The 142,311-nt window shown below is 53.9% G+C and overlaps 1 protein-coding gene across 4 annotated transcripts; it reads left to right on the top strand.

Moving 5' to 3' along the window:
• Positions 1 to 20,806: 20,806 nt before the first annotated feature.
• Positions 20,807 to 118,262, top strand: PDE5A (phosphodiesterase 5A). Of its 4 annotated transcripts, none has more exons than XM_079152905.1 (21): positions 20,807 to 21,398; positions 34,235 to 34,823; positions 43,595 to 43,684; positions 50,732 to 50,803; positions 52,140 to 52,229; positions 53,458 to 53,595; positions 55,822 to 55,886; positions 63,883 to 63,991; positions 64,825 to 64,912; positions 70,773 to 70,948; positions 72,069 to 72,128; positions 78,930 to 79,076; positions 84,428 to 84,553; positions 86,000 to 86,094; positions 99,123 to 99,210; positions 101,936 to 102,036; positions 103,451 to 103,528; positions 107,767 to 107,830; positions 114,998 to 115,072; positions 115,673 to 115,756; positions 117,609 to 118,262. In XM_079152905.1, exons 1-21 carry the CDS (start codon positions 21,280 to 21,282, stop codon positions 117,744 to 117,746), a joined length of 2,592 nt encoding a protein of 863 aa, XP_079009031.1. In that variant the 5' UTR covers positions 20,807 to 21,279; the 3' UTR covers positions 117,747 to 118,262. The 4 variants fall into 4 exon arrangements, with proteins under 4 accessions (XP_079009031.1, XP_079009033.1, XP_079009032.1 ...); XM_079152907.1 differs by lacking the exon at positions 20,807 to 21,398 and adding an exon at positions 21,837 to 21,910; XM_079152906.1 differs by lacking the exon at positions 20,807 to 21,398 and adding an exon at positions 21,890 to 21,914.
• Positions 118,263 to 142,311: the final 24,049 nt, after the last annotated feature.

Genomic DNA, 142,311 nt, shown 5'->3' with positions numbered 1-142,311 from the left:
CTCTCGGTTTGCAGTTTTCAGGAGCAGTTTCACGGTTGGGAACCATAATGCTTTGAACTGCCAGAGAACGTACCCTGTACCCCGAAAGACCTCAGTGAGCAAAGCCGCGCTGTCAGGGCCTTTGGAAGGTGAGGGCACCAGCACCTGGTGACTGAGGGAGAGATCTACTGAACAATGAGGAAAACCTGAAGCCAGAATTGGGGACAGGCAGTTAGTGTAGAAATAGGGGATCAGGTCAGATCGAGGAAATGGAGGCCATGAAAGCCCTCTGCCTCTGGAAGTTGGAGACTGCCCTGGGAGAATGAACTGTCAAGAACCTGCAGAGCCCATTGATAACCAAATTCACCTGCCCTTGTCAGACTACAGGCAGGGAGATGCTGATCAATGCCCCCTGGGCCCTTACCCGGCTGAATCACTTTGGCCCTCCTCCTGCCCCATTCACTTTTCACTTTTTACACCTCACCTGCAAAACCAGGCCTAATCCCCTAGGCAGGAAGGAGAGAGATTAGGGGGAGAGAATGGGAGAATAAAACCCATAAAAAGGACAAGATTTGCTCATCCCATGGATTCCGCCTTTGGGTCCCCTTCTTCCACCAGGGAGAAGTCTGCTTTCACTTTTCTTTAATAAAGCTGCATTTCCACTCTACATTTGCTCGGCGTGCTTCTCCGGCATTACACTTCAACACCTGAGGAAGCAGGACTCCAGTTAAGACGGTATCAAACCCAGCAGGATTATGATCTGGAAGGAACTAAGTTGACATTTTCCCTGGTAGGACACAGGCTACACAAGCCCTCTGGGTAGGAACTCAGAGCACACAGCAGGTAAGATGCAGACTCCCTGGCCTTTATCTGGGGACCCACAGGGCATGCTCTGGGGATGACTGGGAGAAGGGGAGGAGGTTCACCCATTCCAACCTCCAGTGGCCTCTTGAGCAAGTGGCTTCCCTTGCCCAAATGTTTCAGAGGGAAACTAAGGAGACAGAACACTGGAGATGTCCTCTCCAGCTGTTCCATTTACAGCTTCCCTAGCTACCACATTCCGAAAAGTCAGATTCAACAGATATTTATCAAAAGTGGCCAAGTATGCATCTCTTTAAAATTATAATTATGTCCAGGTCTCTAGCAGAGGTTTGGCCAAATGCATGACACTTCACATACAGAAAAAAACAAACTCCCATCTATGCGATTTCCATGTATTCCTTTGAGATAATAGGCCAAGTGTCTTCATTCCTAGCAAAGGAATGTTGTAAACATCTTTATGATGTCCTTATCCCATTTGGAATCCGAGTTTCATCTGGGAAACTGAAAGAGAAAAACATGATAGGAAAAGATCTATGGATCCAAATGTGCTGTTGAAGTACACACACCACGGCCGTGCTCTCCACAGCAGATTGCTGGATCAAACATCTAGATTGCAAGCTGCTGCAACGACTTATTTTTGCCTTAAAAGGAAATGGATGGGAAGGGAAGACAGCTCACCTTTTACACATCTAGCTGTGTTGAGTATCACGTTAGACATTTATGATACATCTGTGTGATTCAGACCCTGGCAGTGGCCGTGTGACCTAGCTATTTTTATTCCATTTTTATAGAAAAGTCAGTTGAAGTTCAGAGATGGAATCCCTTGGATAGGCTGTTAGTGGGGTCTAGAGTTTGAACACGTGGGCTCTGACCTCCCGGACCCAAGTGTCTGTCACGTCTCTCCCCGCCCTGCCACAGCCACCTGGAGGTGGCCTTGGGTGACAGCTGGCTGCCTCCTCACCTCTACTCCCAGCTGCTGGCTCTGTTTCAGAGCAGCCATGCAGACCTCAGGCTGCACCCTCAGGGCGCTCACTCACTGGGCCTGAGCTGGCCTCCAGGCCCATGGGTGAGGTCACACTGGAGGCCGGGCACCGGCTTTGCATGATGGCGATGGTGCATCTGTCTTAGGTGGGGGACGTCGTTACAAGCACTGCACTGAAGCGCGGAAGGGGGAGAAAAGTGAGGAAAATCAGCGCCAGGCGGAACTCCAGGAGGAGCACAGGGTGGATCTCACCAGAGGACGGGTCGGGACGTGGCACGCCGGAAGGGTGCTCCGCGGGTGTGCTGGACGTGCGCCGGGAAGGGTCTCCAGCTGGTAGGTAGGCATAAGACCTGGACACCCAGTCCTGGCAGGCCCTGCTGTGTGCGAAGGCGACGCCTGCGGACAGCGCCAGCCTCCCCGCAGACGCAGCTTGCTGAGCTCTCAGAGCGAAGCACCCAGGCCAGAGGCCAGAAGCAGTCTGGGCCTGCGTGGTCCCTGCCCTCTCTGCCGCATGGACTCCCACTCCGGCGCTGGCGCACCTGGCCTTCCGAGAGCAGGGTGCACCTCTGCCGGGCTGGCGTCTCTGCCCGCGTGGCGTACGTGGGATTCGCCCCGGCAGCTGCTGGACGCAGCGTTCGCTGGTGTGCGTGAGCGTGCCGTCCACGCATGCACACGCGGGGCTCGCTGCTGGCTTTGAGCTCGGCCACGGCGTGGAGGGTGGGGTTGGTGAGCCTGCTTCTGCTGCCCAGCCCTGCCAGACGCCTGGGTGGAACTGCTCAGTCCTGGTGGGCATCGGCCTCTCTCTGGTTTGCACGGCCACAGCCACGGGGTCTCCCAATGCTGCTGCTTCCCCCGGCAGGGGTTGCGAGACCAGGGGCCACCCCAAGGCCTGCTTTGGGCCTGGAGTCGGTGAGTTCCAGGCCGAGGTGCAGGGGAGGGGCTGCCCCCCCAGGACGTCAAGGAGCAGAAGGAGCCCCCTGCTCAGTGGCAATTCAACATGCCCTTTCACCAGGCGCCTTCCAAGTCCTCTCGAACAGTTTCTATGACGTTTTCTCTCTTTCTTACTGATTTGTTGGCTCTTCCCCTTCCCTCTTTCTGGGGTGCCGTGTCCTGGGTCAGTCCTGGGCTGCCGGCAAGTCCCCTGGGGCTTGTCTCCTAACTTCTTTCATACGATGGATGCTTTCATCAGCAGAAGCTTGGTGTAGGTCAACTAGCCTGTATTTGCCCTTGTGATTAGTGTCTCTTCTCCCCCAGCCTTTCCCTTCTCAGAGTTCATGAAGACCGGGCCCTGGGTTGTCCCTGTGACTTGACTGCTGTGCCCGTCACACTTAGATCCCATTGCCACTTCAAATCAATTTATGTGAGGGTGGGATTTTATTTTCTTTGAAAATTGTCAGTTCTGGTCAATTATCCAGGAGAAAAACTGGAAAGAGGAAGAAATCACACTCAAGCCAGAAGCCGTGTGAAGGTGTGGCGTGTGCTGGCTCCTGGCTGGACCTCTATTCGGGTGCGCGGAGCGGCCACCCCAGGGTGGTGGCACCGCACCTGTATGCTCTGACTCATCAGAAAGGCCTTGAACACCCCACCAGCACTCCTGGGAGCACGCGGTCCAGGCTTCTGCCCGGGCGGGCAGTCCAGGGCCAGCAGCATCACACCACTGAGCAGCTTCCCCAGGCCAAGCCAGCAGGGCCAGCAGCTCAGCAGAAGCCCCGGGCGAACCTCCCACACACTGACCTGGGAAAGAACCGGACCAGACACTGACGCCTGCTGATCCCCTGACGCACGGCTTCAGCGTTAGCGGTGGGAGTGAGGACAGACCGTCAGAGAGGGAGGGACCAGGGCTCTTCTCCTTCCTTCCACTCCTTTTCTTATCTTGCTTTGTGGCTCTTTTCTCCACAGCCTCTAATAAGACATCATAATGACGACATCAGACTTTGACTTTTGATTCCTATCTTTGCTCGAAGAGGACCGCAAAGGAGGACGTGGCGGGCCACAGAGAGGAGAGAGGCAGAGCCCGCAGGAAGCACCACGGAGCCACCTGGGTGCCGCCTGTGCTGCCAGCCCCCCGCTCTCCTCGGCCTCCTGGGGTCCTGGGTCCTCCACCCCAGCCCCTCCCTTGAAGAGAAGAAGAGCTCAGTTGGGTGCAGAGCTCCTGAAAGGGACTCCCACCTGGTGTCGTGACCCAGGTGAGTCAGATGGCACAGGGCTGATTCAGAGCACAGTAGTGATCCTCAGGCCTGGAGGCCCAGCTGCTGGATGGACAGTTGTTCTGCTCATGTGTGAGGTTGGCAGCCTCCAGGGAAAGCTTGTGGGACAAAGACCGAGTGGCCCTCACTAGTGCACGGATTGAGGAGCGTGCAGTGTGTTCCCACACTGGCCTTTCCCCCAGTGGTCAGGTGGCATTTGTCCACAGTGTGCTTGTAGTGAGGTGAAAGCAAAAGTCGCCACCACAGGAAGGCCTCTAGGGGCTGGCCACCTGCTCAGTGGCCTCCCACTCCTGCTCCTGTGCCCTTGCTAGCACAGATCTGCTGCGGGCGAGAGCTGAGTTTCTGCCCTGGGCTTCCCTGTCTCCAGCTTGTAGGGACGCCCCAAGGAGGAAGGTACCCCTCACAGATCCTTCCTAGTGGACAGAAGGCATGCTGCAACCCCTGCCAATCACAGCAATCTCAGGCCAGGCCTTGAGGAGAGGAAGACCAGAGCAGCTGACAGCTGGAGCATAGGAATCGCCAGCTATTGACAAGAGTTCTTCAAAGGCTGATTTAAATATCAAAGGAGCGTGAGCCACATTGAAAGCAGAGGCTCCACTGAGCTTGTCAATCATGCCATCCTGTAACTGAACCCCAGGAAAATATGCCAAAATTAATACCTGATTCGTTACTTGTGTTAAGAATAGCATGACTTTGAGATGCTAACTCTGAATCAGGATGCATTCATTCTCACACCGCTTAGATTGGATACTTAGAAATGGATTTCTGAGCTTGTTACAACTTCCTATACCCATTCGAAGCTACTTGAAGTAGATTCATTAAGTTGGCTTTTCTCCCAGTGTCCAACTCACTCATGGATGAGCCTTTTTTGTTGTATTTCTGCCCATTTTTATACATGGGAATCTAAGTACTTAATGGCTGTACAACACGGCCAAGGTCACAGGCAGGCACTCGGCTGGAAAGATGCGCTCTTGGTGCCTAGAAAGGGTTGCTTCTAAAACCAGGGCCCCAGAAGCACTCTGGTCACAGGAATTCTTAAGAAGATAACGGTGACGGAGCAAGACAGCAACCAAAGGACCACACGCCGGAGGCCATGGGGAGCCTCGAGCCCCGACTTCAGCACGGGCCTGCAGGGCCTCTGAATCCACCACCCGGAGGCCAGGGAGGGAGTGGAGTGACTGGTCCCGACATGAAATGTTTTCTACAGCGGCTCAGGATCACTAGATGTAATCAAACGTGCAGGACTGGAGAGCACCGGACCAGGGCCTGGAGTCCCTGGTGCCTGCGATCCATCCGCACGAAGACAGGCAACGATCCACCCTCCCGGGAGACCCGGTGCACCCTGGCATCTAGAGAGCCCTGGAGGCCTGGCGTGACAGGCGCCTGCTGAGGGAGCAGCCCAGGCTCAGCGCAAAACCCTGATGGGCGTGTGCTGGGTGGCACTGCTCCTAACTCGGTCCAGAAGGCACTGTGCCTCCTACACCTGAGAGACTGGCTCCCTCCAGCCATAGCCGGAGGAGCTTAAGGTCCCTAGAGGGGCTTGGAGAGAAGACTCCATGTGGTCCATCAGCAGTGCTGCAGTGGCGCAAATCAAGTGTAATCTCATTAGAGATGCAGGCAACAGAGGCAGGAAGTGCGACTGGGAGGAAGAATGGCTGGAGGAGCAGCGGCCAGCGGACTCCCTCACCCACTGCCTGGTCCTCAGGGAAAGCCACCCGAGGGAGGCATGCAAGGCAGCGAGCCAGGCGTGACAGGTCCAGGTTGGGAAGGGCAAGCAGGACACCGCCTGGTCCTGGCTGGGACACACACGCTAATCGCCACGCCTGCTGCAGCGCAGGGCCAGTGTGTTCCCTCAGTGTGTTAAGAGGCAGAGAGATGGATGCTTCTTACTTCTGAATTCTAGGACGCAATTAACAATCGCACATAATCAGAAACATGCCGTAGATGGTGACTGACGGAAGCTGTGTGGGGACATGGGAACGACAGCCTGCAGCTAGCTCTGCATGCTCCAGGGCCAAGTCACACGTGGGGCATGCGGGTGGTGGGCTGTGCGGACGTGGATCGGCTTACGTGTGGCCACAGAGACCCGCGGCCTTTGAAGAAGAGGCCTCAGAGCCCTGTGGGGACAGTGTTACTACGAAATGAAACCTCAGGCACACAGCAATGGTCCCTGGGCCAGTAAACAGCAAGTGGACCAGTGAACAAACCTCCAGACAGCCAGTAAGCCAGACACCTCCGCAGGAAGCTGAGCGGCACTTGGAGGGTCTGAGCCCAGGCTCTCCGATGAACCTTCACTTGAGACAGAAACAACAGCAACCGCTTGTCAGAGCACACCTGGAGGAGAACACACAAGCTCAGAGCACACCTGGAGGAGAACACACAGGCTCAGAGCACACCTGGAGGAGAACACACAGGGGTCGCAGAAGACCCGCCTGCAAAAGGGGCTGGCAGCAGCTGGCCCTGCCTTGCTGACATGGGAGTCCAGCTGGGCAGAGCTCTTGCCATCCAGAGCCTGGTGTGCTGAGGGTGGTGTGTCACCTCATCCACAGGATGCGACCGAGGCAGGTGTGCGCCCAGGAGCAGCCAGCTCTGTGACGAAGGGTGCTCCACCTGCCCAGGCTACAGCAAACGCACCAACTACTAAACCCACTGTGGATGCTGAGCACCATGCTGGGCAGCAGAGAGGGACCTGCCGGTGCTTGAGTTTCCAAATAGTGCTGAGTCCGGTGGGTGGATTATAGACAAAAGCAAGGCTAAGAACTAGTTACCAGGAAAGACTGGTTAAGAACCTAAGAAAAAAAATGGTCTATGGAGTCCCAGGGAACTACAAGTTACACGTAATTCCTGTCCCCACGAGGCCACATGACACTCATGATAGGACAGATGGATGGAGCTAGAAAGCATTTCCCCCCAAACTAACGTGATGCAAATCTTAAGTCCTTTGCACTAGGGGGCTTCACAATTGAAAAGGTGGGGTGTAAAAGAGAACCTTGAAAGAAGGTAGCATTACAAGGTGGACAGCCCTCTGAAGGAAGAGGACAGCAGGGCTGGCCCCCTGTAAGTTCAGCTCGACAGAGAGTGATGTTTGTGTCTGCTTTTAGACAAGATGGAACTCTAGCGTTTTGAGGGAGGAAGCACCAATCCCAGGAGCTGCTGTCCTCTCCATGACTGTCAGGAGGACGCATCACAGAAGGGGGCCTGAACCCTGGGCACGGCTCGCGAAAAGCAGTGTGTGGTGTTCACCGAATGACCCAGGGAAGCTTCTCCTGACCATACCCAGAAACTGACATCACGTCGTCCACCCAGAGATGCACAAGATCCACGGGAGCCCTGCTCATTGTGGCCAAAGTGGTGACCCTCATATCCTTCAAGCGAAGGGTGGACAGCTAGGGGACCTCTCAGGGCAGGTGCCGTGGGGTCATGAAGAGGAATGAGCCACACAGCAATATGGGAACACCCTGGAACCCACTGTATGAAGGAGACCAGAGGGCCACCTGTCACAGCTCCACCATGGGGAAGTCCAGCATGGCAGGCCCATGTGGACAGCAGGCTTGGCCCAGAAGGCGTGGGGAGCGTGGCAGTGGACTCAGGCTTTCCTTCCAGGCAATGAAGCACTCTGGGACCAGGGACAATGCCTACTCCACGCTGCTGGTGGAGGAAGGGTGTTGCGGAAAGTGGACTCTGTTTCAATCTGAAGGAAAATCTGCATACACAAGAAGTGAGACAATATTAGCAAAACAGGTGCCAGGTTCTAGAAAAGCATTTTATAATCCAAACTCATACAGCTTGTAAAATGTTCTTGGAAAGGATGGTGCACGTCACATGTCCCTGCATGCACGCACAGTGGTATGGTACACATGTCACGACATGGGAGGCCACACGTAATGCAGTCAGAGTTTCGGGTCGCCTGGGAGAGGCCAGTTCCTGCTAAGCCTTGATGTGAGGTGCATGTTCACACACAGGGGGCCAGGAGTATCAGCGTGGGAACACAGGTGAAGACCAAGAGGTCTGAGAGAGCAGCCAGCTCTGCAGACCTGCCCGTTATCCTGGGGTCTGTGGCCTGAGAGGCTCTGCAGAAGACTGAGGGAGCCTGCAGAGGTCTCGTCCTTACTGTGAGAGAACACGGAAGCTCCATTCCACGCAGGTGCAGAAGCACCCAGGACAGCAGCCAAGGAAGGGAGACCTTCAGACTTCTAGTTAGGTAGATCACTCTGGCAGAAATGTGGGGCAGGAGAGGGAGGATCCTGGCTGGAGTGTGGACCCTCAGAGGGTACATGGCTAAGGCCTGGAAACGAGGGAGCTCTGTTAGGAGGAGCAGAGGAAAGAGGACCAGTTACAGAGAAGCCTGGGCATTGTGAGCAGGGGGAGGAGAGGAATTCAGCATGACTCAGCCTGAGTTAGGCAAGAAGATCAAGGTCTGTTTGTTGTTTGTGTTTCTAACAAAACAGCATTAAAGGTTATGCTGAACCCGAGTGTCTGCTCCAGGCACGGAAACTTAGAAGGCAGTGTTTCAAGTCTGCAACTCAGGGTAGAAGGTCTGGTCTGGGCTTAGGAACCTGGGGGGTCACGGAAGCATGCCTGAATGATGGGAAAGGATGAGCTTGCCCAGGAGACAGCCAGGGAGGCCCAGGGCAGAGACAGAGCTGTGGAAGCCCAGGCTGTGGGTAGCGTGGCATGGGGTTCCCATGTGTGCTCAGTAAGTTCTCCTCAAATGAAGGGACAAACTCATCCCATTTGGTCCCTAGGAGAGCAGAAGAGGGCAGGGTGGATATGGAATCGAGTAGGAGGGCTTCTTCCCCCATGTGTTTGCATCACAGTGAGAAATAAAAGCCAGCCCGGCACACCGCTGTCTGACACATGATCTGGGAGTTTGCAGCCCCGAGAGGAGTTTGCCAAGGAAGTCAGTAAGAATAGAGAGGGGAGCAGAGCACCAAGTGCAGGCCCAGAAGAGGAGGCCCCACACAATGAAGAGGTGGGGCTGCCCGTCACATCAGACGGGGGCAGGTGGGGGTGGCACCCGGTCAGCTGCACCCAGTGCTGCTGCTCGTCACCTAGTGGAGGACCGGCACCGAGGGCAGGATGTGCCCAAGCAGAGTCCTGTGTGGCCTTGCTGAGCACGCTCCTGTGGAGTGGAGAGAGGAGGCAGAACGGCAGGGAGTTCAGAGGGGGATCAGAGGACAGAGCCGCTGGGCCAGGCCCAGCAGCCTCAGGAGGAGTGAGGACGGAGAGCAGGCGTGGGCACGGCTGGGTGGGAGGCACGGCCAGGGAGGGCGTTCCCAGAGGGAGTAGGGCCTGCTCCAAGAGGAGGCTCGGCCACGCTTATCCCCTGAGCAGCAGGAAAGGCAGCGTGTGGGTGCAGATGCAGGAAGGGTGATAGACTGGTGGGAGTTAATTCTGCAGTTAAGGAGGTAAAAAAGAGTACTAAATAGCTTCCCAACTACCAGGAAACCGGAAGAGCTAATTTAATTCCTATCTACAAATTAATACGGCATAATAGATGCTGACGTAAGTGGGACATAGTATCATTATTGCAAAATGAAGCTGTGACTTTTATGCAGCAAGTCCAGTTTTTTAGTAAATGGAAGGAAGAAACCCTATGAAAGTTTGAATTCAGGAGGTAGTTGTTTTTTATGTATCCACTGCCATTAAAGTATCTTGTTAGAATCCTGTGAAGGAACTGCACCACACTGGAGATCTCTGCAGCCAGCTGACCAGCTGACATGAAGCAGGAAGCAGGCCCAGCGATGTTTACTTTAGGAATAATATCCAAATCAAACAGTCTCGCAGGGATACAGTTCCCTGCAAAGCAAATGGAAAATAAATGCTCTGATAGCTGTCTTCCCAGCAACCGTATATTTTCACAGACCATTTTTAAATCGTTACTGTTTGTTTTCCATAGGAGGTATTCGAGGCTCTGTCCTGCACACCCAGACGGAGGGATGAGCCCAGGAGTCTCTGCAGCCTCTCCTGTGGACTCGCCTGCCCTTCTGCAGCTGCCACCCCTAGCTCCTGCAGCTCTACAGCAAAGACAAGATAAGGAAGAGATCTACCCCAGAGTTACATTTTTACTAGACACTGGAAAGGGGTGGAACCGGAGGTGACAGAGACTTCAAACGACTTGTAGGAGATATTTCATTTCCACATTTAACTTGGAGCAAGTAACGGATTTGGCCTTCATCCTGGCTGTTCTTGTCTCCACTGACTTGTGTTTTCTTCACAATTAGTGATTAGGTTTCATTTAAATAAAAATGTAGGGTTCTGCTTCTGCCTTAAGAGGTGACAATGTGGCTTAAAGAACCTGGATTTTTGTGTCCCACAGGGAAAGTAATAATATTTAAATACAGCACATGGCACGTGGTGACTCTCAGGAAGCATTGGTTAATGAGGCTTCGGTATTAGTTATTTCACTACCTGAAGTTTAACATACAAAGGATGAATTCAAGAACAGGTTGGAAAATACCAACATGGGATCTGTGGGGGCCTATACGGTGATTATGCACCAACCAACACTGACCAACAGGTCAGACCCTACGACCTACTTGGTTTTTAAAAACAGATTTATTGTTTATTTTAGTATATGCAAAAATATTAAGGAGAAATCTCTCTGAGGCTTCAAAGCCAACCTCTAGCTTATACTAGCTTGGGTCTTGTTTTGCTGCTTTGCTCCAGATAGACGAATCCTATGTGCTAGCTGTGAGGGGAAACAGTACAATCAAGAAAGGACCTTTCTCTGCCCTCAGACAAAAAGTAATTGCTTTTTTTAAAAAACAAATACTAGGGGCTGGGGAGATAGCTCGGTAGGTAGAGTGCTTGCCTTGTAAGCACAAGGCCCTGGGTTCGATCCCCAGCACCCAAAAAAAAAAAAAAAAAAATACTAGCTTGATTAAAGGTCATCATAACTATTTAATCAATAAAATTTCTAAACTTTTAAAGCAAATTTAGTTCCTATTTTTATATTCCAGAGCATATTTAGTAAGTCATGAACTTGCTTTTGGTATTTGAGTGTAGGCAAAATGCTAATTGGTAGACTGTTAATGATTCCTCCATCCTAGGTCTTTAAACAAAATGGAGACGTTATTTCAGGTCACCGGCTCAGGACAGCCTCCATTTAAAACCCGTACTGCTAGTTGTGCAGCAGTTTGGAGCCCCGCAGCGGAAGCTCGCCTAGCCTAGATGCCCTTCTCCCGCTCCCTGCGCTGCTGCCATCGACTCTGGGCCAGTGTTCTCCGAGACAGGAAGCACCACTGCGACTAACTCCGTGACTCTCTTCAAGTGTGCATAGAAAGCAGTTCCTGGACTTGGCTTAATCCTTGGGTCTTAAAAGTGAAGCCCTCTTCTTTGCACTGAGATCATTTCATGTGGTGTTAAAACAAGCGAAGGCTGTGCAGGAATCCACACGTGGATCACACACGTCCACAGCTCGCATTCCTCTCCAGGTAAGTCATGGTGAGGGCTTGTGGTCATCACAGGAAGCTATTTACACAGAGTGCACAGTGTGTGATGTTCAGGCGTGGGCCTGGATGACCACAGGTGGACAGGCACGTGTGGACCGGCACAGTCTCCAGAGCGTGTGCGTTGGTCTGGCAGCCCCACGTGTGGACCCCCATCGTCTGGATTTTGTAGGGCAACCGTTTTTCCACTCACTCTGTTGACTTGACACAACTGTATTTGCAGCAGAGCCTCTGATTTTCACAAAGTGTGGACAAACCCCACGGTTACAGTCTGGATGCCAGGTGTCCCCCAAAGCTCATGTGTGGACAATGCGAGAGGGGTGAGAGGAGAAGTGAGTGTGTTGTAAGAGTCTTAACCCAACCCACAAACTCATCCCTGACGGAACTGAGTGGTAACTGGAGGCAGGTGGAGTGCGGCTGGAGGAGGTGGAATTGGGTCCTGGCTCTGGGGTGTGTATATTTGTATCTGGAGAGTGAAGTCTCTTCTCTGCTTCCTGATAATCGAGTGAGCTGCTTCCCTCCACCACACTCTTCTGCCATGATGTTCAGACTCACCTCAAGCCCTGAGGAATAGAGCCAGCTGTCTAAGGATGGAGACCTCTGAAACAGTGAGCCCTACATAAACTTTCCCTCCTCTGCAATCATTCTGGTTGGGTCATTTAGTCACGGCAGTGAAAAAGCTCACTGAAACCCAACTCAAGCCAACTTAAACAGTTAGAGTGACTGGCTAATTAACCAGAAGAGAAAGGCAGGCCTGGGTGACTTCATCCTGAGGCTGATGTTCCTTCCCCCGATCTCAACAGGGTACCAGCAAAGCAGCTGCAGAAGATCCTGGCAACTCCAAGACTCACGGTGACCAGTCCTTCCCTGGAGCTCCTTGAGGGTGGCCTTAGTCAACTTTGTACCACTGTGACCAAAAGTCCTGACAAGAGCAATCAGAGGAGGAAAAGTTTACTTTGGCTCATGGTTTCAGAGGTTTAGTCCACAGTCATCCCATCCAATTGCTCTACAGCATCATGGCAGAAGGGTGTGGAAGACAAAAGCAGCTCAGGACATGACAAGCAGGAAGCAGAGACAGCTCTGCTCACCAGGGACAAATTATACACCCTAAAGGCATGTTCCCAGTGACCCACCTCCTCCAGTCACACCCTACCTGCCAACAGTTATCACATCAGGGGATTAATCCACATGATAAGACTCTCACGACCTAATATTTCACCTCTGAAAGTTCTTGCCTTGTCTCACACATGAGCTTTTAGGAGACACCTAGACCATCACAGGAGACCATCTCACATTAACTGGGCCACCTGCGGTCTTCCGCATCAGATTCTGGGTCTACGGATGGGCTTAGCCCTAGACAGACCTGAGCCACCCCTCATTGGCATGAGGAAGGAGTAAGAGAGAAGAAGGGGGTGGGCAGCAGATCCACCATGGGAGGTGCCGGGTGGATCTGCTGCTGGACAGGACTGCAAGTGACCTCCGTTGATAGGGTCCACCTGTTTGTGAACGTCCTGAGGAAACCCACAGCGGTGTTGCTCTGTGAGTGCATCTGCATCTCGTCTGTTCCTTGGGACAGTGTGTCGAGTGTCTGTCCACCCCCTCTTTCACTTCCCCTGCCTGTGACCTGTGTTGATATGAAGAGCAGCTGCTCCATGCCCCAGCGGGGGGGGGGGGGGGGTTGCTCTCTCCCATGAGCCTCTGTATAACAAACCAAATCTCCTGCTACAGGAGACCTGGGCGGAAGCTGCTGTGGATACAGGAGAGGGAAAGCCCTGGGTTTCTGGGATCGGCACCACAGCATGGTGCTCTCATCCCTCAGCTGACTTTGTACTTAAATGGAGAATCAGGGTCTAATTTAAATGCATCAGACTGCATTTGAAGCATCGGCTATTGCTCAGCCTACTGTGTCACTACTTGCGTTGTCCACCCCAGCACTGTCCACAGAAAAACCATCTTCACAGGAGCCCAGCGCTGCTAAGCGTAGAGGGTCGTACAGTGCAGTGGGGTGAGACTCTTCCCCTTGAGGAGGTGCTGGTGCAGGCACAGACTGTGCCCACGGGAATGCTCCAGGCACGCCAGCACCCAGGCCTTTCACCCTGACCAGCAGGCGTCCACCCAGCACGCACCACGTCCCAGGCATGGTGCCCTATTGCTCAGTGTGATGTGTGAGCCCCACTCCTCATGTGAGGCCAGGACTTGACTTGCTCCAGGAAACAATTTGGTAAAGATGTCGGGGTACATTTCATGTGTGACCTAAGAATACAGGACCTGTCACGCTGGAGTCTCTGCTCCTGGTTTGAAGAAAGCTAGCAGCCATGATGGCCAGCTCCACCTTGCAAGGGACCACAGGTGGTTTCAGAACCCCCAGCAGGCTCCAGCCAGCAGTTTGCACAGTCCCAAGCCTCCAGTGACACACAGACTCCAGACAGCAGCCTGTGAGTCTGCACCTGGTGATAAAGACAGTCCCTTGGGTCTTTGATCACAGGGAACTGAATTCCACCCAGGACTGAGGGAGTCTGACTTGGATTCTTTTCCAGCCGAGCCTTGGTGGAGACCACAGTTCTGGACAGCACCCTGACTGGCCCTGGGCATAGAATCCAGCCCAGTGTTCCTGGACTCCCCCTCAGAGACCTGGCGGTAACGAATGCTTGTTGCTTTAAGCCATGGAGATTCGGTGAGATTGTTATCCGGCAATAGAGAGCGAATGCACATCCTCTCCACCTCTTTGTCTTCCTTGTTCTTGAAAAATTTGAAACTCCAGGCCTATTGTTTTGTATAAAGTCCCTCGATCTGGGGGTGCGGGGTTTGCTGTCTCCTCATGATTAGATTCAGACTGTGTTTTGGCAGTGATAGCAGAAATGATATTGTGAGCTTCTCAGTACATTTGGTTAAAGGCAGGTATTCTAGTTTGTCTCAACAGTGGTAATGAATCAATGACTTGGTTATAGTAGCCTCTAAAAACTCAACCCACCTTAAAGCAAGCATTTCCCCATGGTTAACTAGTAAGGGACCTGTGTTGAGATGCCTCAAGACTACCTGAATACCCCATCTACCATCAAGCCTCTTAGTCTTTAGCAGCCTTGAAGGATCTAAATATTTACTAGGTGGCCTTCTTCTATAAAAATGATTATTATATTATATTATAAATTATTATTTACTTATTTATTTACATTAGCAGAGTAACAGTTCCTGATTTCAGTCAATACTGTTTGATCTGTCACTATTACATGCTTTCATGTTCCATTTTTCATATTTGTCTCTTAGGAGTCTCATATATCCTCTATCCTCTTAATATGTTCATAACATTCCTTAAGGCCTTATTAGTTTCTGAAAAAATAAGATTTTCTAGGCATATCTGTACTTTGCCTGCCCCAGACCTCTCTAAAAGTTCCTGATTTCTTTTGGTGGAGAATGGTATTTAGAAACAAAATCTGGTACCAAGTGTACTCCTTACTGCTGGAATGCCATTGCTCTGGCACTTCCCAGTGTGAGAGGAAGAGTGAACCACATATGTAGAGATACACTTAACAAAATGCATGAGGCATGTACTCCTAAACTACAAGGGGTTTCTGGAAAAAGTTTAAAAGGTCTGAATAAAAGGAGAGATATACTATGTTCATGGATTGCAAGGCTCCTTGTTCTTAGTTCATCAATTAGTAAGCTTTTGTTTAGCTTCTCATAGGCTGAAATAAGGTTATTGCTTGGAATTGTAGTTTCATCTGAGGTTTGACAGGAACATATGGACTTCTGAGCTCACTGGGGTTGTTGGCAGATTCAGTTCCTAAGATGTAGGAATTTATTTTCTGGCCAGCTAGAGCTCCTGGTAGGCTACCTGTAGCACCTAGAAAATGCCTGTGTTTCCTTGTCATGGAACTTTCCTTATGGGACTCATAGTTTTAATTAAAATAAGAAAAATTAACCTCTAATTCCATTTCAACACGGCACTGTAATTTTTTCATCCATATGTGTGACTCCCTTCTTCCACACCACGATGCTTGGATCTCATTATATGCACAAACATAGCTACTCAGTTTTCTCATGCCTAGAGGGGGCAGAAAGTTTCAGAATGACTAGCACATTCCCCACAAAAAAGTAGATTCTAATACTTTATAATTTGTTGAGACAAAATTTAAATAGTAATTTCATTTGTGTAAAATTTGATGTTTTGAAAAAGACACATGGGAATAACCCACACCATTCTGAAGACATGGAATTTTGTCAGCCCATCCCCAGTGAAATGTCTTGCCAGAGCAGCCATGGTCTCATTATTTTCTTTGCAGGTCTGTTTCACCTGTCCTAGAACTGTATGCACATTGCATGTTGTTCTGTGTACACAACATGTTTATGGAAGTCACCATGTTCTCGAATGCCCTGTGACTCACTCCGTTTAGCAACTACGTTAAACCTTTCTTATCCATTTCCCTGTTACGACATTTGGGATTGGGAATGTTCCATTATTAAGGATAAAGATTTCAAACATTTTTATAGAACTTTTTGGATATAAGTCTTCATTTCTTTTGGAAAGTATCTAGGGTTGGAATTGATAGGGGAAGGGTAGGTCCAACTCAACCTAATAAGAATATGTAAACCTGTTCCCAAGTGTCTGTACTGTTTCAACTTCTTCCAGCAGCACAGGGGAGTCCGGCTGCTCCTGCCCAAGTCCAAGCATGTCCCCAGGTCTCCTCTGAGCGTTCTGAGGGTGGCCTGTCTCAGGGTGGCTCACATCACCTGCATTTCCCTGGAGGCTTGGCTTGAGCACATTAACCTGTGCCTAGGTGGCAGTTAGTCTCTCTGCAAAGCAGCTGCTTAAAACTTCTACCATTTTCCCCCACCAGGGTCTTTGTCCTTTTGTATGCGAATTACGGGAGCTCTTTACATGTTTGGATACCAGTCTTTGTCAGATGTGTTTGGCAATTTTTTTCTCTCATCTATAAGTTGCTTTTTCCATTTATTAGTCATGTCCTTCAAAGAACAAATCTTCATGAAATCTGGAAGTTGATGTTCCTGGTCCCTGAGGCCACTGAGCTTCCAAGGTGGGAAGACTTTCTGCCCTCCAGAGCTGGCCTGGGTGTTTAGGTCTTTGTTCCTGATCATGTCTGTGCCATGATTCGTCTGTGCGAGCAGCACTGGTGGGAAGGGCTGCTTGTTCTGAGTGAAATGCAGTCGATTCTGCACATTACCTACTGAGCTCTTTCCTCTGCCCTGTTGCACCACCTGACCTGCCTCACGTGGGTACTGCACACCTCCAAGGTGGTGGCTGCCTAGTGAGCCTCAGGAGGCCCCAGTTCTCTGGCATCCGTCTCTGTCACAAGTGTTTTTGCCACACTCTATCTGCTGCATTTTCATATAAAAATTTAGCATCTGATTTTCTTGTTTCATGAAAATACCTGCTGAGCTCATGGTTGGAATTGTACTGATCACTTTGAAAAGGATAGAAATTACAATAATATTGAGTCCTCCAATCAATGATCCTAACATATCTGTCCATTTATTTAGGTCTTCATACCTAAATTTCTCCCAGCAGTATATCTTACATATATTTTGTTACATTCGTCTCCAAATATTTAATTTCTTTTAGATACACACAAAAAATGGTCTTACTTTCTGTTCCTTGTTAGTTGTCTTATGTTGCTAGAGTCACCATGACAGGGTGTCATAGAGCGGTGACTTAAACCCCAGAGTCACTCCCCACAGTTTTGGAGACCAGCAATCCAAGACCAGGGTGCCGGGGACGCTGGTGTCCGGAGGCCTCCCTCCTTGGCTTGTGCACGCCTGTCCTCTGCTACCTCTCCCTGGTCCTCCCTCAGTCCCTCTGCTTGAGAGGTCTGGGTCTCACCGCCTGCAGATTTCCTCTTCCTGCAAGGGCCCCAGTCAGCCCAGTTTAGGGCTTTCCACATCACCTCATCTGGCCTTTGGCCCCTCCAAGCACCTTGCCTCCAAATACTGCCGCATTCTGTGGTCCTGGGGGTTGGGACTTCAACACAGGACTTTGGGGGGCATGAAGGTCTGAAACACTTGTATACAGAAAGCACAACGACTTTGTGTGTTGGCCATCTTTAGCCCTGGTGAATCACCCCCTAACTCCTGCAGTTGATTCACATGCTCCTTAAGGGAATCTTCCCAGACACATCTGCAGGGAAAGTTTCACTCTTCTCCTCGAGTGTTTGTGCTTCGTGTTCCTTTCCTTTCCTTTCTATTTATTTATTTGTTTGTTTATTCATTCCTACTTACTGCACTGGCGAGGACTGTAGGACAACACTGTGCAGAAATGGTAAGGGGGTGCTGGCCCCTTCCCATCTTAGGCGGGGTTCTTGCTCTCTATCAAGTTGGAAAGTGTGTTTCTTCTGCTTGCTGGTGATTTCTTTGTATCATGAATGACTCTTGAATTTTATCAGATGGGTTTTTATGCATCAACGGATATGGACATTGGTTTATTTTTGTTAACATGGTATGCTGCCTTAAACAACCTTTGAATGTTGAACCAACAATATATACCTGGGATGAGTTGCACCTAGTCATTGGAGATCATCCTTTAAAAACTGCATGTATTTCTGGGTTCAGTGTACTAAGGACTTATTAAGGATTTTACATCCAGATCATGAGGGAGGTGGTTCCCTTTGACCCATGTGCCATGCTCCAGTATCAGGGTTTTCTGATTTAATGAAGAGATTGGTACAATATTGGTATTTTATTACTTTTACCTAAAACATTTGATTAAATTCACCTGAAGATTTTCTTATAGGAAGCATTTTAAGTAGTTAAAATCAGTTATTGAATTCTATTTCAGTGAAATTACTAATTTCATCCTGTATCATTTTGGGTTAACTTCTTCCCCAAAAGACTTTGTCCATTTGGTCTTGACTATTGACTTTATTGGCTTAAGTTGCTTAGTGTACATTTCTACTTCGTGCAGCAGGAGCAGAGGCAGTGTGTAGTGTGGCAATAGGCAGGGACAGCATGGCGACCCTTGCCACTAGGTTCTCCTTTTGGGAAAAGGAATTTGATTGTTGCTTTTCCAGTTGCAGACCAAAACTTACCCCAGTGGAGGTAGGCAAAGCAAAGAGATGCCAAAGTGACCAGCCAGCCATGTGCTGTCCCTTGCAGCTGGAGTGTGCCTCGGCCTGTTGCTGAAGGCTCAGCCTCCAGCTGGCACCACTGAGGTGGTGGGCCTTCTAGAGAAAGGGCCTGGTGGAGGTGCTAGGCCATGTTGGGTATGCGAAGGGGGCTCTGGGAGTCACCCTCTGCCCCTCTGTCTTCTGCACCCAGCCATGCGGTGGATGGGCCTCCTCTGCATGTCCTCCCACCATGATGTGCTGTGGGCCACCAATGGAGCCCAGAAGGTCATGGGCCGAACCTCCAAAACTGAGCCAAAATGAGCTTTTCCTCTTTTTAAGCTGTCTCAGGTGTTTGGTTCAGTAATGGAAAGCTGACATCGCGTGGGAGTTGAGTTTTCTTCTGCTACAATGCGAATACATTGCATTAGAGGGCTTTTTGTTAAGTCATTGCACATTTATTTCTTATAAATAGCATCAACAGCATTTTCCAATTTATTTCCTGGTGACAATTGTTATTTATTCTTCACTCATTCCAAAACAAGATCTGAGATGTTTAGAGCAATGTACATCAACGAGCTAAGACAAAGTAACGGAGCCAACTGGGAAGAACAATCAACTAGGGCTCACCTCTAGGATGTGCAGCCATGCTACAGGAGGTATCGCTAGTTTTGCCTGTGCCTCCTGGAGCCCAGAATAGGCTGAAATGCCCGTCCCAAGCTCCTGTGGTGTGCTTTTCAGGCGACAGGCCTTCACGGTAACCCCCTGCCCCCACCCTCAGCACTTAGGCTGCTCAAGACTGGGTCTCACCGAGGCAGGATCCATGGACCGGGTCACCTGCTGCAGTGCTTCAGAGAACTTCCTGTTCTGATGATGTAGTGCTTTCGGGTTTCAGGAGGAAAGGGACACTTGAGGTTCACCATTGTCTCAGTCCAGTGAGCTCTGATAACAAAATACTGTGATCTGGGGCACAAAGAAATGGCAGACCGCTCTGGCGGCTGGGAAGCCAAGTCAAAGGCACAGCAGAGTTGATGTCTAGAGAGGGCCCCCTGGGCCTCTGCAGGGCTAAGGCTGTTCTGGCATGGTGGGAGGGGTGGGAGGGGCAACTGACCCCTAGAGCCCATTCATGAGCCCATTCATGAGGACAGAGCCTTCTGGGTCTGTGCCTTGAGCTTGACCTTTCTACATGAACTTTGGAGGGGATACAGAGTCAAACCATCACACCTGTTTGTTTAACCAAAGCAGCCAATAAAGCCATAAATTCAAGCCAAACATTCAGTCTTCAGTCTCCTAAGTTCAGTTTTAAATGAACTGATGTCCAGTCAGAAGGAAGGCATGGACCTCCACCAGGCTGAGGGGGAGGAAAGCTGCCTTTTCCTGAGCACTGTGGCCACTGTCACCATAGGGAGTTGGCCGTCTCCTTCATAGGTTGGTTGTTTACTTGCATACAACTTTCAAGTTTCAGAGAAATCCAAATTACAAAAGGATTATCATTAGATGCAGGAAAATAAGCCCCTGTATGGAAGGCATTTCTGCAAGTCCCCAAATTATCAATTTAATTATGTGTTTCTATGTAGTGAGTAATGTCTTACATTCTTGCCAAGTACACTTTGAAGGGAGTTTGCTAAAAGTATGTCAGCTAAGTCGCTCTGGTATATCACTGCTAATGGTGTCATTCACACGTTGTGCAACGTACTCTCCAGCTTTAATTCTGCCAGAAAAATTAGGTCATTGCAAAAGGCCATATTAAACTGCAAATCCACAACAGGAAGATCAGGATGAGCCAAAGCAAAGAAACCAGCTCCGTATTTCTTAAAAAAACAAAACCACACACACACACACACACACACACACATATAGATATATAAAGCACAATAGGTTTAGACAAAATAGAGTAAGAAGGCTGAATTCTTTCCACTGAGTATTTTTGGGGCAGCGTTGATTCCAGTTAAATAGAAGTGATGAATCAGTTTAAAATCGAGCTGTTGCTCTGAACTACCCGGCAGCACTGGGCTTTCCAGTTGACCTAACTCTGCAGAGGTGTCCTTGTTTCCCAACTTCGTCGTCATCCGGGCTTTGTTTGCCTTTTTTTCCAGAAAATCTTTTCCAGTTATGAGCAGGGTATTTGATGCAACACTAAATGTCTTTAATTTGTAATTATCCTTGTTACTGTGAGCATTAAGCAGGGCACCGTCTGTTGGAGCCACACAGCTGCGCCGCGGGTCTGTCCCGGTGGTGGGACACGCCCCCTCCTCCCCAACGCTCCAGGGGCTGCGCGGGCTGCGCTCCGGAGGATTTCGGTCCCGGTGCTCCTGTGAGCGCGGGTCTGTAGGGCAGCGGCGGGACGCCCGGTAGCCCGCGCGCGGAGCAGGGCAGCCGCAGCCTCGGCATCTCACTTTCGCGTGGGCTCGCCACCTCCGCCCACGGCTCCGAAGCGGTGCCCCACGGTGACCTTGCCCGCCCTGAGCAGGACCTCGCCGACACACCCGCGCGCCAAGCAGCCGGCGCACAGGCGCACCCCAGCGGCCGCCGCCTCCTGCAGCCGCTGCCTTCAGAGCCCGCAGTCGCCGCCGCCGCCCGGGACCGGCACGCGGCGCCCGGTCCCCGCCACACCCGGGGCGCGGCTGCTGTGCGGCCCCGCCCGCCACACCTGGGCCCGCGGGCCGGGGCGGGGCGGGAGGTGTCCCGCAGGGCTCCCCAGGGCCCGGCGCGGCTAGCCGGGGAGGGTCGCGCGCGCACGCGGCTCCTGCAAGGACCCCACAGGGCGGAAGGCAGTGCCGAGCGCCATGGACCGCGCGGGCCCGGGCTCCGGGCGGCCCCAGCGGCCGGACCCCGACTGGGTCGAAGCGTGGCTGGACGACCACTGGGACTTCACTTCTTCCTACTTTGTTAGAAAGGCCACCAGGTAAGAATGATCGCAGGGACTCGCCGGGCTGGAACGTGGCCTGGCTGGTCTCTCGCGGCTGAACTTCTCCCCGCTCACCACTCCGGGACCCCCGCCCAGGCCCCAGTCTCGGGAAGCAGGTCCTCGCTCCATGGTAGGTCGCAAACTCCACTTGAAGCCCGCACGGCCGAAAAACTAAAGCGTCGGATTCCACTCAACTTGCTTACAAAGTTCCAACACAAAAATGTGCTGCGACCCCGGTCCCCAAGCCCCTGGCGTTCCCCGAAGCAAGAGCATTTGTTCGCATAGCGCTCGAGGCCCTTCCTTCCGCCCCCCATCCCCGGGTCCCCCTAAATCCTCTTAGCAAAACCAAAACGGCTTCTGACCCCTTTCCCGCTCCGGAAGCAGCGCTGCCAGCTCGGGCCCTGCGGCCGCGCTCCTCCCCCGCGCCCCTTGTCCTGGCGGCGGGGCGGGGAAGCGGGTGGGGACGCGCTCCGGGCGCCCGCGGCAGCGACTGCAGGAGTCCTCCCGGAGTGAGTGCGTCGCCTTTGGCCCCTTCCTGTCCCCTACTACCCCGCGCGCTTCCTTTTTCCCTCTTGCTCGCCGGAGGCAGCGCGGGGGCTCGCGGCGCGCACACAAGCGGGAGGGCGGCGCCGCGGCAGCGGACCCGGGGCTCTGGGCCCCGCGGAGACCCGCGCTCCCGCCGCCTGGTCCCGGGCCAAGCGCCGGGGCCCTGTGGGGCGGGGCGGGAGCCTGCGCGCTGGGAGGCGACGGCACAGCGGGCAGTGGCGCGCGTGGGAAACGCTCGCCGAGGAGTTGGAAGAATTGAGCCTGGCTGCGAGGGGCCAGAAGGGTGGGGCAGAGCGCGCGACGGGCGGGTACCCCCGAGCCTGCGGAGGCGGCGCGGGACCCTGGCGTGGGCGGCTCCCGCGCGCGGATCGGGGGATCTGCGGCCCGCGCCCCTCCCCGCGAGCCTCGCCCAGTGCCGGCCCGCGGGCCGGCGGCGATGCTGGAGCGGCCGCCGGCGGGGCGCGTGCTCCCCGGCCCCCGCGGCCGCGGCGCTGTGGGGTGCTCCCTCTCCTGGGCGGCCAGCACAGGGCAGGGGTGCGAGCCCCGCAGCGGCCGCACCTGGACGCGCCGCCCCGCGAGCCTCCTGGAGAGCGGCCCTCCGGCGCCCGCGATGCTGCCCTTCGGAGACAGGACCAGGTATTGGCTGCGCCCCTCCCTCTCCCCCGGCGCGGGTGGGGCGCCTGGGGCGCACCGCAGGGAGATGCCGGGTTGAAACGGACTGCGTGACTTGTCTGTACTACTGCGGATGTATTGCTTGGGGTCTTAGAGCCTTCTTAAATCCTGTTTTTCCGAAGAATGTTCAGAGTTGGGGTCGATTTAATATCTTTAGGTTTTCTTTTTTCTTTTTGGACAGACAACCTCTGGGAGCAGATCCCACACCCTTCTAAGTGCCCAAGTCTCCTCCTTTTTTGATCCTCTTTCCTGATTTCTCCTTCTTCCTCCAGAATCCTGAATCTAGATCCGTCAGAGACTAACCATGAAAGGAAAGTGGTTTCTTTTTAAATGGCACTTCTCTGCGAACTGGGGGCGGGGGGCCGAGCCCACCAACATCTGGAACCATCAGTTGCTGTGAGCCAACAGTTCTCAGGGGTTACTTGCTACCCCGAGGCCATCTGTCCCTGACGGGTCAGTGCTGCCCACTCCCAGCTGCGGCAGTCTCGGAGCGGAGCTCGAAGACTTAGAGGGGCCCAGGAGCCGGGCTGAGTAGAGCGTGTGGGAGGCGTTTAGGTAGATGATCAGCAGTGCCGAGATGAAACCAGTTTGTCCTTGGCCGTACATCAGCATGGATGTCTCTGTCTTTGTTTTACCTCTTGGAGTTAAAGACGCGGACCTGGGCTTTGTGGTGTGTTATTCGTCATAGATGAGGGCCCCTCACAGCAGAGCCCACCAAACTTTGAAAATGTTGCAACGTTGTTACAATTCCCCCAGATGCTTTTTCTTCCAAGTGGTATAGGATTAAAATCCCAGTTCTCAAAATTAGGATACGCACTGTAAAATTTAGATCACTGACACTCCAACCGCCCCGTCCCCCAGCCCCCAGTTAGTTTTTCTAAATAACAGTCGATGTTGGCAGTGGCAGACATTGCATGATGTGTGTGTGTTGGGGGGGTGTTCTTAATAGTAGAGTTCATGTTGAATACATGTTGGAAAATGAAACGTGCGATATTTTAGAGCCCCACAGGCCCTTAGGAGTTATGAAGTGCTGAGAGTTATCAGCATAAAGCATGCAATCTAAGGATTTTGGTGTAGGCAGAAGACCTTCATGAAATAGTATTCTAGTTTGGCTTTATACTCAATGTCATTAACTGCAGACTTTTAAAATAAGAATAAGAAATTGAATATTAGCTGGTTATAAACATGCAAACTACTAAGCACGTTGAGGTTAAAATTTTTAAGTTAGAAGTGCAGATCACTTTGTTTATGCTTGGTAAAATAAGAACTGTATGTGTGTTTGGGAAATTGATGAAACTGAACAATTCTGCAGAAGCCTGTGGAATATTTTAAGATTTAAAATAAATTTATATTCTTTCGGATTGTCCATCTGCACCCAGGCTTGCTGCAGAACTATCTCTGCATTATTTAATTGTTGTCTTTGACATTTGCACATGCCTCTGTGCTATCTGCAGACCAAATGACCTGCCTCCAGTGGGTTCTGGCATTCCTGAGCTCTTTGCAAAACCTGTGAATTTTGGTTGTCCTTGAAAGTAGTCATGCTGTGTAATTACATTGTTTCCTGTAATTATCTTGAAATACAGACCTAAGCAGCTCATTAAAAACTATAGCTTCCAGCATGGAAATAGATGTTTTTAAGTAATCACAACCTGTAGATGTGACTTTGAGCGTGTCAGTTGAATAGGGCATAGCATAATTGTTTGGCATAAAAATTAATTTGATTCTAGTGACTTGCATCTGGCAGGCGCCAGGCTTGCTCTTGTACACAGCTTGCTGTCCTGGGGTCTGGCACTGTCCACCTGGGCCTTGCACTTTCAAGTGAAGCCGGCAGCTGCTCTGACTCTCAACAGCATGTGAGAGTGGCTTCACCTTCCCCGAGTTATGAACAGCCCTGTGACCGTGGGTGATGTTTTAGGTCAGTAGCACTGTGCAGTGACCTGGTTGACTTTTTATTGCTTTGTTTTGTACCAGGCAAAAGCTCAAGAGTATTTGACACATAATGGAAGTAGGAGATACTAAGTGAGGACAGCTTTTATGACAGCTTGGGTCGAAGTCCAGAAACAGAACCTCTCCACTCGCAGCATGCAGCTTTCTGTGGCTTCCATTCTACCTGGTGCTGCAGAGCTGTGCCGACTGGGTCAAGTTCAGAGGCCCTGCATTTGGGATTCTTCTTTCTTTTTTCGTTGTCATTCTTTTCTCATTTCTAAAAGTTGTAGCATTTTTATTTGGAAGGTATTTACATTAAATTCAGATGATGGATATACAATAAATATTGCCCTCCATTCTTAAAAATGATTGTTTCTATAATTAGATAGGAATATAAACATCTTCCACAGTGTTCAGACAAATGATTGGTTACACACATTCTGTTAGGCAAAGGCTCTTGTGAAAGGTTGAACTTATTTATAATATTCTATGATGACCATTCTGGTGCAAAATGGCCTTTTCTCCCTATGCTGCTTATAAGCAGGGTCCATAGGGCCAGCTCCAAGCTGCCTCGATGGCTTCCGACCTCGACTGAAGACCTGATTCTTCCTGCGTAGAGGAATCCACAGGCACCCTGGAAGTAGGCTTCCCATCGCCCTTTCCCTCTAGTGTTTTCAAAGTTCCAGATTCAGGCTCGTTTTGGAGCCTGACCCTGCATGAGCATGGTCCTTGAAACTCTGGAAGACTCAGTGGGATGCCACTGACAGGATGGGATCAGCCGTCTCCTCAGCGCAGCAGACTTAGACAGGCTTGCTGTAAAACGAAGAGCTGTCTGCGATCTGAAGATCTGTAGAAGTTGCCAACGTGTTCATGGGGTAATTTGCACAGCACTTCAGAATCAGGGAACTTTTTGCCATTAGATTATGCTAGGCAACAAAATTTCCTGTTTGAATAATTCCACCTAAATTTGACTCTGGTTTCTAACATCATTTCTTTTAAAATACCTGAAACTTTTTTCAAATTGCCTGATGCCTGTGCCTTCACCCTGGTCTGATGACAGCGTGTGTCTTAATAGGAAGCACTGGCTTCTCCAGAGTTGAGAACACCAATCAGCTTGGAGCTTTGTGTGAATGCCCGTTTGCGGAGTGGATGGCTTTTGTAGGTGGGAAGGCTAAACAGAACTCCTGGGCACTTCCTAGTTTATACTGCAAACCCTTCTGGACTTAGTCATCTAGTAAGCCTGCCCTGAGTAGCAACTGTTTGCTCTCGGAGGTGACTGAAGGACAGAGCCCCTCCCAGGCAGGGTAGTGCGATCAGCTCTGCAAGCTCAGCGTTGATCGGTGGCGGGGACGGAGAAGCAACTCCTCTGCATTCAGGGTGCAGACCAGCTCCTCGCAGGCCCTTCTGTGACGCTAGACTGCTGCTTGGCTGTGGTTCCCTTGATGGTGTCACCTTGGTGGACATCTCAGGTCCTCAGGGGCAAACCTGTGAGCTACATACCTGGGAATAAAGTTGAAGGAAGTCATTCCACATGAGTCACTCATTTGATATTTAGCTCTGCAATCTCATTTACCCTCTTGGTGTTCTCCTTGTGTTTTGAATCATATTACCATTTTTTAACAATGTAACTGCGTTGTCCATTTTCTCTGAATGTTAGGAATCAAATGTTTATGGCAGATAAACAAACTGAGTGTTGAGCTGATCAGAATCATTTTGTTAAATATTCCAGGAAGGTTTTAGAGGCCTTTTTAAAAGACTAAGATTTCTCTGGCTTTTCGTTTGTAGTGAATACACTTTTTGAAGCCTTGTTTGCAGTTGTTAATTTCTTAATTCTTTGAGAAAAGGAAGTCTTCCCTTAATTTTGAATCACAAAGCAATTTTTGCAAATTATCTTCTTGGAACAATTTTGTTATACCTTAATAATTGGGAGAGAAAAGATCCCCATTTGATCTCATATTCCAAGTGAGATTATACAAATTAATAGTAATCCCTCTCTGTTGAACACTTATGCTAAAGAAAGAAGAAAAGATCCTGGTCTTCTGAGCTGTTGAAGTAGAGCGTGCACATGTGTGCACTCATGCACACATGTATGAACATAGATGCAGAGAGACATGCACACACATGCACACACATGTGCACATGCATGCATACATGCACACACACATGAGGTCTTTGGCTTTAGAGTCAAAGGACAGCATACAATCCACTTTCTCAAAGTTAGCAACGCATGTTGATCAAAGACATTCTTATTATCTCCAGTATAGCAGTCGGAAGGCTCTTGGTTGTAAGTGACAGAACCATGCAAAATTGACTCATATCACTGAAGTCTCTTGGAATTGACTTGGTTGTGAATTCAGTAGATCACATAATCTTGTCAAGATTCTGTTTATCTGCCTGCCTCTGTCTATCCATCTGTTTGCCCTTCCTTCCACCCATCTTCTATCCCGCCTGTCTGTCTGTCCATTTGTGTACTCTTTCCTGTCTGTCTGTGGTCCACTGTCTCTCCATCCATCCATGATCCATCCATCTTTGGGGCCTGCTCTGTGTTGGCTGTATTCTGTTGCTTTCTTCAGTGCGGGAAGGTTTCTTCTTGGCAAGCTTAGGTGAGCATTAAGCCTCTGGTGTCAGAGGTACATTCTTATTCATGTCAATACTCCCTAAATTACTCCAGCCTTGCTTGGGTCATCTGCCCACCCTGGGCCAGTCCCTGTGACAAGGACTGCTGTGCCGGCCAGTCCCCTATGGTGTGCTCTGTCCATTAGGGGTGGGGTCGGGATTCCAGAAGAAAGCGATGAGGGCAGACCCAGAAGTTCCCGATATCTTCTGTACCCAGGGCTGACTTCCTTTTGTTTTACTGTTAGTTGCATGTGGAATTTTTAGAATAAATAAAAGTAGGCATAATTTAGTCATAGTTACAGCATTTGTGCAACTCTAATGCCAAAATAAATTTTAAGTTCATTACGAACCCAGTGGTAAGACCTCAGCTGAGAGCAGAGTGGCGGCCTGTGTTTGTTGCCTCCCTGGCAGGGTAAGGGTCCCCCATGTAGGGTCTGAGGGCCTTGCGGGTTGCCCTGTGAGGACCAGCCTCTCCCGCAGGTGTCTGGACAATCATGGAGCTGTTGCAGCGCGGCAGACCGGCTTTGGGGTTTGCTGGGTGGGCAGCATAGCTGCATGTTTTATCTTCCCAGGAGCAGTGTCAGCCCCTGTGCCAAGATGAGGGCCGTTTTCCTAACGGTCACCCCAGTCATTCACGGCATGCTTCTGTCACCTGTTGTTGTTTTGATTACAACCAGTTTGAAAGCACAAAGGTAAAGTGTCTTCACAGATGACACCAGGATCTTCAGAACTTCCGTGTCTTGGACTCTGGGGATGGGGCGGCGGGAGGCCCGTCTAGCCCCGCATCTCCTACCTCTAAACTCAGAGCAAATCGACTCCCTTACTTGCTGCGTTGGTTTTAGTTACTCTTTTCTTTCGGCTGCAGTAGGTCTCCTCTCGGCAGCGCCTTTCACACCACGTGACTGTGAACAGAGGCAACAGAGCCCTGTGTCCCTCCTGATTCCCAGGAGCATCGGCACCCTAAGCCCGTGTGAGCAGTTCTGCGTCTGGTTTACATTTGGTCCCAGCAAGCTGCTCAGATGTTTTCTCAGCTGGAGAAAACTCGAAATACTAAATAACTTCGGGCAGCAGCGCGCTCACTTCCTCCCTGTGCCAGACCCAGGAAACCACTTCCTGTAACCCCAGGGCAGAGACTCTGGAGGTTCAGGAGGTTTTGTTCAGTGCCCACCTACCGCCAATCTTCTGTTCGTCTAAACCATGCTTCTCGAAAGAGGAAGCTGGCACTTGACGGTGGTGCCTCTGCCCGACAGGCTGCCACCCTGCAGGACTGAGTGCCAGCAGTGCCCTCACGACCCGGAGGGAGCCCTGCCCGTGTTTCCAGGTGCCCCAGCACTAGCGCTGTTGCTGGGAGCCCCTCTCCCGAAGCCTTAGGCTTCGCTTCTGCTTCTGGTGATTAAAGACCAGACTGGACACAGCACAGCTGCACGTCCAGAACCGCCCTCCTAGGAGAACTACCAGCCCCGGGCTTGCTCTCTGGAGGCGGAGACGATGGTAGGTGGCCTTCTCCACCTGGGATCTTAGGACTTAAAGGAACCATGCGTATTCCCACACCTCCCTTACCTCTTGAGCGTGACTTGGTTTGTGGCGACATGCTGTGTCCTGCTTTGAGAATCTATGGCGCCTGCAGTACAGTCAGCGACTTTGGTATCACTCACTCATTCTGGTAAATGGGAACGTGAACAGCGGAATAGAGATTTTATGACCTGCAGAATCTTTCTCAGGGTTAGATGGATTCTTATCAGTGGTTTGAAGAGAGCCCCTGGGGGCTTGTGTGAGGAGCTGGACGGGTCTGGAATGGGGATGCAGTCCCGACAGTGTGTTCCCAGCTGTGCTACCAAATGAGCCTGTGCCCAGCCCAGGTTAGCCAACCTCAGCTTTAAGATGGGGAGAGAGGGGGAAGGCAGACCAAGGGATTCCTCAACGAGTTCTAGAACTGCCTCAAGTTCAGCTCTTGGTTCTCACTGGGAGAGCAGAGTAACACCTTCTCAAGTTGAAGAGTTTCAGTCTGGGAAGTGGTTTTCCAAACGTGAATATGGAGCCAAGTCAAATCATGCAAACAACATAATGAACACCGAGTAGAATAAGGATCCAGGAGCAGGAAGATCAGCCAACATTTTTTGTGTGAGTTATTTTTGTGTTTTTCTATAGATAATTTTAGCAGATTAGCATGTGACCGTTCCTTCTGGTTAGAAAATGTAGTGCACTCTGCAGTTTGGGTCCTATGACTGATGAGGGGCATCCACGAGGGAGGAACGTGGTAGCATTTCAGGGGTGCGCTTGAAGACCTGAGTTGGCCGTTGTGGGTTATTCAGGCCACAGCTTTTGCCCAGCCTTTGCTGGTGTGGCTGAGGCTCCCTGGAATCTCTGCCCAACGCCGCGGGGCCTTGCTCTGTGCACCCTCGAGGCCCGTGGCTTCTGCCTGTCTGGGAGTTTCCCCAGGAGACCAGTGAACTGAGTCTCCAGGCAGCCTGTGGTGCGTTCCTGTCCATTCGTCAAGATCGAAACGCTGCAGTGCAGAATCCGGCCATAAAATGTCACTGTGGCTCTCATTGTGGGCGGCTCTCCCTGGGCCCCTCTGTCCTGGGCGGCTCTCCTATAGGCGGCTCTCCCGTGGGCAGCTCTCCCGTGGGTGGCTCTCCTCCTGGACAGCTCTCCTCCAGGGGGCTCTTGGTGTTTCCTCACTTTGGTGTTAGATTTGTCTTTGATGGTTTGGGGGGAGAGGTCCCCAAACATAATTTATTTCTGTAAAATAATAAACTTATAAGAAAAATACGTTGCATTCTGGCATTTGTGTTTCTCAATCAAACCTTCAGCTCTGGGTGGGAAAAATGATGTCATGTGTGAGTACAGTGATCTGTGTGGAGAGTCCCTGTTTTCTCAGTTTTAATTTGAAAAAAATATGTCGAAACAACTCTTTTTACTGTATGAAGGGCTTCTGTCAAATTGGTCCTTTTAAATTAGTGTCTTAAAGCAAGCAGTGGCTAACATTACTGAGTAGATTCTCTTAATTGAGAAGGCAATTGATTTCACAGCTTGGTCACACTCAGTAATTGGGCATCTCACGCATGGACGCATGGACGCATGGTGCCGAGCACTCCAGGCAGACTCAACGCTGGTACTTGCTGGTCATCTTTGTCTTTAGCACTTTTAAGGACCCTGGGGTGATGCTGTGCCTGCATTTTACATAGTGTGAATAACATACCCAGCATCATTTCTTGGAGAGGTCTGGGGTTGCACTGTGCCTCTGTCCCCCGTGCTGGGCTGGAGCTCAGGGTGTCTTCACGCAGGAGAGGACAGGCCAGTGGACCCGGCAGTGGGACACTGGTGCAGGAGCTCGCCTCTCCCAGGGCCTCTCAGGTGCTCGCACGCTGCCGAAGGATGTGCCTGGAGATGTTGCCCAAGCAAGCGTAGCTTCCACGTGTAATTTTAGAGCGTAGAAAGTGGGAAATCTCAAATGACATCTTAAAATAGAGTGGCTGAACACTCAGGTACTGGGCCATTACAATTGTATTTTTAGTATTAGAACAAAAATACCCGAGTACAGTATATTTTCAAAGAATTTTTATCCTTTGATGCATTATTTTAGGCAAAGGTACAAGGCACATTAAACTAGTTCCATCTAATTAGTTGGTTCCATCTAATTATATTTTTAACTCACAAGGGTTATTAGGTTTATGTTAGAATTTTTCTTTGCTCTGTGATTTTTTTCTTTTCTTTTCCTGCTTTTCTGGAAGCCAAGATGTTTTATTAAACTTAGACAAAATATTTCCATTATTTTTCCCTCTCAGTTATTTTCCCTTCTGAGGTATCTAGAATATTGAAGGGGTACTTCAAGGCATTTCTGCCTCTTCCAAGTCTCGTTTTGTAAGAAGCACAAACAGGTCGATTTGGTTAAAGTGGAGTTACTGCAAACAGAACCCTATGGACACAGTACACATGTATGTTCATGTATGTTCATGGGAACACCCGTGTGTGCATGTGACCACGTGCATAGGCGTGTGTTCACATGAATCACAGCCCGTGTGTGTGTGTGTGTGTGTGCATGTGGCCATGTGCATAGGTGCGTGTTCACAGAAATGCCCGTGTGTGTGCATGTGTGTTCACAGGAATACTTGTGTGTGTACATGTGCACGTGGTCATGTGCACTTGTGTGTGTGTTCACAGGAACATCTGTGTGTTCATGTGGTGCTTGTGCAAGTGTGTTTACAGGAATGCCTGTGTGCACACTGTGCATGTTGTCGGTGTGTGTGGCCCTTGTGTGGCTGTGGTGCTGGCTTCCCAGGGCCATCGGGGGCTTTATTTGGTGCTTCCTCCAAGGCCTCTGGACCATCAGCACGGGGAGGTACTGAGTCATCCAGATTCGAGGATGTTCCTGAAACACAGACTGTATGCTGTGGCCTCCTTTCCTGTGATGGGGTCATAACATCTTGATTCGAACTGAGAACCTGGCCAGGGACACTTTGCTTCTTCACTCAGGGGTGCCCTACAGTCCCTTCACTGTTTCAAAGTTACTTCCGACCAGTTTCCAAGAAGTTTACAGAATGCAAGATGAAGAAGCTCAGTGTGCAGAACTTACACTGTGCCAATACCTGTAGAATGATTGCTGTTGGGCACCGTATAATTTGATTATTGATTGATTGATTCCATCATTTTAAGAATGCAGACCCTTTTCATGCACTTTGCAAGTGGCGTGCGGAGGATGCGACATGGAGTGTTTTATTTCCTTGGTGTGTGGACTCTCGACTTGCTCTTTGTTGAAACCCTTCAAGTTTCCACTCCCTGGATTCCCTCGATCCAGTGTTACCAGTCACAGTTGGCCAGATCATCCCTCAGTGTATGAAAGACCCCATGTCCACTGGCGGCTGCAGCTGCTGCAGCTTGGGGCAGCTAGTGTGGGCACCTGCTGGCTTTCCTGGGTTCTGCACCCAGGTTCTGACCTTGTCCTGAGGGCGCGGGGCTGCTGTGCTGTGGGGAGCCTCGGGAGAGACCATGGAAGAGACGGTGGTGAGCATTCTCAGTGGGCAGGTGTCCACACTCAGTCCTTACCAAATGAGAGGGTCGAGCTGCTGGAGTCTTCCGAGTGGAACCTGCGGACAAGCCCTCGGATCAGACCCAAGCTCGGAAGAGAGTCGAGATGCGAGGTCGACCGTGCTTGGGTTCCTTCCCTTCCTGGACTTGCACGCGTCTTTTGGGAGGTCATGCTCCTGTGGGAAGGGTCCTCGTGACCTGCGTGCTGTGGTGTAGCAAGCCCACACCAGGACCCGTTAGTCCACTCTGCCTGGGGCTCGGGAGATCTCTTGGGCGAGCCTCAGGAGTGAGCAGACAGCCTCTGCTCCTTACCCAGCCCTCTGCCCCCAGGGAATGGGCACGCGGGAAATGGCAGGACTTGGCAGTCATGATCCTGTGCTCTCTGCCGTCTCCACCTGGCTTTGATCGTGACTTCTAGGGAAGAGTTTGAAAGGCGTCCATGTGCTTGGAGGTTGAGTGGTCTGCTGGAGGCCACTCCTGGCTTGTTGACAGTGCAGGCTGTTTGGGGTCTCCGTGGCCAGCCTAGTAAGCCCTGCTCACTGGCCTGGTTTTCTTGATTGAGGAGGGCCAGTGCCTTGAACTTGAAGGGCTGGGACTGTCGGCATTTCCCCGGTTTATCCAGGATGACACTGAAGCTCCCCGGAGGAAGACTGCTGCACTGGTCACATGCTGAGGTTCGGCCAGGCCAGGAAAGCCCAGGGACTCCCAGCAGTTCACCGTTTTCCCTTTCGTAAGAAGAGGGCGGCTTGGTTCCCCAGCCCACAACCCCAAGCCCCAGCTATGGAATCTATTATACGATAGGGTTTTGAGAGCCAAATACAAGAACTGGATTTAAAGAGAAATGTTATGCTCTAGTTTTACCATGACTTAACTAAACCAAGAACTCTGCAGAGCTCTGGTTATCATGTGCAGGATCACAGTGTGGGTGGCCTCTGCTCTCGATGATAACTTGGTCGCCTGGGGCTGTTGGTGTGCTGCGGGGAACATGGAATGTACCTTTTCTTTGTTGTCTGTCAGCCAAGGATTCCAGCTAGAAGACTGGAGTGGCCAGAGGTCATGCAGGTCAGGGCCCCAGATGAGCTGAGAACCCCCATGTACCTGGAACCCAGTCCTCGCATCCTGCTCTGCTGTGCGCTGAGCCCACGGCCTGAGACGACTCTCGACGCTCGTTTTACATTCCTTTCAGCGCAGTGCCTTCAATATATAAAACACGACCCAGTTTCAGAGCACGGCGGTCACTTAAGGACACTGTCCTGGGGAGTCCCTGCTCTCTGATCCTTGGGGACCTGCTGCCATGTGTGTGAAGGGTGTCTGAGGACAGGCTCCTGTGGGAGCAGGCTGCGTGGCTGGCCATGCCCCTGCAGGCCCCCTGCCCAGCTGATCTTGGCTGTAGTTCAGGGGGTTTCTGAGGGCCATCTTCGTGGTTGGTGTTGGTGTCCCCAGAACGTGCACCTCGTGTTCTCAGCACCGGGCCCAGGACTCTGCTGTGGTCCTGCTCTGCCCTCCCACTGTAGAAGGGCTTGGCCCAGCCCTGTAGGTCAGCCTGGTCATTCGGAAAGCAGTCGGGTCAGGGTCGGCCTCTCCAGAGTTGGAAACGTGCTGATGTTTCCTTCAGTGTCTGTAGTGGCATGTTTTTCTGAGCTCCCTCAAGTCAAAAAAGAGAAGGAAAGTCACAGTGTGTCCTAGGCACAGCAGTGACCACCGGGCCAGAACCTCCCCGTTTCTTGAATCCCACCGGTTCCTTTTCCCTTGTGTGGACATGTCCGTGGGAACCCCGACCTTGCCTTCCCTAGGCAAATGCTCTGTCCACCCGTGGAGACTGAGCAGGTGGGCACAGGCAGCCACCCGGGAGGTCGCCCGTGGGAGGATTCAGCCGGCCTCCCGTGGGGGCAGGTGCCGGGTCTCGTCGCTGTGCGGACAGGGCCTGCCTTGCGCTTTGTTCACAGGGCAGGCTCTGGGGCGAGGGCCCTTCCTCCCCAGGCCCAGGACCTGAGGACGTCGGCCACGCCCTCCCCCAGCCTAACGTGTGTGCCTGTCCTTCCCAGGGAGATGGTCAACGCGTGGTTTGCTGAGAGAGTGCACACCATCCCCGTGTGCAGGGACGGCGTCCGAGGCCACCCCGAGTCCTGCACCTGCCCCTCGCCCCAGAGCCCGCGTGCAGACAGCAGTGCCCCTGGGACGCCTGCCAGGAAGATCTCTGCCTCGGAGTTCGACCGGCCCCTCAGGCCCATCCTGGTCAAGGACTCCGAGGGCGCCGTGAGCTTTCTGTCCGACTCGGGGAAGCCGGAGCAGATGCCTCTCACCCCGCCACGCTTTGACAGTGACGACGGCGACCAGTGCTCCAGGCTGCTGGAGCTGGTGAAGGACATCTCCAGTCACCTGGACGTCACGGCCCTGTGCCACAAGATCTTCCTGCACATCCACGGGCTCATCGCGGCGGACCGCTACTCCCTGTTCCTCGTGTGCGAGGACAGCGGCAACGACAAGTTCCTGGTCAGCCGCCTATTCGACGTGGCAGAGGGGTCCACGCTGGAGGAGGCCTCCAACAGCTGCATCCGCCTGGAGTGGAACAAGGGCATCGTGGGGCACGTGGCCGCGCTGGGCGAGCCCCTGAACATCAAGGACGCCTACGAGGTGGGTGGGCCAGTGGCGGCGGGAGGGGCGTGGCTGCGGGCGGCCAGCAGGTGGTGGCCTTCCCACCGCCCAGGCCCTGGGGCAGGAACTGCCCGCCTTTCAAGTGACAGAGCGCCTCCCAGGGTGCCTGTAGAGTTGGGCTGAGGGGAACTGACCTGTCCTTCTTAGGGGCAGCGTGAGGGGATGCATCCTGTCGTTGTCTCCTTCCGCTTACCCGAGTCTGTGCCGACTCTTCGTGACTCAGATTCTCCCGAGGTTCCAACGTGGCAGGTGTGGACACTGTCCACCCGCCAGCCCACACCTGGGCTTTCCTCATTCGTTCAAGTGATCATATCCATCCGTTCAAAGCCCTGTTGATAATCTCATCTGATTTTCTTTCCTTCCACTCCTTTATTTTTTTTAAACAAACTTATGAATGTCTTTTTGAATATAGAGATTTTTGCTCTAGGGTATTTCAATGAAAAACCTTGATAGTTCTGATTTTGCAATGGCAATTCACAGACCTTTATGGATTTAAAGATTAAAGGCTAAGAGTCATCAAATTTCCCATTGAAAATGGTCCCTGTGAGGAATGTTTCTTGAGCAGGGCTTCTTGATTGACACTGCCTGCTTATGGTGCAGCAGGGTGGAGGAGGTGCCAGCTCCCTGCTGTGCACACTCTGAGGTCGCGGGGGGGCCTCCTGCTGCCCTGTGGATTCGAGGGTCCAGATGGTTGCTCTCGCCTGCAGCCCTTGTGCCTCCTGCCCTGCCTGCAGATAAGTCCTACTACATCGGTTGGGTGGAATAAACAGGATTTCTAGCAAAGTCCCAGCTTCACGTGGCAAGGAAGGTGTTGAGAAGCATCGCAGGGCCTTGCAGCCGTGGGAACGGCTCCTCATGGACACTGCGTGGGCCCGGAGAGCACATGGGACTTGAGTAAGGGGTCATGTGCCTGCTGGTCCAGAGGTGGAGAAGCTGTGGGAGAGTCAGGGACGTGGGGCCAGGAAATGCTGGGTTGCTGCAGAGGAGACCCTAAGGGCCTGTGGGGGCTGGGGGCTGGACAGCCAGGCAGAGGAAGGAACATCAATTCAGAGTCCACAGGAGGGGCTGGAGATGCTTTGGAGGGGCCCAGATGAGTTTTCCTTTCTGATGAGGAAATGATTAGGAGGATACTAGAAGCCATGAGAACAGTGGACAGCTCCAAGGTGAGGAAGCAGGGATCCAACCTGGGTCCTGCCTGAAAGGTCCATGGGAATGGATCAGGTCAGGAGGGAGCCATGGCCACTGGTGGGAGAGAGAAGTGAGGGGAAACGAGGGGGCGGCTGGACTTTGAAGTACATGGCAGAGCCATTGGGAGCTGAGGGTGAGTTGGTGTGATGGACCCACCAGGTGTTTTCAGACTCCCTCTGGCTTGAGCAGCTGTCTTGCACCTCCGTTCTCTTGAAGACTTGGTGGTCTTCAGGGGCTGAGCAGCTGTCATGCACCTCCATTCTCTTGAAGACTTGGTGGTCTTCAGGGGCTGAGCAGCTGTCATGCACCTCCATTCTCTTGAAGACTTGGTGGTCTTCAGGGGCTGAGCAGCTGTCTTGCACCTCCGTTCTCTTGAAGAGTTGGTGGTCTTCAGGGACTGAGCAGCTGTCGTGCACCTCCGTTCTCTTGAAGAGTTGGTGGTCTTCAGGGGCTGAGCAGCTGTCATGCACCTCCGTTCTCTTGAAGAGTTGGTGGTCTTCAGGGGCTGAGCAGCTGTCATGCACCTCCGTTCTCTTGAAGAGTTGGTGGTCTTCAGGGACTGAGCAGCTGTCTTGCACCTCCGTTCTCTTGAAGAGTTGGTGGTCTTCAGGGGCTGAGCAGCTGTCATGCACCTCCATTCTCTTGAAGAGTTGGTGGTCTTCAGGTACTGAGCAGCTGTCTTGCACCTCCGTTCTCTTGAAGAGTTGGTGGTCTTCAGGTACTGAGCAGCTGTCATGCACCTCCGTTCTCTTGAAGAGTTGGTGGTCTTCAGGGACTGAGCAGCTGTCTTGCACCTCCGTTCTCTTGAAGAGTTGGTGGTCTTCAGGGACTGAGCAGCTGTCTTGCACCTCCGTTCTCTTGAAGAGTTGGTGGTCTTCAGGGACTGAGCAGCTGTCTTGCACCTCCGTTCTCTTGAAGAGTTGGTGGTCTTCAGGGACTGAGCAGCTGTCTTGCACCTCCGTTCTCTTGAAGAGTTGGTGGTCTTCAGGGACTGAGCAGCTGTCTTGCACCTCCGTTCTCTTGAAGAGTTGGTGGTCTTCAGGGACTGAGCAGCTGTCTTGCACCTCCGTTCTCTTGAAGAGTTGGTGGTCTTCAGGGACTGAGCAGCTGTCTTGCACCTCCGTTCTCTTGAAGAGTTGGTGGTCTTCAGGGACTGAGCAGCTGTCTTGCACCTCCGTTCTCTTGAAGAGTTGGTGGTCTTCAGGGGCTGAGCAGCTGTCTTGCACCTCCGTTCTCTTGAAGAATTGGTGGTCTTCAGGGACTGAGCAGCTGTCTTGCACCTCCGTTCTCTTGAAGAGTTGGTGGTCTTCAGGGACTGAGCAGCTGTCTTGCACCTCCGTTCTCTTGAAGACTGGCTGGTCTTCAGGAGCTGAGCAGCTGTCTTGCACCTCCGTTCTCTTGAAGACTGGCTGGTCTTCAGGAGCTGAGCAGCTCTCTTGCACCTCCGTTCTCTTGAAGACTGGCTGGTCTTCAGGTACTGAGCAGCTGTTGTGCACCTCCATACTCTTGAAGACTGGCTGGTCTTCAGGGGCTGAGCAGCTGTCTTGCACCTCCATACTCTTGAAGACTTGGTGGTCTTCAGGGGCTGAGCAGCTGTCGTGCACCTCCATTCTGTTGAAGACTTGGTGGTCTTCAGGGGCTGAGCAGCTGTCGTGCACCTCCATTCTGTTGAAGACTTGGTGGTCTTCAGGGGCTGAGCAGCTGTTGTGCACCTCTGTTCTCTTGAAGACTTGGTGGTCTTCAGGGGCTGAGCAGCTGTCGTGCACCTCCGTTCTCTTCACAACTTGCTGGTCTTCAGGAGATGTCTGCTTGACCTCTCTGGGGTGTGGCAGAATCCAGGAGGGGAACAGAGGGCACAGCTGAAGGACTGGCAGGTTTGAGAATTCCCTTCCACTCTCCAGCACAGGGGGTCACGGATGACAGAGGCACTTACCTGTTCTCCATCTTTGCCGACGAGGCCTTTGACTCTTCCTGGTCCTCGCGTCTCCAACCCTGGTGGGTCTTCACTCACATGTTTTATTTAACCTGCTCTCCATCTTTGAAGTTCTGACAGCATCTCTTTTTTTTGCAATTCATAATGGCCAGTAATGGTGCTGCCATCTAACAGGCCTGTGGCCTTGACTTACAGTGCTCCAGGCTGCAGCCTCAAGGCCTGCGGACCGGTCACCCTACCCCTGTGTACGGAGCAGGCCAGAGGCGCCTGCCGAGTTGTGGGGAAGTCACTGAGCCTCACCCAGGACTTGAATGATCAAGACACAATCTCGAGGTTTTTGGGTTTTTTTGGTCTGGAGATTGAACCCAGGGACCTCTGCCACTGAGCTGTATCCCCAGTCCTCTCCTTTCTTTAATTTTGAGACAGGGTCTTGCTAAGTTGCTGAGTCTGTCCTTGAGTTTACAATCCTCCTGCCTCAGCTTCCCGAGCTGCTGGGATTATGATTGTGGGTCACCATGTCCGGCCAGTCTCATAGTCTTTCGTGAGAGTCATCAGATTATGAAAATACAGTCTAAAGTATTCTGAGCCCTACTTCTTTTGACCTGCAGCTGTACAGAGGCACTTTGTAGCAGTCGTCCTTGAACTTGTTTGACCACAGAACCTTTTAAAGGTTGTGCTAGAGCAATGGAAAAACAAGAAGTGACCATGAAATAGAATAGTGCTCAGACTGAAGGCAAGAATCAAAAAAATTGTCTCAGATCAATTGTAAGAAATTATCAATATTTGGTTCATTTTTTCAAGCTCATAACAGAAAATGATATAAAATGGCACAGACTTGGAAATGTAGCTGTTCTATTACTGATAAAATAACACATGTTGCAGCAGCCTCAGACCAGATCCACCACTCAGTCCTGGGTCTGAGTCCGTGGGTAGTGGGTGCACTGCCCCCTCCACCACCCACCAGCCGGGCAGTGCTGGCTGTGGCAGGGCTGAGTGCAGGGAGAAGACCTTTGAGCTTGTCAATGGGAAGGTGATACTGTCAGGTGCAGGAGAGGCTCTGGGGTGCCCGGGGCAGGCGTGCCTGGCCTTCTCCGCTGCGTGGAGCCTGAGCTGCCCAGAGGTCCCGGCCTCAGGGTCCCACTAGTGAGTGACTGACGTGGACTCGTGCTTCCTTCTCGGCAAGGACTTCGACCAGCGTGCCCCGTTGTCTTGCCTCTTGGTCACCTGTCAGTGGGGAACGGCGCCCCAGCGTCTCTGTCTTCCTCTCCTGGGACCTCTCAGAGGGCGCCGGCAGCTGTTTCGAGGGACGTCCTCCGTGCGTAGACTCAAGCTGGGCCACGGATGTTGATGTGGAGACCCTGTTTGGTTCTCCAGCACCAATTCTCAATTCTGACGCACCTTGAAGTTGCCGGGGACCCTGCTTGTCTCCAGGCCCATCCCCAACTGGGATCCCCAGGCCCCCCCGCCCACTGACTGCCGCTCGGGGCTTCCCAGGGCCCTCAGGGTCGACTCGCAGAACTCAGGAGGCTGTCCACTGCAGGGGCAGTGCTGTCCCAGAGGCTGCACCGACAAGCAGCCAGGTGGAGGAGGTGGCCGCCGGGCTCCCCGGCCACTCGCCAGCCCCCGGCTCCCAGCCCACTCCGTGTTCTCGCTGAGGCTTCATGACCCTGATGTGACAGGTTAGACCGTTGGCCACTGGGTCGTCTGCAGTCCTGCCGCCTTCCTCCCAGCGGCCGGGGCAGACCGGGTGTTCTACGCTGCTGCTTGCCTGGCGGGGTTTCCTGGTGCTCGGCCCCACCCCGAGGCTCTCTGAGGCTTCCACTCACCCCGCACCCAGCGAGTCATCTCTTCAGCATGGACGTGGGTCTGGTTGGAAGAGACTTGCCAAAATATAGAACTACACCTTTCACGGGGCAGTCCCCGCAGCACAGGAGGTCTGTGCCTCTGCGGACGGGACCAGGCCAGGCTCCTTTCTGGCATTCTGTGGGCCCCTGTGCGTCTTCTCCAGAGGCACAAAGTGTACGCCCACCTGGTACCTGGTTCTTGTGACGTCAGATCTGGCCATGGAGTCACATGTGTGGGCCTTCACCCATGTCCTCATTCGTGGGCTCTTTTAATGACCTGGGCTCTGATTGCCGTTGTCCACCCTGGAGCCCAGCTGTGTCAGGTCTGCTGGCTCTGGTGTCCTCGTCAGTTCTCTCCTCCTTTTGAGTGTTTCCCTGCTTTCTGGCTCTTGCAGACATTTGCGGCCTGTCTTGTTCTTTCCCTCTGTAGCCCTGCAACTGGTCTTTGTTCTCAGGGGACCTGGTTCCTTCAGGGCAGGGAATGGTGTGGGGAGACCAAGATGGCGGCCCTAGACGTGCTGGTGGTTCCTGGCTCCTGCTCACCACTGTGGGTGTGTCTGCTGACACTAGAAAAAGACATGAAGCTCCAGTCACACCCATGTCTCTCCTCTGTGTCTCTGCTCACTGTGTGAACGACGGCTAGTCCACACCGATGCCTCCAGCTGCAGCCCAGCCTGGGGTGCGTCCCTTCCTCCTCCTCCTCTCCAGAGGAAGGTGGGGCTCCCTCCTTCTCATGCACTCACATTTCTGCACAAGCCAGTTCCTACCCCTGCCCTCCGCAGGCCCTGCCCCTGCTCCTGCTCCTTCAGGCTGTAGCACCCTTGGGACGTCTGGTACCTGGTGGCGACAGACGCAGGTTCCATTTATCTGAAAGTGCCGTTGTTTGCCCGTGTTTTTGAAGGACATTTTCACTGTGCCCGCGGTTCTCAGCTGATGGCCGTTTCTGTCAGTCAGCACTTTGAAAGGGTTTCCTCTTTGTTCCTGCCTGTTTTTCTCAGAGGTGTCCAGTCTCCTTTGTATCATGTGCCCTGCGGGCTTCTCCCTGTGTGTTGTTCTCATACCAGGCGAACACGTTGGAGGTCTTCACCAGCTTTGGGGACTTCTCCATCACTGTCTGAGTACCTTTTGGCTGCTTTCTCTTGGGACTCCAAAGCACTTGATCCTGCCCCTGAAGCACCGACCGCCACCCTTCTCGTGTCGTCCTGCGCGGTCCCTCTGGACAGGTGCTTCCTCTCCGTCTGCCTTCAGCCCTGGGACCCCGTTTCTGTCTCCAGTCTCCATTCACCAGTGAACTTTTTGTTTTACGCACTCTGTTTTTGGTCCTAGTGTCTCCATTCAGCTCTTTCCTTCGTTTCCCTTTCTTCGCAGAGACTCCCACGTGCTCCCTAGTGCTCTGGGTTGAGTCCTTACGTGCGCTCACGTGGCTGCCTCAAAGCCCTGGTCTGTGGAGTCTGACATCTGGTGGTCCCGGGGTCATTTTCTGTTGCCTCCTGGTCTCTCTGTGTGGTTGTGGTTTCCTGTTTCTCCGCGTGGGCCGTGACTCTTGATAGTGTGCTGGACACTGTGCGTGTCCAAGGGGAGTAGCCACTCATGCTTCTGCCACCCTGCTGTTATTTCTCAGCCTCGGCTCGGCATTTCTGTTCTGCTTTACAAATTCCAGCCACTTCAGAGGGTAGAGCTCTGAAGTTCCTTTTGGAACCCTTGGTCCACTTGGGCAGCACTGACTTTCTCCAGGACAGGAAGCTGCCCAGGCACTAAGCTGGATGCTACCAGGTGAGCAAGTGTCTGCTCCTCTGCCTCCCTGTGGCTTCGTGGAGGACGGTGGCTATCTTCCTAGGAGGGCAAGCCCAGTACCAGTGAGTGCAGCCTGGCATGGCAAGTGGACGTCCAGCTGCTCCTGTCTGCTGCAATCTCGAACGGTCACAGCAGGGACCACGATGGTAGTCATGTTCCGCTTTCTCTGTCTTTTCCCTGGACCTGGAGGAGTGAGAAATCCCTGTGTGTACTGCCTCTGCACTGGCCTCGTTGTTAGGGGAACCCTCCCTTGCAGTGCTGGGAATTTGGAACGTCACTGAGAATGAACTTGAAGGGTGTGTTTTGTCCCCCCACCCTGGGGAAGGGTGACATCAGGATTGCCGTTGACACAGAAAGCTGTGAGTGTCGTTCTGATTTCCACGTCCAGCTCTGCTGCTTTGATTGGGTTACGTCTCTGCTTGTAAAGTGGTCTCACGGTTCCAGTCTCAGTGTGCAGTGGACTGCAGAAGGTGCATGCGCATCCTCATTCTATCAGTTTGTAAAGCGATCTGCTCTTGGTCAGTCATCGTTCACTTCTGTCATTCCTCCATCCCAGGACCCTGCTTTCCTTCCCGTGCAATCTGAAGATGTCTCAATACCTAAAGATAAATAAGAACTAATTTATAAGAAATATTTAGCTGAGGCCTCTGTGTGTCTTTGTTAATATAATCTTGAGCATATTTGAAAAATAAGCAAAAGCAAAGTGTATATAATATTCTGTGATTTTATAACTTTTCCTTTGAAATTATCTCTAAAGCCAAGCGTGGCCTCTCAGAGGAAAACTGGCTTCATTTCTGACCCCGTTTGGTGGATGCGCATGCATTGGCCCACCCCATCCACAGCTCTGTCTGGGCCTGACTTCAGATTAAGATGAAGAAAACGGGAGTGGCCCTCAAAGGACCAGGGTTTCCCAGCGTGGGTCTGCCACGTTCTCGGGAGAAACTGCAGGTGCAGAGTTGGGAGCCCTTCTAGGGCCGTGCCGAGGAGTGGGCCGCGGGGGATTGTGTTCCGCAGGTCTGCTCTGTTCCGCTCTCACCCACGCCTGTGTATCTGTGGGTTTCCTTCACTGGTTTGGCCTGATGAGCTCAAAGTGATCGCACGATAACGATAGTGTCGTCTGATAGCGAATTCCCTCCCAGAGTCCGCAGCCAGATTTTAGGTCTTCCCAGTCTGAAGCTTAATGGAGAGAATGACTTCTGCCTCCCTTTCCTTGACCCACATGCAGCACTTCACACCACCAGGAGGTCCTTGGTCATCCTCAGAGGTGCACCGTGTGCTTTGTGAACGGGGAAGGAGACTCTGAAGAGTTGTTTAACTGACAAGTCCACACTTTTTTTTTTTTTTTTTTGCACATACAGAAAGTTTGATTCTCATGAGCCCTTGAGGTAGAGGCCCGGAAGGCCAGCGAGAGCAACCTCCGCAGAGGAGGTCAGGGCTGGCTCTGGAGCCTGCGGGTCCTAGGGGCCTTCCAGAGCCATGCTCTCTGTGGGCAGCACAGCAAAGCCAGGCCACGAGACAGCGGGGATGGCAGATTGTGTCACAGAGGTGACAGGCGGGGACAGCAGATTGTGTCACAGAGGTGACAGGCGGGGACAGCAGATTGTCACAGAGGTGACAGGCGGGGACAGCAGATTGTGTCACAGAGGTGACAGGCGGGGACAGCAGATTGTGTCACAGCTGCCCCTTTTTCCTGAATTGTGAGGCTATCTAAATAATATTTTTAATTTCCTTTCTTTTTTAAAGTCTTTGTTTTGAATTTTGTTGTTGTTGTTGGTTTCTTATAAACACTAGATGCTAAAAAAAAACCTTGAATTCATCTTTGTCAAATAATGGCAGCGTTTATGAGATTTTCAGCCTGCTCTAATGATAATGTCGTTACTCCTTGCAGCAGCCAAGTCCAAGGTTGGATTTCTCTGATCTAATAAATTAGAAAAATCCCATCAGTCTTTGTACAGGTCAGTCATCAAATTTAATTTCTTTTTCCTTCCTAGGATCCCCGGTTCAATGCGGAAGTTGACCAAATCACAGGCTATAAGACACAAAGTATCCTTTGTATGCCAATTAAGAATCACAGGGAGGAGGTAAGACCATTTCTCATTTTATAAAAGGTCATTTGGGAAGACTTCTCTCTCTGAATTTGTTTTTACTTTGCACACACGTGACTCACATGACAGTGACAGGCATGTGCATACAAAGGCCTGGGTGTCCCGCACCATGTTTTTCACGGAGACCGCGGTCACCAGGCTGAGTCCTGACAGAGGCCTCACGATGGCCTTGTGCATGCCATCTCCTGCTGCCCTCTCCTGAGCACCTCATTCTACCGTAGAATACATCATTAAGCTGGGATTAGAATGAGTTATTTCCTCATAATGATCATTCAAGTTGTGATGATTTTTAGTTGACCTTTGGATTTAAATTGAGATTTTGAAAAAACAGAAATTGTAGCTAATTCCCATTGTGTAAATTTCAGTGTGAATTGTATTAGTTTCTATTTCACCTAATTCAAAGATTTGGATTCTGTCAATACTCAGAGGCCTCTTCATTTTATATTTACTTGAAAATGTAGTTCATGTGCCCTCAGTCCTAAACTGTCGCTCCCAGCTCCGCCTGCACACTGCAGCCTCCCAGGGTCCTGAAGAGGGGTCACTGTTAGTCAGGTGCTCAGGAGAAACGGAGTCCGGTGCCTCTAGCATGCAGGAGGGGACCTGTCACGGGACTGTTCATGTGGTCAGGCTAAGATGCCCAGGGTGCCCCGTCTTCAGGCTGGAGAACCAGCAGTGGGCAGCGTGATCTGCTTGTGTGCTCAGCCCTGAGGACCGGGGCTGCTGGCGTGAGTCCAGGCCCCATCCCCAGAGCCTGAGGGTCCCGGCTGCAGGAGAGCACGGGCTCTTCCTCTGCTGTTCTGGGCCCGAGGTGAGTTGGAGGTGCCATCCTCACGGGTGGGAGGGTCTTCCCCAGGCAGACTGGATTCCAGGGCTCTTCCTCCTGGAAACAGCCTCCAGATACACCCAGGTGATGCTACAGCTGTCCCGCGGCCCTGAACCCAGGCAGGTGGACATGCGACTTCCCCATTAACACCAGTGGACCAGGTCCTAGGGTGGGGTCTGGACACTGGTGTGCACAGCCAGGGCTGAGGACCCCTGTGTCCTGGAAGCACGCGGGTCAGCAGGCTGCTCCCTGGAGCCCCCGGGGCCCACAGAGGTCCCAGTGCCCCCTCCCAATGTCAAGCTTCCTAGAGCTCCTGGCACTGCAGTGTCCCACACTGGGCCCACGCCTGTCCTGGGGCGTGCAGTTCACCAGCCACCCCTGACCATAGGCCTCCGACTCACAGTGCAGAAGCTGCACACGTTTGGCAGGAAGTAAGTGCGCTTCAGTCTTTGACTTTCAGTCTTCCCCAGACCCGGCCCGAGGGATGCGTGCTGGTGAGGTGGGGTGGTGTGCGGCCTCAGCATCCAGCGGCCAGGCCAGGGGGCCCGGCGGGTGCAGCTGGAGCTGCACGTGGCCCATGGGCATCCAGTGCATGATCCACACAGGCACCTCACATGTCAGGGTCACTGGCTTGACGTGTGGCACGTCCAGGGTGTCTGTCCCCATCTGTGCTGGGCTCCGACATCCCCGTCCCTGCCCGTGCTGGGCTCCGACTTCTCTGTCCCCTCTATGCTGGACGTGCTGGCTTTTCCATGACATTTTTCCCTTTGGTTCCGCCTTTTCCTTCGGGGTATCTTGCATGGCCCTGTGAGGGGTGAGGCCTGCAGCACTGCCCCTTGGTGCGTGTTCCTGCCCTGGGAATTCCCAGAGCACACCACCTTCGGAGTCAGTGCCTCTGTGGTTGCAGAGGCCAGGACTTGCCTGGAGACCCTGCTCAAGTGCAGAGACTGTGCTCCCTCGGTCCCGCGGCTCTTTTCTAATGAGGACCCAGCTGGTGCCCTGGCCTGTGGTCGCCCATGGTTAGTAAGGTCCTGTGACAGGTGCTGCTCAGTGGTCCAAGTGTCCCACACCGCGTGTTGCCGCCATTTCTCAAGAGGGAAGCTCCTGCACAGGTTATGTAAGATTCCTGCAGCCGCGACATGAGTGAATAAACGTGGAAGGCCGTATGTGGACCAGTGGTGGTACAGTTAGGAGGTAGGGACGTGTGCCCGCGCAGGACTGCAGGTACCGCCAAGCTGAAAGCCTGTTTGTTGTGCATCTGAACTTAAGTGTATCCAGTCCTATCTGCTGGCCCTGGGTATGGGCCAGCAACTGATTTTGTACACTCTAGAAGACCACGTGCAGCTTTTAGCCTAAAGACTTGGCCCCCAAGACACCTTTGTGCTGGCGAAAGGATTTAGCCCAACCCTACCTGGCTCAGCTTCTCTTTCTGGGCAGCAAGAATGATCTCTCCAACAGCAGGGTCCAGGGCAGCCCAGGAGAAGGTTTGGCCCCATTACTCGGGTGAGTGAGGGCAGATCCTTGCTTAGAAATGTCCTCAGGCCCGGCTTCCTCCTGGCCCACCGGCTGCCCGGGAGGATATTAAGTCAGCTATCAGCAGCAAATCCAGCTGCGTCCAGGCAGGACTCAGATACAAGGCGCCCCCCTCTTTAAGTGCTGCTGATGAACTGGGTGGATGAGACGCAGTGGAGAAACCGCCTCCTTCCTGCCGCCCCAGAGCTGCGCCTCCCCACCTCCACCCAGCCGCCTCCTGGTCTGCTTTGGAGACTGCCTGCTGTTTAGAGCGCGCCCTGGGCATGGGCCATGTGGCTCCGGGGCCTCGGTGTCTGCCGGCTTGCTGGAGCCTCCGCGTGGGTGGCAGGCGGGGCAGCAGGGCATCCTCCTGTGGCAGCTGTTTGTCCATCCCCTGGTTGGTGGACAGTGGGGTGTTTTCGGTCTTTCTTGAGTTCTGGAAAACCTGCTATCTGTCCGCACACGGATCCGTGTGGACTTGTCTCCGTGGGGGCGTGTCAGGCCCGGGACGCGCTGGGTCCCGTGCAGATGAAGGTCAGCGTCCCGGCGTGCCACCCCTCCAGGTGGCGGTCCCTGTGGCCCTCCCTCCCGCAGTGTGTGCGCGACAGCCCTTGCTCCTCGCCCTTGGCGGAGTGTACTTGTGGGCCTGCGGCGCTAGCCACTCTGTGGGCAGGACTTAAACCTGATTACCGAGTGTGTGACCCTGCTCGACCTCGCCGCTGCCGGCTCTCAGGTCTGCCACAGCTGGGGTCCGCAGCTGGTCTGGGTGGCCTGCGGGCCCTGAGGCTCCTCCATGGCCCTGCTGCCAGGTCTCCTGCCCCGTCCACGTTGCTCGTGACAGCTCCGGTGCAGAGCCCGGAGTCCTCTCTGGTTTCCGCCATCGTCCACTCTCACCACGCCACTTGTGGGCTGGACGCCCTGGGTGACCTTCCGGGGGGGCTTGGTGACTCCTGTCAGGGAGGTCCCCGCGGCTCTTTCCGCTGCCCGCGGCCTCCTGTCCCCGTCCTCTGCTCTCCCAGATTGGCACAGCTCAGTGTGAGATGGCATCCGGTGAGAGTCACGTCTCCAGAGAGAGGAAGGAAGGGAAGCCCAGCAGGCATGCTGGGGCGTGGCCGCAGTGCGCAGGTGTCCCGGGGCACCCCGAGCCCTGCGCGGCAGACCCGCAGCGCAGTCTGCCTGCGCGTGCGCTCTCGCTCCGCTCTCCTGAAGGTGGTCCCGGCCAGGCTCCCGAGTCATGGTGGGACTGCCAGCTCCACTGTGTCCCCTTCACCACTTCCTCTCCAGTCCTCATTTTTGTGTTATCATAATGGACGATATTCTTGAAATTCTTTGATGCAAATATAACATGGAAGTTACAAAGGAGGATTTATGATGAATTTTGGCAATGTGATAACCCAGCATTGAAACTAAAAATCTAGCTATTTATATCTTCCTTTAAAAAAATCCAAAAGATTCAAGAATATCAGCTATTTTTAATGAGATTTATATGAGATAAAAACTTTGATCAATCAAAGCCATTTTATATCTGTCAAAAGTCACAAATAAGGAATACGAGATGTCATCCCACAGTGTTTTCTAGATCTCAGCTTCATGATTTTTCTTCTCCTTTTACAATATTCGTGAGAATATAAGTGATTATTTTCCCTGAAGTTCCTTATTTTGAACAAGATGTGGTTGAATCACTGAAATATGTAGAGTGCTGGGCAGAAAAGACAGATTTTTTTAATGAAGCAAGGAATATACTGCTTTTAAGTCGTTTTCAATTTGAAGAGGTGGCTCTTGCTCAGAGGGTGTCTACACGAGGGTAGAATAAGCATCCGCCAGGCCCGGTGGTCAGCTCCCAGGTTAGGAGCTCAGAGCTCCCCAGGAGGAGCCGCCACAGTGCTTCCTCCCTGGGGTGGGTGGAAGGTCCGGGCTTCCCGGCTCTGCCTGCTGCCCCTGGGCTGATGGCTTTGACAGGTGAACCAGTGAGAGTGAACCCACGGCTCTCTGCGTGACCTGTCCACTCTCTTCAAACACCCAGACACGCTGTAGAAGCAAGCGTAGTTTGGGGGGGGACGGTCGGTTGGCCTCTTTTGGTCTTAAAGATTGGCCTCTGTGCTTGTGGACACCTGTAAGCTGTCCCTTTTGTCCTTCCCCCGCGACGCACTTGTGGTGGCTTTTTGTTGGAGAAGCAGAGGGTCCTGGGCGTCGTTTGTGTGGTCTGTGGTGACGGTGGCTCCTCGCCCCTTCCCCTGCCCCTGCCCCTCTGCAGGCCTGTCTCACAGGAGGATGTAGCATCGTGCCTCCCCCAGGATGGGCCTTCCTCAGCAGCAGATAAGACTGGCCCTGACAGGGGACGGCCTGGGTCTGCACCCAGGTCCTGCAGCCTGAGTGATAGGCCACTGGGCACCTGAGGTCGAGTCAGCCTGCTCTGTGCCAGCAGGAGGCTTGTAGACAAGAGTGCCATTTTGCCAGCAGAGGTTTATCTTCATTGTACCTTCAGGACAGCCATTCAGGGCAAGCACTGGCTTGTTGGAGTGACCCAAGTTCAGACTTCATAGGTCATTTACCAGTGTGACTCTGAGCCTTATAGGGACTCAACAGGAACACAGGGATCTAGAACCAGCAGCAGACAGGCATATTAACATCTCTGTGTGATGACCCACAGCTCCACATCAGATCGGGGGACCAACTTTACCTAATTAAATAAATTCTGCATTACTGCATTCTTAATTGGTCAAGGAGTTCGTCAATTAAATTGGTACTCTTACATGTACATGTAATATTGTCTGCATTCATCTAAGACCTGAAATTCTAAGCAGCTCTTTAGATTAAATAACTCATATTTAAGAATTTACATTTCTTTCTTTTCGAATACAACAATTTTTTTCTTTTTATTGATACATTATAATGATGGGATTCATTGTTATGTATTCACATATTCAACATAGCAGCAAAACTAGGTCAGTTTCATTACCCAGTATGCCTTCCCCTTTTCCGAAACCTCCCCATAATATCCAACAAATTTTAAGATACTGTATTATATAAAAAGTAATGGTAGACCTCGTCCAAAAGTCCCTAGATTTTTGATTTAACATGGACTGAAAATTACTGCCTTCCTCTAGGACTCTCACTGGAGGACTAGCAGGAGGGTGGGGAGCCTTCCTCTGGGACACTCACTGGAGGACTAGCAGGAGGGTGGGGAGCCTTCCTCTAGGACACTCACTGGAGGACTAGCAGGAGGGTGGGGTGCCTTCCTCCAGGACTCTCACTGGAGGACTAGCAGGAGGGTGTGGTGCCTTCCTCTAGGACTGTCACTGGAGGACTAGCAGGAGGGTGGGGCGCCTTCCTCTAGGACTGTCACTGGAGGACTAGCAGGAGGGTGGGGCGCCTTCCTCTAGGACTGTCACTGGAGGACTAGCAGGAGGGTGGGGAGCCTTCCTCTAGGACACTCACTGGAGGACTAGCAGGAGGGTGGGGTGCCTTCCTCCAGGACTCTCACTGGAGGACTAGCAGGAGGGTGTGGTGCCTTCCTCTAGGACTCTCACTGGAGGACTAGCAGGAGGGTGGGGTGCCTTCCTCCAGGACTCTCACTGGAGGACTAGCAGGAGGGTGGGGCGCCTTCCTCTAGGACTGTCACTGGAGGACTAGCAGGAGGGTGGGGTGCCTTCCTCTGGGACTCTCACTGGAGGACTAGCAGGAGGGTGGGGAGCCTTCCTCTAGGACTGTCACTGGAGGACTAGCAGGAGGGTGGGGAGCCTTCCTCTAGGACTGTCACTGGAGGACTAGCAGGAGGGTGGGGTGCCTTCCTCTGGGACACTCACTGGAGGACTAGCAGGAGGGTGGGGCGCCTTCCTCTAGGACTGTCACTGGAGGACTAGCAGGAGGGTGGGGCGCCTTCCTCTAGGACTGTCACTGGAGGACTAGCAGGAGGGTGGGGAGCCTTCCTCTAGGACTGTCACTGGAGGGGTGAACAGGAGGGTGCGGTCCCTTCCTTTTCTCTGTACTCTCGCTGGTTGCCCAGCACTGTCTGCAGTCTGCTCTGGGATGAATGCTGAGCATCCTTGATATCCTACTCAGCCCTCTGTGGACTCTGACTCAGTCTCAGTCCTGGTTTCCTGTGTCCTTTAATCCCATTTTCCTTTTAGGGCCTCCTGATCTGCTTGAGAATAGGCTCGACTATTAATTCGTGTTTTGACTTTTCAATAGCCTCTTTTCCCTAAAATAAGTCTGTTGAAGGTCAAATAATTTTTGAGGATTGAAGTTTCCAAAGGAGGTGGACCTCTTCCCTGCATTAGGAATTCTTTGTGCCCCACTAAGCCTCCTGCATTCTTTCTGTGATTGGCCACTGGGTCCTGTTTCATTTTTAGTAAAAGAATGTTTTGCCTTTTTGAAATATTAAAGCCAACATAAAATGTCACTTTTGTTTATTTTTTAAGCGTGGAGATGGTTGTGGAAAATACTTCAGCTGTCATTAGCACTCAGTTCGTTCGGTCTGCAGGGGGCCAGAGTACAGCCTCCCTTGGACCCAGAGGCTGGCAGTGCAGTGCCTCATCAGGAAGGTGCAGGCCATGGCCGCAGGGCTCACTCTGGAACTTGCGCCTGCTCTGCTCTGCGGCCTTGTTCTTTCTCAGCAGTGCACCCTGGGGGATTCTTGCTCGTGATCTAAGTCAACGAAAACCCTGTTGCTCTCTGTCTTATGCCAGGTCGTTGGTGTGGCCCAGGCCATCAACAAGAAGTCGACCAGTGGCGGGACCTTCACAGAGAAGGACGAGAAGGTACTGTGTCCGCGCTGCCTGCTCAGAGGCCTCTGCCACATGCAGACCCGGAGCCAGCCCTGGGGAGGCCCTGCAAGGCCATATGCAGCACCTTGAGTGCTGAGAGCTGTCTTTGCTCCCTGAAGTGTGGGTCTAGCTCCGGAGGAGCAGAGCCGTTCAGTCTGCAGAATTGCAGTTGCCCTTCCTGGGCGAGTGTCTCTAGGGCCCTGCAGGCCTGGCCCACGTGTCTTCATGGCCTGGCTGACCCTTGCTCACTGCTGCAGAGGCTCACCCTGAGTGAACCCCCAGGGCCACCCCAGGTTCGGCCTGCAGGGTGGGCAGGCGGGAGCTGCTCTCTGGTGCACCAGTCCTTTACGAGCTTTGCACACACCACACACGGCTCTGGGTGCCAGGTGCCAGGTCAGGCTGTGTGCTGTGGGCTGGCGGCTACTTCATGGCCCATCTCATCTGCTCTGAAGGCCCTGTTCCCCAGGCCATGGTGACATGCTGTCCCCTCCAGCATGTCTTAAACCCGTTCTTAACTTCACCCTGCATGAGGCTGTATCAGTCCTCCTGTGGGACACATGACTATGTAGATTGTAGCCAGTGCCTCCCTCCTCCAAGAACGTTGCTATTTACCTGCTCCTCTGAAGATTCATAGGAGCTTTTGAATTTGAAAGACATTCGGACAGGACGGGAGATACTCTCGACTCCATGCAGTAGGCCGTATGTCCTCGTGCTTCAGAGCATAGCACACCTGGCCTCCTTTCTGCAGGTGACACCCGTTAGCAGTTCATGGGAAAGCACAGTCTGGGTTGGCTTTTGATTCCAGTGTTGTGTGTACGTCCTTCAAGGCAAAGCCCTCTTGAGTGAGTGCACGGTTGTAGCCTCTGTCACATCTTGGCACAGTGCGTCCACAGTGTGAGTAAAGCCGGCCATCTCAAGATGCACATGGACTGGTCTTTAACCCTGGCAGATGAGGGTGCTGTAGGGACCAATGTTTCACAGAGCCCATTGGGAGTGCCGTGCGCAGCTCAAAGCTGCGTCCGACTGTTGTGCTGCCGCCGCCCTGTGCACGCTGCGCACGCTGCCCACTGTCTCGGCAGAGGCCGTCTCAGCGCCGTGCGGGGGCCCGTGGGGTGCTGACAGAGCAGATGGCGGCTGGTCTGTGTGAGGCCGCCTTCCCGGGTCCTGTGCTCCTCCGAGCGGAGGAGACCCGAGCGCGCTGGCTCCTGCCAGCTGCGCACCCCTCGCTGGCCGCGGGTGCCTCCTGCAGCCAGGCTGGTGGTGCTGACCCCGCTGCGGCCCTGGGGTGGCGGTCTGGGTCGGGCCGACGGTTCTGCCGCCTGTGTTGCAGGACTTTGCTGCCTACCTGGCTTTCTGTGGCATCGTCCTTCACAACGCCCAGCTCTACGAAACCTCGCTGCTGGAGAACAGGAGGAATCAGGTGAGCGCGGCTGCCGACCAGCGTGGAGGTGCGCATGCGCGAGACTCGAGGTGGCAACACACACTGGTCGGACGTTCAGGCGACTGCAACTCCTGAGCGCCCTCTCCGGTGCTGCTCCGGGCGGCCACGTCCCTGTCCTGTCTGCTGGTGGCTCCTCTCTGCAGGGCTGCTGACTGGGAAGGCAAGGCTCGCCCTGCCCTCACTCGCATTGCGAGCCCGTGTCCAGCTGCTGCGCAGGTGCTGTTGAGTGATGCTTAGCTCCTGCTGCCACTGCGCTCCAGGCACACCGGTGCCGGCTTCCCTCCACCCTCCTTCCTGCCACTCCTCACCTGCTTCCCTGCGGGACTAATTCTCCATCACCACCTTGACGATAGGTCCCACGGAACCTTCCTCCTGCTCCTCTAGAAAGACTGCCTCTTTTCTAGATCCTGTGACTTGTTTTATTCCAGCACATTCTCAATTAAGTGCTTAAGAAATGGCCCGAGTGAGGTAGGCGTTGAGTCCATGTGTGTGAGGAAGTACCCACTGTCCCCTCTGCCTCGGTGAACGGCCAGGAGCTCTGGAGACTGTGTGCCCATGCTGCGCCCTGCCTGCTCCTTGGGGACACTGCCTGCATGTCTGCCGTCCACCGTGCGTTCTTCCCGGCTGGCTCTCCTCTCCACACACCCGCCTGCCGCTCACTGTGCTGCTCGACTCGGTTCCTGCTGCCTGACCCCCACCCTGTCACCTGCACATCCTGCCGCTAGGCCTCAGCCAGGGTGGGGTCTCCTCAGTCAGCTCGTGACCCTCAGAGGACCTTGCAGGGACGCACAGGGCTCCTAAACCTCGCTCTTCTCAGAGCGGGGCACTCTGGAGACTGGCAGCCTGTTAGATGTTGAACTTGGCACTGGGGCAGCGACCCGGTGCCCATGCAGGTCACTGTCCAGAACGCTCTGTGAAACCCAGGCTCAGCCCACAGCTGCCCATTCCTTGCTGTGCGCACCCCCGTGGGTGGGCAGCTCCTTCCCGGTTGCCGAGCTAGTGGAGGGGTCGTCAGGACTAGCCGGAGGCTCAGGCCCCGCCTGCTGCCTTGGCCTCTGTGTGGCCATCCTAACCGTCAGTGGGGAGTGTGGTTGGTGGGCCTCGCGGTCCGTCATTCTGGCTGCACGGCGTGAACGGCTGCGGGGACGTGGTGGAGTGCTGGGCTGCTATGGCGACCGTGCTCAGGCTGCACGTCCCTCCCCTCCAGGTGCTGCTTGACCTGGCCAGCCTGATTTTTGAGGAGCAGCAGTCGTTAGAAGTGATTCTGAAGAAAATAGCAGCCACCATCATCTCCTTCATGCAGGTTCAGAGCTGCACCATCTTCATCGTGGACGAAGACTGCCCTGTGAGTACTGAGCGCAGCTCTCCGCTCCTGTGGACCCAGCGTGGGCCCTGGAAGCACGTCTCAGAACCCTGTCGCCAGCCCCGTCCCTGTGGTTATCCCTAAGGCGCTCAGTGCCGGCTGTCCAGCTGGGCAGTGAGTGGGGTGCCCTTCCCTGGATCCCCATCACTGCTCAACCGTGGTGACAAATACCCAGCGATGGCTGCACTGAGAACTGCACAGGCCCCTTGCATCTTCTCCATGGCACGGGTACCATGGCAGTGGCTGCCCTTTGTCACTGCTTAAGAGCCATGGTAACAGCTGCCATGTGTCCATTCCTTAGTACCACAGCAACGGCCACTCTGTGTCTACTGTGTAGATGTCATGGCGATGGCTACACTGTATCCACTGCAGCCGCCACAGCGATAGCTACACCATGTTCACTACATAGTCACCATGGCGATGGCTACACTGTACCCACTACATAGTTACCATGGCGATGCCTACACTGTGTCCTCTGCATAGTCACCATGGTGATGGCTACACTGTGTCCACTGCATAGTGACCATGGAGATGGCCACCTGCGTCCATGGTGTGAGTGTCATGCGATGGGCACGCCGTCTGGAGAGGGAAAGCAGGCCACTGCAGTGTGCTGGTGTTCACGCCTGACCTGGAGGTGCCTGGCTGCCCTGAGCAGGGGACCCTCATCTGCACGGGCCACAGGCCATCTTTCCCAGGAGGACCATGCACACCAGAGGCATGCCCAGCTGAGCTGGTACTGTCCGGTGCCTTTCAGGACTTGTGAGTCCTGGCTCGCCCCACTAGCGGGCGGCCCTGGGCAGGCTGCCTCCCCGTGGGGCTCACATGATGAGACCCCTTCACAGGTGTCCTGAGCAGGGTCAGGGCTTGACCCTCTGAGCACTGTCCACCGTTCTGAGGTCTGCTTCGCCTCCACGGTTGGTGGAGGCTCAGGGCCTACCCAGGGCTCGGGGACAGGCGTGCTCACAGCAGTGCTGGCCACCCATGGGCAGGCCCGGGCCCTGGCCCTGGTGGCTTTCCCTCATAGTTTCTGAGCCTCCTGGACCCATGAGCCATTGCTTCTGCGATGTTTCCTTTCAATGTAATTTGTTTCCTTCTCCCTTTAAGACCAGCTGCTCGTTGCCGGGTTACTGGGAAGAGTGGGGCACTGCCTCTGAGGGTCCGTAGGGCCACCGGTGGTGTCGGGAGGTGGGATAGGAAGGTGTTCAGTTGGGTGATTGAAGAGGTGCTGAGGCTGCGGACCCACTGTCCTCTGAGCCCTGTGTGTGTCACGTGGTGTACTGAGTGACACAGGAGCACAGCAGGTGAAAATTCACTGCACTAAGAAGCCAGCATTTTCATAGTTTTCAGGGGTGATAAGATCCTTGACGTGGAGGTGGTGGCAAGATGGTGGCCAGCCTTCAAAGTTCAGGTCAGAATCCATTAATGCTGTATGTCAAGGTTTTGCTTTGTGGCCTGCTCTGTGGCATTTAATTTTTGGAGGTTATTCACAAAGCACTTATTTTTAGACAACTTAAATATCACTTTAGTTAATATTCGGTGCAGCTTCTGTCGGGTAACTAGAAACTCGTTTGGGTCAGTGGTACCTTGGACTGCAGCTTAAAAATAAGCCCATTTCACTTACTTTTTTTGCAACTTAGGTTGTTGGGTTTACAAAAGGAATTAGGTGCCTTGTTGGTTCATTTCTGTTTATTTGGACATGAAAGTATTTCAACATGAGCAGAAATAGAATCATAAGCCTCTCCAAACGTCCCCCTTCTCAGATCACTGTCTGTGCTTCCGGTTCTTCCTCCTCCAGCTGTCACCAGGGATGGGTCAGAGGTGCACCTTGCGTTTTAGAGTGGTTTCAGAAGGGCTCTGTGTTACGAGGCGTGGTGTCATGTGATTGAGGATGTACTGCGCCACCCTGCGGCGCTCTTGCCTGATTTAGCAGCAGCAGTCAGCGCCCTCTGCCAAGTGCAGACTGGAGGTGTTGAACAGGCGCAGAGCAGTCATGACGCTGATACACCCTAACACCTGGTGGACAGTGTGGACCAGCCGGGGCTCTGGCGGGCTCTCTCACGAGTGGAAGCCAGACGGGACGTGAACACACGGAGCTGCCTGAGCACCTCTGAGTGAGCCTGAGCCCACTGGTCCCAGGACAGCGTGCCTGGAGGTGCTGAGCCACTGGCGAGCTCGGCCGAGTCTCAGCCTGCTGTCCCTCTGTTCCAGGAGTCCTTCTCCAGCGTGTTCCACATGGAGTGTGAAGAAGGAGGCTCGTCAGACACCCTAACAAGGTAAAGCGACCCACCACCGTCTCTCTCTTCACAGGTTTCTTGAACTGGCTAAATGGCTACTTGGTCACCAGCTTGGTTTAAGATAAGCAGGCGACAGGCCTTCTCCCCCCTGACAGTGTTGTCAGGGCTCTGGACTTGATGCTGGACTCCCAGATTTTCCCTGGCACTGGCCTGTCTGAGGACTTCTTCACAGTGACCCGGGAGTTCAGGGGGGCTTGGTGTGGCTTGGAGTAGAGCAACTGTGCAGGAGCTCATCAGGACCCAGGAGTACTGTGTCTTGAGCACCTTTGCTTGTGTGCCTGTTTGCGCTCTCTGGGGACCTCATAGATCTCTGCTCTGAGGAGGCCTCGGGCCTGGACAGATGGGCTCTCTGCTGCCCTTCAGTTCTTTCCCGTGTTTCTCCTTGTTTCAAGTCTGTTCGTTTCCTAGTTGCTGACTTGTTCGGAGCAGCGTGAGGTTTTTGTGGGGTGAAGAACACAGATGCCATTGTCCTCTAGAGAACTCGGAAGAGATTCGGGGTAAATGGCCAGTCGTGCCTGGCCCAGTGGTTTCCTCGCCCGCAGCCGAGCCCTCCCTGTTCTCCCAGGTGGAGAGACGCTCAGCACTGCGCGGCTGCAGGAGCATCGGGAGCAGTGGTGCGGCTCCTCACCCTCCGTCCCTCGCGCACTGTCTCCTCTCAAGGCTCCTGCGGAAGCAGAGGCTGCTCTGACTTTCTCTGATGTTAAGGTTCCGGGTTTTCTCAGACTTGTCCCTGCAGAGGGTGGGGTGGCCGCTACTCCAGTGTCAGTGCTGAGCTCCTCGGCCGCGGGTGGAGGCCACTTCCCCGCAAACCAGGCAGGGCGCCCTCTGTAGGCAAGTGCTGTCCTCAAATAGAGCTGGGTGCCCTGCTGGGGACCCAGAGCCGCACAGGGCTGCCTGCAGAGGTCCCGGTTCAGAGCGATGCACCTTCAAGGAGCCCACGTGGGCGCAGCTGCAGACCCGCACGCGGTCTGGACCCTGGGTGTCCTGCTGAAGGAGGTTTGCCATGGGGGGAGCTCGGCTCCGGACGTTCCTGCTGCTGCGTCCAGGGGCAGCGCGGGGGCTGCGGTCACTGTAAAGGGCCGGGCCACCCGCGGACGAGTGCATGAGACTGGCTATGTGAGCAAACGCAGCTCCGTACAGGTATGGACGGGTGTAGACGGAGCGGGTGTGGCCAGAGATGAAGCGCCGTCGACCGTGGGGTCAGCATCATTCCATTTTTGGGTTTCTTTGACTTTTCTGTACATTTCAAAATAATTCGTCTAAAGAATGTGAGAAAATGTCTTTAATAAAAAGTGAAAAGCAGCATGAAGCCTCCAGATCATTCAGAGCAGACACCAAGTTCACAGCGGCAAGGAGGAAGCAGGCCCCAGGGCACTGCCCTCGGCCGCGGGGGCTGCGGAGCCCGGCTGAGCCTGCCTTGGTCCAGGCCTGCCCTCCCCGCTCCCCTGGCCGGCTCAGGGTCATACCCATGACATGGACTCACTGGCTGTTAAGCGGTGCCCTTGAGTCAAACCACCGTTCTGGACGTGGATCTAGCAGCATGGCACCTGAGAGGTCTTCCCTTCCTTTAAAGGAATTTGGGGTTGACACACACTGGGAGGTGACTGGGGAGCCCCAGGTCCTCCGGCTCCAAGGGGCACCTGACCCAGCCGGATGTGGTGGGGGATCAGGGTGGCCAGAGGCTGAGCTGCTGCCCTGGGGCCTAGATCCAGGGGTCATAGTTCACATGAGCTGGCCCTTGCCACCCTCTGTCCTGCTGTCCTTACCTCCCTCTGTCCTGCTGTCCCTTGCTTCCCTCTGTCCACCTGTCCCTTGCCTCCCTCTGTCTTCCTGTCCTTACCTCCCTCTGTCCTGCTGTCCCTTGCTTCCCTCTGTCCACCTGGCCCTTGCCACCCTCTGTCCTGCTGTCCTTACCTCCCTTTGTCCTGCTGCCCCTTGCTTCCCTCTGTCTACCTGGCCCTTGCCATCCTCTGTCCTGCTGTCCTTACCTCCCTCTGTCCTCCTGTCCCTTGCTTCCCTCTGTCCACCTGTCCCTTGCCTCCCTCTGTCCTGCTGTCCTTACCTCTCTCTGTCCTCCTGTCCCTTGCTTCCCTCTGTCCACCTGGCCCTTGCCACCCTCTGTCCTGCTGTCCTTACCTCCCTCTGTCCTCCTGTCCCTTGCTTCCCTCTGTCCACCTACCTGTCCCTTGCCTCCCTCTGTCCTGCTGTCCTTTGCCTCCCTCTGTCTTCCTGTCCTTACCTCCCTCTGTCCTCCTGTCCCTTGCTTCCCTCTGTCCACCTGGCCCTTGCCACCCTCTGTCCTGCTGCCCTTACCTCCCTTTGTCCTGCTGCCCCTTGCTTCCCTCTGTCCTCCTGGCCCTTGCCACCCTCTGTCCTGCTGTCCTTACCTCCCTCTGTCCTGCTGTCCCTTGCTTCCCTCTGTCCTCCTGGCCCTTGCCACCCTCTGTCCTGCTGTCCTTACCTCCTTTTGTACTGCTGTCCCTTGCTTCTCTCTGTCCACCTGGCCCTTGCCACCCTCTGTCCTGCTGTCCTTACCTCCCTCTGTTCTGCTGTCCTTTGCTTCCCTCTGTCCTCCTGGCCCTTGCCACCCTCTGTCCTGCTGTCCTTACCTCCCTCTGTCCTGCTCTCCCTTGCCTCCCTCTGCCCTCCTGTCCCTTGCTGCCCTCTGGCCCGCTAGCAGTGAGCTGATGCCTGCGTCCACCCAGGCCTGTCCTTCCTGTGCCCTGTGTTGGCATGTGTTTGCACGTGTGGCGCGTCTTGCTTGGTCCTGGGTCATTTTGTGCGTGTGAGGTGCTCCCGACCGCCGGGTGGTGGCCTCTCAGGCGCTGCCTGGTCAGCGTGCAGCCCCTCTCAGGAGGAGCCCCATCTTAGCAGGAATGCTGACACGTCATCTTGCTTTCAGGAATCTAAAGCGTCCTGGATGGTGCTGTAGAAATACTTCGGCAAGTTGCTGTGACTCTGTGGATAGTGGACTGTCTTGCTTTTTGACCAGAGTGAGCTGCGTGTGGTTTATGTAAATGTGAGCGTATTGATCGGCGTTCACACCTTCGCCTTTGTCTCCACAGGACTTAGAAGTACTGAGTAGCGAGAGAGCCACATCTGCCCGTAGTATCCATGCAGCGGCGCGGTCCGCGTCACTGCCTTTTGTGTCTCAGCATTTCCATCTCATCCCAGATCCAGCAGGTCCTCTGGTGTCTGGAGGTGACCCAGCAGCCCTGCGGCCTGGGGTCACAGTGCCCTCTGCTGGTGCGTGTGCGTTCTTAGTCCACGGGCCTGCGCCTCCTCCCAGGAAGCCCGCCCAACTGGTCAGCGGGAGGAGCCTGCCGTGATTTCAGTCACTCCAGGACGGGCTGAGCGTGCAGTTTGTACAGAGCACAGTGGGTCAGATGGTGACCTGAAAGGACCAATCTTAACCAGCGTATTCACTGATTTTACAGCAGTAAAATTCATTCGATGCAAATGGCTACATCTGCTAAGTATTTTAAAGGTAGCTTTTATTCTAATGCTGCCATAAAGACCCCTTAGTCATGCAATAAAAATTTGTTTGACATTAACTTTTAGTAAAATCTAGGTATCAGGGTGAATGGCATAAAAATTGACTTGAACATAGCATTCCGTGGCTTCGGCATTTAGAGATAGGGGCTGAGCAGTGGCGCTCGCTCATCTCCTGGTCTTGGTTCATGTCCGACTTGCTCACCCACAGAACCAGTGCCCTCAGTCAGCCCTGGGTGAGGCACAGGGTGGAAGCTGGCCATCTCAGGTTACCGGTGGACAAGCCAGGCTCTTGGGGTTTGTGACTTCCTACATGGAAGATGGTTGCCAGCGTCAGGTGGAGAGCCAGCAGGTTTTCTGGGTGTGCACTGCACATCGGTGTTAGATCCCCATTGTCAGCGTGAAGCGCAGTGGGCCCTGGGGGTGGGGCCAGGAATCCCCACGGAGGTGCTGGCGGCTGCTCCAGGGCTCGCTGCTGAGCTGCGGCTGAGGACCAGCCACTGGAGGGACACAGGCAGCGCCATGGGTGGCCCTGGCACTGAGCAGCAAGGTGTGCCATCCTGCACGCCAGCGGGCTCTGTGGTCTTCGTGAGTGCACGGGCCGTTGTGAAGCACCACATGTAGACTGTCCTTCAGCACCTCCTGAGTGCACGGGCCGTCCTGAAGCACCACACGTGGACTGTCCTTCAGCACCTCCTGAGTGCACGGGCTGTCCTGAAGCACCACACGTGGACTGTCCTTCAGCACCTCCTGAGTGCACGGGCCGTCCTGAAGCACTGCATGTGGACTGTCCTTCAGCACCTCCTGAGTGCACGGGCCGTCCTGAAGCACCACACGTGGACTGTCCTTCAGCATCTCCTGAGTGCACGGGCTATCCCATAGCACCACACATGGACTGAGTTCTTCAGCACCTCCTGAGTGCACGGGCTGTCCTGAAGCACCACACGTGGACTGTCCTTCAGGCACCTCCTGGGAGGAGACACCAGTTGATGCATGTTACCAATGACTGTATTAGAAAACATGATTATGGTTAAATAAGGACTATGACTTTGAAAAGTAGTAAAAGGGTCTTCAGTACTTACAAACGTGGACAGAGAAGAGGGAATAAGTTCAGCTGACCTCTGTAAGTTCAAGTCCCTTTGTGGAGACTGGACTTCATGCAAACCGTACCCTCCCAAAGCTGCAGCTTCCCCCTGGAGATGGCAGAATGGTGGGAAGGACCGAGTGAGCCCCGCGTGGCTTGGACGTACTGGTCCTCCCCAGCACTCGGTCCTGACCATCTACCCAAGAATCCCCTGGAGCCTTTCTCTGTGTCTCCTGTGCAGAGACCATTGGTGCCTGAGTCGGCCCAGGCTCCCAAGAAGCAGATGCCAGGACTGGCCGAGATGTGCAGAAGTGAACAGGAGGCCTGAGAGAGTAGGCGGGCTGGGGGCCAGGATGCTGGTCAGGCCAGGCACCAGGGCCACACCTGGATCCCAGACTTGGGTGCTGAGGCAGGACAACGGCAAGTCCCAGGCCAGCCTCAGCAATTTGGCAAAACCCTGCCTCAAGTTTAAAACATAGGAAGATGGGAATGTGGCTCAGTGGTAGCGCACCTGGGTTCAATCCTGAGCACCAAAATATGTAAATAAGTCTGACGCGGACTGCGGGAGAGGGGAGGGCCGGGAGGCACTGTGAGTGTGGAGACCCCAGCAGGAGCTGGGAGGTTCCCAGGCCGCTTCCCAGTGGTGGGGTCCTGGTCCTACCCTGTAGCTCAGTCTGCAGGAGCAGCCCTGGTGGTGGCCCCAGGGCAGAGCCCGGACGTGGTGGGCGTGCTCCGAGAGGCTCCTCCTCCCTGAGTGCCCGGTAATCGCCGGGGCCAGGTCGGCGTTGGTGCTTGTCCTGTCTGTGTCTCCCGCCCCGTCCGGCCTGGCATCTGCAGGCTGAAGCCGCCACTCGACCTGCCAGCTGCCGCTGCTCAGCCGGCACCAGCACTGCAAGGTCACGCTCTCTCCTGGGTCAGTCTCGACCAGCCGTGCGGGGCTGTCCCTCTCTTGGCCTCCCCCAGGTGCTCTGGCCATCTCCCCCTCATCTGTAGGGTCACTTTGTTACGAGCTGCCTGAGCTCGGAGGGTCGAGTGACGAAGTCCAGGTGAGGCACCATGTCCTCTTTCCCGGGAGAGCCAGTGGGCACTCGCAAGGCCCGGGACCCGGGCACCTCTAGCTGCTGCCTGGCATCCCGGCCTGCGGTCCTTGCCTGTGGGATTGAGGGGCAGCCCCGGCCATCCTGTCCATGTTCTCAACAGCAGACGGAGGACAGGGCAGAGTCCGAGGCCACCTCACTGCCTCTTAGGGTCTGCTGCTACCGATGGCACTCAGGCCTGGGGACACCAACCCACGGGCTCACTCTAGTTGGGAAAGGAGGAGTTTCCAAGGACAGCGGCACTTCTGCTCTTAAGACCAGACAGAAGGCACGCCTGGAGTGCCTGCAGGAGCGGGAGCCCCGTGGCCACGCGGCTGCTCAGCCTGTCCCCGTCTCTCCCACGGAGCACACGGGCTTCTCAGAGTGGGTCAGACCAAATCCACTGAGTGAGGATCTGGGAATCACCAGCGTTTCTTACAGAGCCCGGGGTGAACTTGGTGTTGTGTAGTGTTAGTAGACATTTTCCACTGAAGTGACCAGTGCAGCGTCTCCTGGCTCCTGAGTTACTATGGCGATGATACAGTAGTATCAGTTACTGCAACTGGTGCCTGCTTACAAGAGATGTGTGCAACGGTTTCTTGCTTCTCCAGTGTACTTCTTTCTCCTGGTGGCCACCTTTATTCTTTTTCTTCTCCTCCTCCTCCTCCTCCTCCTCCTCCTCCTCCTCCTCCTCCTCCTCCTTCTCTTTTTTGTGGGGCAGGGGGTGGTGGTGGCTGGGGATTGAACCCAGGGGTGCTAAACCACTGAGTTGCACCCCCAGCCCTTTTAGTGTTTGATTTGGAGACAACTTAGGTCTCCCTAAGTTGCTGAGGCCACCCTTGCATTTGGGATCCTCCTGCCTCGGCCTCTGAAGTAGCTGGGATCACAGGTGTGGCCACCACACCTGGCTTGCCTTTGCATCTGCTCTTTGGCTGCTTCTCGTCACCTTTTCCCTAGGGCCTTGCTGTGAAGTGGTTGTGGTCTCACACACTGCTTCTGGCCCTCAGCCTGCACTCAGGAACTTTTCTTGAGCATTTGCCATGTGTGGCAAGTGGGAAGCGGAGTCAGGAGTACTTCTGCAGAGGGGGCCCTGGTCACTCCCCTTCCCAGGTGCAGCCTGTCCCCAGAGCAGCCATCTGGTGTGCATCTGCTCCAGGTCCACTGTCCTTCCGTCTTCCTTCTTTCACTGACACCGGACCTGGTCCTGGCTGGTCTAAGCACTAGGTTTGAGCTGGAGTCAGAGTGGGGGAGGGAAGGCTAACGCACCTGGGCCAGGAGAGAGGCCAGCGACTGGGAAGCCCTGCAGAGGAGCCACCAGGACTCCGGGACACAGTGACACTGTCCCAGGGGCAGCTGGTGGGCCAGGTGTGGAGGACCGAGAGGCCAACTAGAGCTGGGAGGATGGGGGCGAGAGGCCTTCCTCCCGTCCTGGACTGTGGCGTATGCACGTCCCTCCTGCTGGGACCCGTGTGCAGCTGTGAGGCCACAGGGAGACGTGCAGGTGTGAGGCCAGGGATCTGTTTCCACAGCCCCAGCCTCCTCCAGAACACTGCCGTTGTCTGAGGACAGTGTTTCTGTCTGCCCCTCCCAGCACTTGCAGGTCCCTTTGCATCGCCCCATCCGGGGGAGTCTTCGTGGTCAACCTGTTCAGCAAGAGACTGGAAAACAGTGGAAATATCTATGTTAAAAAAAAAAAAAATTTGAAGAAGATGATTTTTAAATTTTAACAAAGGTCACGAAGACCTCAAAGCATAAAAAGAAGAAGATAGAGAGAGGTTGAGGCGAGGGGAGGTCCTGGGAAGGGGCAGGAGGGGACGGCCTGGAGAGGTGTTCCTAGGCATCCCTGTGGCCCTGCTGGGGTGCCACCTGTGAGGCGGGTAACTGGGGAGGTGGAAGCACCAGGCCTTGGTCCTGCAGAAACCCAGCGGGAATCACCGCATTTACAGTGATCCTCGCTTGTCCCCAGCACTCAGAGGTAGTGAGCGCATCCTGGTGGAGCTGGTCAGACACACAGGGTGTGCACACCCTGCACTCCCGCCCGAAGGTGGTTTGGGACGGGTCTGGGGCTGCCCACCACGAGGGGCCCCCAGCTCAGCCCTGGCTCTGGGCGCTCTGCGAAGGCGGAGTGAGCCCTTCCAGGTGTCCCAGTGTCCTGGTGCACACAGGTGCTGCAGCAGCCTGCCACTCGAGCTTCCCAGACCTTAGATCCCAGTGGGGGCGAGGCTGCCTGATCTGAGGGTGCAGCATTTGCCCGGTGGGCACACTGCTGTGGTCCCCCAGCTCTGGGTGGAAGGAGGAGGCGCTTACGCCTGCCTTTCCACAGGGAGCGCGATGCTGGCAAAATCAACTACATGTACGCTCAGTATGTCAAGAACACCATGGAGCCACTTAATGTCCCCGATGTCAGCAAGGACCACAGGCTGCCCTGGACGGTGAGTACTGCTGTGGATTCAGGCTGGCCTGCTGCCGGTCGGCCTGGCGGCTCCTCCGGAGACCCTGCAGCCGCGTTGTGAGGGCGGGTGGCGCGGACCAGGCGTCTGTCATGGCCGGGCTGCCTCTGCGTGCTCGTTGTTACAACACATACAGTCAGTTGCTAGAGAGCAGGCCTGAGGCCGTCCCTCAGACCTGTGGCCTCCTGGGAGCATGGCTGGAGGTCTCCATTTCCACTCGCAAACACGAAGCCCCTCTGGTTCCCAGTCCTGCAGTCGGTGGCCCACCCTGGTGAGCCGCCCTGTGTGGACGCAGATCTCTGTGGACGGCAAAGCACAGAGACCTTGTCTCAGACGTTGGTGGCTCTGTGGTCGCGTTTCAGCAGGGCCTGTGCTCTGAGGGAGCCGCCTGTGTCCTGTGCTCTTGCCCACCCAGGACACCTGTCAAAGATGGCCACCCAGGCAGCAGGAGCAGGGGAATTGCTAAGTGGAACAGTGGGAGGCAGGACGTCTGGGGCGGGCAGAGCATGTGGACGCGGCAGGTCTACTGAAACTGAGATGTGAGCCTCACAGTCTCACAGATCTGAGGAAATATTTACTTAAATTGCTGCAAAGTAGTGGGAAAGTTAAAGTAACGGGACACCTTGTACAGAATTGTAGTAAGACCGCCGCTTCGTGTGTGATTTCAAGGCAGTCTGCACTTTTCCTGCTCCATGTTTATCTCCAGTTCAGGGATAAGTACGTCGTGGCCTCAAGGGAGCCACGTGGCTCTGGGGTTCTCGAGCGGGAGGTTGACCTCTTATCGTGTTGGGTGCTTCACTTCTGTTTTTACCTAGAATGAAAACACAGGAAGTGTGAACCAGCGGCGCATTACAAGTTTGCTGTGTACACCTATAAAAAACGGAAAGAAGAATAAAGTCATAGGTAAAGCCTTTCCACTAATCTGTTCTCTGCACCTGCTTTTAAAAAATGTCTTTCCAGCTACTTCTTCCACATGTAAATTTAAGGAATAAAGTGTCTGAGAAGCTGTAAAAGTTGGAATGATATAAATATCTTGACATAATTGTGTTGATGAATGCCAACAAGGTATTTTGTTAACCATAATGTGTCTTTGGCCAGGCACAGTGGTGCACACCACTTCTAGCTACTTGGAAGGCTGAGGCAGGAGGATTGCAAGTTGAAGGCCAGCCTGTGCAACTTAGCTAGACCCTGTCTCAAACTTCAAAAAATAAAAATAAAGGGCTGTGGTATAGCTCAGTGGCAGAGGTCTACAACCTCAATACCAGTACAAGAGAAAAAATTCATTTTTGTAATTATTATAGTTCAGTTTCATCAGAATTGTTTAAAAGCAATGTGTTGAAAGTTAGTAGTCCAAGCGAGAGAGAAAGCAAGTTGAATGTGTGTGTTTTAATCCTGCTTCTTAGTCTTGATTTTTTGAATGTGTAGTTTAGATTATAGGTTGTGTTCATTTATTCATTCAGTAGATATATAACAGTTATAGGCTGCTCCAGCACTCGGAATAGCTCAGTGAGCAGAGCAGAAATCCCTCCCCTGGGGACCCTGCGTGCACATGCAGAGGTTACAGGAAAACCTGGACCTCAGGATGGTGGGAGGCGCATGCCCAAAAGTGGCGCTGTGAAGCCTCCTGGTATTTCCCTGGTATAAGGTCATATTCAGTATAGGGCAGAAGGCATGTGATTCTACATGCCAGTCATCACGACTGACTTGGTGAGAAGTCTCCCTCAAGGACCTGGAGGCAAAGGAAGATAAGTGCCTCCTGAAGAGCAAACTTCAGAACCGAAACCCTAACTGGAGCAACACTTAGTAAATTCTCCCCGGAAAGCACCACTCGTTTGAGTGCAAGACTCGCCTGGGATGTGACTAGAGCAGAGCATCTGCAGAAGGAGGGGTCAGAGGCACCACTGATGAAAGCAGGAGGAGGCCAGCAGCAGAGCTCTAGGCCCCGCCCTCCCGCGCCCTCTTGGTGGAGTGGGAGTGGGCAGGGCAGACAGTGGCCTCCTCAGCTCCAGCCCCTGGGCTGGTCTGCCTCCCTGTAGTGCCTGCTGCCACGGAACATGCCCGCCGGGGGTGCACGGGAGAGAACGCAGCCTCATGTGCCCTCCGTCTGCTGGCATTCTGAAAGCCACTTCCTGAGCCCGTGGACTGGACCTGGCGAGGCTGGGAACGATCTTTCTTTGTCGTGCACAGAGACGATTATGGTTTCATAAATCAGTCCTGTCCACTCATCATTGTCTTTCCACACAGGGCGGACGTGTCATCAGCACGCCAGTCTGGCATCTAGGCCAGGGTGGAAGCCCATCCCTCTTACTTGGCATGTTCCCAGCCTGCTGGACGCTGCCACCAATGCCCGAGGGTCTGTTTGGTCAGCTGCTCAGTTGCCATGCTCAGAATCCAGGAAGCAACTAACACCTACCAGACCCCCAGCACAGCAGGTTCAAGAAGACCACAAGTCCTCTGGAGGGACGAGGAGGCCTCCGGAGGGACACCAGGGCAGGGTAACACGGTCAGCCACCGGGGCAGAGAGGAAGGCTGGTCATGTTGTGCCTCCCTTCTGGAGACCCGTCTCCTGTGAGTGGGGAGGTTCGCTGGAAGCTGCCTTTGACCTTGGAAGATGGGCGATGGAACCCTGGGAGAAGGGATGCTCACTAGGAGTTGCCAGAGGGGAGACAGGTGCCTGCTGCCCCAGCCACCCCTTCACTCTGCCCAGCGGGGCCTGGATAGGCACCGGCCAGGGAGCTGCAGGACCCCAGAGGACCCACAGCAGGCTGCCCCACACCCTTTCCCCTGCAGTGGTCCTGGGTGTCCCCTGCGGAGGCAACTCAGTGACTTCTAGGTCTCTGCAAAGAACTCACATCTGAGATCTGCCCGTGTTTAGACAGATGAGCACAGTGGTTTTAGAAGGCAGTGGAGTGTTCTCTCAGGCACACATGGCCTGTCAATTTGCTTGATGACAGAGCTGAGAGTGAGCAGGCCTGGCATGCAGAGGGAAGAGACCCCGTAAACAGAAAGCGGGAAATCCTCTCCATGGTGGACGTGGAGGCAGGCGGGGTGCTCGGTTGACCCCGAGTGTGAGAGAGCTTCCTGCTGCTCTATAAACTGAGGAGAAGGGTGAAGACGGGAGTCTGGTGGCACCAGTGGGTCGGACGTTCAGCGTCCTGGGTGACTCAGGGCCTGTGGAGCTGCTGCAGAAGGCAGAGCACACAGAAGAGCTCCAAAAGTGAGCATCAGGTGGCCACACGGCCCTGGCGTGGCAAGAGTCCCGGGACCTGCATCCGTGTCCGGGCTGCCACCGAGGTGGCTGCCACCCTCCTCTCCTAGGACAGCAAGGTGCTGCAGGGCCTTTCCACCTGCGTCTGACAGGCTCTGACCGCCAAGACTGCACGGGGGGCTGCACCCACAGTGAGCCTCCTTACGGGGTCAGCGCGGCCACCTTAGCGTAAGTGCACCCGCAGTGCCACGTGGCGATGGGTCGCCTCACGCAGGCTGGCTCTGGGGTCAGGGGCCATGTGTGTTGGCCTGTGGGGCTGCCCCAGCCCTGCACTTTGCCACGCTGTGGAGGACGCTTTGCTTAGCCAGCCCGGGCATGTCGCAGAGTGCTCCCGTGGGCCTCGGACACTGCATCTTCCTGCCGCTGGGCACTCGGTGTGGGCTTCGGATGGTGACCGTTGGGGCGGTGACCTGCTCACCTGCCTTGGCAGTGTGAGCCCAAGGCGTGAACAGGCATTCCTGCGTTGCCAGCTGTGAACCACTCCCTCATTTGATTTTCCTATATCCAGTTTTGTCCCTGGTGATATCACTGCTTATTTGCTGGTGAAACATCTGCCAGCGTTTTCCTGAAGCAAGTAGAATTCAATCCCCGTCGCCTTCCGCAGTGCTGTGGCTGTGTTACCAAAGTCCCCAGTGTCTTCCTGGTTAGAGAATCGTAAACAGTGCCTAGGGACAAGGCCACCAGGAAATGGAGCTGTGGGGGCAGAAGCAGCGGGAAGAAGATAAAATGAAGGTCATGGCCAAAGGCCATAAGATGAGTCTGCACAGGAAAGTAGACATGGGGACTGCAGCTTCCGGAACTGACCAAAGAAACAGAAAACCAAGGAGAACCTCCCTGGGGACTGGGAACGCGGAACAGAGCCGAGCCAGGCACTGAGGAATTCCTGTGGGAGGGAGTGTGGACCATTCCGAGCGCGTCGTACACAGATGGGCAGACACTGAGTCGGGTGGCAGCGTGGACATGACACAAGTAGAACTCGAGGTAATGGCGAAAACCGAGCGCCCCAGCCGGCCCTTCCGAGACTCCTGGTTAGTGTTAGGAATTAAACAGATCTGGTGGGCACAGGGGGCTCTGCACCTGTGTTTCACAGTTTAAAATGTGAATTCTTGTCACGCGTCCATCTGACATTAAATGCTGATGATATACACACACAAAGGAGTCGAGATTCCTGGAAAATGGAGCAGGGGCGTCTCTGGATTGCAGCATGCTGAGGTGGGAATGTGTGTTGCTGCAGGGAAGAGACTCACGTGGGAACTGGAAGCACCTCCCGATGACGAAAAGGAAATCAGAGTGCAAAGCAAGTCAGGCCGTTCCAGAGAGTTAGTGGTCATCTCAATGTCCAGTGGTCATCTCAACGTCCACAAAGCTACGCTCAGAGGAGAACGTCGTCTCTCAGTATCATTGATCAAGGAGCCCTGAAGTCATTGTCACGCATTCCCGAGAAGAAGGCCCAGAGCAGTCCCTTCCTCTTTCCTGCCTTTGTGCATAAATGGGAAGAGGGAGAACAGCATGGAGCTGAAAAGTGGACTTGGGACATGGGAAGAGGTGACCAGAGCTCAGGGCAGGCGGTGACAACCAGGTCCCCGCCCGAGGCTGAGGAGAGAAACTGCAGGGAGCAAGGACAGGGGGCGACCACAGGAGGAGGTGGGGAGGGGCTGCAGGACAGGGAGAGGGGCTGCTGAAGGTCCTTCAGACAGAGAGAGGCTGTGAGGCTAGGCAACGCTAGACGCATCAAGGAGCTTAACTGTGTCCATCGTGGCCACTGACAAGCCACATTCATTTAAGGTGAAGCTGCCTGAGAGTCAATCCCCTCAAGCAACAGAAGAGATGAGGCCAAGTGGACCCTCCCGGAGGAGCTGTGTAGTGCTGTGGTGACGAAGCAGACAGGGGCTGCTGGAGGGCCCTGGCAGGAGCCTAGGGGCTGGTGTCAGCAGCTGAAGATGAACAGCATGAATACAGGCCAAGACCAGCCTGTCAGAGGACGATAATGCAAAGATTCCCACTTACAAAATGTCAAGGAGTGAACTTGGGCAGAATACATACTGCCTACATTGAAACAAGTGAGTTGCACTAAAGATCTGTAACAAGTGCGATGACTGAGCCTTCAGAGCCTCTTCTCTGAGATCCTGACTCTCCCAGGTTAGAGTTACAGTAATTTTAACACGTGCCTTTGTAAGATATTTATCAATATTCACAACATTTCAGCCAGGAGATATAAAAGAATCAGAGTTGATGGATGCAGACTTGCCTTATGGAAACTTCAGATGGAGTTGTCAGAGTAACATAATTAGTGTGCTTTGCCTGGCAGCAGACACGGCAGGACTCATGGAAGAGGAGAGTGTCTAAATGCAGACCCCAGTCTGGAGTGTTTAATTGGGCTGCTGTAGGTTACAGAACACATTTCATTGGTTGATGCCATTTGACTGACATTTTATTTATTTCCATGAAAGGGGAAAAAAATGATTTCATTTAACTATGAGAAGCTACTGATTGTAAGATAACTTCAAAAATATTAAAATGGAGAGAAAGTGGATGTTTGAAACACAGAGATGTGTATCATCTGAGCACTTCAGACAGGGCCTGTCTATGTTGGAAACTGGTAGAGGTTTTTGTTTTGTTTTGGGGACCAGGGATTGAACCCAGGGGTACCTGACCACTGAGCAACATCCCCAGCCCTTTTTGTATTTTATTTAGAGACACTGAGGGCCTTGTTAAGTTGCTCAGGCTGGCTCTGAACTTCTGGTGCCTTCCTCAGCCTTCTGAGCCTCTGGGATTACAGGCAATGCTACCCCTCCCGGCTAGAGGTCTAACAATACGCTCAGACACAGAGTGAGAACAACGAACCCAGGCAACGTCACCAAGTGTCTCCTGGAGACACCACAGGCTCAGATTCCCGTGATCAGCTCAGGAAAGACTGTCCTGACGTTGACATAGGCTTCCATTCCCACAAGCTTGACTTGGGAGGTCATGACCTCTTCCAAGATGGTCAGATCCGCTGTTCCTGAGTAGATGGTCACTTCATTTGTGTTTATCTGCAGGATCAGGTGGCATCTGCAAACCTCCTCAATGCTCCAGGGCATCCTGGAGACTGCGGGCTGCCTGTGCGAGGTGCCTGCTTTCGGCCCCCTTTCTGTGTGCTGTTGCATTTAGCTTCTGGTGTCTTGGTGAGAAGGGCCGTCCGTGACCCAGAATTCCAGTGTACATCAGAATCATTCCCTTGGCAAGTGTTCAAAAATCCAATTAGTTTCTAAAGGACAGATTGTCTTTGGGGACTCGGCTGATCTGAATTCCACGCCGAGCTGGAAGGAAGTAGTCCTTAGAATTTCTGAACACAGCAGTGTGGTTAGGACTGCATGGAGTGGCCCTTGTGGAAACGGAGCTGGCCCGTTCCAAGCTGCTGTGGTGGAGGGAGATGCAGGCTTGCTAAGAAAGCAGAGCGGCCCCGGGTGGCCGAGGTTGGTCACACCTGACGCGCTTCACTCTCCGTTCTCGCAGGGGTGTGCCAGCTGGTCAATAAGAGGGCCGAGAACACGGGCGAGGCCCAGCCGTTCAGCCGCAGTGACGAGCAGTTCCTGGAGGCCTTCGTCATCTTCTGTGGCTTGGGGATCCAGAACACGCAGATGTACGAGGCGGTAGAGAGAGCCATGGCCAAGCAGATGGTCACGCTGGAGGTGGGCTGGAGTGCACGCCAAGGACACTCAGGCAGAGCCTTCGGGACCCTTGAGGGCCTGGGCCACTTGTGCTGGACCAACCTGGCTTTTCTGCAGAGGCGTCCCTTGATGTGGCCACCAACGCAGGGTCTGCCACCCCATGGCCTGTCCCCTGCCCAGAGGACACTCCACAGGGACACTTGTGAAAAGTGTTTAAAAACCCAAACAACAGCACCGCTAGGCACGCCTGAGCATTAAAACGAGGGGAGGAGGGTTGGTGGGAAGGAGAGTCTCCCTGTCGGGGTAGAGCCCGGACCCCACGCCTCAGGCTCTGATTCTGCAAGTCTGCAGAGGCGCTGGGGCTGTGGCCTCATCAGAACAGAACCTCAGCGTTGTTATTTTAAAAACCGCATTAGACATTCTAAATGACACCATTCCCTTGGAGTCTCGAGGTCAGTAGGGAAGAGCGGGCCTGACTGTCGTGGGGGGACACCTAGTGGGTAGGCGAGAGCCGTGTCCAGGCCTTGGTCCTCCCTCTGGCCAAGACTCTCCGTGGGAGTGCCTGAGCGCTGTCGGGGCTGCTTTGCCGTCCAATGTGCCCTTGGCCTGATTAGCGAGGTGAGGGACCCTGGCGTCCACATTCGGCTTTGCCCTGTGAATTCTGCAGCCTCACATCCTCACAGGGCCATCAGAGGGCCATTCGAAAGCCCTGTTCTTTGCAAATGTCAACTTTAAAATGTCAGCTCATGCAGTCTTTTTGCTTAATTTCTGTACAGAAGGGGGAAAAAAAAAAACAAAACTAAAATCAGTGATTTTTTGTTGTTGTTTTGTTTTGCTTTTTAAAATACCAGTTCAAAATAAATCTTCCTCAGTTTAAGCCGGGGCCACTCTGCAGTGGCTCGCACGTCGGTTGCCTCAGCCGTCAAGGAGGTTTTCAGGGGTTCTCATTCAGCACAGGAGCGCAGCTCTGGCTTCTGAGGTGGGCTGGGAACCCAGCAGTGGTATTCGCTCCATGGAGTGGGCAGCCGCTGGGGTCAGGTGCTCCGAGGAGCCGGTTACCTTCCCAGGAGGCCCGGCCGGCCCCAAGTCGACTCCTGTCCTTCCCCTGGTGCTGCCTGCTTAACGCTGCCCTCCTCCCCAGGTCCTGTCCTATCACGCCTCGGCGGCGGAGGAGGAGACCAGGGAGCTGCAGGCCTTGGCGGTAAGCACTCCTTCCTTCAGGCCTGCGACTGGGTTGCATCCTTGGTCGTACTGGACTGCTCCTCGGACACCAGCCCCTGGAGTGGGGCCTGGACCTTGACCCGTGGAGTGGAAGCTTCTGGCTCGCGACGCGGAGGACGCTTGACTCTGACCCCTGAGTGGACGCTTGCACGGAACTCGTAGGGCCTCTACTCTGACTCCTGGGTGGATGCTTGAGAGGGACTCTTAGGGCCTCTACTCTGACCCTTGGGTGGACGCCTGCGTGGGACTTGTAGGGCCTCTTCTATGACCCCTGAGTGGACGCTTGAGAGGGACTCATAGGGCCTCTACTCTAACACCTGAGTGGACGCTTGAGAGGGACTCATAGGGCCTCCTCTCTGACTCCTGGTTGGACGCTTGACAGGGACTCGTAGTGCCTCGACTCTGACCCTTGAGTGGACGCTTGAGAGGAACTCGTAATGCCTCTACTCTGACCCCCGAGTGGATGCTTGAGAGGGACTCGTAGGGCCTCTACTCTGACCCCTGGTTGGACGCTTGACAGGGACTCGTAGGGCCTCTACTCTGACCCCTGGGTGGACTCCTGTGTGGGTCTCGTAGGGCCTCTACTCTGACCTCTGGGTGGATGTCTGTGAGGGACTCATAGGGCCTCTACTCTGACCCCTTATGGACGCTTGAGAGGGACTCATAGGGCCTCTACTCTGACCCCTGGGTGGACGCTTGAGAGGGACTCGTACGGCCTCTACTCTGACCCCTGAGTGGACGCTTGACAGGGACTCATAGGGCCTCTACTCTGACCCCTGAGTGGACGCTTGAGAGGGACTCATAGGGCCTCTTCTCTGACCCCTGAGTGGACGCTTCAGAGGGACTCGTAGGGCCTCTACTCTGACCCTTGAGTGGACACTTGAGAGGAACTCGTAGGGCCTCTACTCTAACCCCTGAGTGGACGCTTGAGAGGGACTCATAGGGCCTCTACTCTGATTCCTGAGTGGACGCTTGAGAGGGACTCATAGGGCCTCTACTCTAACCCCTGAGTGGACGCTTGAGAGGGACTCATAGGGCCTCCACTCTGACTCCTGGTTGGACGCTTGACAGGGACTCGTAGTGCCTCGACTCTGACCCTTGAGTGGACGCTTGAGAGGAACTCGTAATGCCTCTACTCTGACCCCCGAGTGGATGCTTGAGAGGGACTCGTAGAGCCTCTACTCTGATCCCTGAGGGGCGCTTGAGAGGGACTCGTAGAGCCTCTACTCTGAACCCTGGGTGGACGCCTGCGTGGGACTCGTAGGGCCTCTACTCTGACCCCTGAGTGGACGCTTGACAGGGACTCATAGGGCCTCTACTCTGACCCCTTATGGACGCTTGAGAGGGACTCATAGGGCCTCTACTCTGACCCCTGAGTGGACGCTTGAGAGGAACTCATAGGGCCTCCACTCTGACCCCTTATGGACGTTTGAGAGGGACTCATAGGGCCTCTACTCTGACCCCTGAGTGGACGCTTGAGAGGGACTCATAGGGCCTCTACTCTGACCCCTTATGGACGCTTGAGAGGGACTCATAGGGCCTCTACTCTGACCCCTTATGGACGCTTGAGAGGGACTCATAGGGCCTCTACTCTGACCCCTTATGGACGCTTGACAGGGACTCATAGGGCCTCTACTCTGACCCCTTATGGACGCTTGAGAGGGACTCATAGGGCCTCTACTCTGACCCCTTATGGACGCTTGAGAGGGACTCATAGGGCCTCTACTCTGACCCCTGAGTGGACGCTTGACAGGGACTCATAGGGCCTCCACTCTGACCCCTTATGGACGCTTGACAGGGACTCATAGGGCCTCTACTCTGACCCCTTATGGACGCTTGAGAGGGACTCATAGGGCCTCTACTCTGACCCCTGAGTGGACGCTTGAGAGGAACTCGTAGGGCCTCTACTCTGATTCCTGAGTGGACGCTTGAGAGGGACTCATAGGGCCTCTACTCTAACCCCTGAGTGGACGCTTGAGAGGGACTCATAGAGCCTCCACTCTGACTCCTGGTTGGACGCTTGACAGGGACTCGTAGGGCCTCTACTCTGACCCCTGGGTGGACTCCTGTGTGGGTCTCGTAGGGCCTCTACTCTGACCTCTGGGTGGATGACTGCGAGGGACTCATACAGCCTCTACTCTGACCCCTTGTGGACGCTTGAGAGGGACTCGTAGGGCCTCTAATCTGACCCTTGGGTGGACGCCTGCACGGGACGTGTGGGGCCCCGACTCTGTCCCCTGGGTGGACGCCTGCGCTGGCCGCGGGGGACCCTTGCTCCTCAGCTCTGCTTGCTTCCCAGGCAGTCACAGTGTCCCGGAGCATCCTTGAGGACCACCTGGCTTTGTGGCACCTCTTACTCTGGGTCTCTCCTGCAACTGCTGCCCCCGTACGTCCTGCTTAGGCCAAAGCCAAGTGTAGTCTCCAGTCTCGGGCGCTGGGCACAGGCAGCCCCGGGCAGCCACTGACTGGCGCGGTGGCAAGGCTTTCTAGTCTGCAATGACATCGAGGGCTGCGTGGCTTTAGCGCCTGACCCTGTGGCTGTGCCTGCTGTGTGTGAAACATTGCCCACGTGGCCAGTGCTGCTGAGCCCACGGGGGAGGAGGGGCGTGGACATGGTCCTCTCGGCACTGCCTCGGTGGGTGCCTGGAACCTGCGCACTCAGGCCTTCTGATGTCCGTGCAGATGACAGACGTCGAGGGGTGACCAGCCACCTGGGGAGTGGAGGGAGCGGCTTTTCCGCGTCTATCGTCACCAGAGGCTGAGCCTTCTGCCCGTTTCTCGTGGACACTGCATGCTGTGCTGTGAGGGGCCCTGGTGCCTAGGGAAGCGGGAGACTCCTCCCAGGCCACGTAGGGGGTTATGCCCACAGGGCGCAGCGCCCCGTGCTGGGAGGCAGGAGGCTGGCGGAGTCGGAGGCCTTGGAGCACACCCTGAGTAGGAGAGTCTGGCAGAGCAGTGCCGAGGCTCAGCGGGCTTCTCTGGAAGGAAAGCCTCCTGGCCTGGCTCTGGTGGCACGGGCCCTCTATGGAGGTGCCCCTGATAGCACTGGAGTTAGTGGGCAGTTCTCCACGATTGCGAAGGTGCTGTGGTCTGGAGGACCACTGCCCGGCTGGCTGGGCCACTTGCCTGCTCCTCCAGGGGGCAGCTGTCCACCAGCGCAGGTGCCAGCTAGGACCACCCCTTGGGAGGACACAGCAGGGTGCTTGTGTTCCCTGCCAAGTGGAGTAAGGAGGGGGCCAGGGTTGTAGACCAGTGGAGGAGGACTTGCCCCTGTGAGGCACTGGGTTCCATTCTCAACACTGCATTAAAATATAAATAAATAGGAGAGTGAAATTGTTACCTCGTGTACCTGCATGACTGCATGACCGATGTGAACCTACAGTAGGTACCATCAGAAAAATGAGATTACGCTCCATTTATGCATGATCTATCAAAAGTATAAATGCATTCTACTGTCATGCACAACTAATTAGAACAAGTTTTAAAAGTTAATTAAAAACAAAGATTTTTTTAAAAAGGACAATGTTAAAAAAAAAAAAAAAACACCAGAATACCAAACTTGCTTTTCATTTTGAAAGTAGCATAGTCTTTCACAAGAATCTGAAAAACATTTTCTCAATTATGTTTATAATTTTAGCAAGAGAGAAATTACTCTGGAATAGCTGAAAATTGCTGTATTGTGTATTGTTCAAAACCATCTGTTGTTCCACTGGGAAAGTGGATTCTGGCAGCTGCAGCGAGGACCTCGGGTCACAGCACTTGCAGGGCAAGTCATTCATCGGAACTGGTTGAAATTCAACAACTGGCTTCTACTCTGTCACTTGACTGAGTGAAGCTCCTTTGCATCCCGACCTCACAGGTGTCTGCCCCCGCCCACAGAATTGCCAAGATTGCTGTCTCTTTGATGCCGCTGTGGATCTCTTTAAAACTTAAAGTGGAAGGCCGTCCAGTGTTTCCTTAACTTTTATTTTTGGTGGAATTTTTTCTCAGGAGAATTAGTGTGTGGAGATATACTACACATTCATGCCCGAGTTCAGAAAAGTTCTCGAGTTTGGGTGAAATCGTTAGTTGAAAAGGAATTCAGAATCCTTTTTTTTCCCCCTTGCTGTTCTTGAGTGTTTGATCCCGTTTTTGGTCTACCGTCTCTGGGTGTAGAAGTGGGTGTGATGGAAGTAGGCCCTCAAGCCCAGCCTTCTGCTGGATCTCCTTGAATGGCCCTCAGTCCCCAGCGGTTGGAGTGACAGGAGGAACCCGCTGGCCTGCTTTGGTTACTAGAGAGTTAATAGTTAAGACATGGGTATGAGGCAACGTGGGTTTCTTGTCCAGCTGCCGGACAGCGCGAGGGCCTGACCTGCGCCTGCCTTTCCTGCACCTGCCCAGCTGAGGAGCAGTGAGGAAGTGGGTCAAGCACGCTGGGTCGGGCTCCTCCCAGAGCCACACCACCGCACTGCTGCCTGCCGCTTCTCTGTGGGGTCTGTAGCCACTGGTGGTGCGTCCAGAGCAGACAGACCAGGGGTCCGGAGAGGTCTGTGCCCAAGAGCAAGAAGGGCAGAAGCCGGGCTCTGAGGCAGGGTGTCCAGACAGGGCTGGCCTCCTGACCCTCACCTTCCAAGCCACGTGGCACCAGCCCATCAGGATCCAGCTGCCTGACAGTGCAGGGGACAGTGCTGAAAAGGACCAGAGTGGCCCAGGTCTCTGGCCACATCAGTGCTGGTGGGCAGGTCACACTCTTTGCCCCTGCTTCAGGAGAACCTCTGTGGGCAGCCAGCCTACACTGAGAAGCCTAGAGCAGGTGACTTACAAGGAGCTGGCCCCTGCACCGTGGGCTGTGCCGCCGGCTGATGGGCTCACGTTGGCAGTCACGACGGTGACCGGGTCCTTCTGCCTCAGGCTGGCGAGGCTCCAGAGCTCTGCTTGTCTGTTGCTGCTTTGATTAGGCCTGCTCACCTTGGCTGGTAGTGTTGGTGCTGGCAGCTGACTTCCAGCAGAAGCGCAGCCCCAGGGAGGGTGCCCTTCCTGAGCCCTGTGCACGGCTGTGCCTGGCTCATTGCCACGTGGGCTCCATGTACAGAGCCACGCTGCAGCCTGGGTGTGCACCAGCCTTCCTGCAGCCTTCCTGCTGCCTTCCTGCAGCCTTCCTGCAGTCTCCCTGCAGTCTTCCTGCAGCCTTCCTGCAGCCTTCCTACTGCACCCTGCAGCCTTCCTGCAGCCTTGCTGCTGCCTTCCTGCAGCCTTCCTGTTGCCTTCCTGCAGTCTTCCTGCAGTCTTCCTGCATCCTTCCTGCAGCACCCTGAAGCCTTCCTGCTGCCTTCCTGCAGCCTTCCTGCAGCCTTCCTGTTGCTTTCCTGCAGCCTTCCTGCTGCCTTCCTGCAGCTTTCCTGCAGCCTTCCTGCTGTCTTCCTGCAGTCGTCCTGCAGTCTTCCTGCAGCCTTCCTGTTGCCTTCCTGCAGTCCTCCTGCAGCCTTCCTGTTGCCTTCCTGCAGCCTTCCTGCTGCACCCTGCAGCCTTCCTGCAGCCTTCCTGCAGCCTTCCTGCTGCACCCTGCAGCCTTCCTGCTGCCTTCCTGCAGCCTTCCTGCTGCCTTCCTGCTGCACCCTGCAGCCTTCCTGCAGCCTTCCTGCTGCACCCTGCTGCCTTCCTGCAGCCTTCCTGCAGCCTTCCTGCTGCCTTCCTGCAGCCTTCCTGCAGCCTTCCTGCTGCACCCTGCAGCCTTCCTGCAGCCTTCCTGCTGCCTTCCTGCAGCCTTCCTGCAGCCTTCCTGCTGCACCCTGCAGCCTTCCTGCTGCCTTCCTGCATCCTTCCTGCTGCCTTCCTGCTGCACCCTGCAGCCTTCCTGCAGCCTTCCTGCTGCACCCTGCTGCCTTCCTGCAGCCTTCCTGCTGCCTTCCTGCTACACCCTGTAGCCTTCCTGCTGCACCCTGCAGCCCACCCTCCTTCACAGCACACACAGGGCAGGGTTCCTCTAGGCAGGGCTGTGGCAAAGGCTGCACCCGCCTACCCACCTACCTCAGAGCAGCAGAAGTGGGCAGCGTGGGTCCTCCCGGGAAGGGCCTGGCAGCTCATGGTGCTGTGTCGGCCCCACAGTGAGGCGGTAGAGAGGGGAGTGGAGGGCTGTGGACAGAGGCCAAAGTCCTGGAGCTCTGGGAACATGGACCCTCAGTCCACTCCAGCCTGCTGGCTTTGCAAGTGGGAACAGGTGGACTGAGAAGTGACCGCCTTGCCCAGGCAACGGGATGACTGGAATCCCCAGCGGCGGACGCTCCTTCCACCCCTAAGCTCCTGTGGCCTTCAGCTGATGCTGCAGTGCAGGCATGGTGGACCTTGGCCAGCTGGTGGTCAGCCCGATATTGAGTTCCTTATTAGTCAGACGGCATTTAGAGCAATTGGCTTTGTTTTAATATCACTGACCCATGGGCCTTTGGGGGGCATTTCATAATCCAAACTGTAGCCATATTAAAATAAGTAAATAATTAGCCTCTCTGGGCAGGTGGCCATGACTGTGATCCCAGCTGCTCGGGAGGCTGAAGCAGGAGGATCACAAGTTCAAAGCCAGCGTCAGCAAAAGTGAGGTGCTAAGAAACTCCATTAGACCCTGTCTCTGAATAAATTCAATGTAGGGCTGGGGATGCATCTCAGTGGCCGAGTGCCCCTGAGTTCAATTCCCAGTACCAAAAAGAAGAAAAGTGTACACAGTGTCCTGTTTCCCTAGAACGAAGTGCAAAGGCTTTGTGAGCTGCTGCTGCACAGCCCACAGCTGCTCTCTCCCTCTCTCTCACCCCAGGCTGCTGTGGTGCCGTCTGCTCAGACCCTCAGGATCACAGACTTTGGCTTCAGTGACTTCGAGCTGTCGGATCTGGAGACGGCGCTGTGCACCATCCGGATGTTCACGGACCTCAGCCTCGTGCAGAGCTTCCAGATGAAGCATGAGGTGGGAGTGTTGATCAGGGAGGTGGTGCTGGGTACTGGCCTGGCTGGGGGCCCTTTAGGTCCCAAGAGGTGTGCGTCTCCTCTGAGATGGGGTCTCCCTAGGTTGGGAGACTGGCCTCAAAATCCCACCACCTCAGCCTCCCAAATCACTGGGATTTCCTTAGGTTTTTTTAAAAGAAAAGCCATTGTCCATCAAAAGACCCGTAGTGTGCACCTACCAGGTGTCCAGCTCCAGGCTGGAGGACAAGGGATAATGCTCGGGATGTGGGTGGGATACAGAAGGCTGGTGGCAGGCAGATGGGTGAGAGAGGGTAAGGAGCCAGGTGCGGGGCCTGGGAGCCGTTGTCCTGAGCCAGCGGTGTGGGAGGAGGCCTGGGAGGGGTGATGGCCCCTCGGCTGCCACACCCCGAGGAGGACAGTCGCGAGATCGTCTGCAGCGGAGGTATGGGCACTCACGTGAGGCCAGCTGCGACCACGGCCACCTGCGGGTGAGGACGAGAGCCGGTTGACCTGTCCATGTGGCCTCCCAGAGACTCCAATCAGGACCTCTCTTTGGCTCTGGAGATACCGGGATTGTTTGCTCGTGGCGCTGTGGGAAGCCGAGCGACCAGAAGGCCTCTGGAGACAGCCAGCCATCCACCCCGGAGTCTCCCATCAGGTGAACGCCCCTGCGGGGGCCGCTGCCCTTCCCGGAGATCTGCGCCGCGCGGCCTCTCTCCGCCTGTTAACGCCGCCGTGGAAATGCCCTCTGCGCCTGTGCAGGGCGGCCCTCACGGCATCCAGCTGGGGAGGAAGGTGGGCAGACACCGCGAGCTCTGAGCCTGGTCCTCCGAGGGAACACGCCCTGCCGCGTCTCTGTGTGGGGAAGAGCGGGGACGCGGCCCACAGACTCGCCCGCTGCCTTCTGCTGCGGCCTGCCGGGGCTGCCTCTCACCCATGATTTCAAGAAGGGCTTCTGGTTGTCCCCCGGCACAACCGGGGGACTGCCATGCACAACTGAGGAGCGTCGGGGACCCCGCAGCCCTCCAGAGAGCCAACTGGTCCGTCCGTCTCTACCCTCCAGGTTCAGGGTGATGGCGTTGCCCCTGGGAGTCTCTTGGGGGTCGTGTGTGCATCAGGCATCTGCACACCCCATGGGACTGACGTCGGAGGCCCACGTCACACAGGAATAGGGTGCAGCTCAGCTTAGCTGTCCCGCCCAGGCTGATAACCCCACACCACCACCAGGCCTCTGCACCCAGCTGTGGACTCAGCGAGAGTTCTTGCTAGCTGCAGGGCCTTGCAGACCTGGCAGGGTCGCAGACCCCTTTCTTCCCGGAGGACACCAGCACGCGGAGCTAGAAGTGCCTCTGCTGAAAGGGCTCCACTTCCGGCCCACTCCACCCCTTTGCCTTTAGATGGCACCTGGAGGCTGGGCGCAGGTCCCAGGAGAAATCGCCATCCTGTGCCTAGGAAATCACTCCCTCCTATCTGACTCGCCTGCTTCCCTTTCCAGTTTGAGTGCTGCCACTCCGCAGCCCGGGCCTGAGCAGCGCAGTTCCTCTGGTGGTCTCCATGCCTGGGAGCCCCCAGGTGCAGGGGTTGCTGGAAGTGCAGCTTGAGGGTGATCACAGTGCAGTGCTATTGCTGGAGAGGCCTCAGCCTGCAGCTGCCCGACAGCAGTGTTCCATCCTGGAAGATGACCTCCAGGGCCAGCATCTTCAGTTCACCCGTCCCTCCTGGCCTCTTCCTGATCTCAGAGTCTTGCCTCTGAGCCACAGATCCGCTGGCTGTGCTTCCCTCTCCCTCCTGTCACTCACAGGACTCTGCTCTGAGCTGCCAGCACCAGGTACTTGCTCTTCCCCGGAGCCTGGCCGGGAGCCTGTTTGCAGGAGCTCTGGGCCTGACTTCCTGCCTGTGCACTGCTGCCCAGGGGCATTTGATGGACTCCTGCTCTGGGTTCATGCCAATCTACTGAGTATTCGTAGAGGAGTGTTTGCTGATTTCCCTGGGTGAGTTTCCTGGAGGTGGGTGCTGAGCTGCTTGCTCCCTTTCTCTTTGTCCTGAGCAGCTAGAGTTGCTGGGCCTCGTGAGCCTTCCACAGCCACTGGAGGCTCCTTCTATGTGCCGAGCATGCTCTCTAGAGTCACATGGACTGCAAGTGACCGCTCAACAGCCCTGTACAAAATGCTCGTACAAATCTGTATGTTGCCAAGCACACACCAAGGACTTTCCAGATGAGACCATAACTTTCCTGTCTGCTGCTGAGAGCATTCTGGAAACAGGATCCAAAACTGTCTGTAAATCTAGTCACCAGCCCCTGCAGCCATTAGGCAATGCAGTTCTGTTGGGTGCATCTTGAGTTACAATTATTGAAAGATCTATCCAAATGTTAACTTCTGGTCATTCCTTGCTGCTTTAATTACAGGTAATTTTCTGCATATGCCTTTTAAACATATCAAAGGAAACTTTTAGCTCTTCATAAAATTCTGCTGGTAAGATTGCTCTATCACGTTCCTGTGAACTTGATTCTGAAGTGGTCCTGCGAACAGGCCTGCAGTGGCGTGGGGTAAGCACGCTGCTCTTCGGCATGCAGAAGTCCTCGGAGGCCAGCAGGTCAGGAGACTGCAGGTCCTTTGAGGTGGGAGCTCCCTGTGAGCAGAGCCCTGGAAGAGGAGAGGGGCCAGGCGGGCAACCGGGAGCACAGAGCTCCCCCCAGGCACTCACGCAGGCCATCTCCACTGCGAGGAGCAAGCTGGGAGCCCTTCGGCCTGTGCTGGGCAGTGGGGCAGTGCTTCCCCATCCTCCTCCCTCGGGCCGTGCTCTTTGCATTTGAAGTGTCCCCAGTGAGACACGCAGGGAGAAGCACGCAATTTTATTTTTACAGATCCCCAGAAGTGCAGTAAATCATTCAGATCTGGAGACAGGCAGGCTCTGACGCCAACAAACCCAGAATAACATGCTCAGGGCCGGGTCCCTGGGCATCTCTGTTCCAGGCCCTCTGAAGTTGATCAGATGCAGCTTGTGGTACTTGCTCCAAAGTCAAGCCTTCTTTCCCCCTCTCTTAAACCACTTTGCTGCTGCTATTGTTGTTGTTGTTTTCCTCTGGACCCAGAGCTTTATTTCACGTATGTTGTCTTCAGAATTTTAGTTTTTGGCAGCTAAGCAAGTCTCTGCCCGAGACTCAGGCAGAGTTTGAAAGGTCAGAGATCTAATTGGCACGTGGTAGGACTGGAGCTCCAGTGTGTCCCTGGACGTGGGCTTGCCTGGCACCTCTTGCCTTTGCAGATGCACACAGCGTGTGAGCCAGGAAGCGCCTGCTCTCTGCAGGAGAATTCACACAGGTGTGGCTCCTAGGCTCTCCTGACTGCTGGCCCAGAGCGGGATATCTTAGCAAGCAGTCTACAGATTCACTGCAACACCATCAAAATGCCAATGACATTCTTCACAAAAGTAGAAAAACAGCCCTAAAATTCATTTGGAAGAATAAGGAACCTAAAATAGCAATAGCAATCCAGAGCACCAAGAACTATGGCAGAGGCATCACAAAACCTGACCTCAGATCATACCACGGGGCCTTGGAAATGAAAGAGACGGCACTAGCCTCACACAGACATGAAGACCAGAGGAAGAGAAGACAGAGACAAACCCATCTACTTAGTCATCTGACACTCAGGGACGCTGCCAGAAACGCGGAGGGGGAAAGAGCCTCTTCAGCAAATGGTGCTGGAAATGAAAACTGGAAATCCATACGCAACAGAATGAAGCTTGATCCCCGCTGTTCATCCCATACAAAAGTCAACTCAGGGTGGATCAAAGACCTGGAAATCGGGCCAGAAACTTTCTGACTGCCATAGAAAACATAGGTCAACACCATCCTATTGGCCCAGACGCCAGCTTCCTCAATAAGACTCCTAAACCTCGAGAACAAAACCAAGAGTCAATAAATAGGATGGCATCAAATTAAAAAGCTTCTGCACAGCAAAGGAAGCAAGCCTGAGGAGAGCGCCCACGGAATTAAGAAAATCTTTGTTAGCTACTCTTTCAACAAGGTATTAGTATCCAGAAAATACAGAGAGCTCAAAAAGCTCAACACCAAAAAATGCAGAGCCCACTCCGTGAAGGGGCAAGTGTCCCACAAGCTCATGGAAAGCGTTCATCATCCCAGGCAGTCATGGAAATGCAAATCAAAACGCTGAGATTTCATTTCACTCCCATGTGAGTGGAAATGATTGAGACTACAAATAACAACAAATGCTGGCAAGGTTGTGGGGAAAAGGTTCACTTGTGCATCAAGTTAATACGGCCACTTTGGAAAGCAGCGTGGAAATTCCTCAGAAGACTAGGGGTGGAACCGCCACAAGACCCAGCTGCCCCGCTCCTTGGTATTTATCCGAAAGATCTAAAGTGATCGTACTATAGTGATTCAGGGACACAAGTGTTTATAGCAGCACAATTCACAGTAGCCAAATAGGGAATTTGCCCAGGTGTCCATCAATAGAGGAACAGATAAGGAACTGGAATATATACACAGTGGAGCTTTACTCAGCCGTGAAGAAGGAAATCAGCCTTTGCTGGTAGGTGGGTGGACCAGGAGAACATCATACCGAGGGAAGAGGGCCAGACTGGAAAGTCAAGGATGGGGTGAGCTCTCTCATGTACAGAAGTCATAGAGAAATAAGGAATTTTAAAATGGGAAACACCATGAAAATAGAAGGGAGAGCAGAAGAGGAAGGGGAGTGGGGGAAGGAAAGGGGACTGACCACCCTGGGCTGCGTCCACCTCTGACCAGATGGCAGTGGAGTCCGCTTGGTGTATATCTGTAATGCAGCAGATAAAAGTCAGAAGGAAGACCAGAGAGGAAGATCTGGGGGAGGGGGAGCGGAGGGGAGGAGAAGTTCTGGGGACCATGGAAACGGTGCCTGTGTGAACCCACTGTAGCCTACGAGGACCATGTGTTAACAGTTAACACCTGCCAGCCAGGGCTCCCGCCTCAGGTGCCTTTACGTCCCACTCGGCGTGCCCCAGAGTGGAACTGTCCAGCTTGGGTCCTGGCCGTGAAAGCAGACCCCGGCCAGGAGCTTCCTAGAGCTTGCGGTGATGGGCGTGGTAACCTCCCCTCTCTGGAGGGCGGGCTGGCCTCTACAGTGTCTGGCCTCCTGCTGGGGTGATGGGCGTGGTCACCTCTCCTCTCTGGAGGGCAGGCTGGCCTCTGCAGTGTCTGGCCTCCTGCTGGGGTGATGGGCGTGGTCACCTCCCCTCTCTGGAGGGCGGGCTGGCCTCTGCCGTGCCAGGCACAGCAGCTTGTGCCCGTGCCTGGGTGGTTGTTGTGCCCGTGCCTGGGTGGTTGTCACCCCTGTGCTTCTCCCAAAGGTGCTGTGCAGGTGGATCCTGAGCGTGAAGAAGAACTACCGGAAGAACGTGGCCTACCACAACTGGAGGCACGCCTTCAACACCGCCCAGTGCATGTTTGCCGCGCTGAGGGCCGGCAAGCTCCAGGTGCGCAGCCCGTCCCTGCCGGGATGGCCGGGTAGTAAGGCTGAGCAGACTCTTTCAAGCTGTGTTAACATGCACCAGTGCGACCGAAACCTGTTCTCTGCCACTTAGAGAGTGAGCGTTTGTTGAAAAGCCTAGTGTGGCAAAAAGCCCGTTGCTCATGTTCTTTCATAGATCATGTGTATGACGTGCTTAACGCCTTCAGAACAGCCTCGTGCGATACAGAATGGTTGTTAGGGAAATAAACATCTGCAGAGGCAACGCTGGTTAGGACAGTCTCACATCCTCCTGCCCCCGTCCACCTGAGCAGAGCAGGGCCCCCGAGTCCACCCGTTTGAGACGGGCCTCCTAGAGGAGCCTCCTTGGAGCACTCAGATGATTCTCTGAGTGGCACTGTGTAGAGAGGGTTCTGCCTCCTACACTGAGCCCGGACTGGGAGGAAGAAGGTGCAGAAGCCGTCCAAGCAATGGCGCCTTCCCGCAGCACTTACCGCTCTCTCTGTACTTAGATCCTCACCCAGCAGGGATCAGCTAGCTGTCCTGGGCGATTCCTGCATCCATCCCATGCCTACTCTAATTCAGAGCATCCCCCATTCTGCTTTACTAAAGCCTGTAGATGTCATCTGATCTTGCTTTCATGGGGTCACGTTGTAACTGGGGAGATCTGAAAGCAGGAGAGGTGGGCTGCAGTTAGGTGGTGGAGCGCCTGCCCAGCCCCTGCAAGGCCCGGGTCCAGCCCCAGCACCACCAGGGAGCAAGGCACGCTCGCAGAAGTGACTGCTGTCCTAGAGGCCGTGTGCGATGCCAGGTATGCTTGCCCTGCGTAGCAGACATGTATGAGGCGTAGGACTCACTTACCTGAGCGTATTCACGGCAGAGATCTCTGGGCATGCTTTAGACCTGTTCCTAGTGCTGAGCCTTCTGCAGGCAGCGCCCACGCACACTGACTCGCCTCTGGGAGCAGCAGCAGGCCCACGGGCAGTACAGACTGCTCTCGGCCTGGGAACTTTATCAATTGTGAAAGCCAGGTTTCCTTCCTGGTCATTTCGTTTCTGCTGTTTGTCTTGCGTTCACAGCGTCTGCATTTCTTAACGGGCAGCATCTGATGGCAGAGGGAGGGCCGTCTGCAGGGAGCTAAACGAGGAAAAGAGCCCTTGACGCTTTCATGACTTTCCTCATACCCGTAGACAGGGGACGGGCGCGGGGCTGAGCGCATGGAGCCAGCTCCAGCTCTCGGCTGGCTCTGGGCTCCTTCCCAAGCACTACCCCCAGTGACGGCATCTCCTCTGTGGACCGATTGTTGTTGGGGGCACCTCGAGTTCTGTTGAGTTGCACTGGTGGCACCCACGGCGGGTGGCAGCGCGCTGCTCCCCGTGGGGCAGGAGATGGGGTGGGTCCTGCTGAAGCAGTGCCCTCACTGCCTCTCTCTTCCTCCCCCCACACCCCGCAGAACAAGCTGACGGACCTGGAGGTGCTGGCGCTGCTGATCGCTGCACTCAGCCACGACCTGGATCACCGCGGTGTGAACAACTCCTACATACAGCGGTGAGAGGCTGCCTGGCCCCACGGAGGTGTTTCCCTGACTCTGGGGCGTGTTTTCAAAGTTACGGCCACAGAAAGAAGTTGGTGGTGGGAGTCTCGGTTGGTTGAGCTCCTTCTGCACACTCAGGCTGCATTTAGGGGAGCAATAGGTATAGCACCTTGCTGGCTGGCTCCCCAGCCTCAGCCTCAGGGGTTTCCTGTGAGGCTCTGTTCCATCAGCCAGAGCCAGGAGCCGTGCCTCTGTGTGTGCCCGCCTGGTGTAGGAGCATCTCTAGATGCCCAGGGTCAGGTCCCCCTGAGCGGAAAGGACAGTGTTGAAATGTGCTTCACTCTTAGCTCACCCTGCTCGGGACAAGGCAGCTGTGGGTCAGGGTCAGGGGAGGCACCTGGTGAGGTTCTGGAGAACTAGGGCTTTGTGGCCAGACTTGAGTTCAAATTCCACTCCTCCGCACAGTCCCTGGAGGCCTTGCGCCAGGGGGCTGCTCTCTCCAGGCCTTAATTTCCCAAGCTGCAGATGGACAGAATGCAGGCCCACCGCAGGGTGGTTTGGGTTTGAGAGACCACCACTCCAGACCCAGGGGAGGGCCCAGGGCACGTCATGTGAGTCCAGCAGCAGATGCTGGAGGCGCCGAGTGGCACCAGAAGCTGCTCCCTGGCGGACCTGAGAGAGGACCTAAGCCTGGGCCGGGAGCTGCTGACCCTCAAGGCCGCAGGCGCGAGGTGCTCCAGCTGCTGGCCAGATGGAGAAGTGGCTTCACTTGTCATCAGACGTCGGAGCCGTTGTGATGTCGTCATTTTCTTGCAGCAACTTGGTTGAAAAGTCCACATCTTGGTGGCAAAGCCTCTCTATGAGCGTCTCTCAGTGTCCGAGGGATGGAGGAGTGAAGGTATTCCAGGTGTCCCACGTCTTGAGAAGGCTTCTGAGTTCAGTGCATAACCAGAAAGCTTCCCGTGGAGAGTCAGTGACATGTCAGTGCTGGCCTGAGGTGGGGAAGAGCACATGCTCTGGTCTGAAAGTCACAGGCAGGCCGGTCCCTTTTGAAAACCTAGCTTTGGGAGAACTGGAAGGGTGACCTGTCCTCTGTCCCCTTGCTTCATCCTGGGTGTGATCCTGACCTGAAGAGAAGCTGTGAAAGGAAACGTGAACAAGACTCCCAGCACAGCCGCGCCTCAGTGAGGGCAGACCAGCAGGCGCGAGCTGTGAGCACCCGCCCCACCACCAGCCGCCTCTGCTCCTTGTCACGACTGTTGGCACAGCGCTCCATGGTGCCCTGCTGCTCTGCCTGACAGTGAAGAAAACACACTCAACTATTCTTTGTTTATTTAAAAATAATTACTGGATAAACATTTGGAGAAGTGTCATCTTCTCCTTAACAACAACAAAAAATCCTGGGAAAAAGTTGTAGGTCGCAGGATGTTGCTCTCACACCACCAGACCAGGACCAAATAATAGCTTTCTTAAAAAAGTTTCAGAGACTTTCATCTCTTCCTGAAGCCCTATGAATTTCAAAGAAGAAACCAAGAATTTTCCAGGGTTCTCTATCCTTATTAGCAGATGGGCGGTACTTAAAGTCGGATCTTCCTCCAGGGACCCTGGGGAGGAAGAGCACATGAACATTCCCACAGAAAGCCCTGACTTCTGGGGCTACCGTGTGCAGACCCCACTATGCATCCCGACTCCTCAGCAGAGACAGAGCCCCAAGAGGCACAGAGGCGGCAGCACGTGCAGAAAGAGCTCGGTGCGTGTGGGACCCGAGCCCATGAAGCCACTCTCCTGGGGCCGCCACAGCAGGTCACACTGAAGCAGGGGAGTCCTCGCAAGCAGGCTGTCCCCTGAGTCTGTTTGACATTGTGTCTCATATGCCACGGTTAGGAAGTCAGCAGTGCAGGGTCGTGCAGGGCACCAGTGAAGTACAGGGAAAGAAGCCACTACTCATGCTTGCCTGTGCCACAGCACGCGTGGGTAAGGGGAAGAGGTCCAGTGGAGGTGACGTCACCGCAGGAAAAGAGCAGGAGGAACACAGGCGTGAAGTGCAGGCCTCTGCTAGGAAAGCACGGGTGCGGCATGGGGTCACACAGAGAAGTGTCTGCAGTAGGCTTGCATCAGTACAATAGGGCCACTTCAGGTGTGTCTGACTGCATACAGCCTTGGTGACCACAAAAGGCTGCAGAGAACCTATCCGAAGCGACAGGCCGAGGAAAGGAGCTCTCACTAGAGAGTAGCAGATGCCGCACAGGAAGAGGTGCACAGCCAGGTGTGGACTCCGCCTTAGGCCAGGTCCCCGGATATGATGATGATCAGTGCAGAGAGCATCTACTGAGTCCTGCCCTGTTCAGCAAGTGGATTCTGAGCGGTCTGAAAGGACATGGGCCAGGCCAGTGTGGACTGTCTCAAGGTTAGAGGAGGGAATGTTGGGTAGGTCCAGCGTGGCCATCTCCACTGTTAGAGGAGGGAATGTTGGGTAAGACCAAAGTGGCCATCTCCACAGTTAGAGGAGGGAATGTTGGCTAGGACCAGTGTGGCCATCTCCACTGTTAGAGGAGGAAATGTTGGGTAGGACCAGTATGACCATCTCCACTGTTAGAGGAGGGAATGTTGGGTAGCACCAGTGTGGCGCGTCTCCAGTGTTAGAGGACGGAATGTTGGGTAGGACCAGTGTGGCCATCTCCACTGTTATAGGAGGGAATGTTGGGTAGGACCAGTGTGGCCATCTCCACTGTTATAGGAGGGAATGTTGGGTAGGACCAGTGTGGCCATCTCCACTGTTAGAGGAGGGAATGTTGGATAAGAACAGTGTGGCCATCTCCACTGTTAGAGGAGGGAATGTTGGGTAGGACCAGTGTGGCCATCTCCACTGTTAGAGGAAGGAATGTTGGGTAGGACCAGTGTGGCCATCTCCACTGTCAGAGGAGGCAATGTTGGGTAGGACCAGCGTTGCCGTTCTCAACTGTTAGAGGACGGAATTTTGGGTAGGAACAGTGTGGCCCATCACTACAGTTAGAGGAGGGAATGTAGGATAAGACCAGTGTGGCCCTTCTCCACTGTTAGAGGAGGGAATGTTGGGTAAGACCCCTGTGGCCATCTCCACTTTTATAGGAGGGAATGTGGGGTAAGACCAGTGTGGCCATCTCCACTGTTATAGGAGGGAATGTTGGGTAGGACCAGTGTGGCCATCTCCACTGTTATAGGAGGGAATGTTGGGTAGGACCAGTGTGGCCATCTCCACTGTTAGAGGAGGGAATGTTGGATAAGAACAGTGTGGCCATCTCCACTGTTAGAGGAGGGAATGTTGGGTAGGACCAGTGTGGCCATCTCCACTGTTAGAGGAAGGAATGTTGGGTAGGACCAGTGTGGCCATCTCCACTGTCAGAGGAGGCAATGTTGGGTAGGACCAGCGTTGCCGTTCTCAACTGTTAGAGGACGGAATTTTGGGTAGGAACAGTGTGGCCCATCACTACAGTTAGAGGAGGGAATGTAGGATAAGACCAGTGTGGCCCTTCTCCACTGTTAGAGGAGGGAATGTTGGGTAAGACCCCTGTGGCCATCTCCACTTTTATAGGAGGGAATGTGGGGTAAGACCAGTGTGGCCATCTCCACTGTGAGAGGAGGGTATGTTGGGTAGGACCAGCGTGGCTATCTCCACTATTAGGGGAGGGAATGTTGGGTAGGACCAGCGTGGACATCTGCACTGTTAAGAGGAGGGAATTTTGGGTAGGTTCAGTGTGGGCCATCTCCACAGTTAGAGGAGGGAATATTTGATAAGACCAGTGTGGCCCTTCTCTACTGTGAGAGGAGGGAATGTTGGGTAAGACCAGTGTGGCGATCTCCACTTTCATAGGAGGGAATGTTCGGGAAGACCAGTGTGGCCGTCTCCACTGTTAGCGGAGGGAATGTTGGGTAAGACCAGTGTGGCCCGTCTACACTGTTAGAGGAGAGAATGTTCGGTATGACCAGCGTGGCCATCTCCACTATTAGAGGAGGGAATGTTGGGTATGACAAGCGTGGCCATCTCCACTGTTTAGAGGAGGGAATGTTGGGTAGGACTAGTGTGGCCATCTCCACTGTTAGACGAGGGAATGATGGGTAGGACCAGTGTGGCCATCTCCACTGTTAGAGGAGGGAATGTTGGGTAAAACCAGTATAGCCATCTGCACTGTTAGAGGACGGAATGTTGGGTAAAAGCAGTGTGGCTCTTCTCCACTGTTAGAGGATGGAATGTTGGGTAGGAACAGCATGGCCATCTCCACTGTTAGAGGAGGGAATGTTGGGTGAGACCAGTGTGGCCCTTCTCCACCGTTAGAGGAAGGAATGTTGGGTAGGACCAGTGTGGACATTTCAAATGTTACAGGAGGGAATGTTGAGTACAACCAGTGTGGCCCATCTCCACAGTTAGAGGAGGGAATGTTGGCTCAGACCAGTGTGGCCATATCCACTGTTATAAGAGGGAATGTTGGGTAAGACCAGGGTGGCCCCTCTCCACTCTTAGAGGACGGAATTTTGGGTAGGACCAGCGTGGCCATATCCACTGTTAGAGGAGGGTATGTTGGGTAAGAACCGAGTGGCCCGTGTCCACTTATAGAGGATGAAAGGTTGGGTAGGACCAGCATGGCTATCTGCACTGTTAGCGTAGGGAATGTTGGGTAAGACCAGCGTGGCAGTTCTCCACTGATGGAGAAGGGAATGTTGTGTAAGACGAGTGTGGCCATCTCCACTGTGAGAGGAGGGAATGTTGGGTAAGACCAGTGTGGCCTGTCGGCAGTGTTAGAGGAGGGAATGTTGGGTAGGACCAGCGTGGCTATCTCCACTATTAGAGGAGGGAATGATGGGTACGAAGAGCGTGGCCATATCCAATGTTTAGAGGAGGGAATGTTGGCTAGGACCAGTGTGGCCATCTCCACTGTTAGAGGAGGGAATTTTGGGAAGGAACAGCGTGGGCCTTCTCCACTGTTAGAGGAGGGTTTTTGGGTAAGACCAGTGTGGCTATCTCCACTGTTAGAGGAGGGAATGTTGGGTAGGACGAGCGTGGCTATCTGCACTATTAGAGGAGGGAATGTTGAGTAGGACCTGCGTGGCCATCTTCACTGTTAGAGGAGGGAATTTTGGGTAGGTTCAGTGTGTGCCATCTCCACAGTTAGAGGAGGGAATATTTGATAACACCAGTGTGGCCCTTCTCTACTGTGAGAGGAGGGAATGTTGGGTAAGAGCAGTGTGGCGATCTCACTTTTATAGGAGGGAATGTTGGGGAAGACCAGTGTGGCCGTGTCCACTGTTAGAGGAGGGAATGTTGGGTAAGACCAGTGTGGCCCGATGCAGTGTTAAGGGAGGGAATGTTCGGTAGGATCAGCGTGGCCATCTCCACTATTAGAGGAGGGAATGTTGGGTACGAATTTTGAAGCCATCTCCATTGTTTAGAGGAGGGAATGTTGGGTGAGACCAGTGTTGCCCTTCTCCACTGATAGAGGAGGGAATGTTGGCTCAGACCAATGTGGCCCGTCTCCACTGTTAGAGGAGGGAATATTGGGTAGGACCAGTGTGGATATCTCCACTGTTAGAGGAGCGAATGTTGGGCATGACCAGTGTGGCCATCTCCACAGTTAGATGGGGGAATGTTGGGTAGGACCAGTGTGGCCATCTCCACTGTTAGTGCAGGGAGTGTTGGGTAAGACCATCATGGCCATCTCCACTGTTAGAAGAGGAATGTTGTGTAAGACCAGCGTGGCCATTCTCCACTGTTAGAGGAGGGAACGTTGGATATGACCAGTGTGGCCATCTCCACTGTTAGAGGAGGGAATGTTGGGTATGACCAGTGTGGACATCTCCACTATTAGAGGAGGGAATGTTGGGTAAGACAAGTGTGACACGTCTGCCGGGTTAGTGAAGGGAATGTTGGGTAATCCCAGTGTGGCCATCTCCACTTTTATAGGAGGGAATGTTGGGTAAGACCAGTGATGCCATCTCCACTGTTAGAGGAGCGAATTGGTTAGGACCGGTTGCCATCTCCACTGTTAGAGGAGGGAATGTTGGCTAGGACCAGCATGGCGATCTCCAATGTTTCAAGAGGGAATGTTGGGTAAGATCAGTGTGGCCATCTCCACTGTTAGAGGAGCGAATATTGGGTAGGAGCCGTGTGGACATCTCCACTGTTAGAGGAGGTAATGTTGGATAGGACCAGCGTGTCCCTTTTCCACTGGTTCAGGAGGGAATGTTGAGTAAGACCAGTGTGGCCCCTCTCCACTGTTAGCGGAGGGAATGTTGGGTTAGACCATTATGGCCATCTCCACAATTAGAAGAAGGAAAGGTGGGTAAGACCAGTGTGGCCATCTCCACCTTTAGAGGAGGGAATGTTGGGTTAGACCACTGTGGCCATCTCCACTGTTAGAGGAGGGAATGTTGGTAAGACCAGTGTGTCTATCTCCACTGATAGAGGAGCGAATGTTGGGTGGAGCTGCATGGCCCTTCTCCACTGTTAGAGGAGGGAATGTTGGGTAGGACCAGTGTGGCCATCTCCACTGTTAGACAGGAAATGTTAGGTAGGAAAGCGTGGCCCTTCTCCACTGTTAGATGAGGGAATGTTGGGTAAGACCAGTGTGGCCATCTCCACTGTTAGTGGAGGGAATGTTGGGTAGGACCAGTGTGGCCATCTGTACTGTTAGAGGGGGGAATGTTGGTTAAGACCAGGTGACCATCTCCACTGTTAGAGGAGGGAATACTGGGTAGGAGCCGCGCGGCCCTTCTCCATTGTTAGATGAGGGAATGTCTGGTATGACCAGTGTGTCCTTTCTTCACTGTCAGAGGAGGGAATGTTGGGTAAGACCAGTGTGGCCATCTCCACTCTTAGAGGAGGGACTTATGGGTTAGACCAGCGTGGCCATCTCCAGTGTTAGAGGAGGGAATTTTGGGTAGGACCAGTGTGGCCATCTTCACTGTTAGTGCAGGGAATGTTGGATAAGACCATCGCGGCCATCTCCACTGTTAGAATATGGAATATTGGGTAAGACCAGCGTGGCCATTCTCCACTGTTAGAGGAGGGAATGTTGGGTAAAACCAGTGTGGCCATCTCCACTGTTATAGTAGGGAAGGTTGAATAGGACCAGTGTGGCCATCTCCAGTGTTAGAGGAGGGAATATTGGGTAGGTCCAGCGTGGCCATTCTCCACTGTTAGAAGAGGGAATGTTGTGTAAGACCAGTGTGGCCATCTCCACTGTTAGAGGAGGGAATGTTGGGTAGGACATGTGTGGCCATCTCCACTGTTAGAGGAGGGAACGTTGGGTAGGACCAGTGTGGCCATCTCCACTCTTAGAGGATGTAATGTTGGGTAAGACCAGTGTGGCCATCTCCACTGTTAGAGGAGGGAATGTTGGGTAAGACCAGCGTGGCCATCTCTACGGTTAGAGGAAGGAATGTTGGGAAAGACCAGTGTGGCCATCTCCACTCTTAGAGGAGGGAATGTTGGGTAAGACCAGCGTGGCCCTTCTCCACTGTTAGAGGAGGGAATGTTGTGTAGGACCAGTGTGGCCATCTCCAGTTTTAGAGGAGGGAATATTGGGTAGGTCCAGCGTGGCCACTCTCCACTGTTAGAAGAGGGAATGTTGTGTAAGACCAGTGTTGCCATCACCACTGTTAGAGAAAGGAATGTTGGGTAGGACCAGTGTGGCCATCTCCACTCGTAGAGGATGGAATGTTGGGTAAGACCAGCGTGGCCTTTCTCCAGTGTTAGAGTTGGGAATGTTGGGTAAGAACAGTGTGGCCATCTCAACACTTAGAGTAAGGAATGTTGGGTCAGACCAGTGTGGGTCGTCTCCACTGTTAGAGGAGGGATTGTTGGGGAAGACCATTATGGCCATCTCCACAAGTAGAGGAAGGAATGTTGTGTAAGACCAGTGTGGCCCAACTCCACTGTAAGAGGAGGGAATGTTGGGTAGAACCAGCGTGGCCATCTCCACTGTTAGAGGAGGGAATGTTGGGTAAAACCAGTGTGGCCCTTCTCCACTGTTAGAGGAGGGAGTGTTGGGTAACACCAGTGTAGCCATCTCTACTGTTAGAGGAGGGAATTTTGGGTAAAACCAGTGTGGCCCAACTCCACTGTAAGAGGAGGGAATGTTGGGTAGAACCAGCATGGCCATCTCCACTGTTAGAGGAGGGAATGTTGGGTAGAACCAGCGTAGCCATCTCCACTGTTAGAGGAGGGAATGTTGGGTAAGACCAGTGTGGCCCGTCTCCACTGTTATAGGAGGGATTGTTCGGTTAGACCAGTGTGGCCATCTTCACACATAGAGGAGGAAATGTTGAGTAAGACCAGCGTGGCCCTTCTCCATTATTAGAGGAGGGATTGTTGGGTAAGTCCAGCGTGGCCCTTTTCCACTGTTAGAGGAGGAAATGTTGGGTAGGACCATGTGGCCATCTCCACTGTTAGAGGAGGAAATGTTGGGTTAGACAAGTGTGACCATCTCTAGTCTTAGAGGAGGGAATGTTGGGTAAGACCAGAGTGGCCATCTCCACTGTTAGAGGATGGAATGTTGGGTAGGACCACCGTGGCCATCCCCACTGTTAGAGGAGAGAATGTTGGGTAAGACCAGTGTGGCCCGTCTCCACTGTTAGAGGAGGGAATGTTGGTTAAGACCAGCTTGTCCCTTCTCCACCGTTAGAGGAGGGAATGTTGGGTAGGACCAGTGAGGCCATCTCCACTGTTAGAGGAGGGAATGTTGGGTACGACCAGTGTGGCCATCTCCACTGTTAGAGGAGGGAATATTGGGTAGGACCAGTGTGGACATCTCCACTGTTAGAGGAGGGAATATGTGTAGGACGAGTGTGGCCATCTCCACTGTTAGAGGAGGGAATGTGGGTAGGACCAGTGGGACATCTCCACTGTTAGAGGAGGGAATGTTGGGTAGGACCAGCGTGGCCAACTCCACTGTTAGAGGAGGGAATGTTGGGTAACACCAGTGTGGCCATCTCCACTGTTAGAGGAGGGAATGTTGGGTAAGACCTGTGTGGCCCTTCCCCACTGTTAGAGGACAGAATGTTGGGTAAGATCAGTGTGGCCATCCCCACTGTTATAGTAGGGAATGTTGGTTAGGACCAGTGTGGCCATCTCCAGTGTTAGAGGAGGGAATATTGGGTAGGTCCAGCGTGGCCATTCTTCACTGTTAGAAGAGGGAATGTTGTGTAAGACCAGTGTGGCCATCTCCACTCTTAGAGGATGGAATGTTGGGTAAGACCAGCGTGGCCTTTCTCCAGTGTTAGAGGAGGGAATGTTGGGTAAGACCAGCGTGGCCATCTCTACGGTTAGAGGAAGGAATGTTGGGAAAGACCAGTGTGGCCATCTCCACTCTTAGAGGAGGGAATGTTGGGTAAGACCAGTGTGGGCCGTCTCCACTGTTAGAGGAGGGATTGTTGGGGAAGACCATTATGGCCATCTCCACACGTAGAGGAAGGAATGTTGTGTAAGACCAGTGTGGCCCAACTCCACTGTAAGAGGAGGGAATGTTGGGTAGAACCAGCGTAGCCATCTCCACTATTAAAGGAGGGAAAGTTGGGTAAGACCAGTGTGGCCCATCTCCACTGTTATAGGAGGGATTGTTCGGTAAGACCAGTGTGGCCATCTTCACGCTTAGAGGAGGAAATGTTGGGTAAGACCAGCGTGGCCCTTCTCCATTATTAGAGGAGGGATTGTTGGGTAAGTCCAGCGTGGCCCTTCTCCACTGTTAGAGGAGGGAATGTTGGGTAGGAGCAGTGTGGCCATCTCCACTGTTAGAGGAGGAAATGTTGGGTTAGACAAGTGTGGCCATCTCCAGTCTTAGAGGAGGGAATGTTGGGTAAGACCAGAGGGACCATCTCCACTGTTAGAGGACGGAATGTTGGGTAGGACCAGCATGGCCATCTCCACTGTTAGAGGAGGGAATTTTGGGGAGCACCACCGTGGCCATCCCCACTGTTAGAGGAGAGAGTGTTGGGTAAGACCAGTGTGGCCCATCTGCACTGTAAGAGGAGGGAATGTTGGGTAGGACCAGCATGGCCATCTCCACTGTTAGAAGAGGGAATGTTGGTTAAGACCAGCGTTTCCCTTCTCCACCGTTAGAGGTCGGAATGTTGGGTAGGACCAGTGTGGCCATTTCCAATGATAGAGGAGGGAATGTTAGGTATGACCAGTGTGGCCCATCTTCACAGTTATCGGAGGTAATGTTGGATAAGTCCAGTGTGGCATCTCCATTGTTAGAGGAGGGACTGTTGGGTAAGACCAGTGTGACCATCTCCACTGTTAGAGGAGGGAATGTTGAGTAAGACCAGTGTGGCCATCTCCACTCTTAGAGGAGCGAATGTTGGGTAAGACCAGCGTGGCCCTTCTCCATTATTAGAGGAGGGACTGTTGGGTAAGACCAGTGTGACCATCTCCACTTTTATAAGAGGGAGTGTGGGGTAAGACCAGTGTGGCCATCTCCACTGTTAGAGGAGGGAATGTTGAGTAAGACCAGTGTGGCCATCTCCACTCTTAGAGGAGCGAATGTTGGGTAAGACCAGCGTGGCCCTTCTCCATTATTAGAGGAGGGATTGTTGGGTAAGTTCAGCTTGGCCCTTCTCCACTGTTAGAGGAGGGAATGTTTGGGAGGACCAGTGTGGCCATCCCCAGTGTTAGAGGATGGAATGTTGGGTAAGACCAGTATGGCCTGTCTCCAGTGTTAGAGGAGGGAATGTTGGGTAAGACCAGCATGGCCATCTCCACTGTTAGATGAGGGATTGTTGGGTGAGACCAGTGTCGCCCTTCTCCACTGATAGAGGAGGGAATGTTGGGTAAGACCAGTGTGGCCATCTCCATTGTTAGAGGAGGGAACGTTGGGTAAGACCAGTGTGGCCATCTCCAGTTTTATAGGAGGGAGTGTGAGGTAAGATGTGTGGCCATCTCCACTGTTAGAGGAGGGAATGTTGTGTAAGACCAGTGTGGACATCTCCAATGTGAGAACATGGAATGTTGGGTAAGACCAGTGTGGCCATCTCCACTGTTAGAGTAGGGAATGTTGGGTAAGACCAGCGTTGCCATTCTCCACTGTTAGAGGAGGGAATGTTGGGTAAGACCAGCGTGGCCATTCTCCACTGTTAGAAAGGGAATGTTGGGTAGGACCAGTGTGGACATCTCCACTATTAGAGGAGGGAATGTTGGCTAAGACACGTGTGACACGTCTGCCATGTTAGTGAAGGGAATGTTGGGTAATCCCAGTGGGGCCATCTCCACTTTTATAGCAGGGAATGTTGGGTGAGACCAGTGATGCCATCTTTACCGTTAGAGGAGCGAATTGGTTAGGACCGGTGGACATCTCCACTGTTAGAGGAGGGAATGTTGGGTAAGACCAGTGTGGCCATCTCCACTGTTAGAGGAGGGAATGCTGGGTAGGACCAGTGTGGCCATCTCCACTGTTAGTGCAGAGAATGTTGGGTAAGACCATCGTGGTCATCTCTACTGTTAGAAGAGGGAATGTTGGGTAAGACCAGCGAGGCCATTCTCCACTGTTAGAGGCGGGAAAGTTGGGTAGGACCTGTGTGGACATCTCCACTATTAGAGGAGGGAATGTTGGGTAAGACAAGTGTGACACGTCTGTCGTGTTAGTGAAGGGAATGTTGGGTAATTCCAGTCGGGCCATCTCCACTTTTATAGCAGGGAATGTTGGGTGAGACCAGTGTGGCCATCTCCACTGTTAGAGGAGGGAATGTTGGGTAGGAGCAGAGTGGTCATCTCCACTGTTAGAGGAGGGAATGTTGGGTAGGACAAGCATGGCGTTCTCCAATGTTTCAGGAGGGAATGTTGGGTAGGACCAGTGTGGCCATCTCCACTGTTAGAGGAGGGAATATTGGATAGGAGCAGTGTGGACATATCCACTGTTAGAGAAGGGAATACTGGATAGGACCAGCGTGTCCCTTTTCCACTGGTACAGGAGGGAATGTTGGGTAAGACCAGTGTGGCCCCTCTCCACTGTTAGAGGAGGGAATGTTGGGTAGGACCAGTGTGGCCATCTTCTCTGTTAGAAGAGGGAATGTTGGGTAGGACCAGTGTGGCCATCTCCACTGTTACAGGGGACAATGCTGGGTAGGACCAGTGTGGCCATCTTCTCTGTTAGAGGAGGGAATGTTGGGCAGGACCAGTGTGGCCATCTCCACTGTTAGAAGAGGGAATGTTGGATAAGACCAGTGTGTCTATCTCCACTGATAGAGGAGCAAATGTTGGGCAGGACCAGTGTGGCCATCTCCACTGTTAGAGGAGGGAATGTTGGGTAGGACCAGCGTGGCCATCTCCACTGTTAGAGGAGGGAATGTTGGGTAGGACCAGCGTGACCACCTCCACAGTTACAGGAGGGAATGTTGGATAGGACCAGTGTGGCCATCTCTAATGTTAGAGGAGGAAATGTAGGACCAGCGTGGCCATCTCCTCTGTTAGAGGAGGGAATGTTGGGTAGGACCAGTGTGGCCATCTTCTCTGTTAGAGGAGGGAATGTTGGGTAGGACCAGTGGTGCCATCTTCTCTGTTAGAGGAGGGAATGTTGGGTAAGACCATTGTGGCCATCTCTAATGTTAGAGGAGGAAATGTAGGACCAGCGTGGCCATCTCCTCTGTTAGAGGAGGGAATGTTGGGTAGGACCAGTGTGGCCATCTTCTCTGTTAGAGGAGGGAATGTTGGGTAGGACCAGTGGTGCCATCTTCTCTGTTAGAGGAGGGAATGTTGGGTAAGACCATTGTGGCCATCTCTAATGTTAGAGGAGGAAATGTAGGACCAGCGTGGCCATCTCCTCTGTTAGAGGAGGGAATGTTGGGTAGGACCAGCGTGGCCATCTCCACTCTTAGAGCTTTTCCACCTTCAGGGGAGTCCTCCCTCTACATTTCTGACCCTGCTGTTTCACCGGGTGCTGAAAACTGCTAGGTGCTCACTCTCGGTATCGGTGGCAGTCTGTCTGCCTGGAGGTCGCTGACCGCGTGGGTTGGGGCTTATCTGCTGTGTGCAGCAGCTGTCCCCTCAGCTACATGGAGAACTCTCCCCACCCTGCAGGACTGAGCACCCGCTGGCCCAGCTCTACTGCCACTCCATCATGGAGCACCACCACTTCGACCAGTGTCTGATGATTCTCAACAGCCCGGTGAGTTCCCACCTCGTGGTGCCTGGCCACAGCCCGACACCCTGCTGGCTCCTGGGGCAGGGACAGAGGAGCCAGATGACGGGGTCCCCGGGGCCTGGCAGCCCAGCTGCCTCAGATTCTCCTCAGGGCTGCCTGGGTGCTTCACTGGCTGCCTCAGCGGAGCTGCCTATGCTTCTGCAGTGCCTTCTTTGGGTAATTAGCTGTGCTCCCCCGTGGCGCTGGGCGCCGCTGGGCTACGCGGTGGAGTACTGCTGTGCCACTGGGAAGCACCACAGCCCTCTCTCCACGATTGCCAGTCGTTTTGTCAAGGAGGAGAGCCGCTCACGGGCCTGGTCCCTGACCTCGATCCGGTGAGCAGACCTGTGCCCTGCGGCGCAGCCTGCAGCACCAACATGGAAAGGAGCGTCCGTGGTGGTGTCTGCCTAGGCCATCAGGGCATGTCCCCTGTCTGTTTCTGTTGGCTCGTGGTTCTCGTTATCTGCTGTCTGCATGTGTCGCCCACATGACAGAAGTCGCGGTCTGTCCTGGACAAGCACTGGCCTGGGGGACCCTGCAGCCATCACATCGCCCCATCTGTGAGCTGGCCCCCGGGCTAGTGCTCCCTGAGCCTGGGGACAGACTCAGAGTCCACGATGGTTTCTGTCCCTCCTGTGATTAAAAGCACTCTGGTCACGTTAGGTCCCAGTATGTCATGCCTGGTTCTCGATTCGGAAGCCAAGTCGGCCAGTCCCAGGTGAGGGAACTTGACGTGGAGTCTCGGGTCCCCTGCTCACTGCACAGGGCCTCCTCTCTTCCTCACCGTGTGCTTCTGCTGACTCCCTGCTCCCCAAACCTGCCCGTACTGTCCTACCTCTGCGGCGTGGAGAGCAGGTGGAGGGGCCAGTGCTGGCAGCAGCCTGTTCTGATGGCCGGCCTCCGTGCCAGGCCGTGTCCTGCCGAGCTCTTCCCGCAGAGTGCCCCCTTGGTGGCCTGCCATGGTGGCCTCAGCGTGGGAGCCCGCCTGCCGGCCCTTCCCGGGATGGGTGGGACGCAGGTCCTGGTGAGTCCCACTCACCTGCAGGTCCGTGCACAGGGCCTCAGGCTCTCACCTGAGGGCGAGGACCCGCACCCTCCTGGTGACCTGCTGTGGCGGAGGCCAAGATTCAGGCGCCTCTGTGGGCGACCCAGTGCTGTAGGTGGCCCCTGCAGGGGCTTGGCCGGGGCTGTGGCTCGTCGGGGACTCGTTGCCGTGTCACCGTGGCGCGCTGCAGACGCTGTGCCATTCTTACACAAGCTGTCCTTACACAGCGAGCCACAATTGTGACTTCAGCTCAGAAGGAAGGCCCCGCCCGGGCTCCCCTGCAGGTGGCCTGGCTCCCGCGGGCAGGTTCTGTTTTAAGAATAGGAAGCATAGGGCCACAGTGCTCGCCTGGCTCCACCTGACGGTGGCCCCAGGGCTCCACGGCCACCCTGTCCCTCTCCTCCCCCAGGGCCCAGGTCCACACTTCCCTGCTGGCCTCTGTGCACTCTCAGGTCTCAGGAGCAGCTGGGCACCCAGTTACCTCCAGAGCGCTGGCTCTGCGCGGGGGTGTGTCCCCGGGAGCAGGTGGTTCTCGGTGTGCAGCTTCCCAGGACGAGGCTCTGCAGAGTGTCCTGGGTAGTGGGAGGCCTGTGCTGTCCTCTCAGCAGACGGAAGGCTCTGAGCATCCCTTAAAGGTCCAGGCCCCAAGCACGCAGACACGCGAGCTCTCTGCACGTCATCTGTAGCGGTTTGTCAGGCCTACCTTTACTCAATAGCACGTCACCATGTCTGTGTTGTCACGTAACACGTGGGACCTGCTTATACGTATGGTTGTCTCCAGCAGTGAGGCCTGTATATTCTCTTTTAAGGACATTATACAAAATGGTAAAGTCTCTGCTTTGGGCAGGAAAAATAAGAATGTAGCACCAAAGACACCTCCTGTGGTGCTTGAGATTGTTTTATCTCAAATACAAGTATCTGACATTTTTCTGGGTAATTTTCTGCTTGGCCTACAGTTTGAAACCACTTAGTATTTCAGTGATGTCTATGTCTGTGGCTGTAATGACCCATTTTTGTCATTAATTTGGCCCATGCCACAGCTGCAGTGCCTCAGCCTTCTCCAGACAGTGCACTCTCTCTGGCCTGGATGGCCAGCAGCTGCCCAGTCCTCCGCCTCCTGGCTCATTCCCAGGCCTCTGGGCTTTTTCTTGGCCCTGACTAATGACACATCTGACTCGGTTCACAGATGCTCTGAGCGTGTTTTGGGCCTGGGCTGAGTGTTTACCTAGTTCGACATTAGAGAGCTACCAAGGTGTGTCAGTTCACAGGAGGAGTCCTCTGGGTTCCTCACAGAAGCCACAGGGACGTGACCTGGAAAACCAGTCTGACCCTTGCAGCACTGCTCTTGACAGCCCTTCATGTTTTGGTTTTTCCTGCTGTTGGATTGTAGCCGTGAGCCTGCGGGAAGGAAGAGTAGGTCACCAGCAGGTGTTCCGCCTGAGCTGAGGCCCAGGGAGCGAGCGGGATGTCGCCCAAGGTGGTGGGGAAGAGCAGAGGGGACGTCATCTCCCATGCCACTCGGGGGAAGCAGGCATTCCCAAGGAAACTCCAGCCCATGCCAAGACTGCGGCTGAGCTCCAGATGGCATGTTCTCCGCCGCATCTCTGGATGCAGTGTTTAGTGAAGCTTTTTTTTGCTTTTTTTCTTTTCTTTTTTAATGCAAAGGGCAACCAGATTCTCAGTGGCCTCTCGGTTGAAGAATACAAGGCCACGCTGAAGATGATCAAGCAGGCGATCCTGGCCACAGACCTGGCGCTGTATGTCAAGTAAGTTTAGGAAATGTCCTCCCAGGTAAGTCTGCAGTGTGCTGCTCCGGCCTCGGCACCTCCCCGGGAGCCTTCCTGCTGTGGGGACAGACGCCTGGCAGGGCTGCCCTCAGGTGGGGGAGCTTAATTTTAGTGGCCAGAGAACTGCCCCGTGGCTCACCAAGTGCTGAAACTCACAGAATACACAGCTGTTTCCTTGTTCATCCCGCTGCGTCTCTGAAGCTGTGCTCATGTCAGATCTCCGACTCAAGGTCATTCCAAGCAGAAGGTTCTGGGGGCCGTGGCCTTCCTGTCCTGCCACCAGCCTCCTCCTTACCACCATCCAAGCCCAGGGGTGGGAAAAGCGGTCAGAGCCGAAAGAGCAGCTCAGGTTTCTTTTAATTAGATTTTGGCTGAGGAAGGGGACATGCATGTACGACTTTGAAGTTGCCGATTCTAAAATGAGACTATGCATGAAAGGCGTTGGTGGCCATGCATCTGCACAGTTAGATCACATCCCCAAGCTGGAGCGTCAGAGGGCCCCCGTGCAGGCCAGGGTTCTCGGGAATAGTCTGAGCCACTCTTAGGAAAGCAAGCAGAGGAACAAGTCCGCAGCTGCCTAGGCCAGATGGCCTGTGTCCCGGGCCCAGCAGCACCTGCAGTGCCTGCTGTGCAAGGGGTGGACATTGAGTCAAGGAGAACAAAAGGAAAGACAGTGAACTTCTGTTCACTCAAACAACCTCTGAGGAAGGGTCGCCACGTGGCCAAGAATCTGAAGGACTCTGTGCCTTGCTACTTCCCACCCTCCCGGGCCTCGGGTCTCACCCTGACCCCACAAAACCTGCCTGTTGTGGTTCTGGGCAGGTAGAGTCAGCGTTGTCACACGGCCTTCCTGTCCTTGAGTCTGTCTCCAGCTGGACCTGGAGCACTGCCCGACCTCAGCAGTGCTGGGCACACAGGGAGCACGGCATGCTGAACCCTGCCAGCCCACAGAGAGGCCACAGATGTCACACTGACCTGGCTGGGCCTCTCCTGGCTCCGGAGCCCCTCCTGACACAGAGCTCCTGCACTGTGTATTGTGTATTGTGAAGTATCACAATACGTAGGAACACCATGTTCAATATGTAGGAACACCTGTAGACTCATTTTGCCCCCCACTTAACATGTCTTAAATCATAGTTGATGTCACACTTTTCACTCATTTATTAATTAAAATATTCCAGAATTGAAACGGCCACTCTGTGGAGCAGTTAAAAATCAGGAGAAGTTTAATGTTCCACCCAAACACACGAGCAGAGGGAAAGTGGAGAATGAAGTATTTTCAGATGGTGGTTTTTCCTGGGTCACAAGAGAGAGGGTGTATCCATGAGCCTTTAGGTCACAGGGGCAGGAACAAGGACCTTCGTAACGGCCTCATTTTTTTCTGAATTTCAAGGAGGCGAGGAGAATTTTTTGAACTGATAGAAAAGAATCAGTTCAACTTGGAAGACCCTCATCAGAAGGAGTTGTTTCTGTAAGTCAATTTCCTGACAGCAAGTGTCCTACCCGGGGCCCAAGCTTCCATGTCAGCTGTGGCCACGTCATTGTCCTTGAGGCGGCCAGCCTTCTGCAGCACAGAGAGGGAGATGGACAAGGACATTCCCTTGACCAAGAGGAAGGACCTGTCCCCTTGGTCTGCACAGACGTCAGATGGGATGGAGGAGCAAGGTTCAGCTCAAGATGGGGCGGCTCTTGACCTGCCTGATGTGGGTGGAGGAGCGGAGAGGACAACACTGACCCAGGCAGCATAGCGGGGCCATCCAGGGCTCCTCCTCCACGTCACCCACCTGTCCTCCTCTCCTGGCATCACCCTGTCAGTCACTCTTGTCCCCCTCCTGGCCTACGCCAACCTCATGGTCACTCTGACTGCTCCAGGGTCCTGATCTCCATGTCACCTCCTGTCCCTCCTCCTGGCCTGGTGCCAACCTCATGGTCACTCTCCCTGCTCCAGGGACTTGGTCTCCTTGTCACCCCCTGTCCCTCCTCCTGTCCTGGTGCCACCCTCACAGTCACTCTCCCTGCTCCAGGGTCCTGGTTTCCATGTCACCCCCTATCCTTCCTCCTGGCCTGGTGCCACCCTCACGGTCACTCTGACTGCTCCAGGGTCCTGGTCTCCATGTCAATTCCTGTCCCTCCTCCTGGCCTGGTGCCACCCTCACGGTCACTCTGACAGCTCCAGGGTCCTGGTCTCCTTGTCACCTCCTGTCCCTCCTCCTGGCCTGGTGCCACCCTCACAGTAACACTGACTGCTCCAGGGTCCTGGTCTCCTTGTCACCTCCAGCCCCTCCGGCTGTCCTGGTGCCACCCTCACGGTCACTCTGACTGCTCCAGGGTCCTGGTCTCTATGTCACCCCCTGTCCCTCGTCCTGGCCTGGTGCCACCCTCACAAAACTCTGACTGCTCCAGGATCCTTGTCTCCTTGTCACCTCCAGTCCCCCTCCTGGCATGTGCCAACATCATGGTCACTCTGACTGCTTCAGGGTCCTGGTCTCCATGTCACCTCCTGTCCCTCCTCCTGGCCTGGGCCAACCTCATGGTCACTCTGACTGCACAAGGATCCTGGTCTCCATGTCACCTCCTGTCCCTTCTCCTGGCCTGGTGTCACCCTCTCAGTCACTGTTACTGCTCCAGGGTCCTGTCTCCATGTCACTTCCTGTCCCTCCCACTGGCCTGGTGCCACCCGCACGGTCACTCTGACTGCTCCAGGGACCTGGTCTCCATTTCACCTCCTGTCCCTCCTCCTGGCCTGGTGCCACACTCACAGTCTGACTGCTCCAGGGTCCTGGTCTCCATGTCACCTGCTGTCCTTCCACCTCGCCTGGTGCCACCCTCATGGTCTCTTTTACTGCTCCAGGGTGCTTGTCTCCTTGTCACCTCCTGTCCCTCCTCCAGCCCTGCGCCACCCTCACGGTCACTCTGACTGCTCCAGGGTCCTGGTCTCCATGTCACCTCCTGTCCCTACTCCTGGAATGGTGCCACAATCACTGTCACTCTGCTACAGGGTCCTGGTCTCCTTGTCACCTCCTGTCCCTCCTCCTGGCCTGGTGCCACCCTCACGGTCACTCTGACTGCTCCAGGGTCCTGCTCTCCATGTCACCCCCTGTCCCTCCTCCTGGCCTGGTGCCATCCTCACAGTCACTCTGACTGCTCCAGAGTCCTGGACTCCTTGTCACCTCCAGTCCCCCTCCTGGCCTGTGCCAACCTCATGGTCACTCTGACTGCTCAAGGGTCCTGCTCTCCATGTCACCTCTTGTCCCTCCTCCTGTGCTGGTGCCACCCTCATGGTCACCCTAACTGCTCGAGGGTCCTGGTCTCCTTGTCACCTCCTGTCCCCATCCTGACCTGTGTCAACCTCATGGTCACTCTGACTGCTCCAGGGTCCTGGTCTCCATTTCACCTTCTGCCCCTCCTCCTGCCCTTGTGCCACCCTCACTGTCACTCTGACTGCTCCAGGGTCCTGGTCTCCATGTCACCCCGTGTCCCTCCTCCTGGCCTGGTGCCACACTCACTGTCACTCTGACTGCTCCAGGATCCTGCTCTCCATGTCACCCCCTGTCCCTATTCCTGGCCTGGTGCCAACCTCACGGTCACTCTGACTGCTCCAGGGTCCTGGTCTCCATTTCACCCCCTGTCCCTCCTCCTGTCCTAATGCCAACCTCATGGTCACTCTAACTGCTCTAGGGTCCTGGTCTCCATGTCACATCCTGTCCCCCTCCCGGCCTGTGCCAACCTCATGGTCACTCTGACTGCTTCAGGGTCCTGGTCTCCATGTCACCTCCTGTCCCTCCTCCTGGCCTGGACCAACCTCATGGTCACTCTGACTGCTCAAGGTTCCTGGTCTCCATGTCACCTCCTGTCCCTCCTCCTGGCCTGGTGCCACCGTCTCGGTCACTGTTACTGCTCCAGGGTCCTGTCTCCATGTCACCTCCTGTCCCTCCCACTGGCGTGGGGCCACCCGCACGGTCACTCTGACTGCTCCAGGGACCTGGTCTCCATTTCACCTCCTGTCACTCCTCCTGGCCTAGTGCCACACTCACAGTCTGACTGCTCCAGGGTCCTGGTCTCCATTTCACCTGCTGTCCCTCCTCCTGGCCTGGTGCCACCCTCACGGTCACTCTGACTGCTCCAGGGTCCTGGTCTCCATGTCACCGCCTGTCCCTCCTCATGCCCTGTTACTCAACTGTTCCAGGGTCCTGGTCTCCTTGTCACCTCCTTTGCCCCCTCCTGGCCTGTGCCAACCTCATGGTCACTCTGACTGCTCCAGGATCCTGGTCTCCATGTCACCCCCTGTCCCTCCTCCTGGCCTGGTGCCACCCTCACGGTCACTCTGACTGCTCCAGCGTCTTTGTTTCATGTCACCTCCTGTCCCTTCTTTTGCCCTGTTGCCACCCTCATGGTTACTCTGACTGCTCCAGGGTCCTGGTCTCATGTCACCCCCTGTCCCTCCTCCTGGCCTGTTGCCACCCTCACAGTCACTCTGACTGCCCCACGTTCCTGGTCTCCTTGTCACCCCCTGTCCCTCCTCCTGTCCTGGTGCCACCCTCACGGTCACCTGAGTGCTCCATGGTCCTGGTCTCCATGTCACCTCTGTCCCTCCTACCAGCTTGGTGCCATCCTCACTGGCACTATTACCAGCTTTGGAGTGGCAGGAATAGCATCACTGAACACGCCTGGGCTCCACATGCAGGGCAGCCCTGGTGCTGGTAGGGGAGCTGGTCCTGCTTTGCATGCGTTGCATAGACAGCTGAGGGTGGTGAGCTGCAGAGCGACAAGCAGCCTACAGGCTGGGTTCCCAGCGGCTCTCTGTGCTAAGGTCCCCCCACCTCACCACCTCCAGCGTCTTCAGAAGCTTGCAGCCTGTGACAGTGATGCTCAGCAGCACAGCTGAAACCGCAGGCCCTGGCCAGGCAGCCTTCTCTGCTGCCTCTCCTGAGGCGGACTCAGGAGAAGTAGGCGCTGAACCGGCGCTGAGCACCCTCTTCCTTGCCTGGCAGTGGGGCTCACATAGGTCCTCCCCGCGCTCTAGGGAGGCTGTGGTGCTGGCAGGCTTCTGACCGTGGTCCTCTGTGGTCCGGATACCTCTGGCGCACTGGTTCCTCCTGGTTTGGGTAGGCGGAAGGTGCGCTGTGGAGGCTTAGAATGGACCAGGGACACCTTGCCTTGCGGTGGCTGTTGCAGAAGTGGCCTCTGCCTGTGCCTTCCAGTGGCCAGCATGGGAACAGTGCTGGACACAGGAGTGCCTCCACGGCCACCTGCCGCTCTTCCAGAAGCTGTGGGGATGGCAGGTCTGCGGTGGGGAAGGCCCAGGAGCTCCTGTGCTGCCCCACCTGCCGGGGGGAGCCATCTGTGAGAGGCTGGGGGCCGCGCTCAGGGGAGTCAGTTGCAGCAGGGGTTAGGACCGCCTGACTCCTGACGCAGGGCTGGCAGTCACCCTTGGCAGGTAATTGTCGGTAGTGCCGTCCTCATGATGTCACGAAGGGTGGCCGCCAGGCAGAGGCGGTGGCAGCAACAGGCGGGCTCTCCAGAGGCGAACCCCCTCTCTCCATGCTGGCCAGGCTGTTGGAGGCAGGGTGGGGGGACGCAGTGGCTGGGCTGTCGTAGTCACGCTGGCTTTTGTGTGACTGACGGAGGGCCCTGCGTTGCCCCTCTGTGCTGAGTACCAGGCTGGGTTCCTGTGAAGGGCAACAGAAGCCCATCTCTTTTGCCTTTCAGAGCCATGCTGATGACGGCTTGTGACCTTTCTGCAATCACGAAACCCTGGCCCGTCCAGCAGCGGGTATGTGGCTCAGCAGTGACACCTGCACTAAGGAGCCTTTGCACGTTCACAGCACATGTCCCTGGGCTTCGAGCACTGTAACAGATCACTGGACAGGGAAGCCCTTCCTTTCTAGAAGATTCAGATGTCGAGAAAGCATCTGTATCAACACAGCCAAAGCTGGCTGCTGGGGAGGCTTAGTCTCAGCACTATTTGGGCTCATTTTGGGATTTTAAAAGCACATCCTCTAAAAATATTGAAAATTACAAGAAGGAAGGTAATTTTCTTATGGTCCGCCTACTAGGCTACCCTCTGCTCTCAGTGGGCTTAGCGAGTGGAGTGTGTTCCTGGGGCTTGTAGATGTGGGAAGTGCTGACGCAGGATGTCAGGAGGGAGCCCTCAGGACCTGCTTCTCCAGGTGAGCATAACTGCCGTAGCATTTTGCAGAGGTGGGGAAGGCTCAGGATAATCACTGGGATGCAGAGCTGTCTACGTGGTGGCTTCGTCTTTCCAGGGTGTGCTCAGTCTTGGCGCACACGGAGGGAGTGAACGTTCTGTGTGTCCAGCTCCGGCTGCGTGGTCCTGGAGCCCAGCCAGAGCCGGCTTATGCAGTGAAGCTCGCTGAGAAGCAAGGCGACACCCCCACCGAGTGAGTGATGGCACTGGCAGGCCCTGGCGCTCAGACAGTCTGTGGTCACCACCACCCTGCCCTTATGAAATGGGATTATAGGCCCTTTTCCAAATAGAAGGGAAGTGGAAGAGGGGAGTCTCTCTTTCCATATATCCTTTCTTCCAAATGAACCTACCTATGGTTTTGTTGAAGGAAAACAAAATAAGAATGTGGTTTTTTTCATAAAATAAAAAGAAGAACCATTGGCAGCTACCAAGGAGAGAGGTTGCTGGTAGTGGGGAAGAGGCTAACGTCCTCATGCAGAGTCCCCTGGGCGGCGCACCTCCTTCTGTCTCGCGGTTCCTCAGCAACTGTGACCCTGGAACTGTATGCCTGTCTGTCAAGTGGAGATGCAGGCCTCCCATGATGGTCCGAGCCTGGACGGCCAGGCCAGCCTGGCACATGGCACAGGCGTACTCTCCGCTGCTCTGCAGAGTGGAGCCACACGGGCTCTCTAGCCGCTCTGCCCATGCGGCGTCCTTCTTCCCAACAGCGCTGCTCCTGGTGTTGAGCGCGCAGCCGTGTGAAGTACTCCAACTGTAGACGGGGACCTCCACCACGTCAGAACTAAGAAGGAAAACGACACACGGTCCTGCCCACGAAGGTAGCAATGACACGTGTCATGATCACCAGCCACTCACTCAAAATGGACACTTTCCTTAAAAGAAAAATAATAGTTTACTCCAAGAGACAGAAAAAGAGTAAGACTTTGTGTTGGAGCAAGTAGCCAATGGAATTAAAAAAGTGATTAAGAATCATAAGAATTCAAAATAAAGAAGTAAAACTACTGTCTCCATTTGCAAATGAAATTATCATACATCTGGAAAGCCCAAAATAAGCAAGGGAAAGGTAAATGAGCAAATCAACTGTAAGACAGGATAGAAGAAAAGACTGTTTATGATGGGGAAGAGTAAATGAGATTATTAAATACCTAGAATAGACAAAAATGCAAAAACCATATGAGAGAAGTCAGAAAACATTTTGTGTTGCTAAAGTACAGGTGAGACTGATATAAATGAGAAGGTATAGCATGTTCTTAAGAGAAAAAATCATTAGTGGAAAGGTATGGTTTCTCCCTCTGTAGGCCGATTTTTATATTTAAGGCAATTACAATAAAAATCACACTACCTTTTGTTCTCAAGCAAGAAAAATTGATTTCAAAATTCACTTAAGAGGGAGTAAAAGCAAAAAGACCCCCAAAATTCCTGAAAAGTTGAAGGAATTAGTTGTTCCAATATAGAAACAAAACTACAAAATCTCCATAATCAGAAGAGTTTGGTTTGATGGCAGATCAGTGGAACACAGAAGAGCAGACAATCTAGAATTGCATAGTGTTTACTATATAATAAAGATAGCATTTCACATACAGGGAGATATTCAAATAGGGGAAAGAGACTTACAAAACAGTGTTGGAATGAGTGAATAACCAGGTGGAAGAAGAGAAGACTGGATCTAGTCCACACAAGTAAACTCCAGATGAAGCAGAGAATTCCATGCAGGGAATTAGCCCACATGAGGACTAGATAAAAACATGGTGGACCTGTCCACAACTGGGGTTCAGTGTGCAGAAAAGCAAAGGAAATGACCAACAGACTCAGTCCCACAAGGAGAGAGCACGTGCATCCAAAGATACCAGGGCACGGAAAGGAGAAAAAATACTTGCTACGTATGTCTGATGGTTAATATTCTTAATAGATAAGGAACTAAAAGCAGAAGAGGGCCAACAACCCTGTAGAAAAATGGGCTGAAGATTTGAACAGAGTTGATAGGAAAGAGTGGGAACGACCTTCACTTTTGAGAGGGTTCTCAGAACCTCAATCCTAAGAGAAAATATAAAGCAAAGCTTACAATGACATAGCAGACTTGCATGGAATCTTGTGGAGTGCCATTCCCAACACTCAGAAACAGCATGAGAGTGGATCAGTGTGTCGCGAGGTATCCCGTCACACTGTGGGGTGCTGTGCAGCCCTGAAAACCAGCAGGCGATTAAAGTAGCATCCCAGATAACTTGGAAACATGCCCAGCAAAGGAGGCACACCTGATTCATCAATAGAAAGTTCTAGAACAGGCCAACTGGTGAGGTGAGAGAATCATCATGGTGGTTTTGGAGGGAAAGAAAGGAAGGGCAGAGGACCAGTGGGAAGCCACCTTGGGCTCCTTCTGTCTTAGCTGGGGTGTGTGTGCGCACCCCATGCATTTGCTAACACGTGACCTCTGCACTCAGCTCTATGCAGCTGCTCCTCCATCAGTGAAAATCCACAGACACCATTTTTCAGCAGTCAGATTGACAAACAGCCGTAGGTTTCACAGCATGCTCACTTGGGGAAGCTGGGGACACCAAATGCACAATGCCTTCAGGAGTGTTCCGACTTGTGCCCTTTCCACTGCTGTGGGCATCTTATCCCAAGGACACTGGCGAGAGCGTAAAAGTCTCTTATGCAGGTGCTTATTTTACTGCTGTTTGTAATAGCAAAGTCGAGAAAGAGCCCACGTACTCGTCAGTGGTGATGGAATGAATCGTGGCCCATCTCACACAACCAGCCCCATGCAACTGTAAATAGAAATGAGGATTCTCTCTATGAAGTGAGTACAAAGACAGGTTTTTATGTGAAAAAAGCAAGCTGGAAAAAATGTGAATGTTATGCTACTAATCATCTAAGAAGGAGCAAATGCGAATATCTGTATTATATAAATGTTTATATTAAAAAACACAAAACCAGGTTTATCCACAAAGGGTAGTGAATGACTTCCTGCAGAAGGACAGGCAGGACAGAGGGAGTGTGTCCTAGCCAGAGCCCAGAGCTCAGGGCTCTGCTGGTCCTGGTGGTCACAATCTGGGACCATATCAGCAGTTTTCTTGATTGTAACATAAAAGTGAATATAATTCTAACATCACAAAATCTTGGGAGTAAAATGAAGCAAACTCGATATTAGTCCTGACCTGCTCTGGGGAGTACTGATTCACTCCAAGGGACATTAGACCTGCTGCGGTAGAACCAAACAGCCATCAGGAACCTTGGAGTGGCCATGTTGTTAGGGGCAGTTGTGTGATGACCACAGTGTGAGCAAGGTGGCAAAAGGAAAAGGAGGGATTTTACCAGTGTTGAGCCAGGACTTTCAGCACTGGTGGAGAGAGACCTGACAGACTCCCAGCACTGGTGGAGAGAGACCTGACAGACTTCCAGCGCTTGTGGAGAGAGACCTGACAGACCAGCATTGGTGGAGAGATACCTGGCAGACCAGCACTGGTGGAGAGATACCTGACACACCAGCACTGGTGGAGAGAGACCTGACACACCAGCGCTGGTGGAGAGATACCTGGCAGACCAGCACTGGTGGAGAGAGACCTGACAGACCAGCACTGGTGGAGAGAGACCCGACACACCAGCGCTGGTGGAGAGATACCTGGCAGACCAGCACTGGTGGAGAGAGACCTGACAGACCAGCACTGGTGGAGAGAGACCTGGCAGACCAGCACTGGTGGAGAGAGACCTGACAGACCAGCGCTGGTGGAGAGAGACCCGACACACCAGCGCTGGTGGAGAGAGACCTGACAGACCAGCACTGGTGGAGAGATACCTGGCAGACCAGCACTGGTGGAGAGAGACCTGACAGACCAGCACTGGTGGAGAGAGACCCGACACACCAGCGCTGGTGGAGAGATACCTGGCAGACCAGCACTGGTGGAGAGAGACCTGACAGACCAGCACTGGTGGAGAGAGACCTGGCAGACCAGCACTGGTGGAGAGAGACCTGGCAGACCAGCACTGGTGGAGAGACCTGGCAGACCAGCACTGGTGGAGAGACCTGGCAGACCAGCACTGGTGGAGAGAGACCTGACACACCAGCGCTGGTGGAGAGATACCTGGCAGACCAGCACTGGTGGAGAGAGACCTGACAGACTTCCAGCGCTGGTGGAGAGAGACCTGACAGACTTCCAGCGCTGGTGGAGAGAGACCTGACAGACCAGCACTGGTGGAGAGATACCTGGCAGACCAGCACTGGTGGAGAGAGACCTGACAGACCAGCACTGGTGGAGAGAGACCTGGCAGACCAGCACTGGTGGAGAGAGACCTGGCAGACCAGCACTGGTGGAGAGACCTGGCAGACCAGCACTGGTGGAGAGACCTGGCAGACCAGCACTGGTGGAGAGACCTGGCAGACCAGCACTGGTGGAGAGAGACCTGGCAGACCAGCACTGGTGGAGAGACCTGGCAGACCAGCACTGGTGGAGAGACCTGGCAGACCAGCACTGGTGGAGAGACCTGGCAGACCAGCACTGGTGGAGAGATACCTGGCAGACCAGCACTGGTGGAGAGATACCTGACACACCAGCGCTGGTGGAGAGAGACCCGACAGACCAGCGCTGGTGGAGAGAGACCCGACACACCAGCGCTGGTGGAGAGATACCTGGCAGACCAGCACTGGTGGAGAGAGACCTGACAGACCAGCACTGGTGGAGAGACCTGGCAGACCAGCACTGGTGGAGAGATACCTGGCAGACCAGCACTGGTGGAGAGAGACCTGGCAGACCAGCACTGGTGGAGAGAGACCCGGCAGACCAGCACTGGTGGAGAGAGACCCGACACACCAGTGCTGGTGGAGAGAGACCCGACACACCAGCACTGGTGGAGAGAGACCTGACAGACCAGCACTGGTGGAGAGAGACCTGGCAGACCAGCACTGGTGGAGAGACCTGACAGACCAGCACTGGTGGAGAGACCTGGCAGACCAGCACTGGTGGAGAGACCTGGCAGACCAGCACTGGTGGAGAGACCTGGCAGACCAGCACTGGTGGAGAGACCTGGCAGACCAGCACTGGTGGAGAGACCTGGCAGACCAGCACTGGTGGAGAGACCTGGCAGACCAGCACTGGTGGAGAGACCTGGCAGACCAGCACTGGTGGAGAGACCTGGCAGACCAGCACTGGTGGAGAGACCTGGCAGACCAGCACTGGTGGAGAGAGACCTGACAGACCAGCACTGGTGGAGAGAGACCTGACAGACCAGCACTGGTGGAGAGAGACCTGGCAGACCAGCGCTGGTGGAGAGACCTGGCAGACCAGCGCTGGTGGAGAGACCTGGCAGACCAGCGCTGGTGGAGAGACCTGGCAGACCAGCGCTGGTGGAGAGACCTGGCAGACCAGCGCTGGTGGAGAGACCTGGCAGACCAGCGCTGGTGAAGAGACCTGGCAGACCAGCGCTGGTGGAGAGACCTGGCAGACCAGCGCTGGTGGAGAGACCTGGCAGACCAGCGCTGGTGGAGAGACCTGGCAGACCAGCGCTGGTGGAGAGACCTGGCAGACCAGCTCTGGTGGAGAGACCGGACAGTGTGCGGCTGCTGGAACCCTCCTGTCCTGAATCTGAGTTGGAGAACCCAAATGAGGCTTAGAATTGGAACTCAGGCCTCTGCGGGCTGAGTAGCCATGAGCAGACCTGGAGCCCAGCTGAGACCTCCAAACTGCGCTCCTCGAGGAGCAGGGCTGAACGGGGCCATGCGGGCTGGAGCCAGCAGGAAGCTCACGGGCGAGCTGGGAGAGCATCTTCTCACACCAGCAAGGGGGCCCCAAAGACCCCAGGGAGGACCCAGCTCAGTGAGCCCCAGCTGCCAGCACAGAACCAGGACGGAAGTGCACAAACTTGTTTCAACCCAAGAACTCAAAGTAACACTGAGGCACTGGAAACAGAGCCTTCCGAGGTGGTCTTGAGAGCCACGGTTTGTTAAAGTGGTGAAGTGGGAAAGCGGGCATTTCTCCTTTCTCTCACATGAACCGTACCTCAGGACAACTCCATATTGGCATGGGAAGCTTCACCTGTTTTAACTAACAAAGCAAAAAGGAGTGTTGGCCCTGACCATCACCCTTCCACAGCCCCTGAACCAACGAATGTGGGCAGAGATCGTGATGATCGCCAGTGTCACAAAAAGAGAAGCACCTGGGCTTTGTAGAGCCACGGGTGAAGTGTGCAGCGCTGCCCGCAAGGGAGCCAGGCCGGGAGAGCTGATCTCGGCCCTGAGGGAAACGCAGGGGCCAGACCTGCCAGCGACATCAGGGAGTGCAGTCTTCAGGAAACTGCAGGATAGCAACCCAGGTTACCCATCGACGGAAGGAGAAACTGAAAGGAAATCCCAGAGAAGGACCTGTAGATGAGAAGGAACGTAAGGGGTCTGTCCACCCACCACCATCGAAGGCCTGCTGGTGCTGTGTCTTGGCGGCACCTTGGAGTAGCAGGTGCTGAGTGAGCAGCTGCCGCATCCTGCCCAGGGGCCTGCTTCCCTCTAGCTGGCCGAGCAGAAGTGCGTCTTGCTTTAATGCTTCCTTACAGAGTCCCAATGGCTCGTCCCGTGATCGCCTCACGTAAAGTGAGCCACGTGCCATTTGCGTTGTTCGCCACCGCTCTGTTCTGGTTTCTGGTGTGGGTGAAACAGGGGTGGCAGCGGGTGTTCTCTCCATTCAGGTCTCTGTTTTAAAGACCTGCGTGCTTCTCCTGGCCTAAACTCAGTCTTTTGTTTTGTTCCAGATAGCAGAACTGGTAGCAGCTGAATTTTTTGACCAAGGAGACAGAGAGAGGAAGGAACTCAACATCGAGCCCACGGTAAGAACGGCACCTCCTGGTCCTGCCCTTGGGTCATCCTAGAAGCACGCGTCCTTCTCGCACTTCTGTGGGGCCTTCCCCTAGGTACACGGTGGCTCTTTAAGTTGCTCGGCACTTGTCCGATTAGAAGCGTGAATGTCACACAGAATGCAGAAGCAGGGAGGGGACACCCGCAGTCCCAGTTTGTCCCTCTGGCTTGCTAGCAGCTTGCCATTCAAATGCCCCGGGCGCTCGTGTTTTCATGGCTGCGTGGAGCACCTACAGCCGCCGCCTGCGCTCGCTCTGACTTAGGACGTGCACAGGCCGCATCACCTGCGGCACAGTGATGAGAGCAGATGCTGAGTGTGTGCCTGCCCTTCTCACCGTCAGGATGTTCCCAAAAGGGAACACAGGACTGGGGGTGTCTTTTATACCAAGCACGGATCTCAAACCACGGAAAGCTGCTCCCACCACGAGAAACCAACCCAGTCTTCTCCGTCCTTGGGTGGGGCATGCATGAGGCTGCTACCTGACTTCCTAAGCTGGCCCGTTTCATCTTTGTAGAGCCAAATTTCATTGTGTTCTGCAAATAAATGCTCGTCTGTCTGTCTGTGTTTCCAGGATCTGATGAACAGAGAGAAGAAAAACAAAATTCCCAGCATGCAGGTTGGGTTCATCGACGCCGTCTGCCTGCAGCTCTACGAGGTATTTACGCTTATGTCATGCTGTCAACTAAAATCTTAAGTAATTCAGAGAGATTGGCACTAGGCACGTATTTTTTGTTCTAAATCAAGAAACAAGAAATGAAAGTGTTAGTAGTCTTGCTTGTTTTGCTGATAAATGTTTGCATGGAGCACAGAACACATTTTATATTCGCTGTTCTTGAAAACCTTAGTTCACTCAGCTTAAATGCCCACTGTGTGCAGGCCCACGGGTTCCTACTGTGTGCTAGCGCACAGGCACCTGCTGTGTGCTGGGCTCCAGTGAGCTCTTCCGGGAGTGCTTGGAGCAGAGCATGGAGCTGCCCTGGGGGGCCGAGCCGGCTTGGGATTCTTCTCACCGCCCACACCCCCACCCTGGGCCTCCATGAGGAAAGTGCCTCTGGACTTTTTCCCTCTGCCACGCCAGACTGGGATATTAAGAGACTTGTTCTGAGGGGGGAAGGAAGTGTCTAAGGATATCACAGGCTCCTGTTCCCACACTTAGCTGGTTGGCCTCTTTGGACTTTTAGGAGTTGGGGATTTTTGCTTTGTTTTCACGTGAAAAGGTCCACCGCCCCAAACCAGTTTACCAGTTCAGATGCTTATGACCCAAGTGCAGAAACTAGATTCTGTCTTCAAACAGAAAACTGTTTTTAGCATTTAATTATTTGGAAAAAGAGCGTTTAGCATGGAGTTACCACAGCATGGCGAGACAAAAAGAGTCCTGGAAGGTTTCCACCTGGGCGTTGCCGGGATTGATTCAGAGACTGGATTTCTGAAGTGCGTCTTCCAGGGAGATGGACTCTTCACCCCAGGCAGGGACTCCTGAACCACATCTGGGGTCCATGCAGAGAATGGGGTAGGGAAGCAGTGGCCAGCCAGGAAGGGGAGCCCTCCAGGGCAGCAGCGCCGCCCTCCTGCTCGCCTGCCGCCCTGCCTACCAGTCCTGGGAGTGCCAGGCGACCTGAGCCGGCACCCTGCGCGACTGCTGCCTCCTTGCTGGCTGGTAGAGCTCCCAGCTGAAGATATGGACAGGCTGTCTGGATCTCTCCAGGCCCTGCAGGTGGTGGGAATGTGTCAGATCTCCATGGCAGGCTTCACAGCCTCGCGTCACACATGTGTGGGACCCATGCGTCCCCGTGCTTCGCGGACTGTCAGGACCCCTGCGTTCAGGCCAGCTAGAAGACGCAGTGTGAAGCTGAAGTGTGTCCACTGCTGCAGCAGCGGCGAGTCGCGCAGCCACCCGGCCCTCGCGGGGAGTGGCCGGAAGCAGAGTGACTGTTGTGTGCGCGCCCCGCGCTTCCCCAGCAGGGCCGCACTGCAGGGCCCATAGCGTGTCCTGTCTGCGGTGACCTTGTCTCCGCTACCGTGTCTCTAGTGAGGAAGCACCATGCCGGAGTGCGCAGCGCCCAGCCCCACCGCGCCACGGGGTGCTGGGCATGTTTGGTTTTCCCTGTCAGGAGGCAATCCTCCTTGCACATTGCTGTGGCTAAATGCAGACAGCGGTGCCTCACTGAGTGAGAACTGCCCCGACCGTGGCCTTAGATGAACACCCCTGGCCCGTGCCTTGCATAAAATCACTTTGCAGGAAATCTCTACAGCCAAGAAGGCCCGCAGGTCCCACCCCAGAGCCATCTGCACCCCAGAGAGCCGGCCCCACTCAGCCTGGGCCACACCTCGGTGTTGCAGGGGCCTCCCTCACTACCGGCTCCTGTGCATGCACCCCGCTGGGAAGGTCAGGGCCCCCAGGAGAGGAGTGAGTGCAGCCTGGGTGGGCTCACAACCAGGGGAGGGTGCGGGCCCTGGGCGGCTTCCAACCTGGCTTCCTCCCACTGCCTGCTCTCTTCTCTCTCCAGGCCCTGACCCACGTGTCGGAGGACTGCTGGCCTTTGCTGGAGGGATGCAGGAGGAACAGACAGAAGTGGCAGGCCCTGGCAGAGCAGCAGGAGAAGATGCTGGTCAACGGGGAAAGCGGCCAGGCCAAGCGGAACTGAGGGGCCGCTGGTGCGGTGTGGAAGAGTCAGAGGGCACCGCTGCGGAGCCCCCAGTCCCCCTGTGCACCGTGCAGACGTCCTGTCCACACGCGGCCACTGCTGTATTCTTGTTTCTGCACGGCTTTCCAGAGCACAGCATGATGTGTTTTTAGGGGACATTTCCACAGCTTCTGGACATGTGTCCGAGCCACTGGACTGAAGCCCGTGGTGGCCCCCTGCCGGGGTGCAGGTGCTGCTCCGCAGCTGTTTCCTGCTCGGGGTTTATAATAACTGGTTCTTGCATTTTCTGAGTTGCCAGTCTTTCAACAAGGTTTGGAATCTTGCTTTTCTCCACCGGAGGCTAGGAGCATATTGACTGCCTCCTGGGGCATCCACCCCACGGCCCCCAGGGGCATGCTAGCCTCACTGCCGGAGGTCAGCAGGGGAGTGAGGAGAGGCCCCGATCCTGCAACCAGCCAGAGGAACGCCCACCGGAGGTCCTTCTGAGAAGCAGTGGTTTGAATTCTGAACTTTTTGGTGAAAATAATTTTCTCATCTTTCATCTCCTTTCAAACCACAGTCTGTACATCAGTGTCCTAGATCTTAACAGGAAAGTGGTCTAGGCGCTGACCTCGAGGAAGCGTGGCTCAATGGCGGAGCACGAACCTGTCTCTCGTGTCATCTGCCAGGTGCAGCCTGAGGAAGGTCCTAATCGTGTCAGCAGCAGACACATCCCCAGACAGGAGCTGCAGGAACAGGAAAGGAGCCTCAGCCAAATGAGATCAGCAGCACTGGGACGCTGCGTGTTCTGGCTCCCAGGGCAAGTCCGGCCTGAGCCAGCGAGGCTCGGGCCCCCGGCCACAGTGCGGGTGGCCCCCCACGGCTTCCAGCACAGTGCACACCTTCCTGGGCTCTGAGCCCAGTGCAGCGCCCCTGAGTTCCTGTTGGCCCAGTGCTGGGAAAGCAGGGTGGAGAAGCCGCCCTTGGAAAGGACTTCTGCTCCTCCCTGTGTGCAGACTTCAGATCGGGGGAGCAGGCAGTCTGGTCTGTCACGGCACCCTGCCTGGGTCAGGTTGCATCGCTGCGACCAAGACACCTGACGAGACCCAGGAAGAGCGGGCTTAGGGTTCAGTCCCTGGTGACAGCTTCACCGCTCTGGGCCTGGTGTGGGGCAAGCATCGTGGTGGAGGAGGCGGCTCAGCCCCCTGCAGCTGGGAAGAGTGGCAAGGGCCTTGGGCAAGAGCACCCCTGGGCAGCCCCCATGACCCACCTCCTCCCCACACCCCACCAGCCAGTCACCACCCAGGGATCCATTCCAGCTTGGGCCTCTTGCCATCCATCCACTTCTCCTCCGCACGTCCCTGCCCCGACGGAAGCTCTGGGGACACCTCACGTGCAGCCACAGCACGCTCTCCCACCTTCCTGCGAGGAGAGGAAGTGTTTGCTTTGGGAGGCTGTCACCGAGGCGGGCCGGGCCCCCTGCGCAGGGGTGTGCCACAGTCTCAAGCCTTCCAGGGCCTGTGGCTCCCGGTCACATCCTCTGACTCCGTAGACCTCGGCACGTCCCTCTAAGTGGTGCATGTGTTGAGGCACAGGCTCTATTCCTGCCCTTCAATCAAGAGGAGGCAGGACGAAGGGCGTGGCCGTCACTGTGGGGGTGTGTCCAGGAAGCCCCCACTGGTGTCGCTGCACGACTGGACCTTCAGCATGTTGCTTTATTTTATGACACAGATGAAATCTAAGGTTGCCTCTTGGTGGCACTGGAGTGTGAATTACACAGACACACCAGCAACAGTCGTGCCTGCATACTGAACACACTGTGCACGCTTGCACAATAGGGTAGAGTCTCTGATAAGCTCTCTTTCCGTCACACCCCCATGATCTACCAGTTATGCCAAAATACACAGCCACACTCTTGGGCAGTTTGTTCAGACCCCCCTGACGTGTGCTACTGAGGATTCATGTGTGTGTTTCAGCAAGCATTTGGGTAAGGCGTTGGCTTGTTTTTAGATAGCAGTTTTTATTTCATTGGTTTGGACAGCAAAAGAAGTCAGGCAGGGCCTGGCTGTTCTGCTTTGATGCTGACGCTGCAGCTCAGAGGGAACCCCATGTGTCTGCAGGGCTGGCTGGCTCCACTGTCCTGACTGGTGGGCATCGTTGCAGATTAGGATTGCTACCCGTGGGCCAGGGGCCCAGATCCATTTCTGTTCTCCTGCAAATGCTTCCTTTCCAGGACCTTCAAGCTGGGAAACAACAGAGTCCTCCCTGACCCCACCCTATATTTACAGTACCCACAACTTATAAGAAATTGTTCTTGCTCTAGGTTGGTAGGTTGGCTGGTTGGGTGTAGCAGACTAATGCGATACCACTTAACTTCAATTCTCAGCCAGAAAAGCCCCAGTACTTTGCTGACTGGTTTGAAGAGTCTGCACAGCTTCTGGCCTCGTGTTTTTCAGAGCGTTGGCCTTTCTAGTCACCATGATGTGAATTCAGAGAGTGTGTACCCTTTTGGGGCCTGTGCAGAGTTAGAGGGGACAAGGATGCAGCCCTGGGGTGCCCAGTGGGCCTCGGAGACCCATGGGAACGGAGCCCTGGGCCAGAGAAGGCTCAGAGCCCACAGGTCCTGGCACTTGAGTTTCCAAGATGGAGAAACGGCGGGTCCCGCAGGTGGGGTCTCGTGCCCTCTGAGCGCCCTGCCGGGGCACAGACCAAGGTGAAGCACTGTCCCTCGCTCCTCCCCTTGACCGGGGTCCTCTCATGCAGGCCTGGAGCTAGGAGTGAGAACAGTCTGAAGGGCCGGGCTCCTGGAGCACCAGGGCCCCAGATGCTCGGCCAGCAGGGAAGTGCCTTTATTTCAGCAGGTAGCACAGGCGCCACACAGCTTCCGGCGGCCCCGCAGCTCTCCAGGCCGCCTCACGTGATGTGCTTGCTTTGTTTTTTGTTGTGTTTTTAAACAGGACCGATTTGAGATGAGGGGAAATGCAGCAGCTGCGGTCTCCTCTTGAGAGCTGCGGGGTAGTTTGGAGGGAGGTGGGGCAGGGTGACTGTGCCACAGGCAGGTGAGCCTGTGCACAGGTGCAAGAAGGGCCACCCACCTGCCCGATGTGGGGTCAGGACACAGCTGCCTGCCCGCTCCCCACCGCCTGCACACCAGGCCTTCTCCTCACCCCAGGCTCCTGCAGGATTCGTCAGCTCGCGTCCCTCGTCCCTGTGTGACTCTTGGGGCTGTGAACTGGGCAGTGCTGACCCCTCTGCTCAGGGTGCCCTCCCACACCCCTCCGAAGCCTGTGTGGATGTATCCTGTGAATGTAGCTGGGAGCCATGTAAATAATGGGAATATGAATTTCTGGGACAGCTTAAGAAAGGAGACCTTATGAATCACCACTAGCCACTGTTAAAATCTATTTGTATTCTTATACCTTTTCAATATGTTTGGACAAATACATAGTTTCTGGCACTATTTTTATACTAGGATGAAGGAGTCACCGTGTACCTCACCGTTTAGCTTTGCAGTCACAGTGATCGTCACAAAAGTCGATCGCCGCCTTCTCCCACCAGGAGCCACCGACGGCTCTTCTGTGACACTCACCCACCCCTGGCACTGTGCGGTCGCAAGCCGGCCAGGGAGGTCCCTGCACTGTGCAGACTCACCTGTCTGCTTCTTGGAGTTGCCGTGCTTCGCAGAATAAAGAATGAACAGGTCCCTGGAGTGCCGTGTGATTATTAGGGGACTCGGAATCTTCCGAGTTGAGAACTGATGGGGACTTTGGGTCTTGGGCTGGGGAAATGGACCAGTGGTTTGAGACACAGGTGGAGCTCACCTGTAGTCGTACCGGCAAGAAGGACGTGGCTTAGCTGGCCCTTGCCCCCGCCCTGTGCTGTCTCCATGGTGGCCTCCCTCCTGGCAGGGCCTTTGCTGCCCATCTGAGGACAGCCTCTTGAGCCTGCCTCCACACCTCAGGTCCACACCACCCTGGCTCAGTTATCTCTGGCCTCCTGCCACCTGAGGAGCTGAGGCTCAGGAGCTGAGACCTCCCCTCAGGGTTTCAAAGCAGGTGCCACTCCACTTCGCTCTCCTGCTGAGCTTTAGATTTTAAAGGCCCACGTAGCTCTGCCCGGGTCAGGTGGGCTTCTTGAATATTCCGCACCTGGCAGGTCTGGTTCCACCAGTTTCACAGTCCACTCCTCCACTTTGTTCGCCTGGTGAGTGGCAGCCTCCCCTGCGCCCGGGACTCTCCTCCAGGCAGGACGGGGCGCAGTCTGTGAGCTCACTGTTTGCTGGACAGGCCTTTGGGGGATGTCTAGGCTGCTCCGGGTCCAGGCTGGAGGGCATCGTGCCTCCAGGCAGGAACAGTTTTGACATTCGGAAACTTTTTTGTTATTCGAGTCTCGCCTCCCAGACTGGCCCTCTAATTTCTTTTCTTGCATATTTCCGAGCTCTGCTTGTTGCGTACCTTTGGTTGCTTCTCTCCAGCTTTGACTTCTAACTCCTTCATTCAGTTTTCACTCAGCCCATCACGTTTTTAATTCCTAAGAGCAGTTTGTGTTGGTTGCCTTAGTCCATTGGGGCTGCTATTGTAAAATCCCACCGACTGGAGACTCTATAAAGAAACATATTTCTCGTAGTTTTGAAGGCTGTGAGTTCAGGACGCAGGTGCCAGCATCTGTGTCTGGTGAGGTCTGGCGGAGGGCGTGGGGAAGAGAGTGCTCTGGACAGCCTCTCCCCGTTTTCCAAGGGTGCCAGTCCGTTGAGAGGCCAGAGTCCTCGTTGATAGTGCCTCCCACAGCCACACTTCTTAGTACCACAACGACAATTAGGCCACACTCTACTGAAGAGATGCCATCTACACTGTACTCTGTGACACCAATCCCAGAGACACCAAACTCATCTGGAAGATAGCAGCCATCCTTAGTCTATGTCACCACCTATGGACATTCCAACTCACCAGAAGATGTGCCATCTACCTAAGTCTATGCAACCAACGAGAACACTCCAACTCACCTGAAGATGTGCCATTTACCCTCAGTCTGTTCCACCACCTACGGACACTCCAACTCACCTGAAGATGTGCCATCATTCCTCAGTCTATGTCACCACTTAGGGACACTCCAAATCACCTGAAATATGCACTTACCGCAGTCTACGTCACCACCTAGGGACACTCCACACTCACCTGAAAGATGCCATCTACCCTCAGCAGATGTCACCACCTAGGGAGACTCCACACTCACCTGAAAGATGACATCTACCCTCAGTCTGTGTCACCACCTGGGGACACTCCACACTCACATGAAAGATGCCATCTACCCTCAGTCTATGTCACAACCTAGTGACACTCCAACTCACCTGAAATTGTGACATCTACCCTCAGTCTATGTCACCACCTAGAGACACTCCACACTCACATGAAAGATGCCATCTACCCTCAGTCTATGTCAACACTTAGGGACACTATACATTCACCTGCAAGATGGCATTTACGCTCACTCTATGCCACCACCTAGGGACTATCCACAATCACCTGAAAGATGCCACTTACCCTCAGTCTATGTCACCACCTAGGGACACTCCACACTCACATGAAAGATGCCATCTACGCTCAGTCTATGTCAACACCTAGGGACACTCCACATTCACCTGCAAGATGGCATTTACGCTCACTCTATGCCACCACCTAGGGACAATCCACAATCACCTGAAAGATGCCACTTACCCTCAGTCTATGTCACCACCTAGGGACACTCCACACTCACCTAAAGATGTGCCATCTACCCTCACTCTATGCCACCACCTAGGGACACTCCACACTCACCTGAAGATGTGCCATCTATTCTCAGTCTCTGTCAGCAATTACGGACACTCTAACTAACCTGAAGATGTGCCATCGATGCTCACAATATGTCACCATGTAGGGACAATCCACACTCACCTGAAAGATGCCATGAACCCTCAGTCTATATCACCACCTAGGGACACTCCACACACACCTGAAAGATATCACTTACCCTCAGTCTATGTCAACACCTAGGGACACTCCACACTAACCTAAAGATGTGCCATCTACCCTCAGTCTATGTCACCATTGAGGGACACTCCACACTCACCTGAAAATGTGCCATCTATCCTCAGTCTCTGTCAGCAACTAGGGACACTCTAACTAACCTGAAGATGTGCCATCTACGCTAACACTATGTCACCATGTAGGGACACTCCACACTCACCTGAAAGATGCCATCTACCCTCAGTCTATGTCACCACAAATGGACACACCACCTTCACCTGCATGATGCCACCTACCCATCGTACATGTCACCAACTTGGGACACTGCAACTCACCTAAACGATGCCACCTACCCTCAGTCTATGTCACCACCTAGGGACACTCCACACTCACCTGAAGATGCCATCTCCACTCAGCCTATGATACCACCTAGGGACACTCCACTCACCTGAAGATATACCATCTACCCTCAGGCTATGTCACCACCTAACGACACTCCACTCTCACCTGTAAGATGCCATCTACCATCACTCTATGCCACCACCTAGGGACATTCCACACTCACCTGAAAGATGCCATCTTCCCTCAGTCTATGACACCACCTAGGGATACTCCACACTACCTCAAAGATGCCATCTAACCTCAGTGTGTGTCACCACCCTGGGACACTCCACACTCACCTGAAAGATGCCACTTACCATCAGTCTAGGTCACTAGGGACACTCCAAAATATCTGCATGATGCCACATACCCTCTGTCTATGTCACCACCTAGGGACACTCCAACTCACCTGAAAGATGCCATCTACCCTAAGTTTATGTCACCACCTAGGGACAGTCCACACTCATCAGAATGATGCCATCGACCCTCAGTCTATATCACCACCTAGGGACCCTCCATCTCACCTGAAAGATGCCACTACCCTCAGTCTATGTCACCACCTAGGGACACTCCACACTCACGTGAAAGATCCCATCTACCCCCAGTCCTTGTCACCACCTAAGGACACACCACACGCATCTGAAATATGCCATCTACCCTCAGACTATGGCACGACCTAGTGACAATCCAACTCACCTGAAGATGTGCCAACTACCCTCACTCTATGTCACCACCTAGGGACACTCCACACTCACCTAAAGATGCTATCTACCCTCAGTCTATGTCACCTCCTAGGGACACTCCAACTCACCTGCAAGACGCCATCTACCCTCAGTCTATGTCACCACCCAAGGACACTCCTCAATCATCTGAAAGATGCATTCTAAACTCAGTCTATGTCACCACCTAGGGACACTACAACTCACCTGAAGGATGCCATCCACCCTCAATCTATGTCGCAACCTAGGAACACTCCACACTCACTTGTAAGATGCCATCTACCCCCAGTATTGTCACCCCCTACGGTAACTCCACACTCACCTGAATGATGCCACCTACCCTCAGTCTATGTCACCACCTAGGGACACTCCAACTCCCCTGCGAGATGCCATCTACCCTCATTCAATGTCACCACCCAGGGACACTCCACACTCACCTGAAAGATGGCACCTACTCTCAGTCTATGTCACCACCTAGGGACACTCCACACTCACCTGAATGATGCCATCTAACCTCAGATGGGGTCACCACCTAGGGACACATCACACTCACCTGCAAGATGGCATCTACCCTCACTCTATGCACCACCTAGGGACACTCCAAACTCACCTACATGATGCCACCTGCCTTCAGTATATGTCAACAACTAGGGACACTCCACACTCACTTGAAACATGCCATCTACCCTCAGTCTCTGTCACCACCTAGGGACACTCCGCAGTCACCTGAATGATGCCATCTTCCTTCAGTCTATGTCACCACATATGGACACACCACCTTCACCTGCATGATGTCACATACCCACAGTACATGTCACCAACTTGGGACACTCCAAATCACCTGAAAGGTGTCATCCACCCTCAGTCTATGTCACCACCTAGGGACACTCCACACTCACCTGAAGATGCCATCTCCACTCAGCCTATGACACCACCTAGGGACATTCCACTCACCTGAAGATATACCATCTACCCTCAGGCTATGTCACCACCTAACGACACTCCACTCTCACCTGTAAGATGCCATCTACCATCACTCTATGCCACCAACTAGGGACATTCCACACTCACCTGAAAGATGCCATCTTCCCTCAGTCTATGACACCACCTAGGGACACTCCACACTACCTCAAAGATGCCATCTAACCTCAGTGTATGTCACCACCCTGGGACACTCTACACTCACCTGAAAGATGCCACATACACTCAGTCCATGTCACCAATTAGGCACACTACAAACTCACTTAAGATGTGCCATCTACGCTCATTCTATGTTGCCACCTAGGGACACTCCACACTCACCTGAAAGGTGCCATCTACCCTCAGTATATGTCACCACCTAGTGACACCCCAACTGAGCTGAAGATGTCCCATCTACTCTCAGTCTATGTCACCAGTTACGGACACTCCACCTCACCTGAAGATGCCATCTACCTTCAGTCTATGTCACCCCCTAGGGACACTCCACACTCACCCGAAAGATGCTATCTACCCTCATTCTCTGCCACCACCTAGGGACACTCCAAATCACCTGAAAGGTGTCATCCACCCTCAGTCTATGTCACCACCTAGGGACACTCCACACTCACCTGAAATATGCCATCTACCCTCAGACTATGGCACGACCTAGTGACAATCCATCTCACCTGAAGATGTGCCAACTACCCTCACTCTATGTCACCATCTAGGGACCCTCCACACTCACCTAAAGATGCTATCTACCCTCAGTCTGTCACCACCTAGGGACACTCCACACTCACCTGAAAGATGCCATCTACTCTCAGTCTATGTCAACAACTAGGAACACTCCAACTAACCTGAAGTTGTGTCATCTACCCTCAGTCTATGTCACCACCAGGGACACTCCAACTCACCTGCGATATGCCATCTACCCTCAATCTATGTCACCACCTAGTGACACTCCAACTCACCTGATGATGTCCCATCTACTCTCAGTCTAGTTCGCCACATAGAAACACTCCAACTCACCTGAAAAATGCCATCTACCCTCAGTCTATGTCACCCTCAAGGGACACTCCACACTCACCTGCATGATGTCACGAACCCTCAGTCTATGTCACCACCTAGTAACACTTCAACTCACCTGAAGATGTGCCATCTACCCTCATCCTATGTCACCACATAGGGACACTCCCCATTCACCTGAAAAATGCCACCGACCCTCAATCTATGTTACCAAGTAGGGAAACTCCACGCTCATGTGAATGATGCTATGTACCCAGAGTCTATGTCACCACCTAGGGACACTCCACACTCACCTGCGAGATGCCATCTACCTTCAGTCTATGTAACCACCTTGGGACACCCCACACTCACCTGAATGATGTCACCTACACTCAGTCAATGTCACCACCTAGGGGCACTCCACATTCATCTGCAAGAAGCCACATACCCTCAGTCTGTGTCACCACCTGGGGACACTCCACACTCACATGAAAGATGCCATCTACCCTCAGTCTATGTCACCATCTTGTGACACTCCAACTCACCTGAAGTTGTGCCATCTACCCTCTGTCTATGTCACCATTTATGGACAGTTCACAATCACCTGCATGATGCCACTTACACTCAGTGTATGTTACCAACTAGGGACACTACACACTCACCTGAAAGATGTGAACTACCCTCAATCTCTTTCACCACCTAAAGACAATCCACACTCACCTGAGAGATGCATCCACCCTCCGTCTATGCCACCACCTAGGGACATCCACACTCACCTGAAAGATGCCATCTATTCTCAGTCTATGTTACCACCTAGGGACACTCCACACTCACCTGAAAGATGCCATCAACTGTCAGTCCATGTCACCAACTAGGAGCACTCCAACTCACCTGATGTTGTGCCATCTACCCTCAGTCTATGCCACAACTAGGGACACTCCACACTCACCTGAAGAAATTCCATCTACCCTCAGTCTATGTCACCACTTAGAGACACACCACACTCACCTGAAGATGTGCCATCTATCCTCAGTCTATGTCACCCCCTAGAGACCCTCCACACTCCCCTGAAGTTGTACCACCTAACCTCAGTCTATGTCACCACCTAGGGACACTCCACACTCACCTGAAGTTGTGCCCTCTACCCTCACTCTATGTCACCAAGTAGGGACACTCCACACTCTCCTGAAGATGTGCCAACAACCCTCAGTCTACGTCACCACCTAGGGACACTCCAACTCACCTGATGTTTTCCCATCTATGTCACTCCATGTCACCACCTAGGGACACTCCACACTTACCTCAAAGATGCCATCTACCCTCAGTATATGCCACCACCTAGGGACACTGCACACTGACCAGAAGACCAGAAGATGTGAAACCAATCCTCAGTCTATGTCACCACCTAGGGACACTCCACACTCACCTGAAGTTGTGCCATCTACGCTACTCTATCTCACCTCCAAGGGATACTCCACACTTATAAGAAAGTTGCCTTCTACCCTAGTCTATGCCACCACCTAGGGACAATCCACACTCACGTAAAATGTGCCATCTACCCTCACTATATGTCACGACCAAGTGACACTCCAACCCACCTGAAGATGTACCACCTACACTCAGTTTATGTCACCACATCGGGACACTCCACACTCACCTGAAGATGTGCCACCTAACCTCAGTCTATGTCACCAACAAGGAACACTCCAAATCACCTGAAGTTGTGCCATCTACCCTCAGTCTATGTCACCAACTCGGGACACTCCACACTCACCTGAAGATGTACCATCTACTCTCAATCTATGCCACTACCTAGGGCACTCCACACTCCTGAAGATGTGCCTTCTATCTTCAGTCTATGTCACCACGTAGAGACATTCCACACTCACCTGAACATGTGCCATCCACCCTCAGTCTACGTCAGCACCTCGGGACACTCCACACTCACCTGAAGATATGCCACCTAACCTCAGTCTATGCCACCACCTAGGGACACTCCACACTCACCTGAATATGTGCCAACTACCCTCACTCTATGTCACCATATAGGGCCACTCAACACTCACCTGAATATGTGCCATCTACCCTCAGTCTATGTCACCACCTCGGGACACTCCACACTCACCTGAAGATATACCATCTGCCCTCAGTTTATGCCACCACTGAGGGATATTCCAACTCACCTGAAGTTGTGACATCTACGCTCACTTTATGTCAACACTAGGGACACTCCACACTTACCTGAAAGATGCCATCTACCCTCAGTCTATGCCACCAACTAGGGTCACTCCACACTCACCTGAAAGATGCTATCTACCCTCAGTTTATGTCACCACCTAGGGACACTCCACTCTCACCTGCAAGATGTCATCTACCCTCAGTCTATTCCACTACCTAGGGACACTCCACACTCACCTGAATTTGTGCCATCTACCCTCAGTCTATACCACCAACTATGGACACTCGACACTCACCTGAAAATGCCATCTAACCTCAGTCTATGTCACCACCTAGGGACACTCCACACGCTCTTGCAAGATGCCATTTATCCTCAGTTTATGTCAAAACCTTGGGACAATCCACTCCCATATGCAAGATGCCATCTACCCTCTCTATGCCACCAATGAGGGACACTCCAACTCACCTGACGTTGGACCATCTATGCTCAGTCTGTGCCAGCACCTAGGGACACTCGACACTCACATGAAAGATGCCATCTACCCTCAGTCTATGTCACCACCCAGGGACACTCCACACTCTTCTGAAGTTGCCATGTATACTTAGTCTATGCCAACACCTAGGGACACTCCAACTCACCTGATGTTGTGCCATCTACGATCACTCTATGTCACCACCTAGGGACACTCCACATTTACCTGAAAGACGCCATCCACCCTCAGTCTATATCACCATTAGGGACACTCCACACTCACCTGAGAGATGCGATCTACCCTCAGTTTATGTCATCACCTAGGGACACTCCACTCCCACCTGCAAGATGCCATCTATCCTCAGTCTATGCCAACACTGAGGGACACTCCAACTCATCTGAAAGATGCCATCTACGCTCATTCTATGTCACAACCGAGGGACACTCCACACTCACCGAAAATATGCTATCTACCCTCAGTATATGTCACCACCTAGGACACTCCAACACAGCTGAAAGGTGCCATCTACACTCATTCTATGTCACCACCTAGGGACATTTCACACTCACCTGAGAGATGCCATCTTCCCTCAATCTATGTCACCACCTAGGGACACTCCACACTCACTTGAAAGATGCCATCTACCCTCAGTCTATGTCACCACCTAGGGACACTCCACACTCAACTGAAACATGCCATCTACCCTCTGTTTATGGCATGACCTAGTAACACTCCAACACACCTGAAGATGTGCCACCTACCCTCAGTCTATGTCACCACCAAAGGACACTCCACAGTCACCTGAACGATGCCATCTACCCTCAGTCTATGTCACCATCTAGGGACACTCCACACTCATCTGAAAGATGCCACCTACTCTCAGTCTATGTCACCACCTAGGGATACTCCATACTCACCTATAGATGTGCCACCTACCCTCAGTCTATTTCACCACCTAGGGACACTCCACACTCACCAAAAAGATGCTATCTACCCTCAGTCTATGTCACCAACTAGGGACTCTCCAAATCACCTGGGAGATGCCATCTACCCTCAGTCTATGTCAACACCCAGGGACACTCCACACTCGCCTGAAAGATGACATCTACCCTCAGTCTAGTTCACCACCCTGGGACACTCCACACTCAACTGAAAGATGCCATCTACTCTCAGTCTATGTCAACACCTAGGAACACTCCAACTCACCTGAAGTTGTGCCATCTACCCTCAGTCTATGACACCACCTAGGGACACTCCACACTCACCTGAAGATGTACCATCTACCGTCAATCTATGCCACTACCTAGGGCACTCCACACTCACCTGAAGATGTGCCATCTATCTTCAGTCTATGTCACCACCTAGAAACATTCCACACTCACCTGAAGATGTGCCATCTAACCTCAGTCTATGCCACCACCTAGGGACACTCCACACTCACCTGAATATGTGCCATCTACCCTCAGTCTATGTCACCCCCTCGGGACACTCCACACTCACCTGAAGATATGCCATCTACCCTCAGTTTATGCCACCACCTAGGGATATTCCAACTCACCTGAAGTTGTGACATCTACACTCACTCTATGTCAACACTAGGGACACTCCACACTTACTGAAAGATGCCATCTACCCTCAGTCTATATCACCATTAGGTACACTCCACACTCACCTGAAAGATGCTATCTACCCTCAGTTTATGTCACCACCTAGGGACACTCCACTCTCACCTGCAAGATGCCATCTACCCTCAGTCTATTCCACCACCTAGGGACAATCGACACTCACCTGAAAGATGCCATCTATCCTCAGTTTATGTCAAAACCTTGGGACAATCCACTCCCATATGCAAGATGCCATCTACCCTCTCTATGCCACCAATGAGGGACACTCCAACTCACCTGACGTTGGGCCATCTACACTCAGTCTGTGCCAGCACCTAGGGACACTCGACACTCACATGAAAGATGCCATCTAACCTCATTCTATGTCACCTCCTAGGGACACTCCACACTCTCTTGAAAGATGCCATCTACCCTCAGTCCATGTCACCACCCAGGGACACTCCACCCTCTCCTGAAGTTGCCATCTATACTTAGTCTATGCCAACATCTAGGGACACTCCAACTCACCTGATGTTGTGCCATCTACGATCACTCTATGTCACCACCTAGGGACACTCCACATTTACCTGAAAGACGCCATCCACCCTCAGTCTATATCACCATTAGGGACACTCCACACTCACCTGAAAAGTGCCATTTACCCTCAGTCTATGCCACCACCTAGATACACTCCACATTCACCTGAAAGATGCGATCTACCCTCAGTTTATGTCATCACTTAGGGACACTCCACTCGCACCTGCAAGATGCCATCTACCCTCAGTCTATGCCACCACCGAGGGACACTCCAACTCATCTGAAAGATGCCATCTACGCTTACTCTGTGTCACAACCGAGGGACACTCCACACTCACTGAAAATATGCTATCTACCCTCAGTATATGTCACCACCTAGGGACACTCCACACTCAACTGAAAGATGCCATCTACCCTCAGTCTATGTCACCACCTAAGGACACTCCACAGTCACCTGAATGATGCCATCTACCCTCAGTCTATGTCACCATCTAGGGACACTCCATACTCCTCTGAAAGATGCCACCTACCCTCAGTGTATGTCACCACCTAGGGATACTCCACACTCACCTGAAAGACGCCATCTACCATCAGTCTATGTCAACACCTAGGAACACTCCAACTCACCTGAAGTTGTGCCATCTACCCTCAGTCTATGCCACCACCTAGGGACGCTCCAAACTCACCTGAAGATGTGACATCTACCCTCACTATATGTCACCACCACGAACACTCCAATTCACCGGCAATATGCCATCTACCCTCACTCTCTGTCACCACAAGGGACACTCCAACTCACCTGCGATATGCCATCTACCCTCAGTCTAGGTCTCCACATATGGACACTCCACACTCACCTGAAATGTGTCATCTACCCTCAGTCTATGTCACCACCTAGGGACACTTCACACTCACCTGAAAGATGCCATGTATTCTCATTCTATGTCACCACCTAGGAACACTCCAACTCACCTGAAGTTGTGCCATTTACCCTCAGTCTATGCCACCACCTAGAGACACTCCACACTCACCTGAAGATGTGCCATCTACCCTCAGTCTATGTCACAACCTAGGGACACTCCAACTCACCTGCGAGATGCCATCTGCCCTCAGTCTATGTCAGCACACAAGGACACTCCACACTCATCTAAGGGACACTGCAACTCACCTGAAAGTTGCCATCTACCTTCAGTATATGGCACCACCTAGGAAAACTCCACACTCACCTGAAAGATGCCATCTACTCTCAGTCTATGTCACCACCTAGGGACACTCCAACTCACCTGAAATTGTGCCATCCAACCTCAATCTATGCCACCACCTAGGGACTCTCCACACTCACCTGAAGGTGTACCATCTACCCTCAGTCTATGTCACCACCTCGGGTCACTCCACACTCACCTGAAGATATGACATCTATCCTCAGTCTATGTCACCACCTACGGACATTCCACCCTCTCCTGAAGATGTGCCATCTACCCTCAATCTATGTCACAACCTCGGGACACTCCACCCTCTCATGAAGATGTGCCACCTACCCTTAGTCTATATCACCACCTAAGGATACTCCACACTCACCGAAAAGATGCTATCTACCCTCAATCTATGTCACCACCTAGGGACTCTCTAAATCACCTGGGAGATGATATCTACCCTCAGTCTATGTCACCACCCAGGAACACTCCACATTCACCTGAAAGATGACATCTACTCTCAGTCTATGTCAACACCTAGGAACACTCCAACTCACCTGAAGTTTTGCCATCTACCCTTATCTATGCCACCACCTACGGACACTCCACACTCATCTGAAGATGTGCCCTCTACCCTCACTCCATGTCACCACCTAGGACACTCCACATTCACTTGAAGATGTGCCATCTACCCTCAGTCTATGTCACCACCTAGGGATACTCCACACTCACCTGAAGATGTGAAATCAATCCTCAGTCTATGTCACCACCAAGAGACACTCCACACTCACCTGACATTGTGCCATCTACGCTCACTCCATATAAACAACTAGGGACACTCCACACTTACCTGAAAGATGACATCTACCCTCAGTCTATGCCACCACCTAGGGAAACTCCACACTGACGTGAAATATGCCATCTACCCTCACTATATGTCACGACCAAGTGACACTCCAACTCACCTGAAGATGTGCCACCTACCATCAGTCTATGTCACCACCTAAGGACACTTCTCACTCACCTGAATATGTGCCATCTGCCCTCACTCTATGTCACCATCAGGGACTCTCCAACTCACCTGCGATATGCCATCTATCCTCACTCTATGACACCACCAGGGGCACTCCAACTCACCTGCGATATGCCTTCTACCCTCAGTCTATGTCATCTCCTAGGGACACTCTACACTCACCTGAAAGATACCATCTATGCTCAGTCTCTGCCAACACCTAGGGACACTCCACACTCACCTGAAAAATGCCATCTACCTTCACTTTATGTCACCACCTTGGTACACTACACTGCCACCTACAAGATGCCATCTACCCTCAGTCTATGCCACCTCCTAGAGACACTCGACACTCACCTGAAGTTGTGCCATCTACCCACATTCTATACCACCAACAATGGACACTCGACACTCACCTGAAAGATGCCATCTACCCTCAGTCTATGTCACCACACAGGGACACTCCACACTCTCCTGAAGATGTGCCATCCACCCTCAGTCTATGTACCACCTAGGGACACTCCACACTCACCTGAAAGATGCCATGTACTCTCAGTCTATGTCACCACCTAGGGACACTCCACACTCACCTGAAAGATGCCATCTACCCTCAGTCTATGTGACCACATAGTGACACTCCAACCCACCTGAAATTGTGCCATCTACCCTCAGTATATGTCACCACCTAGAGATACTCCACAAAAACCTGAAAGATGCCATCTACCCTCAGTCTATGTCACCACCTAGTGACACTCCAACTCACCTGAAATTGTACCATCTACCTTCAGTCTATGCCACCACCTAGAGACACTCCACACTCACCTGAAGATGTGCCATCTACCCTCAGTCTATGCCAGCACCTCGGGACACTCCACACTCACCTGAAGATGTGCCATCTACCCTCAGTCTATGTCACCACCTCGGGACACTCCACACTCACCTGAAGATGTGCCATCGACCCTCAGTCTATGCCACCACCTAGGGACACTCCACACTCACCTGAAGGTGTGCCATCTTCCCTCAGTCTATGTCACCACCTCAGGTGACTCCACACTCACCTGAAGATATGCCAACTAACCTCAGTCTATGTCACCACCTAGGGACATTCTACACTCACCTCAAGATGTGCCATCTACCCTCAGTCTATGCCACCACATAGGGACACTCCAACTAACCTGTGAGATGCCATCTACCCTCAGTCTATGTCACCACCCAGGGACACTCCACACTCACCTGAAAGATGCCATGTACCCTCGGTCTATGTCACCACCTAGGGACACTCCACACTCACCTGAATGATGCCATATACTCTCAGTCTATGTCACCACCTAGGGACACTCCACACTCACCTGAAAGATGCCATCTACCCTCAGTCTATGTCACCACCTAGTGACACTCCAGCTCACCTGAAGATGGGCCATCTACCCTCAGTCTATGTCACCACCTAGGGATACTACAACTCACCTCAATATATGCCATCTACCCTCACTCTATGTCACCATCAGGGACACTCCAACTCACCTGTTATGCCATCTACCCTCAGTCTATGTCACCTCCTAGGGACACTCTACACTCACCTGAAAGATACCATCTACCCTCAGTCTACTCCAACTCCTAGGGACCCTCCACACTCACCTGAAAGTTGTCATCTATCCTCAGTTTATGTCACCACGTAGGGACACTCCTCAGTCATTTGAAAGATGCCATCTACCCTCAGTCTATGCCACCACCTAGGGACACTCCACACCCTCGTGAATTTGTGCCATCTACGCTCTCTCTATGTCACCACCTACGGACACTCCACACTTACCTGAAAGATGCCATCTACCCTGAGTCGATGTCACCACCTATGGAAACTCCACACTCACATTAAATATGCCATCTACCTTTACTCTATGTCATGACCAAGTGACACTCCAACTCACCTGAAGATGTGCCATCTACACTAAGTCTATGTCACCACCTAAGGACACTCCAACTCACCTGCGAGATGCCATCTGCCCTCAGTCTATATCACCACCCAAGGACACTCCACACTCATCTAAGGGACACTGCAACTCACCTGAAAGATGCCATATACTCTCAGTCTATGTCACCACCTAGGAAAACTCCTACACTCACCGAAAGATGCCATCTACCCTCAATCTATGTCACCACCTAGTGACACTCCAACTCACCTGAAATTGTGCCATCTACCCTCAATCTATGCCACCACCTAGGGACTCTCCACACTCACCTGAAGGTGTGCCATCTACCCTCAGTCTATGTCACCACCTCGGGTCACTCCACACTCACCTGAAGATATGACATCTATCCTCAGTCTATGTCACCACCTAGGGACATTCCACACTCTCCTGAAGATGTGCCATATACCCTCAATCTAAGTCACAACCTCGGGACACTCCACACTCTCCTGAATATGTGCCACCTACCCTCAGTCTATTTCACCACCTAGGGACACTCCACACTCACCGAAATGATGCTATCTACCCTCAATCTATGTCACCACCTAGGGACTCTCCAAATCACCTGGGAGATGCCATAGACCCTCAGTCTATGTCACCACCCAGGGACACTCCACACTCACCTGAAAAATGACATCTACCCTCAGTCTATTTCACCACCCTGGGACACTCCACACTCACCTGAAAGATGCCATCTACTCTCAGTCTATGTCAACACCTAGGAACACTCCAACTCACCTGAAGTTGAGCCATCTACCCTCACTCCATATCAACACCTAGGACACTCCACATTCACTTGACGATGTGCCATCTACCCTCAGTCAAAGTCACCACCTAGGGACACTCCACACTCACCTGAAAATGTGCCATCTACGCTCACTCCATATCAACAACTAGGAACACTCCATACTTACCTGAAAGATGCCATCTACCCTCAGTCTATGCCACCACCTAGGGAAACTCCACACTGACGTAAAATATGCCATCTACCCTCACTCTATGTCACCATCAGGGACTCTCCAACTCACCTGCTATATGCCTTCTACCCTCAGTCTATGTCACCTCCTAGGGACACTCTACACTCATCTGAAAGATGCCATCTACCTTCACTTTATGTCACCACCTTGGTACACTACACTGCCACCTACAAGATGCCATCTACCCTCAGTCTATGCCGCCACCTAGGGACACTCCACACTCACCTGAAGTTGTGCCATCTACCCACAGTCTATACCACCAACTATGGACACTCCACACTCTCCTGAAATATGCCATGTACTCTCAGTCTATGTCACCACCTCGGGTCACTCCACACTCACCTGAAGATATGCCAACTATCCTCAGTCTATGTCACCACCTAGGGACATTCTACACTCACCTGAAGATGTGCCATCTACCCTCAGTCTATGCCACCACCTAGAGACACTCCAACTAACCTGTGAGATGCCATCTACCCTCAGTCTATGTCACCACCCCGGGATACTCCACACTCACCTGAAAAATGATATTTACCCTCAGTCTATGTCACCACCCTGGGACACTCCACACTCACCTGAAAGATGTCATCTACTCTCAGTCTATGGCAACACCTAGGAACACTCCCCACTCATCTGAAGATGTGCCCTCTACCCTCACTCCATATCACCACCTAGGACACTCCACACTCACCTAAAAGATGCCATCTACTCTCAGTCTATGTCACCACCTAGTGACACTCCATCTAACCTGATTTCCACACGTATGTTTTCATGGCAACAGAAAGTTAACACATGAAAATGCTGGTACCAAAGAAATGGATCATCGCTATGACTGCACCTGGCCAGGTGGGTTTTTTGGTACTAGCTTTTAGGAAATAATTGGAAAGTTTTGGAGAAGCAGGTAGGAAAAGCCTAGAACTCTAAGTAAAGCTTAATGAATGGAATGTCCCTGGTGGTAGCTCAGACACAGAATGCTGATGGGAACGCAGGAGTAAGGACTGCTAAGGAGGCTTCCAACGGCAATGAGGTGGTGATCTGACACTGGAACAGAAGCCGCTCACGGCCTTGTCTGTTCTGGCAGTGCCCTGAGACTGGGTGAGGCTGAGCTGAAGGGTGATGGGATTGTTAACATGATGGAGAAAGTAGCTAGGCAACCCGGCGTTCAGGCTGGAGTGAGCTTTGCAGGTTATTTTCAGCCAGGTTCACAGGGAGAAATAGGAGCAGAGGCAGAGCAGACAGACTTCAGAAGGGTTCAGTTGGCCATAAAAGCAGAAAGCACAAAGTGAGACCGAGGAGGCTGTGGCTGCTGGAGAGCTCAGCACTGTTATAAAGGGGCCAAGTGCTTCCCAATGCAGCAGGGGAAGCGCTTCAGGGGCCTCCAAGGAACTGCTCCCGCCCTCCCCTCCCAGCTCAAGGGAGTAAAGCCTTTGCTTTGAGGAGAAAGCCCAGGGCACCCTGTAGGCACAGGGCTGCCCAGAGAATTGTTCCCAGGCTTCCTCCCACTGTCCTGCCACCCCAGCCCTCAGAGGCCCCTGCAGCCACGTTCCAGGTGGGCCTGGCTCTTGCTCCTGCTGGCGGCAGGCCCTGGATCTTCCACCTGGCACTCCTTCTGTGGGCATGCAAACCGAGGGTTACAAGTCACACAAGTTTCCACCAAGATTTCAGAGCAACTCCTGGAGGCTGGGAGTGTGTGCCAGGGTCCTGCTCCTTGAGGTCAGCCCATGGGAGTGATGTGAGAAGTGTGGGAGAGAAGCAGGAGCTGCAGTGGAGAGCACAGGGTCAGAGAGGCCAGGAACCCGGGATGTACGACATGGAAGCCACGGGCAGGGAGCAGACCCAGCCCGAGAGAGCGGCCTCCACAGGAATGAGGGTGGGTGCTGCTCAAGGCCTTTGGAGCACCTTCATGCCACCGTGTGACACAGGTGCCAACCATGAGCCAGAATCAGAAGCCAGCAGGGAACTGGCACTGGTCCTAGTGGGTTCTGGTCTTTCTTTGGCCCAGTTCCTCCTTGCTGTTTTCCTCGTCTCGTGCACAGTATCTTGGGAGTATCCAATTCATTTCCAATTTTGACCCCTCAGAGAGTATGCCTTGGGTCACAGAGGAAACCTGAACTTGGCTGTTGGAGTAATACTGAGTCTACTGACCATGGGTACCGTGAGATGGACACTGGACGCTGGGGCTGGCTGGGGACAGAATGTTAAGGTTTGGGTCACAAACACCCCCAAAAGCCCATGCGCTGAAGGCATGCTACCCAGTGCAGCAGTGCTAAGAGTGGGGCCGTGGGCAGGGGACTGGATCATAAGGCTTGTCACCTCATCAGTGCATCATGAGGATCATAAAGGGCTCATTACTTGCTGGACTCTTAGGAAGTCACAGAAACTTAGGGAGAAGGGGCCTCGTTGAGAGAGATAGGTAGTAGGAGAAGCGGCCTTGAAACTACCCGCTTCCAGGCCACCATGAGGTGAGCAGCTTTGCCCCACCACAAGGCCCTTGCCACGATGTTCTGCCTTGCCAGGGACCCAAGACAATAGGGCCACGCAACCACACCCTCTAACCTCTGAAACAATAATCCCAAATAAGTCCTCCTTCCTTTTTGTTGCGGGGGTGGTATTGGGGACTGAACACAGGGGGATTTACCACTGAGCCATACCCACGATCCTTTGTTTTCAAGACAGGGTCTCAGTATGTTGATTGATTAGAGCCTCATTAAATTGCTGGCCTTAAACTTGTGATCCTCCAGCCTCAGTCTCCCAAGCCAACAGGATTACAGGCATGCACCACTATAGCTGGATCTTTCTTTCCTCTAAGTAATTTTTCTCAAGTATTTTGTCACATTGATGAAAAGCTATCACACCTCCAAAAGCAGCCCTATGTTAGATACTATGGAACAGGTGAAAGTACCAGATTCCAAGAGAAAGTCCCAGATGCTGTCTCTGATTCTGAACCCTGAGAGTACAGCTCTTTGGTCCAGCTCTGTTTACCCAGCACGTAAAAATTCCCTGCTTCAAGTGGCACATTCAGCAGTTTTCACATTTGCTTGCAAGTTAACAGAGTGAACCTTCTCACTTGGGTTTGGGGACAATGCAGAAACAGTGAGAGTCTGTCTGGCTCCAGTGGGTGGAGTGAGGAGGAGGTTCAGAGAACAATGGGCCCAATCTGCACAGCTGCTCTCACTGACGCCTGGGGTCTGACACAGACAACATGGCAACCAGGCCCCTTTCTCTAGGAGCAGCTCCCTCACCCCTACACCGCCCTCCTCACACCCTAATCCCTGCAACGACTCCAAGATGTTTGCTGGTTCCTCTGGAAAATGACAGCAGAGCCCCATGCTCTGGCCATGAGCTGAGCCGAGCGGAAATGCCTCCTTCAACCTTCAAAGCCTCACAGGGAAACTCCCACCCCTCCACCCCTCAGCTCACACGGAGGGACAGGGCTCGAATGGGACCTGCATCTTCAACAAGCAGCACAGGCTCCCACCCTCCCCGGCTTTCCTGTGCCACATCCCAGCTCTGCCCTGGGAAGCTGTGTTGCATGCAGTCTACAGCAGAGCAGCCACCGCTAGGAACAATGTGGAAATCTTCCTCTTCGAAATGCCCCAAAACGAGTTGTTTCAATTAGGATGATGAGTGCATCCCACCTTGCACGTTACACCTCAGGGAGCAATGAATGCCCTGAGCAGGGATTAGGGTAAGGGGTCCAGGAGGAGACCAGGATTCGTGCCTTCACACTGAGCAAACAATGCCAGCTCTTGGTGTCCATCGGTCCTCCTCAGGTCAAGGCCCATCTCAGGGGCACGTCCACTGCAGCTGTTCTGAGTGAGGCTGTGTGTTCGGTTCCCCACCGAGCAGGAGGCCACTTTTCTCTTTTCCTTCAGCGCATGGCCTGAACCCCTGATGAGCCCTAAGTCCAGGGGGCACGCGTCTGTTCTGTGCGAGACACCTGCCCAGGGATCCACTCACAGCGGTCTGGATGCAGGCCAGGGACACCCGCAGGGCCCGGCCTGTGCCTGGCAGGTCTGGCGTCCCAGCCAGGACACCGTGGCCTCATGACTGTCCTGGGCGTCAGATGACATGATGAGTGGCAAGTCATTGGTAAACAAAGCAGAAGGAATCAGATCAAAGCCAGGAACACGAAGCCATCGGGAACAGCCAGGCTCATGATGCCCACCCCTCAGAGCTCCAGGGAGGCACCCACTTCGGGGACAGGCAGAGAGGAGGAAGGTGGGTGTTCCAAGTGGAGGAGCCATCCCAAGGTCCAGATGCTGGCCAGGACGCAGGCTGGAGTCACGGGACCCTTTGGAAGGACAGCTGGCACTGCCTGGGGGGAGCGCAAGGTGCTACGGGGAGCGGGCAGAAGCCCTGCTGCACAGGTCGGGCCAGCTGGGCTGAGCTCAGCCCCTCAGAGCAGGAGGCCTGCGACCCCGGCTGGGGCTGTGGACATCGGAGGCCGGGTCCCGCCTGCCCTCTTGCTCACCTGTCACCTTTGAAGCCCCTCCCTCAACAGCCTTCTCTCCTCCGGGTGGTTTGGAGGCACCCCACGTCCCTCGGCTGCCAGCGTCCCAGGGCAGCACAACACCCAGGTCACCAGTGAGTGCACTGCACACCCTCGCTTCTGCAACTGACTGGAGGGTGGACCGTGACCAAGTCAGCTCGTCTACGGCACAATCTGCAATGGACTGTGGAGAGAGACACTCTCCTGCCTGGAGGGCTTCCAGGGCCACCTCATGAGTAACTGCTCTGTGCAGGACCCATCAGGTTTTCTATATCTTCCTGGTTCAATCTGAACAGGTCATACGTGTCTAGAAATTTGGCAATGTCTTCTAGATTTCCCAGTTGAAGTATAAATTTTCAAAATTGTTTCTAATGATCCTCTGGATTTCAGGATCATCTGTGGTTATATCTCCTTTTTCATCTCTAATTTTGTTTATTTGGGTCTTCTATTTCTTTTGGTTAGTTTGGCTAAGGGTTTATCAATCATTTATTTATTTATTTTGAGAAACAACTCTGTTGCACTGATCCTGCATATTGCTTTTTAAATTCCCAATTTCATTAATTTCAGCTCTAATCTTTATTGTTTTCTGTCTTATACTAATTTTGGAATTAGGATTTTCTTCCTTTTGTAATAATTGAGGTGGTACATAAGCTTACTCATGTGGGATCTGTTTTTTAAATGTAGGCACACAATGCTATAAATTTTCCTCCAAGAGACTTTGATATGATTTATCTCTGTTCTCATTTGTTTCTAATGATTTCTTGATTTCTTCTCTTATTTCTCCTATGATCCATTCTTCTCTTAAAAGAGTATTGTTCAATCTCCATGTTTTATGTGATTTCTATTATTTTTCTTGCTGTTAACTTCCCGTTTCTTTCCATGATACTTCAACAGGACATGCAAGATTTATATTAAATTTTTTGTATTTACTAAGACTTACACTGTGACCTAGAATATGGTCTACTTTGGAAAATGTTCCATGACCTGCTGAAAAGAAGATAAATTCAGCTGTTTGGGGGTGAAATATTCTGTAGATGTCTATTAGGTCCATTTGATTTTTAATATTATTTAAGTTGGTCATATTTTTAT

The sequence above is a fragment of the Sciurus vulgaris genome (genome assembly GCF_902686455.1).
Source record: "Sciurus vulgaris genome assembly, chromosome: 9".
Taxonomy (NCBI): domain Eukaryota; kingdom Metazoa; phylum Chordata; class Mammalia; order Rodentia; family Sciuridae; genus Sciurus; species Sciurus vulgaris.
This window is presented reverse-complemented; position numbering and strand designations above follow the sequence as displayed.

Excerpts from the sequence above, each read along its gene's own strand:
- PDE5A (XM_079152904.1), top strand. The coding sequence starts at position 22,384 with ATGCTGGAGCGGCCGCCGGCGGGGCGCGTGCTCCCCGGCCCCCGCGGC. Across the intron at positions 53,596-55,821 it reads TCGTGGACGAAGACTGCCCT|GAGTCCTTCTCCAGCGTGTT; the intron begins GTGAGTACTGAG and ends CCTCTGTTCCAG. Across the intron at positions 79,077-84,427 it reads GCTTCCAGATGAAGCATGAG|GTGCTGTGCAGGTGGATCCT; the intron begins GTGGGAGTGTTG and ends CTTCTCCCAAAG.